Source organism: Staurois parvus, unplaced genomic scaffold (genome assembly GCF_062004578.1).
Source record: "Staurois parvus isolate SC_StPar_1 unplaced genomic scaffold, SC_StPar_1.0 ptg000005l, whole genome shotgun sequence".
Classification (NCBI taxonomy): domain Eukaryota; kingdom Metazoa; phylum Chordata; class Amphibia; order Anura; family Ranidae; genus Staurois; species Staurois parvus.
Genome location: NW_028317801.1, coordinates 7,628,856 through 7,750,751, shown reverse-complemented (window position 1 = coordinate 7,750,751; position 121,896 = coordinate 7,628,856). Strand labels below are relative to the sequence as shown.

Genomic DNA, 121,896 nt, shown 5'->3' with positions numbered 1-121,896 from the left:
TGGTCCAAGGGGTTAAAGCAGGTGGTGAGAAAGCAACACACCTGTTATGATCCGCCAGGTGGTGCCTCAGGCTGCCAACTGACAGACCTACCCAGAGCGTGGGTTCTAAGCCCAGGCTGTGCTTTCACCAGGGCCCCTGATGGTGGGGATGGACTTGTAACAGACCCGGGCCAGGTCACGACCTCCGAGCAGGCCCACCAGTGGCTGAGGAAGCCTCCGGGGACGTATGCAGGTACCGGGAGAGCCAGATGTGAAGAGGATGGTGGCCCTAGCAGGGTGGTAATGGACCGTGGTCCCATGGGGGTAAGCGGGGTACCGAATCGGCGGGCAAAGAGTAGTCAGGTCACACGCAGGATCAGCAGGGTAAGTCAGTCCGTAGAATGGTCAGATAAGCCGGGGGTCAGAATAGGAGAAGGCAGAGTAGTCAGGGCAATCCGGGTCAATCACAGGAGAAGGCAGCGTAGTCAGGGCAATCCAGGTCAAATCACAGGAGAAGGCAGCGTAGTCAGGGCAATCAGGGTCACTAGAACGGATACAGGAACTCAGGATCACAGATAGACCTTGCGGCAATCTGTGACAGTGCAGGGCATCTTTAAATAGTGCGCCCTGCACTGTCATTGGCCGGCCAGGACGCGCCCCTGGCTGTCATTGGACGCCTGAGGTACGCCCGTGGCTCCTACTGCGCATGCGCGGCGTCCTGTCAGCCGCGGCTCGCCGGGACCTAGTGCCTGTGTCCCGGCGTGATCTGACACCAGTGCGCATGCGCGGGGGGAGAAGCCGCGATCCATGACAACACCGCTGTCTGTTTAATCCCTTGTTTGCTGCACAAAGTAGCAGGTAACTTACAGAGTGGCCTCATTCATTTGAACAGGTCATGCTTGGCAAGTGCTACACCCACCAACCATGACAGGCCATAGGAGCCAGTACTACAGGGGAGACATCAACTTATGCGGCTCTTGCTCCCTAACAAAGCTCCAACTTTATAAGTAGTCCCTCTGCATTGCACTCTGTTTGATGCTCTGGGATGGCGGGTCAGCAAGCCCTGAACATGATCTATCAGTCACCTGGCCGAGATCTACTGGTAGATCACGATCTACTGGTTGCCGACCCCCCAATGTAAATTGTCTGTGCTATATAAAAAGCTGTAATAATAATATGCAGTCTCCTTTCTCTACTAAAAACATACCTTGCAACTTTTTGCTTTATGCAAAGCAGCCTTTTATCTGTGGGTTCTTTCATTGGTTTTCATTAACAGTAGTTAGAATGCCTTTATTTTATTTCCTTTGGCTAAAATAAATGATTTTAGTATTTTAGGGCGGGAATTTGGGTTTCTTTTTGTTAGAGTTTTTATTGATATTTTAAATGTTAGCAGTGGAAAAAATGCATTGAATTTGTTGGTGACATAACTCTGTTATGGTGCAGTTTAGTCCATAAAGCTACCACCCAAGCACATACCACATTCCCCACATACAGGAATAAGCCCCACATCATCATCATCATCTCTAGGAGGACTAAAGGGAGTGGCAGAAGTTCCCGTTCAGCTATGAGGGGACAAGCAGCCTGTGTCTATAGGTCAAAGTGCTGGTCATCGACATAGTGATCTTGGTGCCAGAGAGAGAAGAGGAGGAAATGTAGCAAGTCATCATGGAACAGCTTTCAGAATAGTGGAGGGGGCAGTCACTCTATTCCACCAGATGGCAAAGCTCCATTGGTGCAGATCCTTTCCTCAGAGCTCAGCTTCACTGTAAATAAATCTCACTTTAAATATACATATGGTCTGGTCCCAGTTTTCTTGTGTAGCTACGGAGATCTGGCGATCCCTGTGTGGACCCCTAACAGTACCAGGGTCCATAATATAGGGTGATCGGTGCTTCGTGACCATCAATACTGGTGCCAATAATTTGGAGAGGTGATTCACTTACCAGAAGCACATATAAAATGCGCATTATATGTAAATCCTTATGATGGAATCATCGGGATCTGGTCCGAGGCTGCGGTGTCATCGGGATCAGCAGTGGACACACAAGATGATAACTCACACTCGGGGGTCTCACTCTGCTCGCAGACTCATCAGGCAGCTCTAGGCATTAACTCCACACTCCCAAATGGCTCTACCTTATTAGGCTCGCCATGAACAAGCCAGGGGCAGAAAATGGTACTAATAGTGTATTAGGTTTTATTCAGATGTAAAATAAATCCAGAGTAAAGCAAACAACTCACATGTGGTTAAAAATGGCCTTCCTGGTGGCCATGTACAGCTAGGCGTCAATCCAGTGGGCTCCCCTTAGGGTGACCAAGAAAGATTGCAGCCATAACTGACAGAAGAATTTTCCGGTATTCAAAAAAAAGCCCACATACAACCTCAAAAGAAATACAGGCTGCTCTGGAAAAAGATGGTGTGGTTGTTTTTAAGGAGTACAATATTGTCAGGGATCTCCTCGATCCCTGCCGCGATGGTCCCGGCGCAGGCGCACTGCTCCACCTAGTACACGGGCACTAGGTCCGGGCCGGCCGCGGCGTTCGAGCTCGCGCATGCGCAGTAGAAGCCGCGGCCGCCCGCTGGGCACCAATGGCAGCGCAGGGCGGGATATTTAAAGGTCCCTGAGCTGTCATTTCGTTGCCTTCTGGTCTTACCTGCTTCCTGTGTTCCTGTACCTGTGCCTAGTAAGTTATTGACCCGGATTGCTCTTGACCTTGCTGATTTCTCCTGCCCAGACCCCTGCTTGCCTGACCTCTCTCCCTGGATGCCCCTTATTAGATCTGATCTCCTGTTGCTGACCTGGCGTGTGACCCGACGATTCTCTGCCTGCTCCCTTGTACCTTACCATCCTCTACCTTACCGACTCGGCCTGTCTGACTACGCACTTGCTCAGCCATCCATCCATCCATCCCATCGGGCTCACCCGACCTCCTCACATCTGGCTCTCCCTGGTTGGAACCCCTGGCGAACACCCCTACCACTGACAGGTGTGCTCAGTAGAGGCGACCTGGTCTCGGGGTACTACAAGTCCATCCCCACCATCAGGGGCCCTGGTGAACAAGTACCCTGGGGCTTAGACTCCGCGCTCTGGGCGCGCCTGACCAGTGGAGTGCTAGTGGTGCCGCTCGGCGGTCCCTCACAAATATGGTGATACTTGAACAAAAATTAGCTGTTTGGTCGAGTTGCCAGAAAGAAGCTTTTACTGCACCAATGCCACAAAAAAGCCCAGTTACAATATGCCTGACAACACCTTGACATGCCTAACCAGGCCTTTTTGTGTCATTGATGCAGTAAAGGCTTATTTTTGGCACCTCGACCATGCAGTTCATTTTTGTTCAAGTATCATCATATTGTGCTCCTTCAAAACAATTCTTCTGGCAGTTGTGGCTGCAATCTTTCTTGGTCTACCTGTACTTGGCTTGGTATCAAGAGATCCCCGAACTTTCCACTTCTTAATAGGTGATTTAACAGTATTGATTGGCATATTCAAGGCTTTGGACATCTTTTTATGTCCTTTCCATCATTATAAAGTTCCATTACCTTGTTACGCAGGACTTTTAACAGTTCTTTTCTGATCCTCATGGCTCAGTATCTAGCCTAGTCAGTGCTTCCACGTAAGAGCTAACAAACCCATTGGCTATTTATACCCTGACACTAATTGCAATTTAAAAAGCCACAGGTGTGGGACATTAACCTCTAATTCGCATTTTAACCCGTGTGTGTCCCCTTGTGTGTCTGTACCAAGGCCAAACATTCCAGGGAAGGGAAACTTTTGATCATGGCCATTTGGGTGATTTCTGTTATCATTATGATTTAAAATGGAGCCAAACAACTACTTGATAATAAATGGCTTCATATGATCATCATACTTCAATAAAAGATACATTTTTGGCATGATCAGTTATATTTTCAATATCAATGCCAAAATTTCACAATTTCTGCCAGAGTATGTAAACTTTTGAGCACAACTGTAAGTCTGTGATAACCTGCTGTGCAAATATAAATCTTGCAACAATCCACCATTTCATGCTGCAGGTTCTCTGCTTATATCCATCTATAATATATTGGGGGGAGGGGGTTTAAGTAATTAACGTGGAGCTCCACCCAAAAGGGGAAGTTCCGCTTTAAGTCTTTGTCCCCCGCTCCCCCTTAAGGATTGGCACCTTTGGGAGCAGGTACCCGGATTTGACAGGTACACGCTCCCACCTCCACTGCAATTGCCTAGGAAGCGGAAGTTGTCCTCCCATCCTCCCCCCCCCCCCTCCGTAGTCTTCTGGGACATGTGACAGGCCCCAGAAGACTACAGGACCATTGACAAAGCGCAGCGCTACTCGCACATGTGCAGTGAGCACCCGGATGTGAAGCCGCAAGGGTGCCCACACTGAAAATTCCGGCACCAGGGAGAGAAGATGGCCGGTGAAACCAGCGGTGGTGAGGACACTGCTGGACCGAGGAACAGGTAAGTGGCTGTATTTTAAAAGTCAGCAGCTACAGTTTTTGTAGCTGCGGCTTTTTATTTTTCAGCTGGAGCTCCACTTTAATTTTCCAGCACAAAATGCAGATGTCTATGTATGAGAGGAAGGACAGATTCGGGCTGGTTTTGAAGTAGTCTACACCCGGTGTGACCCGCACCTTGCCAAGCCTCCCCCTTCACTGATCATTTCTTGCGCTCACACACTTTTTTCCTTATTTTGTATTAATTTACTTTTTAAAGTCTTTTCCTAAAAAGGTTAGACACCGGCACATGCGCAGTGATCACTAAAGAATAGCCATGGGAACCGGGGAACACAGACACACTGTAGGCGGATTGTTTCTTCCGGGCACTGACGCATTTCCGGCGTGTCGCTGTCGGGCGGGTATTGGAAGTTTGAATTGCGGTGCGGGCGGGAAGTGAGTGCGGAGTGGATCGCTGTATAGGACGGTATGTGCTGGAGAATGAACTGTTGTTCTGGTGATATGTACAGGCGGGGAGCGCCTCGTGGCTGCAGGGTGAGCCGCTTGTGGTGTGATGGGGTGTAGTACTGCCAGCATGTCCTTCTAGTCACACTGCTACTCTGCACTGCCCGGTGTGTCTCATCAGCCAGAAGGACTGCAAGTCCCAGGGAGGCGCCACAGATTGACCTGCATCATGAACGACCATAGATGCCAACATGTGACAACTTCTAAGGACATTGCAGCTCAGCCTTTGTGTGTAGAGCCGGTCAGGACATCATTTGTAGTGTGTGTCAGGATGAAACAGAACAGTCTGAGGAGGCACAAACAAAAACCTGGCAGGGCCTCCACCTTATCTTTCCCTCAGCCTACTGAAGAAAAGCATTTCTGTTTTTGGCTGTGTTGTGAATGGAGAGTTCCCCTCACTTCCAGCCAGGTAAGGGTTGTCAGCAGGACAGGAAGTCAGAGGAAATCCACCTGACCTGCTCTTTCAAACATTCCATGAGGATTGGGTTTACTAGCATGACCTCTCACCTCCCGGACCTTCTGTGATGATGGGGGTTACTATTCTGACCTCTCACCTGAACATTCCACAAGGATGGAGGATACTAGTCTGACCTCTCATCTTCCAAACTGTCCACAAGGATGGGGGTTACTAGACTAACCTCTCTTCTGAACATTCCACAAGGATGGGGTTACTAGTCTGACCTCATCTCCTGAACATTCCACAAAGAGGGGGGATACTAGTCTGACCTCATCTCCTGAACATTCCACAAAGAGGGGGGATACTAGTCTGACCTCATCTCCTGAACATTCTGCAAAGATGGGGGATACTAGTCTGACCTCTCTTCTCCTGAACATTCCAGAAGGATGGGGGTTACTAGTCTGACCTCTTCTCCTGAACATTCCACAAAGATGGGGGTTACTAGTCTGACCTCTCTTCTGAACGTTCCACAAAGATGGGGGTTACTAGTCTGACCTCTCTTCTCCTGAACATTCCACAAGGATGGGGTTACTAGTCTGACCTCTTCTCCTGAACATTCCACAAAGATGGGGGTTACTAGTCTGACCTCTCTTCTCCTGAACATTCCACAAAGATGGGGGTTACTAGTCTGACCTCTCTTCTCCTGAACATTCCACAAAGATGGGGGTTACTAGTCTGACCTCTTCTCCTGAACATTCCACAAAGATGGGGGTTACTAGTCTGACCTCTCTTCTGAACATTCCACAAAGATGGGGGTTACTAGTCTGACCTCTCTTCTCCTGAACATTCCACAAGGATGGGGTTACTAGTCTGACCTCTCTTCTCCTGAACATTCCACAAAGATGGGGGTTACTAGTCTGACCTCTTCTCCTGAACATTCCACAAAGATGGGGGTTACTAGTCTGACCTCTCTTCTCCTGAACATTCCACAAAGATGGGGGTTACTAGTCTGACCTCTCTTCTCCTGAACATTCCACAAAGATGGGGGTTACTAGTCTGACCTCTTCTCCTGAACATTCCACAAAGATGGGGGATACTAGTCTGACCTCTCTTCTCCTGAACATTCCACAAAGATGGGGGATACTAGTCTGACCTCATCTCCTGAACATTCCACAAGGATGGGGTTACTAGTCTGACCTCTCATCTTCCAAACATTCCACAAGGATGGGGGTTACTAGTCTGACCTCTCATCTTCCAAACTGTCCACAAGGATGGGGGTTACTAGTCTGACCTCTCATCTCCTGAACATTCCACAAAGATGGGGGATACTAGTCTGACCTCTCATCTCCTGAACATTCCACAAAGATGGGGGATACTAGTCTGACCTCTCATCTCCTGAACATTCCACAAAGATGGGGGTTACTAGTCTGACCTCTTCTCCTGAACATTCCACAAAGATGGGGGTTACTAGTCTGACCTCTCTTCTCCTGAACATTCCACAAAGATGGGGGTTACTAGTCTGACCTCTCATCTGAACATTCCACAAGGATGGAGGATAGTAGTCTGACCGCTCTTCTCTTGAACATTCCACATGGATGGGGTTACTAGCCTGACCTCTCATCTCCTGCACATTCCACATGGATAGGGGTCGCTAGCCTGACCTCTCAACTCCTGGACATTCCAATAGGATGGGGGATACTATGCTGCTCAAAAAAATTAAAGGAACACTTTTTAATTGGAGTATAGCATCAAGTCAATTAAACTCCTGGGATATTGATCTGGTCAGTTACGTAGCAGAGTGGGTTGGTAATCCGTTTCAGCTGCTTTGGGGTTAATGATATTAACAGGTGCCACTAGATGGGCAACAATGAGACGACCCCCAAAACAGGAATGGGGTTACTAGCCTGACCTCTCATCTCCTGAAAATTCCACATGGATGGGGTTACTAGCCTGACCTCTCATCTCCCGAACATTCCACATAGATGGGGTTACTAGCCTGACCTCTCATCTCCTGAACATTCCACAAGGATGGGGGATACTTGTCTTGACCTTTCATCTCCTGAACATTCCACGAGAAGGAGGGATACTAGTCTAACCTCTCATCTCCTTTAATATTCCACATGGATGGGGGTTACTAGCCCGACCTCATCTGAACATTCCACATGGATGGGGTTACTAGTCTGACCTCTTATCTCCTGAACATTCCACATGGATGGAGTTACTAGCCTGACCTCTCATCTCCTGAACATTCCACATGGATGGGGTTACTAGCCTGACCTCTCATCTCCTCGTAACCCTCGACCAGAGGCGTCTGTTTTTCCGCAACACAATGCTAGCGCTCCAGTTTGAACAGCGCTATGTGCTGCAATGTGTAGAATTTTCCCAGGCGTTTGGGAAACGGTAAAAACGCTTCCCAAACGCCTGTCTGCCAATTGCTAACAAGGTTAGTGTGAACGTAGCCTTAGGTAGATCGGAGAGTGGTCAGACCACACCCTATTGACTGTCGCATTCTGGTGACCAATCCAGACAGCTGTGTTCCACCAAGAAATAGTCAATACAACTATAAGATAGGTGGACCGGAGAGAGGTGTAGTGTCGAGTTTTAGGATGCAAATCCCTCCACACGTCGACCAAACCCATGTCGTAGAACACTCGTTTTAGAGCACACAGTCTAGAATAGGAGATAAACTATCTCGATGTGGAGGAGTCTAGGCGTTGGTCTAGGAAGAGATTGAAATTCCTCCCCAAAAGAAGTTTCCCTTTCGCGAATCCAGATAGCGCCTTCAGAAAGCTGAGCATAGTAGGAACTTGATCAACATTAGGGAGATAAAAATTGGCAATCGCGTATTTAGTACCCCAAAGAAAAAATTTTATAAAAAGATGTCACCCCTGTAGGTCAGATAGCTGATCCAAGATCTTGATGGGGAGCGTTTTGTGGATTGCAATTGACACACCCTTGGCCTTTTGGCCAGGGTGAGTACTTTGGAACCATCTATTAAAGTACCTGTTGGAGCAGGAAGGGGTGGATCCATTCCAGAAATGTCTCCTGTAACAGGAGCACATGGACCCATTGTTTATGCATTCGGTATAATATTTGACCCCTTTTCCAGGCAATGCTAAGGCCATTGACATTGTAGGAGCAAAATTTCAACTTCGGTTGAGAAACCAGAGTGTGTGCCATGGCGAGGCGAGAGAAAAAACTGCTTTAAAAAAAGAAAAAAAAAAGGGACGAAATAGAGGGAGAAAACAGCAGAGGACATAAAAGGAAGAGAAGAGGGGAGAGAAAAAAAGAGGGGGGAAAAAGGGAAACAAAGGGGTTGGAGGGGGAAACAAACTACGAAAGAAGAGAGGGATGTGTGTGAAAGCAGGGGAAAAGGGCTAGAGAGAAATGGACACTTGTCAGAGATGTCACAGGGGTAACTAAAGCACCTGCAATACAGGACGCTGCGTGAAATATCACAAAGTAGGCACAACCATGCCTATCCTATGGAGGAGGAGAGATTTAAGCCTGGACAGTCTGAGATGTGTTCCCAACGCCACAAAGGGCATAAATATCGTAGATTGTATGATACCCATAGTAAGTTACATTGCCATAGAATGAGGATAGAGAACCCATGTATGGCACTAGGCGTTAAACCACAGAAGAGCAAAACATGAGCGAACATAATTAGAACAGTACAGAGAAACATAACATGATGACCAAGGAGCCCTGCAAGGGAAAAGTGGGAGACCTTCCAGCTATGAGAGATGGGGCCTCAGGGCAGGAGGGCAAAAAGAAAGGAAGAAATGGCATCTATGGATGTTCCCGGTCAGGTCCCCCCCAGCGACCTGGCGTCATCTTGTTCTTGACGGCCTGGGTTTCAGAAGGGGCTGTGCGGAGCAAATAACGCTTAATGGAGCTCTGTTGTGGCTCAATAGGATCGGCTGGGTGAGAGCTATGTGCCGACATGAGGATGACGGGTGTAGAGTCAGTGTAGGAAGCCCGTGTGGGTCGGGAGGGCACAGAGCTCAGCAGGACATGTCTTCAGCGATCCATCGTCGGCCATGCCCCCTTATTTTAACTTTTAATGGTAAATGGGACAAATAGAGAGGGTGAATCTCCTTAATGGGGTTGCAGACTGCAATAAAAACTGACGGGGGTTCTAATCTATTCTCTCTCCAAAAAAAACAACAATTTTTGGCTTTTATTTATACTTTAAAGTAGTACTAAAGGATGATCCTTTTTTTTTTGCATGGATATAATCATTTTAAATATAATGCACAATACTGGTAAACTTTTACTTTACATTTAATTGTAGTGCCCTATATTGCCTCCAGCCTATCAGCTTCCAGCTTCTCTGAGTTCAGACCTTCTCCTTCCCAGGACTACATGTCCCATGTTTATTGTTCCTCACACATTCACAAGTTTTCAGGCACCTACTGTCATGTATGAATGGTGTACTGAGCTGTATGTGTGCTGCACTGTATTTTCTGATATATAAAATAATAATGCATTATGTATGTTGGCCAACCAATCGTCTGGCTGATTAATCAATAATGAAAATAGTTGACAATTATTTTTATAATCAGTTACGTTGTTTAGTTGTTTCAGCCCTAATGTATGTGTAGATTTTTTTTTTCTTTTATTCAGACATGTATAACTGTATTGGTTATTTTGTTTTTCTTTTTATTAAGGAGTCGCAATGTCTAAACGTGAGGCATTTTTACTGGTTGTAGGCAAGGATACGTTACAAGATTTCTTACATTTCATTCAGCTTCATGTAAGTCCATTAATATTTGTATTCTCCGTGTTTGAGCTCTGCACGTATTCTTGTAGTTTTTATGCTGCAGTGTAATGCTTGATTTGCTTCATAGCCTGAAGTGAGGATTGTCCTTAAGATTCATCTGCTTCTCAGTGTCTCCTTTTTGTAACTGCTCCATTGCTTTCTGTGAAAATCTACAGAAATGTAATGTGGCTTATTACTTTGCGAGTCCCAGTGTTTGGTTTTCTATGGTACACTTCCATCTGTTTCTATCCAGATGGGTCATTTACTTCATGACAGATTAACCTATAAAGAGAACCTGTCTAGAGAGACGTATGTGGGTTGTCATTGCGAACCTTTGGAAAAATAGTTTTAAACTGGCTGTCGTTCTAAACCTCTGACTTCAGTAGGCAAGTTTTTGTCTTTGGGAGTTCTGACAGCACTGGGTTGTTCTTCTTCTTTTTTTTTTTTTTTTTTTTTATATCTGGGTAGTTGACTCAGTCTTAAAACCATTCAACCAACATGATAGCCAAGCAGCTAGAATATTCATTTCTCTCATGACGGTTTTCCTCTTATTACCTTTAACAATTATGGATCCACTGACATGATTTTCTTTTTTAGTAAGTAGGAAATTTGTGTTAGATTCAATAGTAAAATACCAAATGCAGCATACAAATTCAAGGGAGTGCCATTACAGTGAGGCTCTGTTCACACATAGGCAGTTTGAATTGTGTGCGGAATCGCTGCGATTCTGCCCGCGTTTTCAAAACGTGCTGCTAAATGTGAAATTGCTCATCAGCATGTTCAAGTGCTGTTTATTTCACCTAAAAACGGGGAACTTCTTATGGACAACACGCGTCACACGGTCATGACAAATCATGTGGCAATCGCGGCAGAATTGCCCCACGTTTTCAGGTGCCATTGAAATTAATGGCGCCTGAACACGCTAAGTGATTTCACATTTTAAAAGCACGTTTTGAAAACTCCTATGTGTGAACGGAGCTTAAGGCATAGGTGCCATCCAGGATAAACCGAGCAAAACACAATAAATCATAAGACAGTTAGGAAGAATAATTAGTATGTCAGTTTTTTTTAAACCTGTTATGCACATGGAATTAGATCCCGACAGGGTTGACAAGAATAAATCGGGCAGATATACAGTTGGGTCCATATATATTTGGACACAGGCGCCATTTTTGTACTTTTGGCTCTGTATGCCACCAGAATAAATTTAAAATGAAACAATCCAAATGAATTTGAATTGCAGACTTTCAGCTTTAATTCAAGGGGTTGAACATAAATTATCAAGTACACATTTTTGGGACCATTTTTTTTTTAACCATTTTTATACACAGTCCCTCCATTTTCAAGGGCTCAAATGTAATTGGACAAATTAATATAATCATAAATAAAATGTTCATTTTTTAAAAATTTTGTTGAGAATCCTTTACTCGTGGACATTACCAAAGATTGGGTTTCCTCCTTTCTTATGCTTTGCCAGGCTCTAACTGCAGCTGTCTTCAGTTGTTCCTTGTTTTGTGGGTCTTTCTGCCTTTAGTTTTGCCTTCAGCAAGTGAAATGCATGCTCAATTGGGTTGAGATCAGGTGAGTGACTCGGCCATTGCAGAATATTCCACTTCTTTTCCTTCAAAAGCTCCTGGGTTGCTTTTGCAATGTGTTTTGGATCATTGTCTATCTGTACTGTGAAGCGCCGTCCAATCAGCTTTTCTGAATCTGAGCTGACAGTATATCTCTAAACACTGCAAAATTCATCTGGCTGCTTCTCTCACATCATCCATAAACACCAGTGACCCAGTGCCACTGGAAGCCATGCATGCCCGTTCCATCACACTACCTCCACCATGTTTTACAGATGACTCTTTGGATCATGAGCTGTTCCAAGCCTTCTGCACACTTTTTTCTTCCCGTCATTCTGGTACAGATTAATGTTCGTTTCATCCGTCCAAAGAATGCTTTTCCAGAACTGGTCTGGCTTTTTTAGATGTTTTTTGGCAAAGTCTAATCTGGGTTTTCTATTCTTCAGGCTTATGAATGGTTTGCACCTTGTGGTAAACCCTCTGTATTTGCTCTCCTGAAGTCTTCACTTGATTGTAGACTGACAATGATACACCCACCTCCTGGAGAGTGTCCTCTACTTGGATGTTGTGAATGTGTTTTTCTTTACCATAGAGAGGATCCTGCAATCACCCACCACTGTTGTCTTCCATGGATGTCCATGCCTTTTTATGTTGTTGAGCTCACCAGTGCGTTCTTTCCTCAGAATATACCAAACTGTTGATTTGGCCACTCCTAATGTTGCTGCTATCTCTCTGATGGATTTGTTTCATTTTTGAAGCCTTACAATGGCCAGTTTCACTTGCATGGATAGCTCCTTTGAATAGATGTAGGTTCACAGCAATAGATTCCAAATGCAAATACCACACTTAGAATCAACTCCAGACGTTTTACCTGCTTAACTGATGAACAAGTAATTGAGTAGCCCACACCTGGCCATGAAACCGCTTTTGATTCAATTGTCAGTTACTTTTGGTCCCTTTAAAAAGGGGGATGGCTACTCCTTAAACCCTTCCTCCAATATGGATGTATATACCCTCAAATTAAACCTGAGAGTGTGCACTGTCAGCCCATATCCATTGTATAACTATAGCTTGAATATGTTCTGGTAAATACCTGGAAAAAAAAACTAAAATTTTGCCTGTGTCCAAATATATGGACCTTACTGTACATTGTGTTGACAGCCTCCATTATCCTAATCTAACATCACTCTCCTGTTGAACACACAGGGCTGTATTTCCCATATTGGTATATGTGGGCCATATGCTAGGGCAGCAAGGTTCCAAAACAAGTAAGTAATTTGGGAGTTGCCACCAAGAAAGGCAGCTTTTGGAGAAAGGTTATGGAGATGTTGAGGGCATTCAAAAGGCTCCTTACTGCTTTGGTAACCTGGAAAGCAAACCTCCTTGCTGCTGCCCATAGCACAATCTAAATGTAATTTTTACTTAAAGCAGTATTAAACACAAAAGCAAACGTTTATTGTATTTTAGCTTGCCAACTCTTAGATGTAATTGCTGAATTAATTTTCTTACACTTTTCTTCTATTTTCTTTTACAATGGATTTTATTAAAGAATAGACGACAGAGTAACAATCAGAAACAAGAGCACTGACCAACAACAAATAAAACTTACAAGTTTTCTGATGAATAGTACAAAAAAAATGCACAGAAGTATAGACAAAGAAATAAACTTAGTACACAAGTGCAGCATATGAAGAGATAAAATAAAGCATCACAATTTGCAAAAATGGTGGGCAATTAGAGTCTATGGAACTAGTTTACAATGATCAAAGGCAGGAAAGGTGGAACACGGAGCCTCACCGGATGCACACTGGCATTCCACATCCAGGACTCTCAAGGAAGGCCAACAGATAAATACAATATTGCTGGTGCAGTTTTTTTATATAAAAAAGAAAAGAGGTTACAATCAGCACAAATATCATGAAGACAAACAGAACAGAGAAGAAGAAGGGAAAGAAAGGAATGAAGAAAAGAGAGAGAGAGAGAGGAAAAAAAAAAAAGGGGGGGGTTCCAGGAATGCGGCAAAAAAAGTCTCATATTGACAAAAGGGTCTGATCAAATCTAGATGGTTGGGCTGTATCAAGCCTGGGATGCCAAATCTGTAGAAACTTCGGGTGAGTGTCCAACAACATGGCCGTCAGTTTCTCATTAACCATTATAAAATTCATCTGATTTTTGACTGCTTAGAAGCTGAGGAGAGGGGTCTTCCAAGCCCTCGTGATCGTTAGTTTGGTAGCCATAAATAGATGCGATGCCAGCTGCCGCTCAGGACGGAGTAGGCCCACTAATGGTTTAAATAGCAATGCTTCTTATGGGTTACGCTTACGCTTTTCTTCTATTTTAATCTGGTGATCCAGCCAGTAAATCTGTTTTTCAGAAGCTCAAGCTCTCCAGCAGAATGTATCAGTTTACGTGGATGAGGCGATCCATTTAACACTAAACGGGGTGATTAAATTTATCAGCTTTTATTAATGTAAAACCTTTATCCCAAAATGGGAAAAAAAGCTGTTGCTATACTCAGTTATAAGGTGTTAGCTGGAGTTTAGCTTTAATTTGTTGTTGTATAAATCTACTGGTACATTTCACACTCCACTTCCCCCAGACTGTCTGTTGTGTCTCCTGTGCTCATTCTGCCACAGATGTCTCACTAATACAGGAGGTGTGTTACTGGCCAGATCACCAGGTGAAAAAAGAGGGGGAAAAGTCAAAGAAAATAGAGCCTATGCAGCCACCACATCTAATTATCGGTAAGCTGCAATATAATATTTTTTGGGTTTAATATCGCTTTAAAATGGTCTCATTACACAAGGGGTGGACAGGACATTATATTTAGACAACATCCTGGGCAAAAATGTTATAGTTTTTGTTTACATATTCTAACATACCCTTTTTCCATTTATGAGCTGATTGTAACAATAAAAGTAAGACACATGTTTATTATTTTTTTTTTTTTTTTTTAGTCTTTATAGATGGTGCCTATGGAAACAAAGGGACTTGCTTAGAACTGGGGGAATTGGTGGTCTTAAAACTGTTTTTGATTTTCAAGCATGTGCTTGTTTTCTAAAGCTTGCATTAATCATGTGATGATCACGTTTACTATACCTTTTGCAGTCTTAACCCTTCCCTTTATTTGATGGTTTGAAAAGTGCCACTAATAAGTGTTTTAAAAGCGTCTGACAAACTTTAAAATCAAGAAGGAAGGTGTACAAATTTCAGAAAATCTCAGCAGAAAGGCTAGCACATAATGTGACTAACTGCTCATTTATTTTTGCCTGTAGTTCATTTTTACCAATATTATTAAAGTAGATTTTTTTGGAAGATATTTTGTGCTAAAATGGTATCTGAATAGTTAAAAAATGAAGAAAGAACACCATCAACAGCTCTGATTTTATAGGATAACTGCACATTCAGTGCAGATTCTTTAGCTGTCTGCTTGTTGCAAAAATTGCAAAGAGCTTTTAATTCCAGTAATGGCTAGGCATGTCTTCTTCAGATACAGAAAATGGTTGAAGGAATACATATTTCAACTAAGGAATAACGTCTCATTTAGTTTTTGTGAAGCCTACAGGGATAAAGACCGCTAAATGATATGCACTGTACTTGCTGTTAAAACAGTCCCAGACCCTTTCCAAAAACACAGCAGCTGAAAGAATCATAGATGTGAATGTGTCCAATAGGAAACCATGGTAAATGGACTGTAATGCATTTTTGCAAAAAGCACCAAAAATGCATAGTTCTGAATTAGGCCTAACTTTCAGTTATTTTCCTGTGGTCCCTTCTATTGCTGGAGCTGCACACTGCCCTCATCCTGAAAACTTCAACTGTTTGCAGGCTCAGAACTGCCCTGTGATTTCTCTTCTTTCATTCATACCCAGTTTGAAATTGTTTGTTGCAAGTTTGTATCTGTTCTAATTGATGCATGCATTCATGTTACACGTTGCTGTAGAAAAATGTCTGCTCCAAGGACTAACATTACAGTAAACATGAGAACTGAAAGTATGCAAAGAACTGGCATTATAACCATTAGGAACTAATCAGCTTTCACAGTTTATTTTGGGAGAAACATTAACTAAGAATTTGTTGAGTTGCTGTGGGATGGAACTGCATTTGTGTGCTTGTGAAGGAAAAGACTACCGCACGCTGGAAAGATTGCAAGTGCCCATATTTCTCATAGAAAGTGTTCACAGGTATAGCAATGGCAGTCCCCACCCTTGGACTGCCCCACTAACGCATTTCACCCAGTCAGGGCTCAATCACAATTGTGTGCTATGTTTTTTTTTCTTTTGTCTTAATAGATCACCCTATAGTTTCTTATAAGTTAGATATAAATTGTTTATAGCCCAAACCAAGTAGGGAGGGTTTAGAATGGGGGTTGGCAACAGGCTAATCACAATATACTTGTTAATAACAGCCTTGTTGAGGCATTGAAGGTTTTGGGAGATTTTACAGGACCCTGGTCTCCCTACTGGTCTAGAAAACTATCTTCAGTCCATAATGGACATAACATTGCCTCTATGGCAAAGAGATAAATAGAGGTTACCTAAAAAGGACTTGCTGATGGTGTTCCCCTCCAAGTTGATGGTTAAGGCTTGTCTCATCTGTGGCTTGCATCTTTGTAGAACTGATATATTAAGATGTCATGTGGGGACTTATTACATTGTAGAAAGATGCAACAGATCCTTTTGATCTGGAAGAGATATTGCAAGAACTGCCGAGGAAGCAAAAGGAAGAATTATGGCAGAAACTGAAGATTTTACTGATGGATACTTTGGTGGCAAATCCAGTAGAATCGTGGTACAAAATAGTTGATGACAGTGACGATGACATGGAAGTAGAAGGATCTTCTGAAGTGGTAAGTGACATTTTTTTTTATTCAAATACACAAAAGGGTTATGTATTTAAGTTTTGGGGGTTTTTCGTGTTTGATCAATAGATATAAAATACATTTTGTTGTAGTTTCACAATAAACAGCTACTATCATAATTCATATATATTTTTCTTAACACATTTGAAGTTGGAGACCTATCGTGAGTGAAATCAGTGGGCTGCTGTTTTATTGGGGGCTCCAGAAAATATGTGGGCATCCATTGGTTGCTGCATTAACCTTCTGCTGACAATTTACATTGTTAAAGTGAGTGTAGACACATTCCAAACAGCACTCTGTTCTTTTCGCTTAGAAAAACACTATGGAAGTTATACATGGCGTGACCATTGTGGCAACAGTCTCTGTGTCTGTGGTGGAAGAGGACATGGGTTATCAAGCTCTTCTGGAATGTGCTGGCCTTCTTAATGGTAAAGTACTTTATTTTACTTCAACTTTTTTTGTTGAAATAGAAAGCATTCTAAATTGATATAGCTGAGCAGGTTTTTTTTTTCTCATTAGAAGTAGTGGAAACTGCTAAATGAGCATTGCAATTGAGTTTTGCCCATGCTTTGTCCCAAAAAGATGTGACCCATTGGGCTAGGTGAACATTTAAAGCCCAAGTTTTTCTTAGAAAACTATACATCCTGTGCTCGCACTGCAGCAGTTAACGGCACGTTTTTGTCTAGAGGACAGGACTTTTACTTACCTGATCTTCCACTCCCCTACTGTGTACTTCCCTTTGGCATCCTCAACTATGGTGCAGGGCTATCAGCCCTAAATTGGGCTTAATGACATCAGAGGACCTTAATCTCAGGAGCACAGAGGGAAGAGACTACAGGATTGGGCTTGCAGTTGGCTGGAGCCTGTTGCAGCGGGGAATTTGGTAAGTAAAACATCTGTACCCGATCTACCTAGACATAAAGCAGCAGTTAAAAGATAAGTTCACCTGTTGCCCAAAAATAATAAATGCACATTTTTTTTTTGCAGGAGCCTGTAAAGCATTGCACCAGCCATCAGCAGATCGCCATGCAGGTCTCCTGCAGACCTGTCAGTATAAGTGCCATGGTAGTTCATTGAGAACTACAAGCCAACAGCTGTAAAGGCAAACTGTGAATGAATGATGCGGACGGAGGCTGCAGCAGCATTGGGAACATGTTACATGTTTCACCCTGAAAATGTCGTGGAACATGTTCCCAAAGGTGAACTTATCCTTCTTTAACCGATGTAGTACAGACTTAGCCCCACTTTAACCTCCCTGGCGGTATTCCCGAGTGTAGCTCGGGGTAAACTTTCAGTACCAAAAGCGGTAACCCTGAGCTACACTCGGGAATACCCTGCAGTGTTGCTCTGGGATCCCTCCAGCACTTACCTTGTCCTTCGCTCCCGTGATGCCCCCCCCCCGCATTGTCCCCGGCCATCTACTCCGGCCGATGCCGGCATCCGTCTTCCAGGTTCCATTCCCTGTGAGCGTCGGGACGTATGGGGGATGGAACCGGCGGGAAATTTAAAAATGTTAAAAAGTGTCATTCACTAAATACACTAAAATCACATAGTATAACATTACTGTATCAAAGCATTTCACATACATTATGTCCCTAGTGCTTTGTCCTGTGCCCTGCCTGCATTTTTACTGTTCTTTCTGCCTTGAAACTGAGAAAAGTCCATGGCGTCCAAAAAGCATCCCTTTTAGGTCAAAAGCAGTTTTAGACCAGCTAGAGAACAGAGATAGTAAATTAGAACCACTTGCAGAATTGAGTGATAATGATTTGTGGGGAAATTCGTCATCAGACACTGAAAACAATTTTGCGACTTTGCTCAGTGATGTGTGAACTATTTAAAATTTCAGTGTTTTTGGTTTGATTATATTATTGAATTAAATTTATTATTAAATTATTATTTATTAGATTATTTATGATTTCGTGTTTCAAATTTTAACATACCCGGGATGTTTACTAGACAGATTTCAGTGAGTTATTCCTAAAAATTACAGGCCTACACCAAAACGACTTTTCCATGCAAAAAAATGTACCACTTTGAGCACAGAAATATTGACATAATCAGACTGCTAGGGAGGTTAAGGGAGGACTTTTATTTTTCCCAGAGTTCAATTTTAAATGGTAAGACAAAAATAACTCAGATGTAGATTGGGTGTGACTGGGCAGTAATCAGGTTTACAATCCAACAAGGGTGCAGTTTTGGGGGTCACTGTGATCAGGCAGCTGCACAACTGCCTGGTCGATTATCAGCTTACAGCCGGCTTTTGGCGTGTGTGTAATACCCCCTGCTGCCACCGCTGTATCACATATGGCAGTATCAGTAAAATGGTTAAAATTACCCTATCAGTGGGAAAAGCAAAAATGAGGGTAGTGTTTTGATATTTGTATAGCAGGCAGTGATCCCAGTCTTTGCGTTTTTGCAGAACCACTTGCTGACTACTACAACACTACAGGACAGCGTGGTGATGTCGCAGCTATTAAATGAAACCACAGCTGAAAAGGTGCTGTTCAGCAGGCTGCTTTAAATTATATGATCTAGCACAGGTCAGGGGAAACGTAAAGGGAAAAGGAGCTGTAATTTTTAGCGACTTTTTCTTCTCTAACCTACCCCTAGTGAGATATCCTAGATTGTAAACTCCAAGGATCAGGCCCTCCTATCCCTCTTGTATTGAACTGTATTGTTGCTGTATTGTCTCCCATTATATTGTAAAGCGCTGAGCAAACTGTTGGCGCTATATAAATCCTGTATTATTATAATAATAATAATATTGCAGTCATGTTCCAGAACAGGGACATGAACCAGGCTAAGCATCATAGCCTTTGTTTTCTTCATCTTGCTCCTTTTCTTTCACCCCGTATACCCTGTGGTCCCGTGTGAATTTATTCACATTAAAGAAATGGCATTCTGTTTTTGTGTTTGGCAACTGGACTGCAGGTTGTCTGTCGTGATAGAAAAATGTGCATTGAAATGATTTGCCTTGCCTACCTGATCCTCTGGTTTCACTACTTGACAAAACAAGCATGACTGGTCAGCCACCAGATAGTAAAACCAGAAAATCATCATGACTGCTAGGCAACTAGTAGTTGTCAGTTGGCAATCTAACTTTTTCATTTTAAACTAAAGTTTAGTTCAACTGCAGGTATTCTGGAAGCTTTACCCAAGTCAGAATCCCATGTCCGTCTTGCCATCCAGCGACTGTGTGAGGCCTGGTGGGAGAAGGGCTTAGAAAAGAGAGAGGAATTTGGAAAAACGGCTTTTTCAATGCTCTTGGCAAAGTCAATTGGACCGAAACGTCTGGTATGCACAGTAAAACTTTGTCGTCTTCTACTGTTTTAGTAGTTATTTATGAGTATGCACATGCCAATAACCTGGAATTATTTTTTCTAAGCTTTGACCCCTGAAGAACAGTATGGCGTGGTGATTTGAAGGCTACCTGAGCCCTCTCTACAGTTGGATGTTCTAGTCTTTCAGAATAGATGTGGCCACAGCCAGTGACATTCCTAGAGGACACTGAAGCTGCTGACCAGCCATTGCTGTGAACTATTAAACTTTTATTATCCAAATATCAGAAGCTCACTATTGACATTTGTAATCCACATCATATTCTGTTGTGTTTTTCTTCATGTATTGTCTTCATAAATTAGTGTAACTAAAAAAAATGGAACACTTTTTTATTTAAATTCGGGTTGTACATGAACTATGGTTCTGTTATTTTTATTTTATTTGTAAATGTGGAAGCCGTTATAATATCTTAATGCTCCTCTTGTAATAGGCTGTGGACATCAATCGCTTGTGGCAATTTCATGCAGCTCTCCTCAATTTTGATTACAATTCAGAAGACAGTAATGAAGTGAGGAATTTGTTGCTCCAGTGCTCTATGTGTATTAACCACATTAAGAAAGAAGAGGTAACTTTTTTTAAAGTAATAAAGTACATTGATTAAGCATGATAGGCTAAAAATACTCCAGTCAGGAATGAAAATGAAACCTTGATGTTGATTTGACGCCTCAATTTTGTTATACAGGAAATGTATTCCTAAATAAACTACAGCAGGAATCTTAAAGTGATACTAAAGGTTCAGAATTTTAGTTTTAAAAATAACAAACATCATACTTGCCTGCTCTGTGCAATGGTTTTGCAAAGAGCAGCCTCAATCCTCCTCTTCTTGGGTCCTCGGATGGTACTCCTGGCTCCTCCTCCCCTGCTAAGTACCCACCATAGAAAACTTCTTGCTGTGGGGGCACTCGTGTACTTGCTCCTAAGCTGCCTCAGTGTGTCTATAAGAGAGAAAAATGTCACCAGCACACCAAGGAATCCTCCAAAGGGTTCAAAGCTTTATTTAGTGGTCACATAATATCAACTGCGGCAACGTTTCGGAGCCATACAGGGCCCCTTTTCAGGCAAGTGACCACAAACTACATTTTGATCTATAAGACACACAGAGCATGGCTTGGCCCTGCCCCCACTCCCCCTCATCACTGGCTGTGATTGACAGCTGCGGGAGCCAATGGTCTGAGCCAATACTCTCGTGCACATCTCCGGATTGAGATAGGTCCCAGGTAGGTAATAGGTGGGAGCTGCACATTGAAGGTTTTTTACCTTTATGCATAAAGTTTAAAAAAAACCTTCAGCCTTTACAACCACTTTAATATCTCTCACATGCAAAGGACTCGATGTTAAAAGTCAGTGCTAAAAAGCCACTCATAGCAACAATCAGACTCAAACTTGGCTTGGAAACTTGAATGTGATTGGTAAGGCTAATACGCTTCATTAGCCTAAATGGAGGACAGGTGAGACATTGGGTCTATTAGACCCCTGATGTCTCGTTAAAGAGAACCTGTCACCCCAAAAACAAAAACGTTTAGTTGGGGGGCTTAAAAAAAAAAAAAAAAAAAATCCTTTTTGTCACTCAATGCTGGAATGAGGGCAATAATCCTAGGGTCATTATTCACTCTAATCTGATGATCTTTAAGGGCTTTTAAAGCATCACCTTTTGAAAATTGTGGGATACAAAGTGTAATCGCCATTTCATGGGTGCACTTTATTTTAAAACTTTGACATGTTGGTTATCTGTTTACTTGGTGCAACCTCATTGTTCTCTATTTTACCAAACAAAATGGGTATTGTATAGTAGTTGTGTGCCCTAAAATTAACTGTAGTGTATTTTTAAATAGAAATGTTGCACCTTTACATAATGATTCGATGATAAACCATTGCAATAATATCATGTGACATAGAAAATTGGAACTTTTATTTTCTAGCTTGCCTGCTTTCAGAAAATGTATAATGTTTAAGGGGTAATTGTTAGGCCTACATTTTTTTTTTTTAAATTTTATTTTAACCTGTGAAAAACTCAAACCGGCTCTGGCAGTGAAAGGGTATATAACTTCTCTGTAGTCCACTGCTTGTCTGGAAGATATCGCAAATACTGCTCCATATTATGATAGTACTCAGGTCTGGGGATAGGCACTCAGGAACTAAGAGCTGCATTGTGGGAAGTTCACCCAGTATGACATACCAGATATTTCCCAAGCAGCAGGTGGCAGAATGGATTGGTGGGTAAGCAAGGAGAAGGTAAGTGGCTTTACCTTAGGGCAGCCATTCTCAACCAGGGTTCCATAGAACCCTGGGATTCCTCCACCGGGTGCTATGGTTTCCTTGAGCTGTAGCTGATTGACCTCCCACAGGATTGTGCCTGCATAAATTTGGGGCCAACACCACTTGGCAGAGCCAGCAGCATTACACCAATGGTCCTTTTGGGTCCTGATGGGGTGGCAGTCTGACCACCACTGTAACAAGGGCATTTTCCCCCCATTGTCCACTAATGTAAGGGGGCATTCCACCCACTGCATAGATTTTACCAGGGGTTCCCCAAAACCTGAAAATTATGTACCGTTCCTTCAGAGCATTGTGTTGTGTCCTGAGACTCCTGTGTGCATGCGCGAGAGTGACATCATTGTGGCTCAGCCAGTCAGATGGCCGGAGCTCGCGAACCAGGAAGGAAGACCCGTGAAGATGGAAGCCGTGTCAGCAGTGACAGTGCGCCGCTGGAGGACTTCGTTTTAAGGTAAGTCTTTCATAATGTGCTAGTATGTGATGCATACAAGCACATTATGCTATTACCTTGTAGGGGATTTTATTTATTTAACTGTGGTTTGCTACCGCTTTAAGGCCTTTACATTAATATGATCCTGTTACTTTGTCCAGAATGAGCAAAGTATAAGTTTACCTGAAACGATAAAGTGGGAATAAACTTTTATATAAGGTTTTAAATGTGAGAATTATAACACTTTAGCTACTGCGTGTACCACACACTTATTTCTGTGTTTTGCAAATGAGACAACGGGCTAGTCTCGTGCCACTAGACCTCATATGTAGCTGAGCATCAGCACAAACTTGCTTTTCAACTAATGAACAGTCATGATTGACTATATTCTTCTAAACTTGTTTTTAATTAACTTACTTTCCCTCTTCTGTAATTAGGGACGGCGGTTTCTGAGCTTTATCTTCAGCTGGGACATCAACTTCATTAAAATAATCCATGGAACAATTAAAAACGTGCTTCCCAATTTACCAAAGTATGTAAATTTAAAGCTATGCTGTCATTGTTATTGCTAAATATTGGTTTACATTGTCAAAATTCTGTTAAAAGTTTCTGTATGAGGATGAGCACATTTCTCATTGGCTTCTAAATTGCCATTCATTGTTCTTGGTGTTTGTTAAAGCGGAACTTGGTGAAAAATAATGTTCTTTAGCAAGATGCACTCATTCCACATTAATAATTGTGGTACCAAAATTGGTGTTTACTATAAAATGCCTCCAGTATTGCTTTTGTTTTTTTCTTTGTGGATGCTGCCATTTTACTGAAGACCAGAGCCCCTGAGCAGCAGTAAATCTTTGGCTATCAGCAGATCTGCACAGTATTGAGAAGTAGAGAACAACTGAGCATATGAACACAGTGGAGCGTTATATTACTGGCTTGTAAACATTTTAATGTTTTACATGGCTATACCTGCAAAAGGGGACAGCCTGAAGTGATCTAGCAAAAGTTCCACTTTAAATAAAGGATATAACATTGAGGATGGAGCATGCATCGAAATCCAGCAGTAGTTTCAAATCACTGGTTTGTTTTGAAAGTATTTAAATGTGCCTGTACATGCTTCAAATGCTCTGACATTTGTGAAATGTGTATTTTCGATCAAAAGAAATTTATTGGATTTGTTGCGAAAACTTTTTATTTTTGAATGATTATAATAAGGTTGTAGCATCTCTAGTATGTAAAATAATTTTAAAACATTAAAAATACATTAGCCGCTTTCCCACCACCCTATAGCAGATATACTGCTACAGGGCAGCAGGGGGGCGCAAAATCACGTGTGTATGTGTGTATGTGTGTGTATATATGTGTGTGTGTGTGTGTATATATATGTATATGTGTATATATATATATATATATATATATATATATATATATAATGTGTGTGTGTGTGTGTGTGTGTGTGTGTGTGTGGAATCTCAACATGCTGACACATTTCGAGGACTTATCCTCTTCTTCAGAGCCCACCCAGAGCTCTGAAGTGAAGTCCTCGAAACACGTCAGCCTGTTGAGATTCCATCGTTCTATTACATCTTATTATTTTGAGGATTGCTTTGTGCTGCTTTCATGAGATGAACATATACTTATATCAACTTGTGAGTATAATACTAAATCTTTGATTGCCCCACATGTTAACCCCTTCCTGCCCAGTGCCATTAGTACAGTATCAGTGTTTTGTTTTTTATTAGCACTGATCACTGTGTTTGGTGTCAATGACACCAAGTCAGTTCCCCCCAGTGTCAGAATGCCGCTATTACTAGTAGAAAAAAAAAATATCCCAGTATATATACCGCATTTGTAAATGCTATAACTTTCATGTAAACCAATTAATTTCCACATATTGTGATTTTTTTCAGCAAAGACATGCAGCAGAATACCTTTTCTCCTAAATTTATGATGAAATTAGATTTTTTAAAATATTTTTTACTGGACATGTTTGATAGCAAAAAGTAAAAAAAATTGTTTCTTTGTCTTCTCAATATTGTCGGTCCTTTTTATTTTATTTTTTTTTTTTTTTATAGTAGTGCAAAAAATAATCGCACAGGCGATCAAATACCACCAAAAAAAACTATTTGTGTGAAAAAAAGGATGTAAATTTCATTTGGGTGCAACGTTGCATGACAGCTCAATTGTCAGTTCACCATTAGCCGCCCGGCCAATGGCCGTTTGGCGGCTTCAAATGTGTCCCTGCATTCCAGGTGCACGCCATTTGGCGTGCTCCCGCACATGCGCCGTTTGCGCTAATGCAGAGCGGCGCAGCAGTGCGATCTGTCACCGGCCGTGCACCTCGGACACGGCCGATGACAGATCCGAGTACCGGCTCCCGTTGCTGGTACCATGTGACCTGCTGTGACCAATCACAGCAGGTCACATGACAGTTGTATACAATGGATGGCTTCATTCATGATGCCATCCATTGTATACTAGTGCCTAGCTGTGAATGGTCACAGCTAATCACATGCACATGTCATGTGATTAGCTGTGACCAAATCACAGCTAAGCACAAAAAAAAAAAAAAAAAAAAGCTGAATGAATCGACTTCATTCAGGTAAATGCTTGCTTATAGCAAAGTAATTCTTTGCTATAAGCAAATTGTGTGTAAAAAAAAAAAAAAAAAAAAAATACTGATCACTTCCCCAAAGTAGTACAATGTTACTATGGTAACATTGTACTACTTTGGTCATAGTAAAATATGAAAAAGAAATCTTAAAAAATGTAATAAAAAATTAAATATAATAAAAAAAATAAAAAAAATATATTTTTTTTTCATATTGTCACCAGTCAGTGTCCCTGTTCACCGCCATGCCAGTTATATAATGACGCTGTACTGCACTGGTGACAGTATGTAAAAAAAAAAATAGTGAAAATTATTTTTTTAATTTTTTCATTTTCCGAAAAATTATGACAAACTCGCCATGCCTCTTATGAAGTACGTCGGACTGTCTACTCTGCAAAAAGGGGTCATTTGGGGATATCTGTACTATTCTGACATTCTTGGACCTCAAGAAATTAGATTGGCTGTCAATACTTCAGGATTGATCAATAATCAGATCTATACCATAGTTTGTGAACTCTATAACTTTCCTACAAACTAAAAAATACATCCTAATTTGGGTTATTATTATTATTATTATTATTACTACGAGTTTATATAGCGCCAAAGGGTTTGCTCAGCGCTGTACAATAGGGGGGGACAATACATGGCACAGTACAACAAAGACAGACAGCGTACGAGGGGTAAGAGGGCCCTACTCTTACGAGCTTACAATCTAGGAGGGAGGGGGTAAAGGTACAGTAGGAAGTGGCTGGGGGGGATGAAGTGGTAGGAGGAATGAGGGAGGATGGCCGTTAGGTGAGGGTGGGGTAGGCTTCCCTGAAGAGATGGGTTTTGAGGGAGCGCCTGAATGTGAATAGAGAAGGCGACAGTCTGATGGATTGGGGCAGTGAGTTCCAGAGGATGGGGGAGGACCTGGAGAAGTCCTGCAGTCGTGCATGGGAGGAGGAGACCAGGGAGCAGGATAGAAGGAGGTCCTGTGAGGAGCGAAGGGTACGGGTAGGGTGGTACCTGGTGATCAGATTGGTGAGGTAGTCAGGGGCAGTGTTGTGAACGGCTTTGTAGGTCAGGGTAAGGAGTTTAAATTTGATGCGTTGGGCAATCGGGAGCCAGTGGAGGGAGAGGCAGAGGGGGGTGGCAGAGGTGGAGCGGGTGGTAAGGTGGATGAGTCTGGCAGCTGAGTTCAGGATGGTCTGGAGCGGGGAGAGCCTGCACTTGGGTAGGCCAGTGAGGAGGGAGTTGCAGTAGTCAAGGCGTGAGATGATGAGGGAGTGTACTAGAAGTTTAGTGGTGTCTGGGGTGAGGAAGGAGCGGATCTTGGCAATGTTGCGAAGATGGAGCCTGCATGTGTTTGTGAGTGATTTGACATGCGGTTGGAGGGAGAGGTTCGCGTCAAGAATGACGCCAAGGACTTTGGCTTGCGGGGCGGAAGTGATAGTGGAGTTGTTGGTGATGATGGATAGGATGGGGGGGGGGGTGTGGGCAGGGGGAAAGACGAGAAGCTCGGTTTTGGAGAGGTTAATCTTGAGGAAATGTAGCGACATCCAGTCTGAGATGTCATTTAGGAGGTGAGTGATGCGGGCGGAGATAGTGGGGGTGAGGTGAGGGGTGGAGAGGTAGATTTGGGTGTCGTCAGCATAGAGGTGATAGTTGAAGCCGTGAGATTGTAGGGTTTATTTTCACCAAAGACATGTAGCAGAATACATCTCGGCCTAAATTTATGAAGAATAATTATTTATTTGTAAACTTTTATAACAGAAACAAAGAAAAATGTGGGGGTTTTTTTTCAAAATTTTTAGTCTTTTTTTGTTTAGCAAAAAATAAAAACCCCAGCAGTGATTAAATACCACCAAAAGAAAAGCTCTAGTTGTGTGAAGAAAATGATAAAATTTTAGTTTGGGTACAATGTTGTATGACCGCACAATTGTCATTCAAAGTGTGAGAGCGCTGAAACCTGAAAAATGGCCTGGGCAGGAAGGTGTAAAATTGCACGGTATTGAAACGGTTAATGTAACGCACCGCTGTAACGCAAAAAATGGCCTGGTTAGGAAGGAGGGTGAATCCTCTGGAGGGCAAGTGGTTAGGAATGTATGTGTACAGTTGGGTCCATATATATTTAGACACAGGCACAATTTTTTCGTTTTTTTTTTTTCAAGTATTTTCCAAAACATATTCAAGTTCTAGTTCTATAATAGATATGGGCTGAAAGTACACACTCTCGGGTTTAATTTCAGGGTATGTACATCCATATTGGAGGAAGGGTTTAGGAATTACAGCTCTTAAGAGTAGCCAGTCCCCCTTTTCAAGGGACCATAAATAATTGAACCAAAAGCTGTTTCATGGCCAGGTGTGGGCTACTCCATTATTTCTTCATCAGTTAAGCAAGTTAGAGGTCTGGAGTTGGTTCTAAGTGTGGTATATGCATTTGAAATCTATTGCTGTGAACCTAAGTCATCAGTTAAAAGGAACTGTCCATGCAAGTGAAACAGGCCATTGTAAGGCTTCAAAAACTAAACAAATCCATCAGAGAGATAGCGGCAATATTAGGAGTGGCCAAATCAACAGTTTGGTACATTCTGAGGAAAGAAGAACGCACTGGTGAGCTCAGCAACATAAAAAGTCATGGATGTCCACGGAAGACAACAGTGGTGGGTGATTGCAGGATCCTCTCTATGGTAAAGAAAAACCCATTCACAACATCCAGACAAGTGAAGGACACTCTCCAGGAGGTGGGCGTATCATTGTCAAAGTCTACAATCAAGAGAAGACTTCATGAGAGCAAATACAGTGGGCTCACCACAAGGTGCAAACCATTCATAAACCTGAAGAATAGAAAAGCAAGATTAGTCTTTGCCAAAAAACATCTAAAAAAGTCAGACCAGTTCTGGAAAAGCATTCTTTGGATGGATTAAACTAAGATTAATCTGTACCAGAATGACGGGAAGAAAAAAGTGTGGAGAAGGCTTGGAATAGGTCATGATCCAAAGCACACAACGTCATCTGTAAAACATGGAGGCAGTGTGATGGCATGGGCATGCATGGCTTCCAGTGGCACTGGGTCATTGGTGTTTATTGATGATGTGACAGAAAACAGAAGCAGCCGGATGAATTCTACAGTTTTTAGAGAGATTCTGTCCGCCCAGATTCAGCCAAATGCAGCAAAGTTGATTGGACTGCTCTTCACAGTACAGATGGACAATGATCCAAAACACACTGCAAAAGCAACCCAGGAGCTTTTGAAGGAAAATAAGTGGAATATTCTGCAATGGCCGAGTCAATCACCTGATCTCAACCCCATTCAGCATTTCACATGCTGAAGGCAAAACTAAAGAAAGAAAGACCCACAAACAAAACAACTGAAGACAGCTGCAGTTAGTCTGGCAAAGCATCAGAAAGGAGGAAACCAATTCAGTCTTTGGTAATGTCCATAGGTTCCAGACTTCAGGCAGTCATTGCCAGGATTCTCAACAAAATATTAAAAATTAACATTTTATTTATGATTATATTCATATGTCCAATTACTTTTGATCCGTTAAAAAAAAAAAAGGGGGGGGGGTGGCTTCTCTTAAGAGCTGTAATTCCTAAACCCTTCCTCCAATTTGGATGTACATACCCTCAAATTAAACCTAAGTGTGCGCACTTTCAGCCCATATCCATTATATAACTATAGCTTGAATATGTTTTGGTAAATACCTGGAAAAAAAAACAAAATTGTGCCTGTGTCCAAATATATATGGACCTAACTGTATATGTGTGTAATTTTTAAAACGCTATATATTAAAGTGTTACTAAACCCACAACAGTAAAAATCAGTCTGTATATGCAGTAAAGCATGCTTGTTATGCTCGCTGTGGAACCGAAGGGGTTAATCCTATGCATTATGTAAAAAAAATGTTTGATCCTGTCTTCTCTGATCCTCCCCTTCTATGTTCCCCATTTCATCTCCTGATAGAACACAGCCTCGGGGACACTCTACACATGCTCAGTTTGGTGTGTATTGCTAGTGTTTTTTTTTTTTTTTTCCCTATTTCTTGGGAGGGTGCATGTGATGAGCACAGGGCTAGCCAGCACTGAACAGAGGGTCAGGGTTTATGTAATCTGGTAGGGCATTGAGAGGAGAATAAAAACTACAAGTTTTAACCAGCTGGACACTGATAGAAGTCACAAGACTGCTCTAACTGTTGATGAGAAAAGGTATTTAGCAGTTTTACTAAAATAATTGCACTTCCATGTACTGTGGGAGATACCAGATATAGTGAATGCAGGGTCCTGGGATTAGCAGCACCTTTAAAGGCTTACTTTTTTTTTTTTTTTTTAATGACAAACACATACTTACCTGTTCTCTGCAGTGGTTTTTGTAAAGACCAGTCCAGATCCTCCTCTTCTCGGGTCCCCTGCCGATGCTCCTGGCCCCTCCCTCCTGTTGGGTGCTCCTACTGCAAGCAGCTTCCTATTGGGGAGCCTGCTGCTCCGTGTGTCCATTCACACAAGGAGCTGTGGCTTGGCCCTGCCCCCTCCCTCTTCTCTTTGGCTCACTGGCTTAAATTGGCAGCAGCGGGAGCCAATGGCTCCGGCTTTTGTCTCAGTCAATGAGGAGAGGCGTCCCGGGATTGCCGAGACTTCAGTGCACATTGTTGGATCGAGAGATGGCTTAGGTGAGTATTAGGGGGGCTGGGGGAGTTGCTGTACAGAGGTTTTTTACCTTCATACATTGAATGCATGAAGGTAAAAAAAACCTTGAGCCTTTACATCCACTTTAAACTATAACTAAAGGCAACACTTTTATTTTAGTTTTGGATAGAGTGAAGAGGGATTAGAACACTTAATGTTTATTGCAGTCTGTGCCCCGTTAAGGTGATTCACCCTCTTTGTCCTGTTTACCATTTTCATTGAAAGTGAAAGTAAAAGAAAATCACAAATTTTAGGTTGTCCCCATAAAAGTGAAAGGGGAAACCTTCCAATGGAGACACTAGTTCTTGTGACCTGGAGGTCCCCAAAGAATTCACTGATTTGCAGAGATTTCCTTTCACTTCCTGTTTGGCTATGAAACAGGAAGTGAAGGGAAATCTCTTCATAAGGACTGAGATGGTGAAAAAAAAAGGTCATCGTGATCCTTGCCTTGCTGCCTAGTAAACTAGGAGGACTCTTAGAGATAACGGGAAGTGTGCAAAGGACACGATACAGCTTTGAATTTCTGGCACGATCAACAGGTGTTGTTTTTTTTTTTTTTTTCTTTGCACTGAGGCTTCATTCACACTTGTTTGACTTGTCATGCAACTTTGAACATCAGTCACATGACAAGTCGCAGCCCATTCTTTCCCACAAAATACTTGCAGTGGACCAAAAGGAGCAAACGAGAAATTTTATTTTTAGTGCATGCTGTGCATTTTTACATTTTCTTCTTTTTTTATTTTTAACCCATTATCAGATGTTATTACTACCTGCTGTTACTCAAAGTGGAACTAAACCCTCCTATTTTTTTCAGCCAAGGAAGCTGCTATGAGTTTTATATACATTGCAGATTCCTGCACAGAAAAAATCTGCACATGATACCAGTGTTGTAAACAGGGTACAAAGAGAACAGTTGTTTTCTTTGTGCCCTTGCAGAATGTAAACAAGGCCTAAGTGTATCTCTAGCCACAACTATTTTTCTTTTTTTTGTTTTCTAATTTTAAAAAGTGTTTGGAACTGTTGGGACACCTCCTCAGATTTTTGTTTGCTTTGCTTTCAAACTGGATTAATTCACCTTCCGTATATGCCATGGCAGTGAAACAGAAAATGATGGGAAGTTCACTGTTTTGCAGTTGTCACCAGAATAAGGGTGAAATCTTCCAGCAGGGATGCTAATCTGGCCTGATCAGGTCACAACATTGAAAAGATTTCCTTTTGCTTATTGTGTATCTGGAACAGGAAGCTAAAGGAAATCTTTTTAACATGTTACAGACAGCAAATAAACACCTGAAGGTTTAAAACTTTCTTTGTTAAAATGGAAAAAGAGAAAAAATAAAGGGTTGGCTATAGATATAGTTTATAATTGAGGTTTTTCTGTGTGTATTTTTTTTTTGACAGTGCTGAAATTTTTAAAATTTTTTCATTTTCTTACTAGGTCATTGATGTGCCATGTTGCAGACATTTATTTTAGAGCATGGAAAAAAGCATCTGGAGACCTTTTAACGGTATTGTCTTTTCTCCCTAATTACTTGTACTGCACTGATTTTAACCTACAAACCTCTAAGTGATTATCAATGTCAGAGCTCCTGTTTTGTAAGAACTGCAATAATGAAAGTTCACTTGTTGCATTTCAGTCGTTTTGGATGCAGAGAATTTGGTGCATTGTGCCCCCGCAATTTAAAGTGTTCACCTTTTTTATTGCACTTTTCCCCCAAAAAAAACAGTGTTTCATGATCCCAAGCACATTTATATATTTTTGTTCAGTCAGTGAAAAAGGTGCTCCTTTTCCCCTTCAATATGTGTAGTCTGTGCATGGCCTGTCAACAAAATATCCTTGACACTCGATCCCCCTTTGCCCTGCCTAAAATGGTAGGACAATCGGGATGTTGGAAATGCACCCCCATCAGCTGCTTTTGCTTGTTGCGCATGTGAACACTTCACTCTCTCACTTCCCACTGGCATGTCCAGCCCAAGCACTAAGGAGTTTTTGCTGGCTCATATAGAGGGAAGGAAACACCATTTTTGCTAGCTGAACAGTGGTATTTAATGTGCTGAGGATCCTGGAATGCATAGGGGGTTTTGTGGGAAAAGTGCAGAAAATGTGAACTAACAGTTTTTTAGGATAATTTTGATTGTATGGCATATTGGCTTGATAATACAGTTTTCAACACAATTTTTGTTCTGATAATCCTTTTGATTGTGATTTAAAGGGTTAAAGTGTATTTAAAAGGCCAGAAGTTTATTTAGCTTTGTATAAATTTGAAGATAGGGTTGGAAAATCTGTAAGTTTAGCTTGTGTGCCTCCTCTTTTGTCCTGATGACCATTTTCACTTCAAAAGTGAGGGAAAATCTTATATTTTTAGTTGTCACCTGAACAAGAATAAAAGGGAAAACCTAGGGACACTTGTTGCACTTGTGAAAACGGAGAATTACCCCTAACTTTGGAGATAGTTTACTCTTGCTTCCTATTACTTCCCACAAGTGGGGCACAGATGGCAAAAAAACCCGGCATGGGTTTAAACTATTCCCGTCCTTTAAAAAAAATAAAAATTGACTTGGGTATACTTTTTTATTATTATTATTATACTGTATTTATATAGCGCCAACACTTCGCTCAGTGCTGTACATTACAATGGGAGACAATACATGAAACAGTACAATAACAATGCAATACACGAGGGGTTCGAGGGCCCTGCTCCTTGGAGCTTGCAATCTAGGAGGGAGGGGATAGTGGTACGGGAGGAATAGCTGTGGGGGATGGAGTGGTAGGAAGAGTGGAGGAGATTGGCGGTTAGCAGAGGGCGGGGTAGGCTTCCCTGAAGAGGTGGGTTTTCAGGGTGCGCCTAAAGGAGAGGAGAGTAGGTGATAGTCTGATGGATTGGGGTAGGGAGTTCCAGAGGATGGGGAAGCCCTGGAGAAGTCCTGGAGGCGGGCATGGGAGGAGGTGACCAGGGAACTAGATGGGAGGTCTTGTGAGGAGCGGAGAGTACGTTTTGGGTGGTATTTGGATATCGGGTCAGTGATGTATTTTGGGGCAGTGTTATGGACAGCTTTTTACGTCAATGTTAGCATTTTGAATTTGATCCGTTGGGCAATTGGAAGCCAGAGGGGGGTGGCAGAAACAGAGCGGTTGGTAAGGTGGATGAGTTTGGCTGCAGTTATCAGGATCGACTGAAGCAGGGATAACCTGTGGTGAGGTAGGCCGGTGAGGAGGGAGTTGCAGTAGTCAAGTCGTGATATAAGGGAGTGAATAAGTTGCTTAGTAGTTTCTGGGGTTAGCAACGGATGTATTTTGGAGATAATGCGGACGTGGAGTCTACATGAGTTTGTCAGCAATTGGACCTGGGGCTGGAAGGACATATTGGAGTCTAAGATGACACCAAGTACTCTGGCTTGCGGGGTGGGACTGATGGTGGCATTGTTGGTCGTGATGGAAAAGTCGGGGGGGGGGGGGGGGCATGGGCTAGGGCGAGTGTCGGCAACCCGCGGCTCCAGAGCCGCATGCAGCTCTTTTTCACCTTGGCTGCGGCTCCGGAGCACACTGCCCACCAGGTGACAGGCAATAGGGCAGCAATGGGCAAACTACGGCTCGGCGGACCTTTTTAATCCGGCCCGCGGAGCTAGGCTCCCGCTAGGCTCCTCTCACAGTCCGCCCTGAAGACCGGTGTAGCATGAAAATCTGTCTCCTATGAGGATCTGTCCCCCTCGACGTATCTGCGCATGTGCCGGAGATCGCCGATCGGCTGCTAATGCCTGAAACTGGCACATGCGCAGATACGTCGAGGGGGACAGATCCTCATAGGAGACAGATTTTCATGCTACACCGGAACGGCGTGGGAACACGACGAGAGGAACGCGTGGAGCAAAGGTAAGTGAATTGACACAGGGGGGACTTAATATGGGGGATGAATTAATATGGGGAATGAATTACTATATGGGGGATGAATTACTATATGGGGGATGAATTACTATGGGGGATGAATTACTATATGGGGGATGTGTTTTCAGTTTTAAAAATGTGGTTCTCAAAATAAATTTCAGTCGTGGTTTTGGCGAGATTTGGCTTAGTTGAAAAAAAAGGTTGCCCACCACTGGGCTAAGGGGAAAGCTAGGAGCTCGGTTTTGGAAAGGTTCAGTTTGATGAAGTAGAGTGACATCCAATCCGATATGTCGTTCAGTAGGCTAGTGATTCGGGCGGAGACTGAAGGGGTGAGGCGAGGGGGTAGAGGGATAGATTTCCGTGTCGTCGGCATAGAGATGGTAGTTGATGCCGTGAGAGTGTATCAGTTGGCCAAGGGAGGAGGTGTAGATGGAGAAGAGAAGGGGCCCGAGGACAGAGCCTTGAGGGACCCCAACAGAGAGGGGGAGTGAGGGGGAGGTGGTAGCGTTATAGGTAACACCGAAGGAGCGTTGTGATAGATAGGAAGAGAGCCAGGAGAGAGTGGAGTCTCTGAGGCCAAGAGAGTGGAGTTTTTTGAGGAGGCGGGGGTGGTCGACTGTGTCGAAAGCCGCGGAGAGGTCGAGGAGTAGGAGCACTGAATAGTGGCCATTAGCTTTGGTGGTTAGCAGGTCGTTGGTGAGTTTTAGTAAGACAGTTTCGGTGGAGTGTAGGGGACGGAAGCCAGACTGTAGGGGATCGAGGAGGTTGTTGTCGTTGAGGTGGGAGCTTAGGCGATTATAGACTAAGCGCTCAAGGAATTTGGATGTAAATGGCAGCAGGGAGATGGGTCGAAGGTTGTTCAGGTTGGTGGGGTCCAGGGAGGGCTTTTTAAGTATGGGAGTGATGTGGGTGTGCTTCAGAGGGGAGGGGAATGCGCCAGTAGAGAGGGAGAGATTAAAGATGTGAGTGAGGGAGCGTAGGATGGAGGAGGAGGGAGATCGTAGGAGTTGTGAGGGGATAGGGTCTAGGGGGCAGGTGGTGAGGCGGGCTTCAGAGAAGACCTTAGTGACCTCCTCAGTGGTAGCATGGTCAAAGGAGTGGAGTGTTGAGGGGGCCTCAGTGTGAGGGATGTTAGGTGGGGCGGAGGTCTGGACAGTGGTGAGGTCAAGGGAGAGGGGTGTTGAGGGGGTTTCCGTGTGAGGGGTGATAGGTGGGGTGGAAGTCTGAGTAGCGGTGATGTCCCTACAAATTGCGTCAATCTTGTTTTTGGAGTGATTGGCAATCTCGGGGGCGGTGAGTGAGGTACTGGGTGAAGGTGGGGGTGGAGAGAGTAGAGAATTGAAAGTAGAGAAGAGCCGGTGAGGACTGGAGGAGAGGGTATTGATGAGGGTCAGAAAATAGGCTTGCTTGGCAGCGTGGAGGGAGGAAGTGTAGGTGTGAAAGGCAGAATTCTATTGGGTGAACGCTAGTTGGGATCTGGTTTTGCGCCATAGTCGCTCCAGCGCACGACTGCGTCGTTTGAGAGTGTTGGTGTGATCAGTCTGCCAGGGCTGAAGCGGTCGGGGTTTAATGCTTTGTGTGGTAAGAGGCGCTAGCGAGTCTAGAGCGGTTGACAGCGAGTTGTTATAAGCAGTAGTGGCCAGGTCAGGGCAGGACAGGGGAAGGATACTGTTGTAAAGTTGATCAGCTGCAGAGTGGAAGGGGGCAGGATTCAGGTTTGCGGAGGTTTCGGCTGGTGATAGTTTGACATTTGGAGGGGTAGGTGTTTGAGGACGAGGAGATGGAGAAGGTAATAAATTTGTGGTCAGAGAGAGGGAAGGGGATGTTAGTGAGGTTGTGGGGAGTGCAGAGATGGGAGAAGACAAGGTCCAGGATGTTCCCGTCGGAGTGGGTGGTGGATTGTATACAATGTGCGAGTGCAAAAGAAGAGGTTAAGTGGAGGAGTTGGGATGTAGCCGGGTTATTGATGTTGACAGGGATGTTGAAGTCTCCAAGGATGATGGTGGGTAGCTCGGAAGAGAGAAAGAAGGGTAGCCAGGCAGAGAAGTCATTGAGGAAGCGGGACACTGGTCCAGGAGGCCGATAGATTACAGCAATCCTCAGGGGGGTTAGAGAGAATAGTCGGATGCAGTGGGCCTCAAAGGAGGAGAAGGATAAAGAGGGGGGTGTTTGGGAGGACTTGGAAGGTGCTCAGCGGTGACAGGAGCAGACCAACCCCACCACCTTTTCAACCGCTGGGTCTGGGTGAGTGGGTCCAGATGAGACCTCCATAGGAGAGTGCCACAGGGGAGGTAGAGTTAGTGGCTTGGATCCAGGTTTCAGTGATCGCTAAGAGGTTGAGGGAGCGGGAAACAAAGAGGCCGTGGATGGCGGTGAGCTTGTTGCAAACCGATCGGGCGTTCAGGAGTACACACGAAAACGGGGGGTGGTTTTGGGGAGCAGAGGGACAGGTATTAGATTGAGGGGGTTGCGGCAGGTCGTGGAAGTGGGAGGGTGCCTTGTGGGTGAGCGAGATGGTGGAGGACCAGAGTTCAGGGAGATGTCCCCTGCGGTTAGGAGAAGAAGGGTGAGAAAGGTGGCATGGGAGCGGGATGTACAAGAGCGCGTAAATCTACCAGTGGAGGTGTTTGGGTCAGTGGGAGAGTGGAGTATCAGGAGGAGGTGGTGAGAGCCGTAGAGGGGAGAAGGAAGCAGTGAGGGCGCAATGTACAGTTGTTTGGAGGAGCAGAGGGATATAGAGAAGAGATTTTGGGAACGGAGGAGAATAGTATGAGGAGGAGGAATAAAGTAGGCATTTTAGGGAGGTAAACGGAGTGGCGGACAGGTGTGGTGGGAAGCTTGGTTGCAGATAGTCTAGCATGCAGTGGCGTATCTCGTAGCTGTGTCTTCCGGTAGCTAGAGTTCTCGTGCCTAGGATCAGGATGGGTAGAGTTCAGGTCAATAGGTTGTGGCCAAGGGTAGTCAAGCTGCAAGTTCCAGTTTGTAAAAGTCTCAGTTTGAGGGGTGAGGTTTGGTTTGAGGAGATGAAGGGTGAACGTCAGCAGTGGAGGTGTTTTCCAGGTGGTGGAGATGAGATGTAGAGAAGGTTGTGAGGGGTGGGCATCAGCTGTGGGAGATGGGCGTAGTAGGGCTGGGGGATCGCAGAATCAACAGTCGGGCCTTCTCCCGCGCTGTACTCCCGAGGGTCATCAGATGGGCTTCAGGTCCGTGCAGGGTTGCGTTGTGGTGGGCGATGGTAGGCCTCACCAGGTCGAGGTCATCCGTTGGGCTCAGCAGGTCAGAGCAGGGTTGCGTCGTGGGAGGTGATGGTGGGTCTCACCAGGCCAAGATCATCTGCTGGGCTCAGTAGTGTGGAAAACACTTGCTTCAGGTCACTCTTACGAGTGTGGGTGGGGATGTGCGGGTGGAGCTCCTTTAGGCCAGAAGCTGGCTCCCTTTGGGAGGGGTGTGTCGTGGTAGGCCGCTACAGGCCCTGCCGGGCCAGGTGCTTTGGTATTGAGGTAGGCCTAGGTGGTGCGGGTCCCTTGCTCCTTCACGGTAGGGTTGGGGGTCCGCCGGTGCCCTCTCCCTGCCCTCAAACTACCCAGGTGGTAGGGTTGTGAGGTGGGGGCTGAACGGTGCGGTTGGCCTGGTGGTTTGTGTGGCTTTGGGCTCAGCTGTGGTGGCGTGCGGCCTGGATGCAGGGCCGTAGCGGGTGGTGGGAGGCAGCAAGGTTGAGGGCTGGGGAGGCTTATGCAGTTGCCCCTGTTTTCTTGTGTCCCTGGTGGCTAGTGGTTGGTAGGTGCCCCTGTTGTCTTGTGTCCCTGGTGGCTAGTGGTTTTGTAGCAAGTGACAGCGACTGGGCCCTGCGGGATGGGCGCCACTGCAGTGGAGGCAGGGGTGGAACGGTGGGGAGGCTTGGCCAGCCGCTCCCCTTCGTGCACAACATACCTTGGGCGGTGGCGGGCCGCAGCTCGCAGTGTGTTGTCGGCTTGAGGAGGGGCGGCAGGGTGATGACGGACCAGCGCCGCGTTGCAGGACCACGTGGGGGACCAGGCAGGAGGGCGGGATCGTCTGCCGCTGCGATCGTACGCCGCCGCCGAGGAGGACAGGTCTCCCTTCCAGGTAAGGGGGTAGGGGAGATCCTTGCCGGTCGTGCTCACGGGGATGGCGGGCGGGAGCGCGGAGGCAACCGGAGCTGAGAGTTATGCTGCTGCTCCGGTTGCCATCTTGGAAGACTACACTTTATAATACATGCTAGCACATTATGACATATTTACCTTGAAGCCCTCTGGTGGCATGCTGTTGGCGCTTCCAATTTCACCTGCTCTTCCAGACCGTTTAAATAGCTGGGCCGCAATGACGTCACTCCCACACATGTGCACGGCAGTCACAGCTGCAGCACAGCACTCTGAATTGATGGCACACTCGGCAGTGCACATGTGCCAACAACGGCTGCTTCAAATATGAATATCTCCTAAACACTGCTGGTTTAGGAGACCTTTACTGTACCTAGAGGTAACCCTTTTTATAGATTTACCTGTAGTTGCAAGTTAGTGGCGTTTTACTTCTGCTTTAATTAAAATAAAAAAATAAAAGCTAATACAGCCACCACATCTAAGAATTGGTATGCATTTTTGTTCTAGGGTTTAATAATATTTTAAAGTGTTGTTAAACTCTTCAAAATGACTCGCCTAAACGTGCACCGTTTAGGAGATATTCTAGTGAGCTGCAGCGGAGATGTCGCTGGCGCATGTACTCTGGAGAGACTGCATACCTGTCACATTCCTTTAGAGTTGTGTGCCGCAGCTGAGACTCCCGCGCATGTGCTGGAATGACGTCATCACGGCTTGGCCGGGAAGGACTACCGGGTGAAGATGGAAGCCTCCTCATCAGTGACTTTGCACCGCTGGAGTGCTTTGTTTAAAGGGAAGTCTTTCGTAATGTGCTAGTATGTGATGCCTACCCTTGCAGGGGAGAGTGTGTGTGCATTAGTCGTCTTTTTCAGGATTTTGCCCTAGGGTGGCTACGCCCACTTAATGTGCCGTTTCAATGGAGGAACAGCATTGTTATTTTAGGCTGCTCTCCCTATTTCAAACTACAAATGCACCCCCTCTCCTTTTCTACATAACCTGAAGGGATGGGGGGAGGTGTAGATCAAAGAAGATAGCTAGGAAGTATGATAACGCTGAAATCTCATTTCAATACACAGGAAGGGTATTGCATTTTTGCCAATAGCAGCAGGTATTTTTCTGTACTTGCAGAAAATGTTTATAGCTTGAAAAAAAAAACCACATCGAAGAACTGGTAAGCTGCAATATATAAAAGTTTTGTTCTTGGATAATGAACAGTTTAACATAGCGTTTAATAATAAGTTTGTATTTATGCTTAAAGATGACTGAATAGCATTTTATGTAATCTCCTTTGTTTTGTACAACAGACAATTGAACACACTTGTATCCAGGACTTCATGCATCATGGAGTTCACTTGCCAAGAAAATCTCCAGTGCACACCAAAGTGAGAGAGGTGTGTAGTCAAAACCTGATAACGTTTAAAGCTACAGAATTGTTTTGACTAAGTACTGAAAGTTTGAGCTTGATGATCTTTTTTGGTCAACAATTTGAGGAAGGATTTGAAACTTTGTTTGGCTCTTACTGCTGTCTTTTTCCTCCACTGCGGACAGTTTCCTTCCCTTTCTGCTCTGTGACGTGAAAGGAAATCTCCCCAAACTAAGAGAAATTTGCACCTTTTAACCCTGTCGCTGCAGAACTACATAACTGCTTCCAGCTGGCCAGGTCAGTAGGCCATACTGACATAGCATTCCTCCATTTGTTAAAAGCTCATGATCGCTTCAGTGACCATGAACTTATAGCCAAACTGTGCAGCAGAGTCTACTGATCAAATCAATCGACAAATTTAGCTAAAATTATTATTATACAGGATTTATATAGCGCCAACAGTTTGCTCAGCGCTTTACAATATAACAGGAGAGAATACAGCAACAATACAGTTCAGTACAAGAGGGACAGGAGGGTCCTGCTCCTTGGAGCTTACAATCTAGGAGGGAGGGGCTATTGGTACAAAAGGTAGTAACTGTGGGGGATGGACTGGTTGGAAGAGTAGAAGATTCCATTATTAGCTGAGGGCAGGATAGGCTTCCCTGAAGAGAGCGGTTTTCAGAGATCGCCTAACAGTGAGCAGAGTAGGCAATAGTCTGATAAATTGGGGTAGAGAGTTCCAGAGCATGGAGGAAGCTCTGGAGAAGTTCTGGAGATGAGCACGGGAGGAGGGGACAAGGGAGCTAGAGAGTAGGAGGTCTTGCGAGGAGCGGAGAGTATGGTTTGGGTGATATTTAGAGACAAGATTGGTGATGTAATTTGGGGCTGAGTTATAAATGGCTTTATATCTTCTTGTTAATGTTTTGAATTTTATCCGTTGGGCAATGGGAAGCCAGTGGAGGGATTGGCAGAGAGGGGTGGCAGATACAGAACGGTTAGTAAGGTGGATGAGTCTGGCAGCAGCATTCATGATAGACTGAAGAGGGGATAGCCTGCGATTAGGTAGGCCAATGAGGAGGGAGTTACAATAGTCAAGGCGAGATATAACCAGGGAGTGAATAAGTTGCTTAGTAGTTTCTGAGGTTAGGAACGGGCGTATCTTGAAATGTCGCAGAGGTGAAGTCTACAAGATTTGGAGAGTGATTGGATGCCTAGTACCCTGGCATGAGGGGAGGGACTGATGATTGTGTTATTGATCTTGATGGAGAAGTCAGGGGAGGGGCATGGGCTGGAGGGAATGCTAAGAGCTCAGTTTTGGAAAGATTGAGTTTTTAGGAAGTGGAGTGACATCTATGCCGATATGTCAGTAGGTTAGTAATGCGAGAGGAGACTGGTGAGGTGAGGGGTAGAAAGATAGATGTGTGTGTCATCAGCATAGAGATGGTACCTAAAGCCATGGGAGTTTATCAAGTGACCAAGGGAAGAGGTGTAGATGGAGAAGAGAAGGGGTCCAAGGACAGAACCTTGAGGGACCCGTACAGAAAGAGGGAGTGAAGAGGAGGAGGCAGCGTTATAGGTAACGCTGAAGGAGCGGTGCGATGGGTAGGAGGAGAACCAGGAGAGATCATAGTCTCTGAGGCCAAGAGAGTGGAGTTTTTTGAGGAGGAGGGGATGGTCAACCGTATCAAAAGCCGCAGAGAGGTCAAGTAGTAAGAGTATGGAGTAGTGGCCATTGGTTTTAGCAGCTAGTAAATCATTAGTGAGTTTTAGTAGGGCAGTTTCAGTGGAGTGTAGTGAGCGAAAGCCAGACTGTAAAGGGTCAAGAAGGTTGTTGTCAGTGAGGTAGGAGCTCAGGCGATTATAAACTAAGCGTTCTAGGAGTTTAGAGTTAAATGGCAGCAGTGAGATGGGTCTTAAATTGTGGGTCTTAAATGTGACGACACCCCCCCCCCCCCTAACACTGCCACTGCTGCTCTGCCCTGTGTTTCCAATGCAGCTGCCAGCTTCTTCTCTTCCCTCACTCTAGATTTGGGTGCTGCAGGGGGTCCACAGGGGAATTTAAATCTGAGAATAGTTCTTCCCGGCTGCTTTGTCCGCCCCCCCCCCCCCCCCCCATACTGGCCCCACCCTCACAACCCTCTGGCGCCCCTGCCCTGCAGCGCTGCTGGTTGGCTTCAGCTACTGTAGGGGGGAGCTTCAGGGGACATCGAACTCTCCAAAATATATTATCCGGCCATGACTCTCCAACATGGAATGCCCCCTCACCCCACAGCAGTGCTGCTTGGCTTTACCTTCTCCCTCTTCTGCCTGCTGCAGAAGCTGCTGCTGGGTTGGGAGATCGGTATCAGGACATAGAGCCAGGGTGGTAAACATGTCATGTTTACCAACCCCTTCCTGAATGAACACAGTGAGCGATCAGTATAGATCACTCCTGTATTCATTTATCACTCTGTTTTAGTGTAAAATGATTTTAGTCTATATTTACTGAAATTAGTGATTATGATAGATATTGCTTATTTACAGTTTTGCAGAACTTCGATTTTCAGCCTTTCTCAAAAAGGCTCAATTTTAGATTTACAAGTATTTGTTATTGACTCAATACAGTTTTAAATTTAGTATGGATTAAGGCAGAATTGTGCACTTTTTGCTGTGTTTGTGTCCTCTAATAATGATTTTATTTCAAAATATTGATTTGATAAACATTTGTGCAAATATAACAGGCCTAAAAAAATCAGTAGCAATTTCTTTTTGTTCTACTGGCCCTGTGCTTTCAGAAAATGTATGATTTGGGGGGGGTACTTTAACAAATTCCTAAAGCTGTTAGAAAAAATTTTAAAAACTATGGAAAAATTGCAAAAATTGTCTAGCCACCTACATTTAAAAAGTGGAGCGCAGGGCCTGGCAGCAAAACAGTTAAAAACATGACTGAAACAGCTATCCACAAAACCTTTTCCCAATTTCATCCAGTAAGTAGAAAAAAACGTAAGGTCTGGAGTTTCACTTTATCATTTGGAAATATTGAAAAGCTATCATCCTCAGTATTGTGGCTGTTTCATTTGAAAGAAGTCAATTTCCTTACTGGCACTTGAAGTATTAAAACTTATAAACGATTGTAATTGAATTCATCACTCGGCCTTGATGTTTATAGAAAATTAACCCCTGTCTTAAGAAATATTAGAAATGGTACTTTCCATTTTTCCAGTTAATTAAATGTTTTGGATATATAAACAATCAAAAGTGACAGTGATTAGTTAAGGGAGGTCCTGTATAAAATCGGCCCTCCCCATCATATTCCTTAATGTGTGGTCCAGGCAGTCGCTGGGAGTCAGAGTTGGAATACCACTGAGAAAACTCTTCTAGCAGGAACAATGAAATACCATTGGCTAATGTATTCATTTAAAGAGGGCAGAAAGGTCATGGGATAAGCAGAGTTCTGTAGTCCAGCAGACAGGGCTGACAACAGTTTCTAGAATATCAGTGCAGCTGAGGCACTCTGTTGCCAGCTCCCAACAGCAAATTAAAAGCACACTGGATTTCTGGCTGGTTGTCCTTTTGATGTACAAAGAAATACCTGTCAAAGAGGAGTTCATATTGATGGCTATTTGGACTATGCTGCCACTTTCAGATGAATGGACAAAACAAATGGAGAGTCAGCCCTTTTAAATATGAACACTTTCTTGGACCAACCATGGATTCCTTTATCCAAAAAGTGACTGTGGGTAAAGCATGCTTTTATCCCTAATGAAGAAGGCGAAAGTGAGAACTGAGGAACCAGGTAAAGCCTTCCGATTCCAAGAAGCAACCAGCTTTGAATTCTAAGCAGAAGCCAACTTCCCTATTCCCTAACAAGAACTGGACCCCAAATCCTTTGGTTCTGGAGGCAAATCCTCCTCGCAGTGAAGGGGGAACCCTCTTGCTTGGGGATGTCACAAAGGAATCGTGAAGTCTCAAATGACTGGGTCTGCAGCATGGTAACCAGAATCTATAAGCTGAAACCAGTAGCAAGGCTCCCACTGGCTATCTAAGATAATCACACAAGCAGGTCACTCTTGATGATGCAGACTCGCCTGAGTTGCAGGGTCTAAGCACTAACCGGTGTTCACCAGAGATCCTGAGGGTGGAGGTGAGTTTTGCTGCGTGTAAGTACCAGGTTGTTGTCATCAGGATCGCACCACCAGGAGATGAGTAAGCCGGGGTCCAGAAGTAGACATAGGTTGGATCAAGCAAAAGCAAACAAACTGTAAACAAGCCAAAAGTTGGTAACAAGTGGCTTCATTTTGGATTTAAGCGGAAATGGAGTTGATGAACAATATTATAAATAAATTGGCACGCTCAGATGTCGCAACTAATGCTACCATATAAGTGATTAAATAAGTTCAAATGTGAAAATAGTCCCAGTATATTGAACCATGCAGTAGATCACCACATTTCTTCAATATGATTAGTGCTCCACCACCAGAAAATGGTAGGACTCTTATCAGAACATATGGACCCTTATACAAGAGTCACAAATGCATTAGAGAATATATCCTCTGAATCCCTCGGAATTGGAGTTAATTAGATCATGGTACTGGATGGAAATATCGCCTTCAGTTCTTCTCCATTCTTAATCTCACAATTATACCTTTCAGTATGACCATGCAGAGAAGGACAAAGGGGCAACCATCGCATAAAACTATAAAACACATTTATTGACATAAAGTATTGCGCTCACATTTAGATAAGCAGATCAGCACTGTGTACAGAGTATTCTCATATCCCGGGAACAGGTACACTTCCTGGTGTTAGAAAGCAGCATGTAGATGTCCAATGCACAAGCTCCACCCGACACGTTTCGTCACATATGATGTCCTTTGGGGCGTGGAAACTATGTACTCGTCACCTCTGCTTTTTATAGCCGTCCTGGACATGCTAGACAATGGCTCCCTGACTGCCATTGGGTATCTGAGGTTGTGGAGAACCTAAGGTGCCTGTGTCATGAAGCCCAGGTAAGGTCCCTGAGGTTGATGGAAGCTCCCTTGATTTGGGCATGCATGAAAGTGCTGGGAAGATGGTAGCCACTTTCAATGCAGTTCCTCTATGCCTAGTTGCACTACCTAGTTCTGCAGCTCAATATCCTGTTTGCATGGGACAAACATCAGGAGTCCTTGGATCTGCCAATGCATCTGACTCGGCTATGGAATGGTGAATATCCATGCAGATACTGGATGCAGGAAAATCCTTTCAGTGAAACGGAAAGTCTCAACGACTGATGCCAGCCTCTCATTTCAGGGAACATGGTTGTCAAAGGAGCATAAATTGATATTTAACATCCTGGAACTTTGAGCAAGTTTTCTGGCTCTCCTACAGTGGTCTCTCTGCCTTCAGGGCCTCCACGCCAGGGTGCAGTTAGACAATGCAACAGCTGTGGCTTGCATAAAGCACAGGCAAAAATTTGTGCTGCTCAGAAGGAAACAAACTTGACCTTGTTATGGGCAGAGCTCCGTGTTCGAATCCTCACTGTTGTGCATAGTCTTGGCTTATCCAGATTGGCCAGATTTGCTGTCACAGGGTGCTGTCTTCTGTCCATCTTCATGCTTACTGCAAAATGTTTGCAAACTCCAAGCGGGCTTTCATGTGTTTTTCACAGTAGAGAGGCTTCTGTCTGCCATAAAACACAAATCCGTGGAGGGCTGCAATGATGGTTGTCCTTTTAGAACTTCGTCCCATCACTACACGGGATCTCTGGAGTTCAGTTAGTGTGACCATCGAGTTCTTGGTCACCTCTCTTACTAAAGCCCTTCTCCCCCAAATGCTCAGTTTGGCTGGGAGACCAGCTCTTGGAAAAGTCCTGGTTGTGTTCAACATCCATTTGAGAATTATGCACGGCACCATAGAGCTTGTTTGGCATTTGCCATTGAACACCAGAATTGGCATGCCCGCCACATGTGACAGACGTGAAAGGGTCTGGAGAAGCCGTGGAGAATATTATGCTGCCTGTAACATCGTTCAGGATGACTGTTTTGTTGGTGGGGCAGTGATGGTCTGGGGAGGCATATCCATGGGGGGGACGCACAGACCTCTACAGGCTAGACAATGGCACCCTGACTGCCATAAGGTATTGGCATGAAATCCTTGGACCCAAGTCAGACCCTACACTGGTGCAGTGGATCCTGGGTTCCTGCTGGTAAACGACCATGCCCGATCTCATGTGGCGAGAGTATGCAGGTAGTTCCTGGAAGATGAAGGTATTGATACCATTGAATGGTCCCCACGCTCGCCTGACCTAAATCCAATAGAGCACCACAGGGATATCATGTTTTGGTCCATCCGACACTGCCAGGTTGCACCTCAGACTGTCCAGGAGTTCAGTGATGCCCTGGTACAGATATGGAAGGGAAATACCGCAGGACACCATCTGTTGTCTCATTAGGAGCATGCCCCGGCGTTGTCAGGCATGCATATAAGCACATGGTGGCCATACAAACTAGTACCATTTTGAGTTGCTGCAATGAAATTTCAGCAAAATGAACTAGCCTGCTGCATTATTTTTCACTTTGATTTTTGGGGTGTCCTTTGAATTCAGTCCTCTGTAGGTTGATAATTTATCATTTTTATCAAACGATGGGGCATGCTTATGTTCCTAACACATTACCCAGTTCATATCAGTATAGATATCCAGTATATTTTTCCCCATTGAGATCTGATGTTTTTTCAAAGTGTTCCTTTAATGTTTTTGAGCAGTGTACTATACTAATATTGAGGACCAGGTCTTGACATATTGTCTCCACACTGTTGAGCACCATGAAGCTGGTTTCAAGACGCATCTACTACAGGACCTGAAGGTCTTGTGTTTCCTGGTGTGAAGCCAGATAATGGCATCTTGGAGATATGATTGGGGGAATTTTGGCTTTTCTGTAAATCGGGAGTGAAAATGAAGTTAGCCTTAGGTACCATTAAGGGTCAGATGTTGTCTCTACCCATTTTTTTTCCAGACAACAATTGCTTCTTACTTTTTGGTTTGCACCTTCGTGCAGGGAGTGACTCGTACAGTCCCACCGGTCTAGCCACCCTTGTGCCCTTTATTTTTATTGATTTATTAATATTGTATTGTACTTCTCGTAGCTACTCTCGCAACACTACTTAATTTTTATTCAAACTATTGAGTATAATTTTTTTTGAGTTGCTGCAATGAAATTTCAGCAAAATGGACTAGCCTGCTGCATCATTTTTTCACTTTGATTTTCGGGGTGTCTTTGAATTCGGTCCTCTGTAGGTTGATAATTTTAATTTCCATCAGACGACGGGGCATCCTTACGCTCCTAACACATTACCCAGTCCATATCCGTATAGATATCCAGCATGATATATTTCCCCATTGAGATCTGATGTGTTTTCAAAGTGTTCCTTTTAATTTTTTTGAGCAGTGTATTTATTCACATTAAGTCATTTTTTGTGACTGTTACGTTATTTTGTGTTGTCCTAGGTACTAAGCTATTTTCACCAGCAGAAGCTGCGTCAAGGTGTGGATGAGATGCTGTACAGACTGTACCAACCTATTATTTGGCGAGGTTTGAAGGTGACAACTTTAATTCTGACCTTGTAGCATATTAATTGAATGTTTATTGTTCCCTGTGTAGTTTCTGTGAAATATTATGTTCATTCGCTTCCACATAATAGGCTCCAAATTCAGAGGTCCGATCCAATGCTGCTTTGCTGTTTATTGAAGTCTTTCCTCTCCGGAGTCCAAATATGAACCAAGCAGATGTGGACAATGAAATCCAAAAACAGTTTGAGGAACTTTTTGTAAGTTGGGAAAACATCTTTGTGTTTTGTTTTTTGTTGCTTATTTCCCACAACCGTTAATTTTCTTTTCACCAAATCATCTAGAATCTCTTGGAAGATCCTCAGCCTCTTGTTCGATCTACTGGAGTTCTTGGAGTCTGTAAGATCGCTGCTAAGTATTGGGAGATGATCCCACCAGCTATGCTGGCAGACCTTATGAAGAAGATCCTTGGTGATCTTGCTGGTGATATCAGTTCTGCTGATGTTCGCTGTTCTGTTTTTAAGGTATGGTTTATTTAGTGCTTTGGATATGTTAAAATGGACCTAGATTTAAACAGTCTTATACTTCAGGGTCAGACAGGTCCTTTTTATGAGTTTTTTATAACTTTTAATAGGTATTCTGCAAGCTGCACTTTTGCCCAAGCCTTTTCATTATACATTTTGGAACACAGAAGTATTCTGGAACCTTGAGTCATGTTTCTGCTTGCAGAAGATTGGACACTGGCAAGCCTCAGATTTTTGCTAGTGTTCACAGAAGAACCTATTTAGTCTTTCTGCTCTGAGAAAAACAAACCATTTCCTTTTTCTCATTTCCTGCTGGTAGGATTCTTCTGCAATTGCAGAGCAACTAACTCCTCAGCTTTGCCTTGGGGGACTGTACCCAAAACCTGCAAGGAAGAAGGTGTGAAGTCGGCCTGTAATGTGCCTTCTGGGCACTGGTGACACATGCTGAGTTAGCTACAGGCTGCCTTACAGGTCCAGGACCCTGATGCACCTGCCTGGTGGAACACAAAAGAAATGAACACTGGCAACAAAAAATTTCTCAGCCAGCACATGATAGCCTTGCCTTAGTTAGGATAACCTTTACGCCTTAGTTTTGCTAGTGTCCTCAGGATAGTGGGCATGTTTTTTTCATCTCTCTTGTTCGCTGATCATTTTGGAAGAAGTTTCTGGATAGTTTCTTTCAACAGCTGCTGGAAGATTCATTCCAGATGTATAAAATCCTGGACATCTCTACAGTCAGCCAACAGGGTTAGCACTTAGATGCATATCCAATATACTGAAATCCTGGATGATTTTCTCCAGCTAGCTAAAAAAAAAAAAAAAAGTGGTCTCTTCAGTCAGCCTACATACATTGTTAGATTTTTATACCCGATATATGAAGTCCAGGACTTTTCTTTCGTGCACTGAGCACAGATTTCCCAGTTTTTCCATACTGAAGATCTCTCTTCAATAGCCTGTCCTCCTAGTGATGAAAAGCACCTGTGCTCTAGCTATCACAGGACTTCACATTTAAAATCAGTCTAATATTGTCTGGGGATTCCTTGTATGCCAGGTCCAGGGCTGTGGCACATCGTGAGTATGTGTAACCCGATCTGTGTTCAGTTTCACAGGACTGTGCTAGCAACCAGGCCAGTATTCTGGAGATTCTTTAGAATATTAACTCCAGGTCAGAGCTGCAGCTTTTCTCCCATGCCTCTCCTTTCCCTGTCTTGTTAGCTTCCCTGTTCAGTGAGCTGCACTACCCCATTCCTGCTTTGTCATGAAAAGGGGGTTCGTTAGCTGGTTTTCCCAGTTTTTTCCCATACTGGTGTTCTCGTGCTGTATTTTTTATGGTGCGACACCATCTGCTTCCACATACTCAGCCTTTACATTTTAGGCCAGTCTGGTATTGCCTGGAGAACCCTATGTTGCATGTTGGGACCAGGTCTAGGACATCACCTGAGTATGTGCATTTCCTCTGGCTGTACTGGTGTTTCAAATGTACTGCAGTTGTGATATGCAGCGGAATGGAGAACATAGCATTTCTGTTTGCACTTCAAGTACTTCATGTGAACCCATCAAAGACATGCCTCTTCTACTCTCAACCAGTAGGTGGTGTTTCTTGTTGCCATTGCCTGTTCAAGGTGAGTATCTGAACTAGGGATATTATCCTGTATGGAACCCTTTCTTGTTTTTCCTATGGGCAGGTTGGTGTTGAGGCCCAGGGCTTCCAGTTTGCCTAGAATAGTTTCTGCCTTTCACCTCAATCTGGGCATTGCCCTCCCTTACCTCTGTTCAGCTGTAATTTACCCTAAGGAAATTTCCCTCTATTGTCTGGATGCGGTTCAGAATGTGAGAGTCTCAGCCACTGCTTCTTCCAAATATGGCTTCCCTTTGTATTCCAGATGGGGGACCTTGTATGGGTACCCTGGCTTTTCTATCCCCCACCTTTAGGTGACTCAGGCAGACCATCATCCAAACTTATGGTCTTACAGATCAGGTTCCTCCTTATCCACACTCTTTTAGAACTGAGTGCTTCTTGGTGGTGCTTGTTCTTCTTAAGCATCATGCAATTTTTTCTGTTTGCAGGGCTATCATCTGGTTTTCTGCTTGTTTTGCCAGGTGGATATTTAGGCTTCATCTGATGTTTGCCTCAGATTTTAGGACCATTTGGTGGCTCTTTGAGCTACAAGCAGTCCCAAGTTTTTTTTTTTTTTTTTCTTTTTTGGGCCTGATAGCTTGCTTTGTTATATTGTCCACCCCTCTGTTGAGCTGCTTTTGGACATCCCAACAATCCAGTAATACCTCAACAGATGATGAAGAAAATAGGATTTTGTCCTTGGTAGTCTATTTATGGTAAAAATAAACAAACAGCTTTGTGCTGGGTCTAATGATATGCAACTAATAATGAGAACGCAACTTAATGTTGCACTCACCAAAATGTGTGAATGAACAACATATGTAAATTATCTAAAAAATAGTGTTGTGCTTTTCCCATTTTAAATAAGTGCTCACAGAAAAAAATAAATATTGCAGTGTCTGAAATCAACTAATAACATCAAAATTTAGATGTGTGATATTGCAAAGTGCAAAAAAATCTGACACAAATTCAGCGTAAAATGTTGATTGAAAAAGTGGATATGTGACACACATAACACAACAAATCCATTATAAAGTGTACCTGAAAGACCACAAGGCTCTTACCAGAGATGTAAGACCTCATGAATGGAGGTCAAAAAGCAAGTAAAGGGGTATCCTGAGGATCCAAAAAAACAGCCACAGAAAGAAGGTAAACATTTGCACTTAGTCTGGAACACTCAAAATGCTGCCCGCTGGTGAGGTCAGCCCACCAAGCTCTGCCTTATGCATTTCATCAAGAAAGGATGTCATCAGGAGAGCTCTCCTGACCTTGTTGGTCTTCAGTGGTGCTTGCTTGCACATTCCTATATTCCTAACATATCAATGCTACCTGATCTTTGATGTGGGCACACACTGTTACCAGTTTTCTGCCCTCCTCTTTTGGCCTGTCTCCTACACCTTGGGTTTTCACCAAGGTGTTGTCCCCTGTTCTTGCTGTTTCGCTCTCAGGGCATTCCCTTCACGGGATGTTTAGACAAACTCCTGAGAAAACAATCAGCTCAGCCTTTCACCCAACGTTTGACTGAAAACATGGACCCTACAGAGATTTCAGTGGATCCTAAATCTCCAGAAATCAGCTCGGGATCCAACTCCTCGTTTGGAGTAGCAGAGAATAATAATAGTAGTTTTGGATATGGTCATGTCCAGAATCTTTCTTCCTCAGAAAAACTCAAGTCTCTTTGCACCAAAGTTCGAACCCTTTTATCTAAAGGCTACCCAACCATCTGCTTTTATATTAGGCTTTTGGTCTTCATGGTGGCCTCCCACAATGCAGTCCCATATGCCCTGTTTCACCCCAAACTGTTGCAACTAAACATTCTGGCAGCGTGTGACAAACAGACATAGTCTTTGAATCATCCCATACACCTGACCAGCAGGACAAGACTTGCTGTGACATGGTAAGTCTCCTGTCTGGTGCCGTATGCCAGGCCTTCGGTTTACACATTTGTGGACCCGCTTCGGTCAGAAGGTTCTTTTAAGTGACCCTGTAAGCTCTAAAAGCCCCTCTTTTTGCTGATTTTTGGACATCCCAAGGTTCCAGAACACTCCTCCTGTATCTTATACAATTAACAAAAATTTTTTTTTTGTCCAGCCATTCCAAAATATTCCTGGGAACAGCTCTTTCTGTTCATAGACCTTGCCACCTGATGACACTTTCATTGAATGCCAAAGAAGTAGTAGATGAGGCAAACCTGTCAAAACATTGAGATCTCCCTTAGTAGTGAGGTGATGTCCAACCAAAATGGGACCTTCTAAAAGGGGTGCTAGAACACCTTGACTGTTTAGGGAAAATTTGCTTTACAATGACCAAAATTTGTATTCAGTTTAAAACAGTCATAACTGCAATGTGAAAAAAGTAGAAGTAGAATAGTTTTTTTGTCAGTTATTTGATGTTTAATATTTTTTTAAGGGCTCATTTATATTACAATCTCTGCATTCACTGAGTGTTTTTGCATGTGCATTTACAAGCATTTTCAGCAATTGCAGTGCATTTGTTACAGTATGTGTTTTGTATTTCTACTTAATTGCTTTTACATACATTCATGCGTTTGGTGCAGAAAATGCAGCTCTATGGGTTTTCTGAAGAGAGCACAGGAAACATTTCTTCCTTCAGATTTTGTCAAATTATGTATAAAGCTGTAAGAACGCAGTTATCCAATTTGTGAAAATACAATTCCAGTTTTCGTTTTATCTGCTCCACCTTTTGCCTGGATATAAGAATACATATTCACGTGCAATATTTCGTATTTACCTGACAAAAAAAAATTACGTTGTGTTTTTTTTTTTTTTCACTCTTGATCATGTGAAAGAAATAAAATGTTATAAAAAAACACAATGTAAATACTGAAAGCATTTAATGTAAGGGAAACTGAAGAATTAAAAGGAACCTCCATTACAGGGTTCTTCAGTGGTTCTAATTTTGGAGAGCAATGTAAATGTAGGTAATTGAGTACAGGTCCACTTTAACATTTAACCTTAAAAGTTATTCTGTTGAATTCTGTTTTAGTGTCTGACAATACTTCTGGAAAACAAGTTTAGTCACCCATTGTTAGAGCAAATGCTGCCATCTTTGAAGTACAGTCTCCATGATAATTCGGAGAAGGTCAGAGTGGCTTTTGTCGATATGCTGTTGAAGATCAAGGCTGCCCGAGCTGCTAAGGTATAATACTATTGTAAAACTTAAAAACACAGACACAAAGTCATCCTATGCTTATCTAGCGTCAGAGTCTATTATAATTGAAACAGGATTCACAAATGCAAGACATAAAGGGACATTAACCCCTTCGTGCCTAAGGGTAGAACAAATCTTATCGCCTAAGCACAATTTTGCAACTTTGACATGTGTTAACTGTACATATCATCACAACTACTTTGTGCATCCAGATGGATCATACCTTGTTTTTTTTTTTATCAGGACAAATTGTGCTTTCATTTGGTGGTAAATGGTAATGGACGTCTGGTTTTTTTTTTTTTTTTTTTTGTTTTTTATTACCAAAGGAAAACAAAATAGTAAAAATAAAAAAATTTTTTAGCTGTATATTTTTAGCTGTATATTTTTTGCTGCTACCATAACCTACCACCAAAGAAAAACCCAAAATTATTTTCTCCAGCTCCTGACGGTTGCAGCGATACCACATATGTGTATGCTAGTTGTATGTACTCATAGCACAACCCAGAAACAATAGTGCGCAATTTTTTTAAATATCCTACCACTGACTGATACTAATTAAAAAAAAAAAAAAAAAAACCCTGATCAAAAAAAAAAAACAAAACTGTCCTTGACCCAAACACTAACCCCTGGAAAGACCTAGGTTAAACTTTGATCAAGCTATTTTTGTGTATTTTTTATTATTATTTTTATTTATTATACACACTTGTTTTTTTTTTTCCTCTCTGAAAGTACAGAGAGATGCAATGTATCTCTCTCCTCCATTCAGAAATAGAAAACAAGAGGGGCGGGCTTCACAGTAACTGATCACTGTGATAGCTAATCAGATGCCATCACAGCAATCGGGTGACCTGGAATTGGGAGTTCTGGGTCCCAATCGAACGGGACTCGGGTGACACACCGACCCATGTGGCACACTCCCAGCAGAAAGACAGGTGCGCAAATTAGCAGCCCCACGGAAAAAAGCCCAGTTCTGTGAGGCTGCTAATTTGTGTGCATTCGGCGTCAACCCAGTGGGTACAAATAAATTCTACCTCACTGTATCACCTTTCCCCTTCCTTACCCCCACAAAACTGGCCTCCATTGATAAAAATATTGTTAGAAGTTTTTAGCATAGAATCAATCAACAACTTTTGCTAGTCATGAGAATATTGAAATCGGGGAATGCTTTATTTCCGCCTGTGGTGAGACAGATATTACATGTATATGAATGACGTACCCTCTGTCAATTTGGGAGTCTCTGTAAAATGGTTTAGGCACAAGACCTGATATTTCTATCTATTCCCCCAGCATTTTGGAAAGCGGTACATAGATGATTCTTTTGGGGGTATTTTTGTTGAACCAGAACAAAAAGTAGATACAGTAATATGGCAGGATCGACCACGTAACTTCAAGCAGTGTTCTGCATCTCTTTTGAGAGCTTAGCTTTGTATTTAATTGCTCAGATCCAAAAGTTTTTTTATTATTTAAATATTTTTTTTTGTTCTTTTTATTTCCCAGTTCTGGAAGATTTGCCCTATGGAGAACCTGCTAGCCCAACTTGAGGTCGATTCCCGTCCTGTATGTCGGCGCATTGTCAATCTGATGTTTAACTCTTTCTTTCCTGTCAATCAGCCAGAGGAAGTCTGGTGCGAGCGGTCTGTAACGCTTATACAAATGAACCCTGGGGCAGCCCGGAGGTTTTATCAGTATACCTATGAACACACTGCTCCCACTAATATTGGTAAGTATGACGCACTGTCAAATGCAAATGTAATGTGTGTGTGGATAGATATATATAATTTTTATTTATTTTTTTTGGTCCCATGCATGCAACTGGATAGCACAAGTGCAGAACTTGTTAACAAGTTTGCAGTCCCAGCCAAATATTGGCTTACTTTTACCTCATCACTGTAAACCCTTCTTCAAGCTAGACGAACAAGTGATCCAACACATAGTAGCAAAACATTTCATTTAACTCTGTAAAAAGGAAATTACTTAAACCTAAAGGCAGCCAAAATCGCATAAATAGAAAAATTTGCACAAGAAGACATAACTTACAGCCAGTGGAATGTGTCCTTTACATTGATTTCCCTTCATCTCATAGCTGTGCTACAGTCTCTATGAATGGAACACAATCTCTGATTAGAGGAACACACCTATCATCCGCTTGTCCTCCATTTTTGGATCTTGTTCCATTTATAGAAGCTGAAAGGGTAGGCATAGTCAGATTATCTTGATGCCCACCTGTGGGTGTTAAAATGTGTCAAACATCTTAAAGATGCATGGTATATACATATCTCTATAGTATATGGTAATATTATCACTGGTGCAAATATCTCATAATTAATGCAAATCAAGCACCCTATGCTAAATAACAAACACATCAAAATCAACATTTAACCCTTTTTGATTAAAGTGGTCTAACCTCTTAAGCCAAAAATGTAATATATTGCAGCTTACCAATTGTTAGATGTGGTGCCTGCATTATGGGTATTTTTGTTTTTTCTTCTTCTATATTCCCCTTCTTGATATATTTGTCAGCTTATTTCAGGCCTAAGGTATCAAGAGCAAGGTTCCTTCTTTCCCAATCAAGACCCATTCTACCAGGAGCGCCTGTTTGTGGGCTATTCAGGATGAAGCTTCTGTTGTTTAGTGTGCAAGGTTGCACTTTCACCCCCTTTGTGCCCAGGCCAATTTTCAGCTTTCAGTGCTGTCGCACTTTGAATGACAATTGCGCGGTCATGAAACATTGTACTCATGAAATTTTTATCATTTTCTTCATACAAATAGAGCTTTCTTTTGGTGGTATTTAATCGCCACTGGGGTTTTTATTTTTTGCACTATAAACAAAAATAGAGCAAAAAATTTGAAAAAAAAATTTTTCTTTGTTTCTAATATAAAATGTTGCAAACAGGTAATTTTTCCCCTTCACTGATGTGCGTTGATGAGGCTGCATTGATAGGCAGCACTGGTGGGTGGCACTGCTGGACACTGATGGGGCTGCACTGATGATCAGGGCACTGATAATCCGTGTGGGTGTCTTCTGACATTTGCAGGTTATTGTCGTCTTTGACAGCGTGAGGAAAGTGCTGCGGATAACCGGCAACTGTATTTACTTTGTGATCTGCTGTGTCATTGGACACAGCTGATCACGTGGTAGAAGGCTGCTGTGATTGGCCTTTTACCTAGTCATGTGATTAGCTGTGTTCTTAGGACATGACTCCCTCCCAGAACTAGACAACCACGCTGTAGCCATCATTTGGGTATAGCGTGGTTCTAAAGTGGTTAATGTATACTTCATAGAGAGAAGCTTTCATCCGAGGAAATTCTCAGTGGGATAAATCCTGGCTTTTCTGCAATCAGGCCTTATCAGCATTTGAGTACCGTTTTTAGGGGGACAGATCTTGGCGCTTGTCATCTTGTTCTAGTGGCTGTTAACTTTGCACTCTGATTTAAGACTTTTGTACAGAGTTTCTCTTTCCCTGTGTGCTCTCCTGTGACTCTATGGCAGGAGTCTTGAATTAATATTTACGGAGGTCCGGTCAGCAAAATGTCCTTCCAGCAGAGGTCCGAATCTCGTTAGCGATATACTGTAACATAAGAAACAGAAAAGTGCAGCGCTAAAGTCAAAGTAAAATGCAAAGTTTCTGTCACTGATAGTGACAATAAAGTATTAAAAGTCCCAAGGATGACAAAGCCCACATGGGGATCGAATATGATCATGAAGCATAAACGTGGGGGACTTGATCCGAAGTAGTAACACAAAAGTAAATAAATGGATTGCGCACTCACCAGAGGTGCGTAAATAATACGCCTTAGAGATATGCCTGTCTCATCAGGTGTGTGTGGGGTCATCAGTAGGGTCAGGATCCTCTATGCCTACGGGTCACGTCTCAGGTATGACACTCAGGTGTATAGCACGTTGGAAGGTCTCTTAAAGGTGCAGCTTCTGCAGGTGAAGGCTCTCAGTGAAGAGAGCACAATAAGGGACACCACATAGCGTGATACCGTAGGAACAGTTTTATTCACAAATAGGTGCATACAAAATGTGTGCATAGGAAAGAAAAATCACTGACCATATAGAATTCAGGATGGCCACCAGCGGTGGTAAAACATCCAGCCACTGTAGCCTCTGACGCGTTTCGAGCAAAGCTCATCATCATAAGCCCTGCACCCTATGATGATTCTATTAACACTTCACAAAATGCCTTTTGAACCTATAATGTATATACTCTTTTCCACTCTCGCCAACAATTTTGCATTTCTTGTTGCCATTGCCTCTGCCTGGCGTGTGTCTGAGCTGGTGGTTTCCTCTTGTAAAGAACCTTTTTTGGTGTTACAGAGAAAAGGTTGTGCTGAGGCATAGAGACACATTCTTTCCTAAGGTGGTTTCTGCTGTTCATTTCAACCAGGAATTTGTTCTGTCCTCTATCCAGCTTTTGTTCAACAGAATGCTATCTCCCTTCAATGCCAGGATGTAGTTCATGTTCTGTGTGTGTCTACCTAGCAGTTACTCCTTCCATTAGAAAGACTGTCTCTGTGATCCCAGATGGTCCCTGCAAAGGGGAACCAGTTTTTCATTCTACCTTTTTTTGGTGGCTCTGTCAGAATGCTGAGCTGCAGGCAATCTTCACTTCTGTTCTTTGAGGGGCTGTTTGTGTTTTGTTGCTGTTGCCCACCTCTCGGATGGGCTACTTATGAATGTTCCAACAGTCTCTAAATTCCTACATCCCTAAATGATCAAGACACGATTTGATTTTTACACCTCTTGTAAAAAGCCAAATCTTGAATTCATGCTCTTAGTAGGAGGGCTTTTTTTTTTTTTTCCTTGCTAGTGTCCAAATCCTGCAGGAGACATTATAGCTCAACAGTCTCTAAATTACAGGAAGTACAAAAATCTCGTGTGTGTGTGTAATTTTTTTTTTTTTTTTTTTTCCATTTCCGACATTATTTGAACAACACAGACATTTGATTAGATAGGTCACATAGCTAGGTTCAGTTGACATTTATTAGAAACCATTTTTCTTAATTTGGTTAGGTTGAGACTGTGAACACAGTTTAAATATGAGCAGCACCCTTTGCAGCAGGAACCAAAGAAGCAGGGGGCTTATCTATTGTGGACGTGATAAACTCTGCCTTAACTACTTTCTAATTTCTAAAGACTGTAATGGAAATTTAAACTCCTCAAACCACGAATAACTGCCTTGTTCACTGTTCCAGCCTAACTAAATGTCAATTTTTTCATCCACCTTTCAATCAAAAGGTTTAAATTGTGGTTTTGATATAGTTTTCTGCATCAATTAGAATGATCGATTTTTTTTTTTTTTTTTTTTGTTAATTGCATGTGGATATACCACAAAAAAAAATAAAAATACTGTGTTACACCTACAGCTAAATTGATGCTCACTATACGGCGCTGTCTGAATGCCTGTCTGCGGAGAACAATTTGCGGGGAAAATGAAGATGACAATGAAAATGAGGAGAATGACAAGAATAAGAGTGTAAGTTTGATTGCTCTGAACAGAAACATCAAATACATATTTTTTTCTAAACTTTATTCCTCTTGATATTTGGCTAACTATGCATTTTTATTAACATTACAACAAAAGCAAACCATGCCTAATTGTACAAATGGCAGCCTAAACTAGATAATTTTATCACACTGTTCCAAACTTTTATCAAATATTTACCTCATTCAGAATCTTTGTAGGGCAGTTGTAAGCACAACCTGAACAGGTTAGTGTTGCTGTGCGTCCAGTATCGTCATCCTGTAAGTATACTGCCTTTTTTTCTGCCTCTTAAAAGCCATGCTGCTTTTACTAGCTGCCACTTACCTGGTTGCTGAAATTAGGATGAGCAAAGTCTCCTACAGGACAGCCATGCATTTAAATTGGGAGCTTTGCCTTGTACAGTGAGCATGTGGACCAGCTGTTTCAAAGGACTACTTTCTCAACTAAGATTGTATTTTCTTGCTGATGGCTGTATGCAGTATTTTTTTCCCCACTTACCTTTAGATTTTTCTCCACATTTAGGCCTCTTGTACACTGCATCTTGAAAAAGCTCATTACAGCAATTTTTTATTTTTATGAGGTAAAATGTAGCCTATTATTTACAACGTGCCTTTGCACACAGGCGCATAAAAAAGCGCTGCGTATTCTTCAACAAAGAAAAAAAATGGGAAAATCAGGATTTTTTGCCAGTAATTTATGCCGCGTTCGTACATTTGCTCGCAAATACGCTGGAATGCGTACAAAAATGTGCATATGAGCATAAATTTTCCCTAAGAACATATTGTGCATACAAATACGTGTGGATATGCGCAAGTCAAATGCCAGAAAGTACATCCAAAAAGAAGATGCTCAAACATCCGTACCTTGTGCAGGCCTTAAGTTATGTGTACAGTTTAATTTAATGTATGCTGTGCAGTGAAGGGAATTGGGAGAATATAGCACAACTTGTGTGCTTCCAGTAATCACCTTTTATTCTCATGGTCTAAAGGAAATCATTGATACCAGAAAAGTAATTGAGGGGGAAAAAGTCTAGCAGAGCCCTAGACCGCAGTAAAAACTCTCCATTTGTTTACCATTATCATTGAGAGTGCATGTAAAAGAAAATCCCAAATTTTGGGTTCTACCCAAAACCTAATAGAAATCTTCTATTAGGGACACTATTTCTGCTAACCTGGGGGTCCCTAAAGGATTCCTTTAATTTTCAGGGATTTCCTCCAACTTCCTGTTTTGGCTATGGGTCAAGAAGTGAAGGGAAACCTTCCCAATGGGACACAAGTGTCAAAAATATAATCTGACGTGTTATAACCCTTCTTTACTCTATCCAAAATGAAAAACGTTTTGCCTTTTAGTTCTGCTTTTTTAAACTATTATTATTCTTTAAAAGTTTGCATTAGGTTGACAGTCAATTGAGAACCATAAACAATAAGATATAATCAGTTAGACAGGAACACCTTTCTTCTGCCAGTATGGACAATGGTTAACAGTACAGATTATTTAGGCAGCAAAGAAGCAGAGTAATAAACCATCAATCTCTATTTAATTCTAGTTTAAGCCCTGGTTCACACTGGTGTGACTTGTCATACGCAAGCAGTTTTTTTTTTTTTTTTTTCTTCCCTTTTACAATTCATTTTGATAATTGTTCAAAGGTATCAACTCAAAATTTACAGGCATCTGTGACTGCTCTTGGAATAATAAGAGCTTGTACTGGTTGATTGTAGGTCCTGGAAAATGTGCTGTCCAAAGAAGATGCAACATCTATGGCAAGTTTGCTGGAGATTATAGTGATTTTGTGGCGAAGTATCAGAAAAGCTCTGGATCAAAATGTGGAGGCTAAAAACTACACGATCAGCAAATTTGCCTGTGTTCTGCCAGATTATTTCAGAGTATTTAAGGTAAGGCTAAAAAAAAACATTTAGAAGATTATTTTTGATTTGAACTGAATGAAAGCACCACACTTTCTGGTCCAGTATTACTTTCTCTTATTTTTATTGGAGTTTGGCTGGTGTCAGTGCTTGTAGCAATGTTTTCTATATATTAGTTGCTAATTGTGTACCATAGATGCATATACATTTTACACCATAAATGCTGCTTCCGCTCAAAACTGATATTTTTAGTACTGTAGCTTGCATGTTATCACACGCTGGCTTCTTTAACAATAAGGCACATTTTAAAGAGAACTGCAGGACCATAATAGGTCCAACATGTCCTGCATATAACTTGTAGTTAGCTCCAGGTATATGGTGCAGTGAAGGGGGTGGAGGAGGGGGGATCTGTACCATAATAGTTTGTAGTGCTGTAAAATGAGTGTAATTTATTACCCTACTGCAGTCATTTACACACACTAGAACATGATAGGGCACTGAAGCATTTGATGAAAGAGCAACCCAATACAGGTACAAATCACTGCTTTGGGATTGAAACGAAGTTCATTATTTGCAAGGCAGTAGTAAAAATATATGGTGTGCTGTTTGTGGGTTCGCTGATTGCTCCAAATTACTCCAGATTATAAAACCTTACTGGGTCCTGTAAACAACATTTATGCTCATGATCCAATGTTCATAGATCAGATTCCATGTTTTTTTTTGTGACTTGTTCTTAAATCATGACATTGCCTCTTGTGGATGTTTAATATACTCACTTAGCTGTATATGTAATCCCACTTGCAGGATGATCGCTGTACTGTACCATTGATTATCTTGGCTTCCTTCATGCACCCATCAGCCATCCCAACATTCAGGTAGGCTTCTTTTTTATTCTCAATCTCCATCTTACTAACCAATCCAGTGCAGTAAGTCGTGATGACAAAATCTTCTTTTTTCTATGTAGCTTTTAATAATTTTTTTGTTTTTGTCTGCAAAAGCTTTTGAAACTTCTATTTTTATTGAAAGATGTAATCAGATTTTCTTTGTCATTTTGGTTTGGCTGTGATGTTCTATACTGAATTCTCACATAGACTCAGTGGGGAAGATTTACTAAAATTGGAGCACTCAGAATCTGGTGCAGCTCTGCATGGTAGCCAATCGGCTTCTTAATTCAGCTTTTTCAGTTAAGCTTTGACAATAAAACCTGGAAGCTGATTGCTGTCTATGCAGAGCTGCACCAGATTATGTACTCTCCAGTATTAGTATATCTCCCCCAGTATGCTGGGTATGTGTATATTCTCCATGGCGATAGTAAAATTGATTACTATGATACGGTGCCTTTCTCAAACCTGTCATAAAGGAACAATGGTTTTTAAAGAGAGACCCAATATAGTCACTTTATACAAATGACAAAACATTTTTTATTGTATACTTTAAGTTTACACAAGAATAAAACTGGGAGAGCCTGGATAACAAATGGGTCCATTTAAAATACCCCCGAGAGTCCCAAGGGACAAAAAGGATCAACACAATGTGTATTACATACACCAGTATTTCGAAATTCATATAATGGTGATGAAGCAGGCTATCAGACATACAAACGTATTCCATAGAACATGTACCTTTTTGTTACATACATGCCAGATAAAGTATAAATCCCTGCCAAATGACATGTATGAATAGAGATTTGCATCTTCCTGAATATAGGGTTTAAACCAAAGACAGACTGCCAGACCAAATTCATAAAGGGGTTCAAATCAGCTTTACAGCTGAACTTTTGGTCAAGTAAGAATGCTCCCTTGCAGTGGCCCCCCCTCCCCTCCCATCCTCCAAGACTGAAATGAGCACATTGACACTTAAATATATTATTCAGAGTTTTAACCTAATAATGGGATACTCATGTTTGCAGATTTTCAAATTATGAATACCATTATCACCATTGCATTACAAACTATTTTGGTAGGTGAGCAGTTGTATTTGTTTCCCAATTGTGTACTTGTTTCACTTTATTTATGCTTTATGTCCCTTTTTTCACTCAATATCTCTTAGCTGTTCTGTATTGTCCAAGCTGAGGAATTTAAACAATGAGACTGAAGAAAAGAAATACTCTTCACTTATCGATTGCTTGTGTCGCTGGGGGCAAGTGGGCCACCTACTGGAGCTTATAACAGACTGGCTTTCTGAGGCTTTGCCAGAGGAGAAGGTAATGCTTGTGTGCTATCTGTACACGGAGCAGTAAATGATGGATCATTTCACACAATCATTCACTCAAGAAACCATTTGACAAAAGCAAGAAAGAGATTTAATTCTTATAGCTTTTCTGCAAGGGTCAATCATTCCTTATCTATGACAATATTCATTTATTGACTGCATCCCATTCAATCTATTTCTGAAAGTTACAATTATTTTATCATAATGGTTTATAATGTTGAATAATTGTGTTAAGTGTATGGTCAGCAAAAAAAAAAGAAGAGCAAGGAATGGGACACTTAAGTGACTTGGTAACCAGTTGCGGGCCGCAATGAAATGGTTCAGAATTTCAGGGTTTTTTTTTTCTTTCTATTTTGAATAGCATAATGAACATTTTCCTCCTGCATCCCAGCAGGAGGGAGAGGAGGAGAAGCTGGCTTTCAGCGGTTGCAGGGGGAAAATAGAGTTGATCAATTCCTGTATACGCCACCCCCGTGGCCTTTCCTGTCCAAGCGTAAAATAGAATGTGACCTGTAAGGCTGCACGAGCCCCTTGGAGCACAGGGCAGGGTTCCCATTGAGACCCCTGATGCTACACTAGTGGTGGTATGTGGTAAAAATATATCTCAACCCCCCCAAACTGCTAATGTAAACGAGCTCCTACTGTCTTGAGCCCCCTATAAGGCACCTGCGGTTTTCCTGGGAATTAGCTGCCCTTTGCCATAGACTTCCATTAATCTTGTGGGTGTGGTTCACTTTCAGAGAGTGCACCAAACCTCCAGGATGTAATAGAAGTGCACTTCCCTGGTTTGAGGTCAAGGGCCAGATTAAAGGGATCTGAAAGACACGTGACCCGCAGGCCACAGGTTGTGCACCCCTGCTGTACAGTCTTCATGACTTAATTACTTAGTTGCTGGCCCTCTAGATTGAACAATCTATAATCTTGTGTGGGTTTTTTTTTTTTTACACCAGACAGTGTGAAAACTGGACAAAAGGGAAAGTGTTAATAATACCAAGTAACATATGAGCTTTGAGCGTGCTACCTGTACTACAAAAACATTACATTGAGCAGTTGTGACTTTTTTCCTCCTTTCCTTTTTGTTTTATTTGTCCTATAGGTTACTCCTCCTTTGTCCTGATTTTTTTTTTCTTTTATACCTGTGTCTGGTGATTGAAGTAATAATGCACTGTGCATTTTTTTTTCTTCTAGAAAAAGAAAGAGACTGCACGTAAAGTGCGCATCCAGGATACAATGGAGTGCAAACCAGACTTGGCTCTTAAATATATTGAATATCTTATGACCCAAAACATGAACCGAGATTATCTTCTGTCTGCACAACCAAACAAATTAAATAACCTTTTTAAACAGCTGGGGCTTGTTAAAGTAAGCACTACGTTTATTCATTGTTGGTTTCTCTCAAGTGTATGCGTTTGGAAAGTTTGGCTCCTTTACATGCGCTAGGCCTTGCATAGCTATAGCTAAGATTTCTGTGCATTACAGGACCAAGACAACATAATTCCTATTGCTGACTTTTCTGGTTATCCAACATCATAGTGGTAAATATACACCACATGGTTGTGGCACAGTATTGTAAAACGTAAATCATTGCTTTTGTCCAAAATGAGGAGACTCTTAAAGAGTTTTTCTGCTGTATCACTGGACAGTGTGTCCAGAAATACAGTAGGAAACTTTAAATTGAGATCACATGTAAATTTGATTTCAATTCAGAATTGATTTTCCAGTATATTCAAGCATGATAATGAACATTTCTTGAAATTATTGCTCCAGTGTTAGTCCCTGCAAAGAAAGAAATAATGTCGGACTGCGCTACAGGTTAAAAAAAACGAATTAAAGTTTTAAAAAAGTTTATTAAAGTTAAAAAGGTTCTAATATTAAAGGGAAACAAGATAAAATTCTAGTGCAAAAAAGAGGCAGAGGACATGAGTACACAAGCAATGATATAAATTAAATGAGATTAAAACACTGCCAAATGGAGTCCATATATATATGTGTATATATTATGTTCTTAATATACTTGGGGATTTCAGAGTGAGCCAGCTCTGTACAATGGAGAGAGGGAAGGAGGTGCCACTAAGTGCAGTATGGTTAAAAAACTTTGACAAACAGTAGAAATGCACTCACAGGAGTAAATAAAGGTAAAGCATATCTGCATATCCAGAAGGGGTGGGGTCTTTTCTCCATCCCGTAAGGAACTGCCAGTGGAGAAAGGTCAGATGGTAGTGCTGGAAGTGAAGTCCAGGGAGGCAATCTGAAGTGGAGCAAGAAGCCGCCCTGCTGACCAGCATGGAACTCACTGGCGGATGTGACGTCACTGACGGGACACAGGACCAGAAGGAGAGAGTAATCACAGGCTATGTGCTCAGAGCCTCTAGCTCCTTCTACAGGCCTATCAGAGCATTCCTGGAGCTGTTATTTATATAGAGGGCAGTGAAAAAGAGGCCGCGGCTGTGGGACAAGGTCTTGGTCTAACTTTAAATTTTTACAATTTAAAAACATTTTTTTTTTTTAATCACATTGGGGACAAAAGGTTCCTAAGCCTCATTTCTCCCTGAGGTGATTTCCACCTTAAGTACAGCGTTCTATCACCCCAAAGAGATCTCTACTTTTTTTTTTATGTAGTATAAGTACCAGTTTATCTGTCTGCAGTTTTGTCAATCCAAACCTTGTATTTTCTGTTTGTTCTGTTTGCGGGCTCTTCCAAGGGCTATCCTGCATCTTGTTCAACCATCTCTAAGTGGAGAAGGCAAGTTAAGGCTTATGCCTTGCAGGAATTGGAATCATTTTCCTGTTAAGGCTCACTTGACTCGTTCCATCGGTACCTCTTGGGCAATTCAGCACTGGGAGTCTGTCAGATTTACAAGACCTCCACCTGCTCTGTTCTCGCTTTTTTGCAAATTTTACCATGTGGATGTACAGGCCTCTATGGATTCTAGATTCAGCCATACGGTGTTCTAGCTTTGACTGACTGTGCCTTTTGCAGACACTTCCCTCAACTGGGTGACTACTCCCTTGTAGGCTATAAAATGCCTACGAAGTCTCAGCAAGCCATGGCCTTGCAAAGGTAGAGAAGTAGGAGGAAGAATGATGGGATGGGTTCCCAAATCCTTTATCAGATAGGACCCCCCTACAAAGTTCTTTCTTCAATGGCTTCCCAAAGGGCCAGATTAATCTGCCATGCCGATGCCCAACGTGAAAATCGGCAGGTGGACTTTTTTCAACTGTCAGCAGCCTAACCTGGAAGACTGGTCCTGTGATGATGTCTGGGCATCCCCAAACTGGAGTTATAAACACCAGGATACCCTTACTAAGGTGAAATTCACAAAGTTGCAACACAGGTTACATTCATATTTGAATTTGGTGCATTAAGGCAGCATGAAATTAATTCCATACTTCACCCATGGAAAGTACACCAGGACTGCATCTAAAAGCCTTTTTACCTCATTCCAAGCTTTCATTATCAGTACACTGACAGAGCACACCAAAACCTCTTAACTAAGATCAAGACAGAGGCTGGCTAATAGCATCAGTCTGGCTTTATTACCTGGAAAGTAGTTTAGCTTGTAGAAAACCGAATACACATTCCTGGCTGACTATTTCAAGAGTAAAAATGTTTGCTAAAATACCTGTGGCAGTGTGACCAATTAACTGACTAAAAAATACTAGTGTCCATCAATTTGTTTGCTGGTCCTTAGATTGTGGTCCCACAAACTGGAAAATATTTGTTCTAGACGAAGCTGAAAGTGTCATTGTCACATGTTTGTGACCGCACAGTGTAGGTTTGACTAGCCATTTGTCACATGTTGGTAAAGGTGGCTGGGGCCTGACTGCATTCATCGCAGGTCCCTTCAGCCAGTGGTGTTCGCAGAAAGTTGTCTGGTGGGAGATGCCAGAGCTGAGGTGTTTACAAAGTACAGTTATCTTTTTAAAAGAGAGTATCCAGCTTGAATGTTTTGTGGTTGATGCATTGTCCTATCATCTGTAACCCCTCATGTATCAGTCATACAAAGTTAAAAAATACATTGGCAGTAACATAATGCTATATAAAAAATAATACAACAAACAATTATATGTCATTTGTCAAATCAACATGTCCACTTCAATTTCAGGTTTAATATAGAAAACCCTGTTCCAATTTTTTTTTAAATGTATTCATAGGTCTAGTCCCATACCCCCATCTTTTTGGCTCTCAAACTTGAGGGGTAAGGATACCTTCATTAAAGAATCCCCGCGTTAGATGATCCATAGTGCCCTGTGAATAAGGTGTCAGAGGCGCACACTGATTAAATGTTTATTTGTAAAGCATACGTTTAAAAATGGTAGAAAGATACAAAATATAAACAAAAACATAAAAAAATTCTAATTTTAGCTTCAGTTGTATGTCGTGTTTACTCTGGTAAAAATTGTTTTGCATTTTTAGAAGGTTCTGTGTTCCTTTGTGAAGCCGTCTGAAGAAGTAACCTCTGTTCTTAGCCAAGAAACTTCCCTGAATGCCTTTAGTCTTTACTGCAGGCTCAGTATCCACCTCCATTACAAGGTAATGTTCCTGAGAAATCCTATTTCGTTTGTGTGTAAGGAATGTGCAGATTCTTTTGCTCTCTGTTAAAGAAAAAAAAAAAAAAAGGAATTCATTTTATTAGTAATCGAACTGTAAATTGAGCATTATGATTTTAAAGTATGGAGAAGTATTAGCGTAGCTAGGCTTATAAATTGCACATGTGTATTTTTATTTCTGGTTGTGTAGTTCCGTTCGGAAGGAAGAATATACTTGTCAGTGCTGGAGGATACTGGTGGTTGGGTTGAAAGTCAGGTTCTTGGAATCCTTGGAAGCAGTGACTCCTTCACGGAGCAGCAGATTACAATGGCTCAACAGATCCTTCAGGTGAGATCTGCTTGTGTTTTCTAATGTTTCCTGTATGTATCATTTCAGGCAAAATGTGTCTGCTTTGGTGTGGTAGCAATACTAGTTTTGTTTCTAAGCGGTCCCTCCGTTAAATGTTTCTATTTTCATCATTGAAACTAGGAAGTTTAAATACAAATAGTGCCGAATAGGATGCTTCTGTAACAATTTTTTTTCTTGCTGGGTAGGGGGCAAAGAATTTTTTTTTTTTTTTTTTTTTTTCTTTAATGTATTGATCATTGGTCCACTTGACTGTTAGAGCTCAATTGAGGCTAAACATTTTACTTGAAGCGAAAATAAATAATTAATACTTTAATAGTATAACTAGTCCAAATTCCCCAGCAGCCCAATTAAGATAAAGACTGCTGTGCTCTGTTTAAGAGCAGCATTCTATCTTTAGTGATTTCACATACCTGAACTGTCATAATTACTGTTCTCCAAATGGGAATGTCCATACTCCCATCTGAATGACTAGAGCAGCCTTTCTCAACCTTTGCAACACAGGGGAACCCATAAAAATAACTTTCTGGTCTCAGGGAACCCCTGCTAAAAAATATATCTACAACTCCTGATACATTAATGTGATAGTCATTAGAAAGAATGCTGCTTATACTTGTGGTCATTAGGAAGAATTATCCTCTTACAGATGGAAAGCAAGATCATTGTTGTCAGTGGGAACTTATCGAAGAGGCAGAAATTGCTTACTACCCTGACTTTGAGCAATGTGCCTCCACTGGAGGGGTGAAAGTGCTGGTGACAGCTGTTGTGAACACCGGCATGGGAAAAGAAGTTTTTCTTCTGTTCCTTTTTAATACTGATATTTTTGAAGGGGAGTTGCATCTCTGTATACAGCCTAGACCACTCCAAAACATTGTCTATTATCTCATTGCATAAATACACGCATTACATCTGGTTTGGAAGCAAGACTAAACCTGGCACATAAAGGTGGGTACTTCTTAAAGATGACTACAAGATTTTATCACTTTTGCAACAGTCACAGCTTGCATAATCAAGAGTCACATCATGTTTCTTCACCAAGGGAAGACAGGATCTTCCAACTGGTAACAAGTTTTCAAATACAAAACTGCTAGATCGCTCTCTCTGTATATCACATTGTACACCACAGACCAACTTTTTGTTGTAACCAGCAGCTTTTTTACTCTTGCACAGCAATACTGATTGATTTTTTTATTTTTTTTTGTTTCTGTTGTCTGAGAGGAGCACCTTGATCGTTGGGTATTTCAAGTATTTAGTCCTGGTTTTACAATAGGGGAGTGATACTCTCCTTGTCCAGGCCTCTCTACAACATAAATAGAAAATTCAAATGTAGGGAGGGAGGCTTGCTTACAGTGTGTGATATCATAAAATCTGTATAATGCAGGTATCTGTTAAATATACTATATAAGTATATATTAACCATATGGCGTCCGTCCCGGATTGCGCATGCCCGCAGGGCTGCTCTGTGGCGAGATCTGTCACCGGCTGTGTACCTCGGACACGGCCGATGACAGATCTGTGTACCGTTGCCAGTACCATGTGATCTTCTGTGACCAATCACAGCAGGTCACATGACAGTTGTATACAATAGTTGGTTTCCTTTCATGCCATCCATTGTATACAAGTGTGTCTAGCTGTGAATGGTCACAGCGATCACATGCACAGGCTGGGCCAATCACAGCCCATCTGTGTCATGTGATTAGCCATGGCCAATCACAGCTAATCACTACAAAAAAACTGAATGAATTGATTTCATTCAGTTAAATGCTTGCTTACAGCAAATAAATTCTTTGCTATAATCAAATTGTGTAAAAAAAAAAAAAAAAATATTGATCACTTCCCCAAAATATTACAATGTTGCTATGGTAACATTATACTACTTTGGTCATAGTGCAGTATGAAAAAATGTAATAAAAAAAATTTAATTTATATGATGATGCTGTACTGCACTGGTTACAGTATGTAATAAAAAAAATTGTGAACCCTTTTTTTTTTTTTTTTTTTTAATTTCATTTTCCAAAAAATTATGACAAACAAATTACAACTTCAAAAAGCTCGCCATGCCTCTTATGAAATACGTCGGACTGTTCTGACATTTTTGAACCTCAAGAAATTAGATTGGCTGTCAGTACTTCAGGACTGGTCAATTTTCAGATATATCCCATAGTTTGTGAACTCTATAACTTTCCTACAGAATAAATAAATACTGATTTGAGTTATTTTCACCAAAGAAATGCAGCAGGATACATCTTGGCCTAAATTCATGAAGAACAATTATTTATTTTATAACAGAAACAAAGAAAAATTTTCGGTCTTTTTTTGTTAATTTTACAAAAAATAAAAACCCCAGCGGTGATTAAATCCCACCAAAAGAAAACTCTAGTTGTGTGAACAAAATTATAAAATTTTAGTTTGGGTACAGTGTTGCATGACCGCGCAATTGTCATTCAAAGTGTCAGAGCGCTGAAAGCTGAAAATTGGCGTGGGCAGGAAGGGGGTAAAAGTGCCCGGTATTGAAGTGGTTAATATGCTATAGGTATATACTAAGATCAAAATTTTTAGGTAAAGTAGAACGCTTCTTTATTCAACACACAGTGGTCAAATACCATTCATTCATCAAAGTGATTTGTCTCTTTATCATACATACAAGTACTATTTTCATTTTGAATTGCTGGGATTTTATTGCTACGTAGTGATTCATCTCTCTAAAGCACAATGAGCTCTATTGTGTTTGAAATTGCGCCTCAATATTCTAGAATGCGGAAATTACATTTTGTGTTATTCTTTTCTTGTCACTAAATAGACATATCTGACAGTATGTAAAGATGTGGTAATGGTTGGCCTTGGTGACTCAGATTTTCAAGCACAGCTTCTTCAAATTCTAATTTCCGTAATACAGATTGGTAAGTTTTGTACTGTTCAGTTTATGTGCACCTGGATAGAACAGGACCCCAGGCCTTGCTTTGAATCTGAGGGTCCTAGAGCAGGGGAGTAGTTACCCTAGGTTCTGACCTTTAAGGACTGCTGATCTGTCACAACTTGGAGGATTTTTCACAAGAATTTTAAAACAATATTTAAATATTGTTTTTGTTTTTTTTTTTGTTTTTTTTAAATTGTCGGTATTTTATTGTTTATAGCACCAAAAATAAAAACCGCACAAGTGATCGATTACCGCCAAAAGAAAGCTCTATTATTTGGAAATAAAGGACATAAATTTCATTTATGTACTGCGTTGCATGACCACGCAATTGTCCGTTAATGTAACGCAGCACTGTATTGCAAAAATGGCCTAGTCAGGAAATCCTCTAGAGGGCAAGTGGTTAAAGAGTAGCTCCACTTTTGTTGAGGAAAAAGCACATTCCCCTCTGGGTTATCTATGGTACACTGCAAGGATTTTAACAAATTTTGTTGCAGTTTCCCAGCTTTTTTGTTCTGAAGAAATAGCGGTTTGTCTGTGTACATGTGCAAAATGAATGGAAGAGATTTATAATGATCAATCAGCTGCTGCACTTTCAGAGTTCTAATGAGGAAAGTGGCAGGGTCTGCATCCTTTTTAGATGTGATTTCCTTTTGGGAGTATCTTGCATGTTTTTTTGCAAGGGATGATCAAAATCTGATATGTATTTTAGTGCAGACGTCTGGGAAACCGCTAATCACACAAGCAGGAAATTACATTTCTGACAGGCGTCCTATACAATCTGTATACAGAACATCTCCAGGTTGCAATTTTGCATTGCATTTTAGAGAAAGTTACAGCGCTACACATTGAAAAGGAAAGGTCATTTTGAATAAAGTGCAATTACAATATGACTTGTATAGCAATTGTATATGCTATATTTTTTTAATTGCGATTTTTCCCACAAAAGGGGAGTTACCCTTTAAAGCTCTGTATAGAGGTATGTGTGCCTGGGAGAGGGCAGGTTGTAACTGATCACCCCTTAGTCCTCTTCCACCTGTTTCTTTCTATTCCCTATTGGTTTGGTATATTGTGCTGCTATTTTTACTGTGGAATGCATTTCCTAAGTATTCCTGTGGAACATCAGATAAAGAGGGAAAGCAAAACGTTCAGTTCCCAGTAATGCCCTGTTTGTGTCACTGGGACAGAAAGGGTAAAACGTCCTCAACCGGGATGCAGACAGCAATAACACTGATAGAATGTTTAATATTATCCGACTTTATACTTTTGCTTGCAGTTGGTGTTTTTAGGTGATGCCAACTTCATGAGCAGGTAGCAACTGTGAACTATATTCTGCTTGTACCTTTCAGAAAAGTGCTGTGATTTGCTGCCAACATTTCTTTCTGTACTGAAGGAGATAACAGAAGTTTGTTTACTTAGTAAGATGAATGATGACAGAGCCGACTTGGATAAACACCTTGATGCTATACAGACATGCTTCCATAAAGCTATAGAGATTTCAGCTCGCAGACTGAGGAAACAGCAAAATGAAGCTCTCCAGGTATCAATAATACAAGAACGACGTTGCCAAAAATGATGTAAAACTTTCTAGTACAACCTATAAAAGACTTATTTTCACAAATAGTGATTAAAGGTTCTACATCTGCTAGTGGGTATCACTTCTGTTTGTAAACTAGTCTTTCCACTGGGGAACATTCCCCCTAGTGAAAAAAAAAACCTTCTCTTGTAGATCTCTTTCATGGAACATTTCCTACGAGGTTTAGTTTTATCTCTTGTCTGTCTTTAATGTACAAAGTTCTCCATCTGATCATGTTGTGTTTGCTCCTTGATCTGTAGCTGCTGCACTCCATTCAGCTGCCTATTGCACAGTTTGTGACCACAGTTCAGTGCTGGAAGATGGCATCTTCAGAAGTCCACCGTGGGACGCTCTCCACAATCATCGCAGCTGTGGTAGTGGAAATCAGCCATGTGTTGCGTAAAGTAGGTATAGATGGTCTTTAGTCATTCAAAGGGCTGTTCTCCATTTGGAAACATTTGTGTTCCATTTTTAATCTATCTCTCTTCTTTCTTGCCTTTCTTCAGTTATCTTTAAAGTGTTACTAAAGTCTAGCTTATTTTTATTAAAAAAAACAAAAAAAACACATGCTCTGCTCGCCTACAGTGGTATTGCACAGAGCAGCTCAGATCCTCCTTTTCTTGGGTCCCCTCCAGCGATTCTTGGCTCCTCCTCTTTGCGTGTTCCCATGGCAAACAGCTGCTATAGAAGCACATAGTGTCTGCTCACTCCCAAGCTGTGTGTCTATGGAGCCGCACTCGAGTCCCTGTGTGAAGGGGAAGAAGGGATGCTGCCGTGCACAGCTTTAGATCTGTTCTCACCGTTCCTCCCTTTCACAAAGGGAAGGGGGAGGACAGAGAAACTGAAAACATTTTTTACTTTTTCGAAAGAAATGCATTAAGGTAAATAAAAAAAAAAAAAAAAGGTTTTTAGGTTTAGTTTCCCTTTTAAGCAGATGGTTTTTCTGACACTCAGTAATGTAAAGGTGTGGTCATACCTTTTTTGAAAATATAAATCTCAAGTGTTAATTTTAAGCATTGATTCACATGTTAGCATTTTCTTGCAGCGTGCTAACTCACATTCATTAATGTGGGTTTTCATTAATGGCAGCCCATTCATTATGTATGGGCTGGTGATGTATTAAAAAACACGTAACCCTTTTCTTTCTTGGCCATCAAGGGACACAGGAACTTTTTTTTTTTAATCTTTACCTACATGGAAACTGGACATTGGCAAACAAAAAAAAAACTGCAGGCCAGCCCAGAGTAACCACTTTCATACCCAGCATTGCTCATAATTTTTTTTTTCTTTTTTTGGGGTGGACATATTTTCTTCAGTTTTGCTGTGCAAATGCTCTTTCCCATCATAAATTGTCAAGGAAGCATCTTCCTCATGCTATCCCTGCATGCATAGAACCATGGGAAACATGGATCTTCTATTTGATCCTGCTGCCTGCCTAGCATAGCATGGTCACCTGCGGCCAGCTGCACACAGACTGGGAGAGGAGGTCCGTACTAAGAACCAAACGGCCTCTAAAACAGAAGGATACTTTTATCGGTATCCCCTAGCTGTGGGATCCCTCAGTAATGCTCCTTATATTTAGTAGTTGGAGGAAGAGGCTGTATCACTTGGTGGACTCCCCTCTGTGGCCAAGTTTAGATTTAACTAGCATTTAACTCTTGCAGTGCAGGGACCCCCACTTCAAGAGTTTTTTTTTTTAATCCCAGACCACAGTTCAGCTTGGAGTGCAGGTTTAAGGGATTAAATGATTATTGTTGATTATGTATTGTATTTTGTTTATTGATTCGCAAAGCATAATGGCAATCATGCGTATTACGGATTGCTTTATTACCAAATAACTGTAAAAATCTAAAAAGTAAATCTGTTGTATGGTTAGATTTCAGATCCAGATGAGATTGTCATTCCAGCATCTGTATTGGAGTTGCCACCATTGTCTAGGTGCCTTATATCTGTTGTTATAAAGACGCCCAGTGTGTTGAAGTAAGTTGTATTGCATATTTATAGTGCAGATACTTTGTATTATATTCCATTAAAGTTCATTGTGGTGTTGGGGTTTAATAAATGGATTAGAACAGAAACTGCACAACACAGACCACTGGAAAAAAAAAAAAAGTCACATGGATTTTAAACTTATGTATGTAGGACTGATCAATTTCAAACACTTTTCTCAGAGAAAGATGCAGTTTTTCCAGCGTTTTTTTTTTTTTAATTAATCGTATTCTTTTTACAGTTCATTTTTAGGTGAACTTGCTACATGTGTTTCAGTGGAAGAAATTGAGGGGATAGTGAGCTTGACTGCATCCCTACATATCCTTATGGTCAGCAGTAAAGGTATATGAGGCACTTTCTCCTTGGTTTGTCAGCCTAAAGAACACATCTACATTGTGTATACTGTATAATTGTTTTAGTAGAACAATTCAAACTTGGATTTCTTGTTTGAATGGAAACTCCTTCTGACTTACTCTGATACTTTCTTGTGGCCATATTAACGGAAAACCCACCAAACGGTTATTGGGATATCAAGTCTCTTGTTTAAAACATCTTTACTACAAACCTCTAAAGTTCAGTCCATATTTGTCGTGGCGGTATTAGGGAAGAGGGTAGGTAGCAGTGTGAAATTTTTGCAGTCCTAAATCATGTGACTGAAACCTGGAATGTGCGTTTTTTTTTTTTTCTTCTTTTTTTTTTTTTTTTTCAATTTATGAATCTGCAGCAGCTATTAACCACTTGCCCTCCTGATGATTTACCCCCCTTAATGACCAGACCTCTTTTTGCTACTCGGCTCTGCACTAATTCAACTGATAATTGCGCGGTCATGCAATGCTGCTTCCAAACGAAATTTACGTCCTTTTTTATAAACACAAATAGCTTTCTTTCGGTGGTATTTGATCACCTGTGCGCTTTTTATTTTTCACGCTATAAACAAAAAAATTTTGAAGAAAAACAATATTTTTTACTTTCAGCTATAAAAAATATATAGTAAACTCAAAGTTAGTTATAAATTTAGGCCAAAATGTGTTCTGCTACATGTTTTTGGTAAAAAAAAATCCCAATAAGTGTATATTGATTGCTTTGTGAGTAAGTTATAGAGTCTACAAACTATGGTATAGGTACTGCAATTTACGCCATTTGTTTGCTATACAGCGCTGCGCTAGTTTAACGGACAATTGCGCGGTCATGCAATACGGTACATACATTTACATCCTTTTTTTCCCCACAAATTTCTTTCGGTGGTATTTGATTGCCTGTGCGGTTTTTATTTTTTGCGCTATAAAAAAAAGGCTGACAATTTTGAGGAAAAAAAACAATATTTTGGACTTTTTGCTATAAAACATGTCCAGTAAAAAAAAAAATTTAAAAATCAAATTTAGCCATAAATTTCTGCCAAAATGCATTCTGCAACATGTCTGCTACAAAAAACCCAATATGTGTAAATTAATTGGTTTACGTGAATGTTATAGCGTTTACAAATGGTGGGAAAGATACTGGGATTTAAAATTTTTTTTTATGCTAATAATGGCGGCGATCAGCAACTTATGGCGGGACTGCAACGGATATTCTGACACTGGGGGGGAACTGACTTGGGGTCGCTGACATCCCCAGTGACACCAATACAGTGATCAGTGCAAAAAAATAACACTGACACTGTACTAATGGCACTGGGGAGGAAGGGGTTAACTTTATTATTCAGTGAAAGGGTTAACTGTGTGAGGGGAGTGTTTTACTAGGGGGCGGGGGTGTGTACTGCAGGGAACACCACTGATCTGGACAGATAAACTCTTCAACGTGTCAGGAGCTGTCAGGGAACTGACAGAAAGCACAGCTACTGCAGCTGTGCCCTCTGTCACTGATTGCCGCTAATCGCCGGGACATAGCCGGTAACGACCGGCTGTGACCCGGCGACTGACATCCGCGGCCGTGATTGGCGGGACAGGTAGGGCGGCGGTGCGCCTTGTGCGCGCCCCCTACCTGTTTTAAAAACACACGTTTTAAAATGTGGTTTTGCCCAGCCATGCCGCCGTATTTCTACAGTGGCTGGGCGGCATGTGCTTAAAGGTGATTGCTAATATATAAATAATAGTAAATAGGCATGAAGTAAATCGCTTCACAGTGATGGTTTACTAGATTTTCTGGGGTTTATGATCATGTTGCAGAGTTCACAGCTTGGTTTCCCTTTTATCCCCTCTCCCCTCCCTAAGACATTTCACTTTAATAGATTTTTTTTTTTTCTTTTAATTAAGGAAAACGTTTGTCTGCTGCAGCTAAAGACATTGCTTCAATAATACATAGGAAGCTGAAAAATCACAGAGAAGTCACAATGGAAGATGACGAAAACATAGAAAGGTAAAAAAAAACAAACAGTATTTGGTGCATGCAGCAAGTATATTGTCCTCATGTCTGCGTCCCACTTGAAGGTGTGCAACACCACTGAAGTTTTACAACTTTTTTCCGAAGATGATATATTTCATGTTGCAGTAAGAATGTCTTGTACTACCTGAATCAGAAATGCAATTAGTAGTGAAAGCCAGTAAGTTGTAAGGGTTTTTTTCCCCATTTATAGAACATTTGGCAGTTGCTCAACTTCTCTGACTGGTGCCTATGCTAAGTGAGTGACCTCTTGTGTTTTACTAAGCAGGGTAGGGACCCAGAAGCTAGCAGCACTTGCTGTAGTAGCAGTGCCTACATGCAAACTTATTTTGGTCCAAGCTGGACTAGCATAACTATGCAAAAGAGTCCACACTTCAACTACCTTGTCATTGGACTTGTGACATCCCCAAAAATGCAGTGTTAGCAGGATCAGCCCCGAGGACGCAAAGTACTACCACTGCACTACTTTTTGGTGATCTGGCAAACACCAGCAATGTAGTACATCCTGGCCTTTTAGACACCAACACTAATGTTTTTCATGGTGAAGTGGCGAGCACTAGCAGTGCAGTATATGCTGGTGAGGTGGCTAGCAAGTGTAATGCAACTGCAGCCACCAAGTATTCAAGCGCAGGCCCATGGAGCCGATAGTAGCCTTCCAGAGGTGCTTGCAAATTGTAATTGGCTGCCTCTATTTTCAGCAGCACTTGTTATCCTTCCATTCATATCTCAGCCTGGGGTTCAGGTGGAAAAAGCCAACATAACCATGCCCCTTGACCTTTTTGTGTTGTTTTTCACTGAATACCTCTATAATTTGATTGTGGACTAAAGTAATGTTTATGCCTTATAGTACATTTCCGCCAACCCAAATTCATACCTTGCCAGGACATTTATGTGGAAACCTCTCATCGTTTCCGAATTTGCTTTATTTCTTTTAATTTTTTTTTTTTTTTGTGCCTAACCCTTAACCTGGGCATTGCAAAAAATAATGAACTGAGGTCATATTGGTCCGCAGACCCGATTCATCATATGTTCTCAGCTGCCATGGCCAGGAAAATATATGAGACAACGTGTTTTATGCATTTCAGTGACCATAAGCTCTGTCGTCCCTGGGGTGACCCGGACTATGATTGGCTCCACAAAATTGGGCCTCTTAAATTACTTGTTTCAGAAATTTGCAGATGTGTATACACCGCAACAAAACATCTGCATAAACTAGTCCCTTGTACATTTTTACTGGCAGGCTTGCAATTAAGCAATTTCTCCCCAGCAAGCCTGCCAGATATGGGGTCAAAATGCATAAGCTCTGTGAGAATGCCACAGGTTATACATACCGCTTTAGAATTTATGAGGGAATAGACAATCAAGTTGAGCTCCCAGGATGCCCAGACTACATGGGGAGCAGTGTTAAGATAGTATGAGACTTGTTGCAACCCTTGTCCCATATGCGGTACAATTTTTACATGGACAACAGGCCCAAATCCAGATGCAGTTAGCAGAACTGCATGAGAGGTATTTTTCAGATGTTCTCCAACCTACCCCAATAGAAAAATCGCCCCAAAAAAGATGTAGTGTCTGTGGTAAATAGGAATAAGGCGTGACTTTTTATTTCTGTTTTTTTTGTCCCTCATGTCCTGCCCTCTGCCTCAAGGACTGCTTCCATCGCTACTACACCATAGTGGATAATACACGATCTAGCATGACACAGTATAGGGGTCCACACCATTCTCCACAAGAAGGGTCTCTAAAGTTGTTCGGGTAGTCAGAAAACTGTCTATCACATTTTAAGAGATCCTAAATTCAAAGTCTGGAAAGGTTATTGTTCTGAAAAGTTAAGTTACAAAAGTTAATATTATTTTATACTGTGTATTTTTGTTAACTGTTTGCTTTACAAGAATGCCAATCAGCTGCAGCACTGATCTGTGTATTTTGATAGCAGCAGGTTGCTACTGCTAGGAGAGATTTCGCCATCCGCAGTTTAAAAAAAAAAAAATGTATATCCCGCAGTAGGAGCATGGGGTGGTAGCTCCTATGTTCTGCATCTACTTTTTTTTTTTTGATTTCTTCACCCACATCATTTTTATGTGGATGGAGAAATCTGGTGGTTGTGTTTTCATTCAGCCTGTAAGCTAAACAGAAAAAAAAAAATTACATGTATGCCCAATATTAGAGTGGATGGCTGTGTGGTGGAACCCTTTAATGTTGGGCATACACGTTTGCTGGCAGAGGTTTCTTCATCCACATTGATTGATGTGAATGGAGAAATCTGTTAAGTTTTTTTTCTTTTTTCTCTCAGCCTAGAGAACATTATGTATGCCAAACATTAAGTATGCCAAACATTAAGAGTGTGGCAGAAACACCTAATTCTGGCCATACATGTTAATGTTTTTAGAGGTCCTAAAATGCCAGGACAGTTCAAACACCCCCAAAATGACCCCTTTTTTGGAAAGTAGACACCCCAAGGTATTTGCTCAGAGGCATGTTCTTTGGAAGACCTTTTTTTTTTTTGTCATGTTATTGGAAAATGGAGAGAAAACGAAAATGTATTTTGTAGTTTATTTTTTTATTTTTCAAAGCCTTGTGAGAAAAAATGAGATCTGCCAAATACGCATCATGCCTCCTATGAATTACCTTGAAGTGCCTACTTTCCAGGAAGGAGTCATTTTGGGGGTTTTTGTACTATCATGGCATTTTAGTGCTTCGGAAATTGTGATATGTAGTCAGAAATGCAAATGCGCAAGTTAGCCTGAAGGTGCTTGTTGGAATTTGGGCTTCCATCTGATGCTTGGCTCCCAAAAGGCTCACACATGGTATTCCCAAACTCTGGAGAAATAGAATGTGTTTTGGGGTGTAATGCCACGTATACCCATGACGTGTCCAGAATACATTTTGGCCTAAACTTATGAAGAAATGTGATTTTATTGGGTGTGCTTTATAACCTAAAGTAGAATTTTATTTAATTTTTTTTTTCTCCAAAAGATTCGGTATTTTTTTTGTTTATATAATAATCCCAGTGGTGACCAAATACCACCAAAAGAAGCTTCTACTTGTGTGAAAAATTATGTAAATTTTATTTGGGTACAGTGTTACATGTACATGTTGTTGGCCAATTAAAGTAGCACAGTGCTGAGTAGTTAAACAATGCCCTGGTCAAGAAGTGGGTAAAACCTTCCAGAGGTCTAGTGGTTAATGTATGTGTTTGCTGTATGTTGTAGAGTTTGGCATTATAGCACTATTCTCTGGTGCTAAATGTCCCTTCTCCTTCACAGCATTGTGTTTACTTGCTTTTAAAAGTGCCATTCATGTTTTTTACCCATTCTTTCCGTATAAATGTTGTATAAATGCATCACTTTGCTTTATTCTGTCAGTGTTGTGCATTACAGTAACCTACCTTGAACCTCATTGATGAACACACTATGTTAACGTAAGCATCTTTTTATCTTTCCAGAGCTATATATGAATCATCTATGAGAACCTTAGATCTACTTTTGCAGTCATAAATAAGCACTGAATTGTTTTTTTTTTTTTCTTTTAAACAAGAAAAATGTACCAAGATTTGAATATCGCTAACTAGCATTTTTGTATATTTAATAACAAAGAAGACAAACTCTCTAGAGTGTACTAAAATGTAATGTACAATGAAATAACTGTTTGGTAAGCATCTCTGTAAATATAAAAATATTTAAATGAATTGTGTTGCTGTGTCTGGCTCAGTTTGTAATTGGTAATAATTTTTTCTTTGAGTCATTTTAAATGTACATTCTTCATGACCTGGAGTGTTTTTTAAATTCTGGTAGGGTCTCAGTGGAATTACTTTTAGTGTGGGTCTTGCTGTGTTTTTTTTTCCTTCTTTTGAAATTTTAACATAAATAAAGAATAGTCTAGTCCACCTATGTCTTGGTAAATATAGATTGTACAAACACCTAATTTTTGCTTTTATTTTGGCTTTGTGTGATCCCCTGTATGTACAGCTGGTCCCATTTTCCAGTCAGCAGGCTGTGGACAGATTCCTGAACAAAAAGTACAATCTAGTCCACATATATTTTAGTAATATATAGGTTAAAGAATAAGTACATTTAAAAATTGAATAATAAATGTACTTTTCTTTTGCAGGTAAAAAAAAACAATTTTTTTTCCCCTTAGGAGCCTGCTGAGCTTTGCACCCGTGATAAGCAGATCATCAGGCTCCTGCAGGTTGTCAGTGCAGCTGTTTGTACTTCCCATACAGGCAGGCAGTTATTGAAGTCCAGAAATATCAATGAACTACGATAGCGGTTACCAGCACCCTCACAGTTCGATAATTGCAAGCCGTTTGCTGTTGTAGCAGATGATACTTGTAGCTTGTTCAGTCACAGAACTTTGGGTAAATGATGCGACTGTATGGACAGAGACCCGCACAGCTGTACTTTTGTTTTGGAACTGTGGCAGCCAGTGCGGGAAAGGATCCCCTGCCCGCTGTCACAATGGGCAATCTGGTCGGGGTGCGGATAGATGCTTTAGTAGCATGCTACACCCTGATTATAGGTGTAAACTGTTTACTGAAGGTGAACTTTTAATATAGATTATATAAGTACCTAATTTTTTTTTTTATTAGCTTTTGTTTTCTGTGTATGTGCAGCTGTTCCATCATGTCTGGAGGCAGGTTCCTAAACAACCTATATAAGTATGCATATTAACAAAGTCAGAGAAGAGTCATACGTCCTTGATGCATAGATCTGGGTTAGTGACTCAGCACTGAAGCCAGACACTCAGCATGACACTGCAAACAATAAGGCAAAAATAGCAGGTTCCATGTTTTTTTTTTTTTTTTTTTTTTTTTTTTTTTAGGTAAGGTTTCCTTCAAAACTAGAGAGTAAAATTATGCTAATGCATTGTCCGTAACGCTTAGATATGGGGGGAGGGGTGTTATAGGGAGGAATTGTATATTAACTAAAAAAAAGACAAATAAAAATACCAGGAAGGGATGAAAAGGGTGCTGCTCCCCAATATTAGGTCCTGAGTTACCTTTTAGCAAAAATAAAAAGTAGAAGGGGATGCACCCATCTAAGTGTAAAAACTGTAAATAGTGCAAGATGGAATAGAAGAGTTGAGCATACACTGTTCTAGTAGGAATAAGTAGTCAAGTCTCTGTATGAATAGGTCCCGGTGAGTTGGCTCCTACTGTAGAGCTTGGCAAGCAGGGACTATCAGGTAGACGACTCTATCTGTGGGTCCGGGGTTAGCTGATGAACTGACCAGGAGAGCTCTCAAACTGTCAGAATTGTGTTCCCAATGAGCTGGCTCCTCTAACAAAAGTCAGCAGGTGATACGGCTGGTCTGTGTGGGAGGGACCAGGCATGCCCCTGTGTATATGGAGTGGGGCCAGGATGTAAATGAAAATGGACCAAGCGCGGGAACTGTCAAGCTGTTACTCTGTAGAGCGCAAACTGCATCTCATGGTCTCGGGGATTTCCAATAATGTCAGCACTTTGGGGCAATAAACTGCCCCTTTGGTTTGACAAAGGGGCGGAGTTGTTTGCCACACAGACCAGCCACTCACCTGCTTACTTTTCTTAGCGGAGGCAGAACTTCTTAAAGGGCAGGGAGGCTGGAAGGGGTTAAGGTCCATAAAATGTTTTCTTTCCACCTTTTGAGCAAAGGAAATTTGAATGTGAAAGTACACAACCATTGTAGTTTTCCTTTTACATGACTGATGCATCTTTGTAGGGTTATGTTTGACATAATTAAATGGGCTGCCAATTTTAAAACACAGGTTTTTCCTAATTATTCTGTTTTGTGTTTGCAAGTCCAAGCTCAAACGAGCTTTTCATAACTATAATCTTGTCAGATGAGAGGATCTTGGCTTCAGGAAAATGCATAAATGAAAGTAAAATGTAACGATCATCATTTTCATGAGCAGTTTAGACTACGACTTTAGACCTCAATAAAAAAAGATGACATTAACAGCTTTCGTATTACCTTACTCTCATCATACATATTTAGTCTACCTGGTTTAATTAAAGTATAGTTGGTATGAGAGAGATTTGGAGCCCATTGCTAGGATTCTTGTAAAAATGCCAGTTGACAGGCATTTTGTTTATGATGTGGCCGCTAATATTACTGTGTGACCCTAAAATATAATAGTTCTGCTTGAGTCATTGATATTCAGTGGTTAGACTACAGTCCAAGTCAGCATTGCCACCTTTGGCAGCCCACCATGTTCTTACAGAGATGACATATAAGGTTGGTAGACACGTCTTTTAGTAGTTTATACCTGGCTGCATACTGAAATGGAAATATAGTAAGGTAAACACAGTTTCCTTTCCTACCAAACATGGCGATATTACCCTGTTTGTTTCCAGAACTTCCCAATATGGCTTACTACTTTTTTCTCCCATTCATTGAAGGATACAATGTTATTACACCACCTGCAGGAGTAGGATTCTTGGTACAGTGTAAAAGAGCACAACCTAGGGGTGGCTCCTGCTGGTGCCCAAACCCCCATCTGCAACACACAGCCCAGTTTTTTGCCCTAGTGCTTAGGAGTTATGATGATTCTTCTTTCCTTTTTACCAGGTTTTTTTGTTCCCGTTGATGGAATTTTGTCTTCAATTGCAGTGCTGGGTGACAAGCTGGATATATACTATAGCTGCTGGAAATCTTCCCAGTCCTTCCCCCAAGCACATGCAGTTCCTTGCCTTGGCTGGATTGGCTGTGATGACTGCTTTGTCGTGGAGTTGCCTTGGAGGGGTTTGATCCCTTGGTGGACATATACTTCATCCTCAGTTCTCTTCCTTGCTAAAGGCCTTGTTGGTGTTTCACTTCAATTTAGGAAATTTTCTTGCCTTCTATGCATCCGAGTCCCTTTCATACCAAGGTAGTGACATTTCATTATTTGGATGTTTTTTGGGCCATTACAGTTTATATTTTGCCGCCTCTGTTCGGAAGACTAATTTCCCTGTTCTTAGTCACAGTTGCTCCTAGAAAGGGCAAGTGGCCTTGTTGCAGGGCTGCAACTAACGATTATTTTCATAATTGACTAGTTGCCCAATTTTTGTTTTGAATAATCCTTTAAAAACATTACAAAAGTGTAGTGTATGATTTAGTTAACCGTTTTAAGTCCGCCCTATAGCATTAATACTGCTACAGGGTGGACTCTCAGTGCAAAATCACACACATACACGTGTGTGTGTGTGTGTGTATACAGTGTGTGTGATATATATATATAATATAATATATTTGTATATTTTGAACTGGTGGTGCCGTGATTCGGTGCCCAAGAGGTCAATCAACAGATTCAGGCCAGTGATGTTCGGCCTGGATCTGCTGATTGATCCCTGCCCTATCAGATATCTTCCTGTACCTGTGTTTACATTTACTCAGGTACAGGAAATTATGCAATCTTCTCTTCTCCCTGGGCACTTTCTGTCCCAGAGAGACAAGAAAGCAGATCCACGTGCATAAAAACACTACACTTTCACAGTAAAGTCACAGCTAGGTCACATTTACCCCCCCCCTCCCCCCAGTAAACCCCTTCACTGCCCTGTCGCCAGTGACAGTGCAGTGCACAGATTTATTTTTTCTACTGATCACTGTATTAGTGTCACCAGCGACTTCACATTGCGTTAATGTCAGATTACCCACCACTACATCCGTCATCACATTCAACCCCTTGATTGTCAGGAACATGCTCACAGAATAAACCTCCATTGCTAATAGTGTCTGAACGGATCAATAGCTGATCAGATCAGCACTATACCAGCTTTCACAATAGTATAGTGTCTCCAAAAATGCAGCATTAGCTTGATCAACCTGGCAGCACCTGCATTTAGCCCCTACGCTTAACCCCCTCCCCCCTTCTTCCCCAGCAAGTGTAGTGTCAGTAGATCACTGTCACTTGATACATTGCAAACAAAACCACAGTGTTTGCGGAATCAGGCCTGATCTCTGCTAGCACTTGCAGTTACATTTTTTTTTGTAGCAGTTTAACCAGTCCCTGACAGCCAAGTGCTCTTTTTCCCTTGAGTCGCACTAGGTACCTATAAATTCAGTGGCCAAAATGTCCAGTGAAAGGTACTCTAGTGAAGAGGCCTACCGGATTCTGAGCATGTCACGTGAGAGCGAAGGGGAAGCCTCACTGACAGAATCTGTCTCAAAATACGAACCTGTAGACATCAGCGGCACCCTGATATGGCTCAGATGATGTAGTAGAGGTCCCTGCTAAGGTCAGGTGTACCTGACCTTGTTCCCAGGTTGCTGAGGTGGTACAATTGCATGATGATTCTCATGTAGCAGACTGCCAGTACTGGTGGCGCTCTACCTTTTGGTGAACTGGTGAGCACCAGCGGCCTAGTACATCCTGGTCTTTTACATACCAGCACTGCAGTATCACTTGGTGACGTGGCGAGTCCCATAAGTGCAGGAAAAAGCTGGTGTGGTGGCTAGCACAAGTAATGTCCTGCAGCCACCAAGAGCCCATAGTGTCCTTCCGGATGTGCTTGCAAATCCTGATTGGCAGCCCACATATTCTGCAGCACCCATACTTCACCCATTCACCGCCCAACCTGGAATTCAGGTGGAAACCGCAAATTTAAATACTCCCTATGATTTTTTGGAGCGGTTTTTCATGGAAGATCTGTATGCATTTATTGTGGATCAAAGCAATTTATATGCATAAAAGTTTCACTACCAACCCAACTTCAAACCTTGCCAGACCATTTGCATGGAAACTTATGGTTTCCGAATTTAAGTGTTTTTTTGGGCCTAACCCTCAACCTGGGCATTACTAAAAAAAATTAATTGCGGTTGTATTGATCCACAGACCCGATTCATCATATGCCCGTGTTCTCTGCTGCCATGGTCAGGCATATATATAAGAATACAATGTGATTTATGCATTTTAATGACAATATACTCTGTCGTCCTCGGGGTGAGCTTGGATTTGACCGGCTCCACAAAATTCGGCCCCTCACCTTAATCAAAAAATTTGCAGATGTCTATACTCTCCAGCAAAACATCTGTGTTAATGAGTCCTTCAGTTTTTCTGGCCGCCTTGCATTCAAACAATTTTTCTCCCCAGCAAGCGTGCCAAGATGTAGAAGGCGGTCAAGATGTATAAGACCTGTGAGAGGGCAACAGGCTATACATGCAAGTTTCGGATTTATGAGGGAAAAGTCATGTGGAGCCCCCCGGATGCCCTGACTACATGTGGAGCAGCAGCAAGATAGTTTGGGACTTGGTGTCATTCTTTTTCCATATGGGATACCACTTATATGTGGACAATTTGTATTCAAGTGTGTCACTATTTAGACATTTGTACAATCTTGGAATTGGTGCATGTGACCTAATCGCCGGGGCTTCCCCCAACGGCTTGTAAATACCCTTCTTAGAAAAGGGGAAAGCCTGCTTGAGAAATGAGGAATTGCTTGCAGTGAAGTGGAAGGACAAACGGAATGTTTTTGTCCTGTCTTCCATTCATGCAGACACGACCATCCAAATTTCCACGGTGGCTGGTGTTGTTGAGAAGCCCCTCTGTGTCCACGACTATAACCTTAACATGGGAGGTTAAAGGTTTGGTGATGAGTTTTCCTGTTTCTTTGGGGCCCCCTCCAGTACCACAGGTCACACCTGGCAATAGCTACGAGCTCGGGTAATGATCGCACTCACACCTCAGTACGTTTCAAACACTTCAACTTTATTGCGGAAACATCAGCGTGTGTATATATAAATCTGTAATCTCTGGGCAGATTTTTAATGACCAACTTTAATAACAACCAATCAAATACATGCATTGTATCTTTAGCCTTGCACCTTAGTTGTCACCAAACTTTGCAGAACTATCGTCTAGCCATATGGTTGTGGTCAGACTTACTTAATGTTTTGGCCCAACGTCCGGACTACGGTTACTGTCTTACCAAAAGTTACTTCCTCAAAAAACTTGCAAACCGTTATTTTTCTGTAAAACATACATACACACTTTTCTCTTCAAGTGTACAAAAGTCATATATTTTTTAAGCAAACATCTTGTATCACAAAATGGAGTTGATTATGTTAACATATTATACTTTCATGAGGGGTGGACTTCAATGACCAGATGATGAAGCCGTACTTAGTTTCCCGAGAAGCCAGACACTGGTACAAAAAAGTGTCTATGTATTTCAATTGGCTCTATATAACGCTTTTGTGCTTTACAAAGCAACTGGACGTAGTGGATCCTTCCTAAAATTACAGGAAGAGATCATCACAGCGTTTTTGTATCCAGAAGGTGCTATGACCCAAACCCCCAACCCAGATGCAGTTAGCTGGCTGCATGAGAGGCATTTTCCCAATGCCATTCCTGGTACCCCAACTCAAAGGACACCCCCCAAAAAAGAGGTTGTGCCTGTAGCTGTCGCATTTTGAGAGACCCTGCCATCGGGTTAAAAGTTAAAAAAAAATAAAATAAAAATAGTTTCATTGTTGTCGAGTTAATGTTACTGTTTTATTGTTAACCATTGCTGTTTACTTTGCAGGAATGCCATTCAGCTGCAGCACCGATTTGATAGAGATAGATAGATAGATAGATAGATATATATATATATAGATATATATATATATATATATATATATATATATAGATATATATAGATATATATAGATATATATAGATATTTATTTATTTATTTATTTATTTTTTTTCATATTCTGAGAGCAAGACCCTGTTGCTGTCAGAATAAACAGAAGTAAGTGTGTGCAGCACTGTTGGATGAGATTTATCATCCTCTGTTAAAAAAAAGAGTATATATGCCCAAGCATGGGGTCCTGGGGTGGCCAGTGGGCTGATTTGCCCCTATGCTTCGGCATATATTTTTAAAAAAAAAAATTGTCAGATTTCTTCATTCACATCAAATGGTGTGCCCGCCATTAGAAATGGAGGGATGCAGGGCAGTATATTCTAATGGGAATACCACACACCTTTTCTGGCAGAAATTTTCTTTCTGATGTACTGGTACATCACTGGACTTTGGGTGGCTATACCACAATGATGCCGGCGATTGGCTTTCATGTAAAAGCAATCTTAGTGGCTAATTAGCTGCAGGATTGTTTTTACAAGCAGCAGGAGAATATGCACCCCCAATTCCCAATCTCGGGCAGTCCCGTGCCATCATGGGAACTTGAGCATGTAGCCGGTGTTTCTGCCAGCAGACCATAGAGCTGATTGGATACCGAAATGGCACCAATCATCTCTATAGTCTAAGAAATCGGAAGCTACGAGCATTTCATCACTTCAGTTTCACAAGATATAAAACCGCCATTTTTAAATTGGGAAAGCATCTCATTACACCGATCTTGGTGAGATCAGATGATGTAAGGGCAGAGAAGATATCTAGAGTCTAATAGACCCCAGATTTCTCAAAAAAGAATACCTGTCAATGCCTATTGCAATAATGGGATATTTACATTCCCTGTGAATAGCAATAAAAGTGATCGCCTATGGATATTAAAAATGTATGCAGTTTGTCACCATTGCATGGGATGTGTGCAGTTTTAAAGCATTAAAAGTAAAAAAAGTTTTTTTTTTTTTTTTTTTAAATTTGCGTTTGAAAAATCGCTGCGCGAGTACTATGTGACATAAAAAAATTACAGCACCCACCATTTTCACTAGGGTGTTCGCTTTAAAAAATATATATATATACAATGGGGGTTCAAAGTAATTTCCTAGCAAAGAATACTGATTTTTTTTTTTTTTCCCATGTGAATAAAAAGTGTCAGAAAAGGCTTGGTCTTCAGGTGGTTAGAAAAGTGAGTGATTTGTGGTATAAACTTATAATGCTGGGCATAAAATGCCCCCACCCCCCAAATGACCCCTTTTGGGAAAGTAGACACCCCAAATTATTTGCTATTTGAGAGGTATGTTGAGTCATACGTTTTTGGAAAATGACAAAAAATTTAAGTCGTCACTTAAATTATATGTTGCTCACACATGCCATGGATATATGTGGAATTACTCCCAAAAATACATTGTGCTACATTTCCCGAGTATAGGGGTAGCACATGTGAGAGACTTTTTGGCAGTCTAGCCACCTATGGGACCCCAAAATACAATGAGCATCATCAGGCTTTTAAAGGGATTTATTTCCTCATTACACTTCCTGACTACCTATCACAGTTTTTGGAATTTAATGAGCATGATTGAGTATTTTGCAGATCTCATTTGTTGCCACAAGTTTTTTTGAAAATGAAGAAAAAACAAAATACATTTTTTTTTTTTTTTTAAAACCTTGTGAGAAAAAAAGATCTGCAACATACTTACCATGCCTCTTTTTAAATTCCTTGGGGTGTCTACGTCATGTGAGGGGGTTTGGTGCTATCCTGGCATTTCAGGGCCTCCGAAACTGTGAATAGGTAGTGAGGAAGTGAAATAAGGAAGTTACGCACCTTTAGGTTTTCAAAGTGGTCATTGGATTTCAGGCTCCTGTATGTGGCTAGGCTCCCAAAAAGTCTCACACATGTGGTATACCCATACTCTGTAGAATTAGCAGAATGTGTTTTGGGGAGTAATTCCACATATACCCATGGCTTGTGTGAGCAATATATCATTTAAGTGACAACTTTGTGCTAAAAAAAAAAAAAGTTTTGTTATTTTCCAAAAACTTGTGGAGAAGAACAATAAATCTTCACATGTATCTCAGCAGATAGCTTAGGGTGTCTTCTTTCCAAAAATGGGTTATTTGGGGGTGTTTATCACATTTCTTGAAGTGTTAAAATACCAGGGAAGTACAGAAAGTGAAAGCTGTGTAAATATCTATACCATAGTTTGTAGATGCTATAACTTGCACACAAATTAATATGCAGTTATTGGGATTTTTTTTTATTACCAAAGACCTTTAACAAAATACTTTTTGGCCTAAATTTCTGCCGAAATATGAGTTTTTTGGGATATTTTTTAATGAGAAATGAGAGATATGTGGGGAAAAAAAAGGACATAAATTTCATTGATGTGCAGTATTGCATCACCGTGCAATTGTCAGTTAAACTAGTGCAGCGCTGTATAGCAAAAAAGGGCGTAAATTGCAGTATCTATACCATAGTTTGTAGATGCTATAAATTTCACACAAAGCAATCAATATACACTTATTGGGGATTTTTTTTTTTTTTATCAAAGATGTGGCAGAATACATTTTGGCCTACATTTATGAACAACTTTGAGTTTACTATATATTTTTTACAACCAAAAAAAAAAGACCAAAAATTTTGAAAAAAAAGCAATATTTTTTTTACTTATAGTGCAAAAAATAAAAACCCAGAGGTGATCAAATACCAGTAAAAGAAAGCTTGTGTGAAAAAAGGACATACATTTAATTTGGGTACAGTGTTGCATGACTGTGCAATTACCACTTGAAATAGCGCAGCGCTGTAACGCAAAAAATAGCCTGGTCAGGAAGGGGGGTGTAAATCATATATAATATAATATATATATATATATATATATATAACCAGCTATATGGTTAAGGAACAAAATCTCTAATCCACTCTGGGAATAACACAGAAGAGATGTACAGTATGTAGTATTAGTGGTTGAATTTGGTACATATCATCAGAGTCAGTTTAAAATGTTTACTTAAAGACCTAAAACACGGTTTTGCAGATTTTCAGACAGGTCTGTAATATAATATGCATGACAGACTCCCCTGCTATAGGCTGGTAGCTTGATACAAGTTACCTGCACCTGCTGTCACTTATGCTGCCATACACTAACAAATTATTTGTTCAAAAATGGCCATTTTAAGAACTTTCGTTCGATATTCTAATCATTAGTGGAGTCAAATAGATGTTTGAATTTTCCCATCACTTTGGTCAAAAACAAAGGAGCAGAATAGAAACCTTTTCTCCATCCAATGAACTTTCGGGCGGTGTACTTTGTTTTGTACAGAAATTACGTTCTCCATCCCATCTGCCAGAGCTTGAGCTAATTTGCAAAGCAGAACGGGCACAAATGTCACTCTCCTAGATGTGCAAAGCTTCAAGATCTGCAAAGAGACATCCCCAAAAAGACTTGTAGCTGTAAATTCAGCAAAAGGTGGTTCTACAAAGTGTTGACTCAGGGAGGCTGAATACAAATGCATGCCACACTTTTGAGATATTTATTTGTAAAAAATGTTGAAAATCATTTTCCTTCCATTTCACAATTATGTGCTGCTTTGTGTTGGTCTATCGCATAAAATACCAATACAATACTTTTATGTTTTTGGTTGTAACATGACAAAATGTAGACAATTTCAAGGGGTATGAATACTTTTTCAAGGCACTTCATTTGAAAATTAAAAGCAAGGGACATTTTCAAATGACATTTGTTCAATCATAGCATGTACAAAGAATTTTCATACAAATATTATTGTCTGAAAAGCAATATGTGTGCAGCCAACATGCATTTAGTAGCAGCAGCAGCAGCAGCAGCAGCAGCAGCATGCATTTTGTATCACCTGTCATGATGGGGTTAAAAATAACAGAATTAGCCCTTTATAGTACAAAACAGCAGATATTCACTACTATAAGGGGTTCATTTATACTATATATGATAATATACCCACAGGTAGGATATACAGGGTATTTTAACTTGGAGTCAGACATTAAGCCGGGTGGCGGGGGAATATAAATATTTTATATTAACGTAGTACTAAAGGCTGAACCTTTTTTTGCATGGATATAATCATATTTAAATATAATGTGCAATACTGGTAAACTTTTTCTTTAATTTTAATGCCTTATATTAACTCCAGTCTATCAGCCTCCAGCTGGGTTCACATGTTGATCTTCACAAAAAATGGCAACCATCCCAACCTATACCCAGCCTTAGCAGTAAGGTGCACATTACAAACAGGATTTTCCAGTAACACTTACCAGCCAGCCTGTGAAACAACCAATTTGGTCCTGTCTAACAGTTTGTGTTAAAAACAGAGGGTTTTGTTTGCACACATTTGCAAATACATGTGTAAGCCACAGTCTCACATCAAGGGTCCTCTGTATACTGTGGACCTAACTAAAATTTGCAAAGCCTCCATAGTAGGAACACATGTATAAATGGATAGGTTGAGGGCAGATGTGCCTGGAGGAGCCCATCCCTCCTTACAGGTACAGGGATGCATGTGACGTCCAGCTATACAAAATGATAGCAAAGGCATCCAGTGTGTCCCTGCATCAAGATTAGACAACTTTTTTGTAGTTGACTAATTTGGATGCAGGGACACACTGGATGCCTTTGCTGTCATTTTGGTATAGCTGGGTATCACGTGTGTTCCTGTACCTTTTGGGGGATTGGCTCCTAGATCTAAAGTGTTTATCAATGCCCAGAAGAGAAAATTAGATTTTTTTTTTTTTCTTGCCATAAAATCCTTTCTGCATTCATTGAGGAACACGGCATGCTCCCTTTGAGTATTTTTTTTCTCTCTTGTTCCTAGTCACTGCAGACTAATAACTGAGCTGTGTGTTGCAGATGGGAGGGGAGGGGGTGTTTTTGTACCTAATATTCTACTCCTGCAGGTGCCATGGTGACTAATTCTAAAGATCTGGCTGTGTTCTTCGCTAAACACAATGATTTTTTTTAGTGAGTTCAGAAATCAGAGCCCTTCACAGTGTTTAAGATCAATTTTTAAATGTCTCCTCCAATAGTAGATTAATCTTAAAGGATAAGTTCACCTTTGGGCACAAATATCATGTTCCAAATCCTGCAGCTGCCCCCCCCCCCCTGACAAAAGTACAGGGAGTAGTTCACTGTACTAGCTGTCAGATTTAAAAACGTGGCCTTGCAGGGCTCCGCCCACATTGCCACATCATTCATTCATTCATTCATAGTGTTCTGTGAATGAATGGACTAAAAGTACCAACAGCCTTAGCAGCTGTCAGCCTGTAGTCCTCCATGAAGTACCTTGGCGCTGTGGAATGCTGTCATAGTTCATCGATTCTTCCTGTCAGCTTGCCCGTATGGGATGTATGAGTAAGCAAATGACATTGACAGTGTGCAGAGACCTGCATGGCATCAGAGATCTGCTGATTGCTGGTGCAAAGCTTTACAGGCTCTCAACACAAAAAAATAATAAATGCACATTTTTTTTTTTACCTGCAAAAAAAGTGCATTTATTATTTTTTGTGGGATGGTGAACTTATCCTACTCCAGTCAATGTGAAAATGAATATAGCGTGACCTACATTGGTGTGTCCAGAATCGAAGCAGGTAGATATCGGAATCCAGTTTGCTGTTACAGGTTTAGGTGGGCTCAGACATTGTCACTTCACTGCTGATCTGGTGAAGGTGTTTGTCACTTCGGAAGGATACTGGGTGGAAGTGTTTGATATTTGAAATGTAGCACACATCAGAGATCCATATGGCATGCTGACAAAATGCAAAACAGACAAGAGTAATTATCAGCAATCACAGCTAGAACTGAAAAAATAGAGCGTATGAAGGAACTCACATACTGATCAAGTGTTTCTGCTTCCCCCTAAACACATGTTCATCTGGAGACACAAGTATAGGATGGGAAGGCTTCATTAACTTTATTCAGATCTAGCTTCAGAAACTGTTCTGGTAGATAGCGGGGAACAGATGAAACCTATAAATATGTTGGCATGTTTGAAATAAAATAATATAGCCGCCTGGAAAATCATTTGACATCTCTTCTCTGCACAAGAAATACTCTCCCGATGAGCATACAGCACCAAGTCTGTCTATTTTAGCAGCGCCCAGGCTGCTGCATTATTCTGCCTAGAAGTATGAACTGCAGAATATGCTGTAAATGCTGGTCCTTTTTTTTTTCTTTCCTTTCCTGAATGTGAAATGTAAACATTTGGGAAATACCCCCGTACATGTGCCCTTAAACACATACCAGTGTACACCTGTGAATGTATTTCCTAAATAATTCCTATGGTCATGATTACATAGCCACTGAGGCTCCGGGGTACCATAAATACAGACATGCTGTACACTCTTATGCCTCCAGATACACCAGTGCACATCATGAATTCTACATTGTGTACGCAGACTCCTAGTTCAGCATTTCAGGTCAGGGTTTTATCCTGTTCACAACTGAATGATGTGCGATTCAGAAGCATTCCCATAGAAGTCAATCCGCCTGAATTCACACCTGAGTCAGACAGCCCTGCTCAGAAAACTTTTTTTTTTTTTCTTTTTCAGGTAGTCCAACTCCTCCAGGATGGCACATCAATATGTGCCATTGCCAGAAGGTTTGCTGTGTCTCTCAGCACAGTCTCAAGAGCATGGAGGAGATTCCAGGAGACAGGCAGTTACTCTAAGAGAGCTGGACAGGGCCGTAAAATGTCCTTAACCTTTCAGCAGGACCAGTATCTGCTCCTTTGTGCAAGGAGGAACAGGATGAGCACTGCCAGAGCCCTACAAAATGACCTCCAGCAGGCCTCCGGTGTGAATGTCTCTGACCAAACAATCTGAAAGACTGAGGGTGGCCTGAGGACCCGACATCCTCTAGTGGGCCCTTTGCTCACTGCCCGGCACCATAGAGCTCGATTGGCATTTGCCATTGAACACCAGAATTGGCAGGTCCACCACTGGTGCCCTGTGCTTTTCACAAATGAGAGCAGGTTCACCCTGAGCACGTGACAGACGTGAAAGGGTCTGGAGAAGCCATGGAGAGCATTATGCTGCCTGTAACATTGTTCAGCATGCCCGTTTTAGTGGTGGGTCAGTGATGGTCTGGGAAGGCATATCCATGTGTCAGGGATCGCGGCGTCTCGGCGATGCGCAGAGTGCCGACTCGTCCTAGCCGGTGAGCACTGAGTCCTAGGTGATCGCAGCGGCGGCCGTGCATGCGCACTAGCGATCGCGGCCGCACCAATGAGAGCACAGGGTGCCCTATTTAAACCAGCCCTGTGCATCTCCAAATCGCCTTATGGTCTTGTCCCTGTTCCTGTGTCCTGATACCTTGTTGCTGACCCAGCCTGTTCCTGATACTGCTGTCTTCTGCTCTGACCCCTGGCTAGTCCTGACTATTTTCTGCCTGATCCTGATTGCCTGACCTCCTGTTACTGAACCCGGCTTGTGACCTGTTATTCTTCTGCCTGCCGCTCTGTACTGTCTGCTCCGCTGTTACCAACCCGGCCTGTCTGACCATGCATACCTCTTCACATCTGGCTCTCACCTGCTCCACGCCATTGGCTTCCGCCTCTACCACAGCTGGTGTTTCTTGGGGGTCGTGACTTGGTCTCAGGTTGCTTCAAGTCCATCCCCACCATCAGGGTGAACCAGCAGACTGAGGCTTAGACTCTGCACCCTGAGGGACTCCGGCCAGTGGGTTGCTAGAGGCTACCGCCAGTCGGCTGCTGACACCATGGAGGGACACACAGACCTCTTCAGGCTAGACAAGGGCACCCTGACTGCCATTAGGTATCGGGATGAAATCCTTGGACCCATTGTCAGACCCTACAGCAGCAGTGGGTCTTAGGTTCCTCCTGGTGTACAACCATGCCTGGCCTCATGTGGCGAGAGTATGCAGGCAGTTCCTGAAGGATGAAGGAATTAATACCATTGAATGTCCCCCAAGCTCGCCTTACCTAAATCCAATAGAACACCTCTGGGATATCATGTTTCGATCCGTCTGACGCCACCAGGCTGCACCTCAGACTGTCCAGGAGCTCAGTAATGCCCTGGTCCAGATCTGGGAGGAAATACCCCAGGACACCATCTGACGTCTCATTATGAGCATGCCCCCACGTTGTCAGGCATGCATATACTGTAAGCATGTGGGGGCCATACAAACTACTGAGTACCACTTTGAGTTGCTGCAATGAACTTTCAGCAAAATGGACTAGCCTGCTGCATTATTTTTCACTTTGATTTGCGAGGTGTCTTTGAATTCAGTCCTCTGTAGGTTGATCATTTTCATTTCCATCAAACGATGGGGCATCCTTACGTTCCTAACATTACCCAGTCCATATCAGTATAGATATCCAGCGTGATATTTTTCCCCATTGAGATCTGATGTGTTTTCAAAGTGTTCCTTTAATTTTTTTGAGCAGTTTAATACAGAAAAGATATTCCCAAACACCCCCTTTGCAGGATCCTTGTTTCTCACATACAGAAAAGCTGATATAGTAAGCAGTTTCTTACAGCCGACAACTACATTGGTCATACGCAGGGAGAGAGGCAGGTCGATGGCTCGTGCCTCACTTGGCACCCTTTTAACTATTGTGAGGTTATCTGAATTCTGGCTGCAGTGGGTTCAAATAAAGTAATTGAGTAGATGGACTGACTTACATATACACAGTAAAGTTCCAAGCGTCAGGTTATACACAGAGATGAAACAAATGCTCCTACATAAGTTGTACCTGTTCTTCTAAAGCCGTATTTTCCCTACATCCATTCAACATGCAGAATTTACAGAGGATCTCTCAGCTGTAAAATGCGGGGGGGGGGGGTGCTCTGAGAGCTGATTGAAAGGAAGGAACACACCCCCTTCACACAGGCACAGGGCTGAGACTGTTCATCTGCTGGCGGTCCTTCCCTGTCACCATTTTTCTCTTGTTGTCAGGAAAACTCGACAGAAGTGACTCATGCTTATAGCAGAGGAATGAGGCAGAAGACAGAAATGACACTTAGTGCTCTGGATAGAAACAAACACACACCATAGAAGGATAGGCATTGTTCATATTTCATGTCTTAGGTTTACAACCACTTTAAATTATTGTAAAAATGTTTTTGCTACTGCACACTTATTAAGACTGTTCCCCAAGGCTGAAGCAGGTTTGCTTATATGACAAATACAGCTGCTTTTAAACAAACAATGAAAATTGCATTTGTAAATGAAACAAGTGCAATGCTTTAGGCTTGTGACACACAGGCGTCCCTTGTTTACCTGTGCCTTGTAGGACATTCGCTGCAGCCAAATTGATCAACCCTTTGTGTGCCTGCTTACCCTGCCACCTGATCAAATTCCATTTCTGCCACCATCTTGCTGAGGACCCTTGTTGCATCTACAAACTTTATAAAAGCATTTCCCCACCTTACCTTGTTTGTTACATCCCTTAGTGCTAAATCTGTGCCAGACATATGTTCTGACATGGTTGTCTCACTTGCTATGACATTTTGTTGAAAAAAAAAAAAGAAAGCCCTCTGTGTAATGAACGTGTGTTCCATGGCTTTTTTTTAAGCATGTAGATCTATTTTGTTTTTCATTGTCATAATATAGAATTTAACATAATAATATGTATATAATATTATCAACTTGTGTCCGCACAACACTGATTGGTACAGTGCTGGTTACATGGCCAAAAAAATCATAATATTGACTGAAATTACAGAATGAATAGAAAAAGTATGTTGTGCATGGTCATACACATATACATATGTAATCCAAACTTCAAAACTTTATTATTCTTTCTCAATAACATGCGATGAGCGGAGTTACTCGTCTGCAAATCGCTTTCACTTCACACAGCATCTGCAGAGCAGCTATGGATAGAAGAGATTAAATGTTATACAGTTAGAGAACTATACTGAAAATTTTTTTTGTACCTTATTAGTAATTTAAACTTTTTCTTTTTCATTAATCAAAGCAATGTGTACTTTTTTTTTTAATTGCAACCAAATTAAATTTGTGTTGAAGATGTTTTCTTAATTAAAAACAGTGTAATTATGTTTTAATTAAAGATCATTTATAATGATAAATATATATTAAAAATGTCTAAATTTACATACAATTTTTTACATTAAAAATAATTATATATGTGCTTGTCCTAAGGAAGATTTACCCCCTTATTAACCAGGCCATTTTTTGCTCTTTGGCACTGCGCTTTTTCAACTGGTAATTGCACGGTCATGCAGCACTGTACTCAAACAAAATGTATGTCCTTTTTTTCACACAAATAGAGTTTTCTTTTGGTGGTATTTGATCACCACTGGGCTTTTTATTTTTTACGATATAAACAAAAAAAGACCAAAAATTTTTTAAAACTATTTTCTACTTTCGGTTATAAAAAATATCCAGTAAACTCAAAGTTAGTCATAAATGTCAGCCAAAAACAAACAAAACAAAACCCAATACATGTATATTAATTGGTTTGTGTGAAAGTTATGGTGCCTACAAACTATGGTAAATATGGGAATTTACGCAACTTTTACTTTCTAACTGCCTATCAACAAAAAAAAAACAAAATTACCCCTTTTCTGAAAGTATATACTCCAAGAAATTGGCTGAGAGGTATGTTGAGTCCATGGAAGATTTTATTTTTTGCCACAAATTTTTGGAAAATGACAAAAAAAAATTTTTTTTACACAGTTGTTACTTAAATTATATATTGCTCATGCATGCCATGGGTATATGTGGAATAACACCTCAAAACACATTCTTCAACTTCTCCCAAGTATAGGGATACCACATGCAAGAGAGGTTATATTTCCTCATGTCACTTCCTCACTACCTATCGCAGTTTCAGAGGCCCTAAAATGCCAGTGCAGATATAATTTATGTCCCAGGGTTTTTAAAAAGAAAAAATAAATTTTCGCTTTCTTTCTTCATTTTCCAAAAACTGGTGGCAGCAAATGAAACCTGCAAAATACCATGCCCCTTAGCAAATACCTTGGAGTGTCTACTTTCCAAACAGGAGTTTGGATCAGATTGATTCATAACAGCTTTGTTGTCATTGTGGTAATGTGATCGCATAACGATCACATGACCACCGGGTCCCATTCATCGGGATCTTCATTTTGCTGTGTCCAGTGGACACAGCAGAATTGGGGGGGAGAGTTGCGCGCCCACTTGGGCACGCAGTCCAGGGGGGTGTTGTTACAACACCAGTGACGTACGGGTACATAAATATACACGTCTCAAAAAAATTAAAGGAGCACTTTAAAAGATAGAATAAAATATTTACAAAAATATGCCACTATACACAAATATTTTTAAAAGTTTAAAAAAAAATATTTTTAGCTTTATAAAGGAAATTTATTATTTTTACATTTTAAAGTGATTTTAAAGGATACATTTTTACTAAAAAAAAATAACAAACGTTATACTCACCTGCTCTGTGCAGTGATTTTGCACAGAGCAGCCCTGATCCTCCTATTCTCAGGTCCCCACACCGAGTGCCCCCATAGTAAGCCGTTTGCTACTGGGGCACTCGTGCATGCTCACTCCCAAGCCTGCGTGTCCACTGCCACACACAACAGGACTCAGCCCCATCCTCCACTCCCTCCTCACTGGCTGTGATTAACAGCAGATGAGCCAGTGGCTTCTGTCTCTGAGCCAATGAGGAGGAAGACAGTCGACAGAGCCTCTGATCTTATGCACAGCACTGAATCTAGATTGGACTCAGGTAATTTTTTAGCGGGGTGCGGGAGGGGAGCTGCATACTGAAGGCTTTGCTCTGTCCATGTAACAGCGGAATGAGAGCGGGATGACACAGGATGTAAACTGGCCACGCTAGCATGGATCAGTTTACTCTGAGGAAGAGGAGTACAGGTAGGATCAACCATGTATTAAAAGCTCAACAGCAGGAGAAAATAAAATATCAACAACACAGCAGATTTTAATACATTAAAGTTTTTTTGGTTTACACCTAAAAATACACATTTTGTTTTTTCTCATTTAGCCCACAAGCTGAATAATAAAAAATTCATTGATTTCTCTCTCCCCCTCTAAAGAGCATGAATGGAAGAATTTCTGCTACTGGCTATTGTATTCAGAGACCAAAGCACCTGCAGCTGCCTGCATACGAAACAATAACTGCATCTCATAGGGACAGCAGTAAACTTCTGTTATACTGATGTAACTGCTGTAAACTAATCTTACATGCAGCCTGTTCATTCTTAGTTTCTCATTTATGCACAACAATAGAATGTATTATATGATAAAAAATATTGTATGGTAAATGCTCCGGCCTGCTGGTAGTAAACTAAAACTCCATGTGAAATGAAATAAAATGCAAGTATTCTTAGATTGTAACCTCCAAGGAGTAGGGCCCTCCTAACTCTCTTGTATTGAGCTGTATTGTTGCTGTATTGTCTTCCTTTATATTGTAAAGCTCTGAGCAAACTGTTGGCGCTATATAAATCCTGTAGAATAATAATAATAATCAATTTGCCACAATAAAGTGTTTATTAGGGATAAACACTGTTAGTGGTGTATTTTTTAATCTCCGTTTATGAGAATTATGCAGTGCACATGTAACACATTAAAAAAAAAAAGTTTTAATTTCCATTTGGAGACAAAGTTCCACATCATAAATTACGATTTAAGTATTTTTTGCAGATTGTAGTCTCTGAAAATCTAACATTAAAAATAAATGGAACAGCAGAGATTATTAAGTCTCTTATGTTGCCTGTTTATGATGCTGCTAAAAATACAGCAGTGAAGTATTATTGCATGCCTTTCTAAATGCTGAAAACTGTTTAATGTGGTTTCAAAAGCAGGACCAATAATAATTATTCACTGCTGAGGATAAAGATTTCATACAGACAAATTATCAGAGATATTTCATTACAGTCCATTGTAATGAACGTTATCATGTGTAGAATACTAATAAGGCTCTGCTAGAGCACCTGCCACGTTTCCTCCAAGAGCTGGATACACGTTTATGGCTCATGGATACACGACGCACATCATACATTTGCTGATGCCAGGGTATATTTATTTTTTTACAGGACATAGCCAAAGTTAATGTCACATTCATACAAAGCCAGGTGTATGTATGCTCCTCAATATTTAAGGGAATCTATCCCAACAATACTTACCTGTTAGAGAATTTTTTTATTCCAGCCACATACTAACTGTGGAACACCTGTTTTGTACATTGCAATGAATTTAACAAACTTGCCAAATCTTACTTGCTTATGTTCTGTAGATTCTGTGACAGGTCTCTCCACTAACCTCTTCAAACTCACAGGTCAGTTGGAAGGTTTCCCTGGTATAATAATTTGATCTGTCCCAGTGTTGTAATAGGAGAAACATTGCATCCCCAGCATCCATATAGATGTATAGGGCCCCTATCACACAGTGCGGAGCCCCCAGATCAGGAGGAGATCTGTGAGCTTGCCTCATCAGGAGGAAGGGGTCTTTCCCCTTTGGGAAGGGACCACAATACACACCTTAGTTCAGTTTTGGTACACTTTGGTGTTTTGTTTTTGCCCCCCCCCCCGCTCTGCGGGCTTGAAAATTCCTTGTAATCATCTGTAGCCAGAATCCAGAGTGTGTCTCACATGGTGACTGAGAACATACCGTTTTCCTGTACCTGTATCCCCACCTTTTAAACATCAGGTCAAAATCTTTTGATATCTGTAGAAATCTAGTACTGATTCTTTTACATCAGACTTTCTGCCAGTCAGGCAGCTAGGATCCTGCAGTGGGTGTGTTTGTGAATTCCCCCGTCTCACAAGTAGGGGTTCTCAAATCACCAGATATTGTACATGACAAAAAGAAGTGGGGTTGAGTGGAGTTCTGTATAATAGACTAAAGCACAGGGCAAATAAACTATGCTCCCAGTAGGCACCTAAAGCTGGCCATAAAGACCTCACCCAGCAGCTAATTGAACACAAATTTAGCAACAGTCCCGTTTGAGAGGAGTCAATCATTAGATCAACTCCTCTTAAATGGGAATGGCCACAGATGAATTGAAATTTGGTCAGTCTCTCTTGAGCCAACTGAATTTCGATTCATCTATGACCAGCTTATAGGCCTTTAGCTACAGTCAGGTCCATAAATATTGGGACATGGACACAATTCTAACATTTTTGGCTCTATACACCACCACAATGGATTTGAAATGAAACAAACAAGATGTGCTTTAACTGCAGACTGTCATCTTTAATTTGAGGGTATTTACATCCAAATCAGGTGAACGGTGTAGGAATGACAACAGTTTGCATATGTGCCTCCCACTTGTTAAGGGACCAAAAGTAATGGGACAATTGGCTTCTCAGCTGTTCCATGGCCAGGTGTGTGTTATTCCCTCATTATCCCAATTACAATGAGCAGATAAAAGATCCAGAGTTCATTTCAAGTGTGCTATTTGCATTTGGAATCTGTTGCTGTCAACTCTCAAGATGAGATCCAAAGAGCTGTCACTATCAGTGAAGCCATCATTAGGCTGAAAAAACAAAACAAACCCATCAGAGAGATAGCAAAAACATTAGGCGGGGCCAAAACAACTGTTTGGAACATTCTTAAAAAGAAGGAACGCACCGGTGAGCTCAGCAACACCAAAAGACCCGGAAGACCACGGAAAACAACTGTGGTGGATGACCGAAGAATTCTTTCCCTGGTGAAGAAAACACCCTTCACAACAGTTGGCCAGATCAAGAACACTCTCCAGGAGGTAGGTGTATGTGTGTCAAAGTCACCAATCAAGAGAAGACTTCACCAGAGTGAATACAGAGGGTTCACCACAAGATGGAAACCATTGGTGAGCCTCAAAAACAGGAAGGCCAGATTAGAGTTTGCCAAACGACATGTAAAAAAGCCTTCACAGTTCTGGAACAACATCCTATGGACAGAGGAGACCGAGATCAACTTGTACCAGAGTGATGGGAAGAGAAGAGTATGGAGAAGGAAAGGAACTGCTCATGATCCTAAGCATACCACCTCATCAGTGAAGCATGGTGGTGGTAGTGTCATGGCGTGGGCATGTATGGCTGCCAATGGAACTGGTTCTCTTGTATTTATTGATGATGTGACTGCTGACAAAAGCAGCAGGATGAATTCTGAAGTGTTTCGGGCAATATTATCTGCTCATATTCAGCCAAATGCTTCACAACTCATTGGACGCTTCACAGTGCAGATGGACAATGACCCAAAGCAGACTGCAAAAGCAACCAAAGAAGTGGAATGTTCTGCAATGGCCAAGTTCATCACCTGACCTGAATCCGATTGAGCATGCATTTCACTTGCTGAAGACAAAACTGAAGGGAAAATGCCCCAAGAACAAGCAGGAACTGAAGACAGTTGCAGTAGAGGCCTGGCAGAGCATCACCGGGGATGAAACCCAGCGTCTGGTGATGTCTATGCGTTCCAGACTTCAGGCTGTAATTGACGGCAAAGGATTTGCAACCAAGTATTAAAAAGTGAAAGTTTGATTTATGATTATTATTCTGTCCCATTACTTTTGGTCCCTTAACAAGTGGGAGGCACATATGCAAACTGTTGTAATTCCTACACCGTTCACCTGATTTGGATGTAAATACCCTCAAATTAAAGCTGACAGTCTGCAGTTAGAGCACATCTTGTTCGTCTCATTTCAAATCCATTGTGGTGGTGTATGGAGCCAAAAATGTTAGAATTGTGTCCATGTCCCAATATTTATGGACCTGGCTGTACGTTCAGATATGCATCTAAAATATAACAATTTAGACCAACACCACAATCACTCTAGATGTCAAGTCTGATTAGTGTACTGAGTTGGCCAGCACGATACACACATAGAGGGGGTCTCAGACTGCTGCATGGCAGACTATATTGTATGACATTGCTGCTATTTTATTACTTTTATTGTTCTGCTTGTAGGTGGAAAGCCGCCCAAATAACATGGCCAGGGGGTGCACCACTGTGAACGTAAACCTAATGCTATACCAGACACTGAACAACATAGAATCAGCAAAATTAGATCAAACCTTTAAACATGAAACACTTTCAATAAATGTGGAAAAGTTACTCCCTTAAGAGGTCAAACCTTTTTTTCTGTACTAAAAACCCAGGTGTGTCTAAAACATTACTGTCCTTGTTACAGGTAATTGTACTCCTTTTCACTGCAATCTGTAGTAGATAGAACACATCTAATGATAGTATTTGTGATATCTTGTGGCTGAATACAAAATAGTCCCAGTAGATGAAGCAGCCAGTTGATGCTTCAGAATTTGCATGACGACAGATGTCATTACTTGACAGAGTGCCCAGAAGAGTCAGGAGAGGATAGGAGGCAGCAGATGAGCAGATGATGACAGTCCTGTGAGAGCACATCTGTTGGAAATGCCTCACTGAGTGTACACACAAACCTGATGTCACCAATGTCCTTTCAGGTAGATTAGATGGTCTTTACTGTTTGTGATGTTTTCTTTTCCAGTAGCTCACTTCTGCATTAGCTGATGTTCTGTCCATTATCATTTAGAGTCTGCCAATGTAAATGTACTGAAAATTTGCAACATTCTGAAAAATTTCTTCACACCCCTCTCCACTAAATTACATCATTTAATTTCACGTTTGATCTAGGTCATTGGTTCTCAACCTTGTTGAGACCAGGGTTCCATTAATTGTGGGGGGTTGGTCTCTGGAGGTCCTGGGGGTCTCTCTACAAGGCTTGAGGTTTTTCTGGGGCACTGGGGCAATGTAGGAAACTGGAGGGGTGGCTGGAGGCTCTGCAACAGGTTAGGGGACACTAAAAGGGACTGTGTGAGGTTAGGGGGGGGGGGACTGTCGGAACTAAGGGCTCTTAGGGGGCCTGGAGGCCTTATGAGAAGTTGAGAAGCATTGTGAGGTCACTATGAGAGGTGGGTGGTACTGTGGGTGTTTGAAGGCAATGTGGGAGATTAGAGGATCTGCAACTAGCTTGAGGTTGCAGCCCCGTGGCTGAGAAGCACTGACCTACCTAGTGGCCTTGGCGGTTTCTAGAATAGAATATTAGATCTATTTTGTAAGTAATGCGAGGTCTGACTAACTGGATTAAGGTCATAAGTAATAATTGGATGCACAGGCACAAGATGCTAAAACATGTTTTTCCATTAGATAACATAAACACATATACTTGGTTCATTTAAGCTTGCCTGTTTGTTGCGTGAAAGGAGAGCATGGCCAAAGGTTTGTGGATACCTGACCACCACACCTTTATGAGTTTGTTGAACAACCATGGACAATAATGTGGAGGTGCCCTCTTTGCAGCTATAATACTGGGAAGAATTTCCACAAGGATTTGAAGTGTGTCTGTGCATTGAATAAATTTCTGCCCTTTCAGCAAAAAGAGCATTCATGGGGTCAACTATTGTTGTTAGATGGGAAGACCTAGCTCACAAGCCAAGTTCCCATTCATCCCAAAGGTGTTCAGTAAAGTTGAGGTCAGAGCTCTGTGCAGGCCACTTGAGTTCCTTCACTGCAAATGTTTCAAACCTGGGCCTGACTTTTTGCACCTTAACTCAATCATTCTGAAGGAGTGTCCACATACTTTTAGCCATAAAGGGGATGATTTGCTAAAACTGAAGAGTGCAAAATGTGGTGCAGCTGTGCATGGTAGCCGATAAGTTTCTAACTTCAGCTTGTTCGGTTAAGCTTTGACAAAAAAAAACCCATGGAAGCTGACTGGTTTCTATGCAGAGCTGCACCAGATTTTGCACTCTCCAGTGTTAGTAAATCAACCCCATAGTGTCCCTCGGTACTATTTATCTTGAGCTGAAGACAATAGTGACCAAAGATTAATTTTTTTGATTCATGGGGACTATTCACCCAATTTCCAGAACCAGGAAAATCTTTGCAAGATCAGACAACAATCATTTACAATCTACTGCCAACATTATATTGATATCACAACTCAAAAGGTCATCTAGTGTGACAATGCATAAGGTGAGTGTAGAATTAGATGTGTTGTCATTTCCATGCCTTCAGGCTTCGTTATGCAGCTCCTGGTATAAGAAATAGTGGGAAAGAAAGAAAAAGGCAAACAACTTATGAGGATGTCTTTATATCTAGCTTATACAACAAGCAGTCAGAAAATGTATATTATATAGGGTGCTCTTGTTGGAGCCCAACCTCTGTAGCTGTAGGATAAAGGTGCCAGATGGATATCAGGGATGGATGGTAGCAGTAACACTGAGGCAGCTCTTCTTAGAGTGGAAACAAGGCTCTAATGCAGTAACAAGAAAAAGAGAGGAAGGCGCCTCTAAGTGCAGTATTGACAATTTATTTAGTAAACAATGGATAAATTGCACTTACAAGATAAATAGTTAAAAAGACTCATCGTGTGGTAATTAGATCCAGGTGGGACATCCAGCCGTCCAGCAGCAAACTCTGTCTATAAGATCAGGAAGTAGAGTCCAGGATGTGCCTGTGCATCAAAATGAAGCTAGGAGAGCAGAGTTGGATGTAGGAGGTGAAGGGGATGGTAATGCATTTTGGAGCATGCTCAATGGGCTCCTTCTTCAGACTAAATAAATAGTCAATACTGCACTTTGAGGCGCCTTCCTCTCTTTTTCTTATACAACAGGCAAGCCTACCCTGTTCTCTACTTCCCACCTGTCCACTTACAATTAATACATCCGCAGAGAGGACAGGCACAGAGGTTGGCCAAAGGTGAGTTCACACACTAGATGTACCACCTTCCAGTCTTCCTTTTATTCATATCTTACTTTAGACAAAGGCAACTAGTTACTGTATATCTGGCACCTCGTATACAAAAAGCATCTGTGACCCAAAATAACCAGCTTCAAATCTGATTGGCTAATAGGGGTAGTGTGGACAGTTTCCTTATAGATCTTTTTGCTATTAATCCATTCTTGCCATTTATTTTATCTTTAGTCTCCAATAAAGTTGGTAAATCTGATTGAATTTTGATCAGTGTGTGGGTTTCCCTGCTCAACAGAAATCAGTTGTTTAATCTTCTATTGAAGGGACATGTTGGAAAAATTCCCATCAATCAGTGACTGCAGCCATCAATAATGTATTCTGACAATGTTCCAATGTGGTGGATGCCTTCATCTATCTTGTTTGCTGGATGCAGAAATGTATATTTTTTTTTGTTTGACTGAAGAGATAGAACCTCTGTCAACTTTTTATTGTCTGTATAAAGATTTCCCTTCACTTCATGTTCCAGTGACACCAGGACAAGAAATAAAAGGGTTCAGTTGTTGTCAGGTAAAAATAGAGAGTAATAAAAATCCAATCAAGGTTCTGACATTTTTTGACTCTACTAAATAAATGTGCATTTGTTGCTGTCTCGGTCACCTTCGGAGAGGTATGTCATCACTTTCTGATCCTGTCACTGGGGCAGGAAGTGAAGGTTAATCTCCTAAATGGGGATGCAGACAGTATTAAAACCCCACAGAGGTTCTAAGTTCTAACTATCCTATTCAAAAGTAAATCGTTTTGGGTGGAGTTGGTCTTTCAATAAAATTCTGAAAACATCATCAGTGTGTTTGTGTTGGCAGCTCTTTTATCTTCAGCAAAAAGAAGAACCACTGTTAAGGTAATGGGCATCTAAGTATTCTCTTGTAAATGGGGGTCGAGTTCTTCAGGCAGGCTTTGCCAATCAGGCTTTCAAGAGTCCCCATGTAGTGACCCTTTGGCAGAAATCAGGAACACATGCTAACTTCTGCCCATTGACTCCTGTGTGTTTGGCCTTTACATTGTGCCGCTAGCTCAGAATCATGCAGAAAGCTAACTGATCCAACTACCACAAAGCATTTCTGTATACACAAATCAAAGCCTATTGTAAAATACTTTGGACAACTTCCATTTTCAAACGAAGGAAAACTTCAAATAGAAATTGACCTTTCTGCCCCCAACACATAGAAAGGATATGTGCTGGGCTTGTATTTTTGCAGGCAATCAAATTCTACAGAGAAAAATGAAAGGAAACAGGTAATTATGGAGAACTAAAAGTTTTGTTTGAAAAGCATTCATTGCTAGTTCAGAAAATAGGTCAGCAGCCAGGATGCAGCACATGATCAAATTGTGACAGCAGAGGCTTTCATCATTTTATTTGATGGGAATCATTGCTAAGCCAGCAAATGTATCCCAGACAGGTGTCATTAAATGGTCAGTCCACCCAAAGATGGTACATATAGCTCTGAGTATTAGCTGAAAGACAGAATCACTCTGTTACATTATATAAAGTATCAGTTATATCGGTGTTATTTTTATTATTATTATTAATATCCCGGCTCCACCCACCTGCACCACTCATTATGAAGACGTTTGTCTTTACTTTGGCAAATGCAGTTAGGGGTCGTTCACATAGGTGACCAACCTTGGTTGACAGGTGGCTTGGAGGAGATGTGTTGCCTCCACATCGCCTGTTTTAACATAAAAAAAAGCCTGCATCACCACACAGCAACCGCATGCATTACATATGCTTCCGGGGTGGCTGCGGAGCCGCTCTAATTTCTTGCATGGGTCACATTTGGCCAAATATGACAAAGGGTATAACTTTTTTTTTAAACAGACTGAGGACAATATAACTTTTATTGTAACATCTGTACAACCCTGAGTGGCTACATGTTCTCTTTTAGGTGGGTGGTCAGAAGGTAGTAAAAGCATGGCTCAACTGCCTGTTTTTACTGCCTCCCAGCTGCCCATGTGAAGGAGGCCTAAAAGGAGTCGAACATCATTGCTATAGGAGGAAACCAGAAGAATCTAACTTAGGTGGACCATTTATGGCAACTTTGCCACTGGAATGGCAGGAGATTAATGTAGCCAGTCAATGATTCCATTTGCTACATATCATTAAAGTGGATTTCCAGGCACTATGAAAATGAAACCTCATTCCTTTCTCTCCCTCTTTAGAGAACGTCCCAGACTGTTTTTTCTTTTACCTTGTCCCTGTAAAGAGAAAAAGCTTTTATTACTCCTTGTGGCATCATCACTTGGCTTGTAAAATTCTTGCAGGGTAGCTTTGACAGGTAAGTTCCTTATAATTTAACCATACCGCCAGAACTACATTTTACCAGAGCCCTCTACTCACTCACACATACACACTCAGACACACACACTCAGACACACACTCTCAGACACACTCACACATACACACTCAGAAACACACACACTCAGGCACACACACTCAGACACACACACTCACACACACTCACACACACTCAGACACACACACTCAGACATACACATACACACTCACACATACACACTCAGACACACACACTCAGACACACACACTCACACACACTCACACACATACACACTCAGACATACACACTCAGACATACACACTCAGGCACACACACATACACACTCAGACACACACACAGACACACACATACACACTCAGACACACACACACACACACAGACACTCAGACACACACACTCAGACACACACACACACACACACACACACTCAGACACACACACACATACACACACACACATACACACTCAGATACACACTCAGACACACACTCAGACACATACACACTCAGACACACACACACATACTCAGACACACACACTCACACAGACACACACACTCACTCACGCATGCACACTCAGGCACACACAGTCACACACTCAGACACAGACACATACAGACACACACACTCAGACACAAACATACACACTCAGACACATACACACTCACACATACACACTCACACACACTCACACATACACACACACTCAGACACGCACACACTCAGACACATACACTCAGACACACACACACACACACACACACACACACACACAAACACACTCAGACACACACACACACACACACACACACACACACTCAGAGACACACACACACACAGACAAACACACTCAGACACACACACACACACTCAGACACACACACACACACACACACACACACACTCAGAGACACACACACACATTGTATGGATAGGATCTTAGTGGTGAAGGGAGTAACATTTTTTTGCTAGGAAATAAAACAGTATATATGCACATGTAGTGGGTCAAAGGGGTGAGGGATAGGTGGAGTTCTGTAGTCCAACAGTTTTGTTATTTGATTTCAGCAGATAGGCTGTATTGTCAGCCCCACATATTTTGCCTAGTCATAAACACTAAGGTAAACTGTAGCCAAGCAGTAGACATTCAAATATTTACATATTCCTAATAGGCAGCAAATAAGCCTTTAAAATTGATTCTTGATTGATCTTTACAGCACGCTTTGTTGCCATTCTCTCTCTCCCCTCTTCCTGTGTATGGGCACCTTTTCTGTGTTTCCATTGGAGCAGCCTTTTTCAACTTTTTTTTTAAAGGTGGAAACACCAGTTTAAAATAATTCTACTTATGGTTTGCTGTACATTAGTGTGATAACTGAATTGTAGATTATTTTAAAACTAAGAATAAAGAATGTGGCATACCAAGCATATTTGACACCCACCTGGTCTGTACAACAACAGTGATAGAAATATTCTTGAAATTAAAAGAATAACAGAAAAGAAATGCAAACAGTAAAAATAATGGTGTTCCCTGACATTAGTGGCCAGTAGTGTAGGAGTATCCCCTTGCATTGGTGGTCAGAGTAGGTAGGAAATCAATTTGCCATCACTCACTGCTCAAGGAACCCCTAGCAACCTCAGAAGGGCTCAAGTTGAGAAATGCCACAATAGAGATGAAAAAACTGGCAGGATGCCAACTCACTCCTGGTTGGTGGGGGGTAGGTTAGCAATGGAGAGAAAGTAAAAAAAAAAACAAAAAAAGCTTCAGATGCACACCTTGAAGTTGAATTACTGTACAATATCTGCAACTACATGTTTTAATGTTTATTTAGTGCTTGTTAAAGGCTTTATAATCCTTCCTTCCTGTCTTTTGTGTTTTTTACCTGCATAAGACGTGCATTGATCTTGTAGTTTCATGATGTCATTTGTTGACCTGTAGACAGAGCCTATAGTCGAGTAAATCTTCACATTCCTTTGTCAGCAGTTTGTGTTCAAACATGAGGCATTTGACATGGCACTACACAGGTTAATGCATGTCTGTAGTGTGAGAACTGGCCCTTCCTATGTAGAAACTACATATCCCACAATCCCTGGGTCTCTCAGCTGCTCTGCAGGTAAAAGCAGCATTGTAATTAGATCTGAAACAGACACAAGCAGACAGATCAATGGAGGGAAGAGATGTGTTTCAAACGTTAGCACTCCCACATTTGTGATAAAATACAGAGGAAATGGCGATACATGGATTGAATGCTGTGTGAAGTTGCCAGTTCTTTTAGCCAATGGAGTCAAACTAGGTGAATGAATAAATGTACATAAAGGAATCAATTGGTCATGACACTGCAAACTGCAGCCACAACATATGAGCCCATTATTACAAAGTAAGGCATACAAACGACACAAGGAATATAACTACACTGATACCTAGTTAAAAGAACAAAAACATTTTAAAATGTACAATGCTTAGCCACCTACCTTAAAGCGGAGCTTCGCTCTCTCAATCAACATGGACTATTTTGAATCCTTATGCTGCTAACAATAGTAAATAGATAGGAAAGTATATCATATTTACTTGTTTTAAACTTTTTTTTTTAACATTTCTTCAGTTACTTCCTGGTTTCCTATCTAGGCCAGTGTTTCTCAACCTTTTTTTAGTCAAGGCACTCTTTAAAATTTTGGATATTCCCGAGGCACCCTTTAAAATTTTGTACAGTCTTGAGGCTCCCCATACTAAAATGTGAAAAACTATTCTAATAGTTTTATATAATGCAGCAACATCCACATATGTAGAACACCCAACACTAGAGGTGATTTATTCTTCCAAAGAAAATACACTTTTGCACACTGGTAGTGAGTAGTATTCCAGCGTTTCTCTTCTCCCTCAGTTTTTCTCCATCACTGAGCTAATGTGATCCCAGCACTGATGAGGAGGGGCAGGGGAGGATCAAACTAGGATGCTGTGCAGGCAACCAACATCCTTCTTATCAACTGATGATGTCATTGGTTGTCAGGACGCTGGTGGCTGGAAGGTCGTAATGGTGCACAATGTAAACCTGTGGCTTTGTGTAACTAAAAGGCAGGCTTGTTCTACCCGCTGGCTTGTATACAAGTTTTGGACAATTTGTAGACATTTTACCAAGGCACCCCTGAGGAAACTTCCAGGCACCCCAGGGTGCCTGGGCACCCTGGTTGAGAAAGGCTGATCTAGGCAAATTATACCATACATCCCATGAGTCTTCAGGACGGGAGGGAGGGTTTTCAGCTCAGCTAATGCCTGAACTAAGGGCAGATGGATTCCAGAAAGTAACTGCTATATGAATCATCTGCCATTACTCAAGATGGCCACTGGCAGGGAGTGTTTTTCAAAATGATTTCTCAGCAAAATAAAGCATGGAGACATGGATGGAGGGACGAGTTTGCTTTGAATATTAACAATGAATTACATAGCATTTTTGGTTTGTAGTGCTCAGATGCATTGCAGGTCAACTTTAAGTGATGTATCAGTCTTAACTATACTAAACTTACACTTTTAAGGGAATTATTTTTGAGTAGTTCAGCATTCTATATCAGTACAGATAAGTATTTTTAATCAGTATTTTATATGTTGTTGCTGGGGTGGCAAAACATCTAGGGTTGCACAGTCTTCTACAGATGTGTGTGAGTAATACACATTTATAGTTGGTTTTCTACTTACAAATGGCTCATCTGCTGACCTGGGAAATTTAACGGCTAGTAAACCATAATGAAGAAATCATTTTGAGAACAAAGGATAATTGGCGAATTTACAACATGGAAATACTCAAGCTAAAAAAAATATGATGAATCCGCAACTGTCCTGATTTTATCCGCACTGTCAGCAAACCAAGTTGCAAATAGGTACCTATAAAATAACATGTTTTTTTTTAATGGCACATTCAACACCCAGATGCTTTGCTGTATCACATGCAACTCAACACAGTTTGTGTAATGTGGCGCACTGCATTACCACAACCCATTCATTTTAAGCAGACCCCCTCTTTTGTTTTACCGCAGTGCATCATATTGATCAATGTATGTTGTGGTGCACTTTTGCATATGTTTTGTATATGCTTAACATATATAACAAGTAATGTGGATCAAAATGCTAGTAAAGGAGGAAAGTTCTCAAGACTGATCCTCAGCATGAAGTGGAACTTTTTTTATTGCCCGGGTAATTGTTATTGGGTGTTGTAATTTTGTTTAGTAACATCAATAAAGTTGCATCAAAAGTTTGTTTTTATTTCCCTGAATTGATTAAGTAAATCTTTTAAAGTGCTTTGAGCTTCCCTTCCACATAACCTTTTTATTTCCCCAAAACATTTCCTGCTGCCTCCGATCTCTTGGTCACCTTTTACATTGGTAAGGCCAGTTTATCAAACTTTTCATTGATTCAGTTTTGGTGGTTCAATAGTTTTTCTCCTCATTGCTAAATTTTTGGCATAGAAGAAGAGGAGACCCAACAAGATTTTAGAAGTGTTATTTATTTCCAGGTCCTTTATTTGAACAAGCAAGCATAACGTGGAATTGTTAGGTAATTATATTGCAATGCCAGACCAAAATGATTTTACTGTGGAAAAGCCCCAGGCCATATATAAAGTTCCTTCATGCATTATGACATTTATGGCATTCTGTATTGTCTTTCCACATAATTTTAACCACTTCCCGTCCGGCCACTATATATAAACAGCCGGACAGTGGCAGTGCAGGGACGGGTTGCCATTTATAAATGGCGCCCAACATTTTGGACTGTGCGCGCTCCCTGGGAGCATGCGGCACCATGATAGCTGTATAGGACCTCTGTGTGAGGTCCCGATCATGTGATCACTGATTGGCCAATCAGTGATCACATGAATAGGTGTAAGCAAGATGTCACTTCTGACATCATTGCTCACTACGTGTGAAATCTGTGAATGATCACAGAGATCACATGGTATAAGACTATTCACAACAGTGTTGTACCATGTGACAAGCTGTGACCAATCACAGCTCACACAGTATTTCTCAATGGCTGCAAGAATGCAGCCAGAGAGAAGGAGAAATTATTGCTTTTACAGTCTTTATGGGTGTAAAAGCAATCAGTGTAAAGAAAAAAAAAATCTTAATCACCCCACACAAGTAGTACTGCTAGGGTGACAGTACGTAAAAAACCCATAAATAATATAAAAAAAAAAAATGTTTTTGAAAAATTAGAATTTTTGGTTTTTCTTACTAAAAAGATAACTGAATAAATTTTGGCCAAGATTTATAAAGAAAGATTGTTTATTTGCAAAATTTTATAAGAAAAACACTTTTTTTCAAAATTTTGGGATATTTTCATTTATATAGCAAAAAAAAAATAAAAATACCAGTGGTGAACAAATACCACCAAAATAAAGTTTTATCTGTCTAAAAAAAAAGCTAAAAAATTCATATGGGTACAGTGTTGCATGACTGCGCAATTGTCATTCAAAGTGTGATAGCGCTGAAAGCTGAAAATTGGCCTGGACAGGAAGGGGGTAAAAGTGTCCGGACTTGAAGTGGTTAAACATTAAAAGGCAGAATAATTAAAGTTGCAAAGCTTGTGAGCAGGTGTTTCCTTCGGAATGTTTGTGTTGGTTAATTTCTGTACTTTCGGGGTTTAATGTATTTGTTGCTGTGTATGTTGCAATGCTAAGTTAATGCTGCCCAGCAGAAGTGGTGCTGTTTGATGGGTAAGAGTTAACTCTTCTGGTCAGGTTTTCCCAGGATTTTCTGAAGAGTACCACTGCTGGACAAAACATATAAAAAAGGGAACTGAATCTAGGTCAGGACTTCTTTGGGAATTAAACTTCTAAGATGTAAACTGTCAGTTTACCACCCCTTGTGGTAGCCGATCTGGGTTCCAAGGGGTATAGACCTATAAGAATTTATGCCAAGTATGAATTTATTGACAATGAATGACTCGTGCCTTGCAAAGGACTTTTAATGGACTTTACTGCCAAAATACTGAAATCCTGTTAGCCAAAAAAAGTATGTTTTTCATATGGGGCACTGCAAGAGAGGCACTTGGAGAATTTGTCAGGAATGTGTATTGGAAATGTCTTGCAGAACTGATTCTGTGTTACTTCCAACTAAGTTAGTAAAAGAACTTTGTTCAGTTCAACTGCCTGGTCTGAATTTATTAAAGGGGTGCATGCATGGTGTATTAAAGAAGAGGGCTTATTAAAGGGGACGAGAGAAGCTAGAGAAGATGCAGTACAGAGATCTAGGAAGCAGAGAAGCTGTCCTAAGGAGGATATAGTGCCATTGCTAATGACTATCGTACTTGTGTCTTGTGCTTAAGCAGCCAACCATCCAGGAAGCAGGTGACATGGCATGGGAGATGGAGACTCTGCTAGAGAAAGGAGTGTGGTGCTTGGCTACTTTAGCGGTGACTGGTTCCACACATACTGGGACCTTTTTCGCATCATGGAGTATCTAGGGACCTAGCCTGAGGGTCGCAAGAGATGTAGTGAGGCTTCAGGAGAAGAACAAACCTGGGATTATGGAGTAGTGTGCTTACTGTATCCAACAGTAACATACAGATCATACTCACTGGGAGTGAGGTGAGGGGCTGTTGGGTTGGTGGAGACCAATACAAGCTCAGAAATGCTGCACACCTGCAGAAAGGTGAAGTCTAAGGCCAGCCATAGATGGTTCAAATCTTGGCCGGTTTAACAGGAATCGGCCAACATTCAAACTGTGTTAGCAGGCTAAATGTATCAGGTTGACTGATCGATCAACTTGGGTACAACCAGCCTGCCGGATTCACTTGCGGTTATTGCTAATGACTGCCCCTGCTAGGAGAAGACACTTGCTCAGCAGGAGGTATTCCCCTGTCAGCTTTGTCTGTGTTGATGGGGGAGTCATGTGAATTTCTTTCCTGCAACCTGTGGTTGCAGGAAAGTAATTGGCACTGTCTATGGCCTGCCTACCAGAAGTGTGTCCATAGTGCATATGTGTCAACAGTGTAGAAGTTTGGTCACGGATTACAAAGAGCCAACATGTGTGCTCTCGGAGTCATGTTTTTAATTTAAAGTGCTGACTTAACACTGATTTCATATGAATGCAGCCTCTGCCTGCCTCTGGGAGGACTAGCGAGCGCTCGCTCTGGGATCCCTGCTACTCTGGTGCTAGGCCCCGCCCACAAGCTCTAGAAGATTATCTCTGGGGACATATAAGATGTATAAGAGGACTTTTATTTTCTGAGATATTCGTAGAGAAACACTCCCAGTTTAAAGGGTATTTCTATGTTTTCAGCGAGATTGGGATAATACCTACTTTAAATATGTTACATTTCACCATTTGCATAGCAAAAATTGCAGCTTACTTTTTTTTTTCAGCCTTGGGGACCAGTTTGCCCTAGTGCCAAAAGGAGGAGCATTGTAAAATATCGTATTGACTCGATATTTTATTAACTTGTATTGATGAGAAATGTTCAGATAGAAAGTCCTTCCACTTCTTGTAAAAACTCAAAAAGATGATTTAATAATAACGTTGCATAAAATTAGAAATAAAATATTGGCATACAGAATGTTTAAATAATGTCCAAAAAATATAGTCAAGTTCTTGATAATAAGATTGTATATATGTATATGTGTGTATGTGTGTGTGTGTCTCTCAAGGCTTCAAGCAATGTGTGCCTAAAAAGTCTTTGTTCAGCTGTTAAAAGAGCAATCCAGCCCCCACCAACCTAAAAGTGGGTTGGTATACTCTTGTAGTCCCACTAAGATAATTGACACCAACAGGAGGTATTAAAACAAAACCTCCAATGTACTTCTCTCAAAGTCTGAGTGTAACTTTATCTCTTACATAGATGGGGGAGAATGGGGGAAGGTATAGCTAATTGCTCTCATATGTGGCTTGAATGTAAAGGAAAAACCCAAGATATATGTTCACAGACTATGAAGTCTAATTACTCACTTTTCCCAATCTAGAACAAATATAAATATAATAACTCAATTATTCTATTAAGATCCAACTCATTCATACTTATGTTAGTACTGTTAATAAGAAGATATTAGATATTGGGTTAAGGAAAGCTTCTAACATTTCCCTCTCAAAATGATCGATTTTATCGAATCTTAATCATTTTCCTTATCTTAATCCATTTATACACATTCTCGTCACTTTCGTATCCATTCATGCGTTTTTGGATCTTAAGATAATTGATCTGAACATATCTTTAATTTGATTCTATAATGGGAAAACAAATTCTTTGATAAACCTTTTGTTATGTATCACATAAAAATATTTTTACCCTTATTATTTTCCTTTCACCAAATAATTCATCCCCTTAATAAATGTATAACTGTAACATTATAGTACAATACTTTAAAGTATGTCACTTAAAAAAAAATAGATGTTTCATATTTTCCCTCCAAAATGTGTGTAGCACACAATTCTATAATCCATGCATTTTTCCAAAATACCTTATTAACATTTAAACATAACATATGTTCTCTAACTTCAATCTATACATGTATATCAAATTATGTTTTTTTTTTAAAACATACATATAACAATGTAAAGTTTGCCTAAGTTTTTCTATATGTACCTTAGAAAAACTTATCTCTAGCTTAATTAACAACAGATGTTCTGACTCATTAGCGTGACTCTGTTGTAACAAAAGTTTAACCTCTTCACTTCTGAAAGTACATAGTGTGTGATTGCAAATGTTCATGTGAAAACTGATCTCATCTTGATATGGTAAACATATTATGTCAAAATAAAATGTACACACAAAAAAAAAACAATATATCTGATGAATGAATTATTTCATCAGTAGTCAAAAGTCAATTGTTTTATAAGTTCTTCCTCTATGAGATGCCTTGAGATGTCTTGTCTTCTTCTAGCGCTCTGTAAAGTTAAAATAACTTTATTGAACATAAAAAGAACAACAAAAACAATGATGAATGAAATTCTTGTTGCAAAGCTTCTTCCAGAATAAATTTCCTTCTTGGAAAATGTATTATCATCTGAAAGGTTTAGAAATATTTGAATTTTCTTCCTTTAACAGTTACTCTTAGGTCATTTCCTGTAACAGAAATGCAGTATCATTATTTTGGCATTGATAATTTTACATGGATTAATCCTCTTACATTTAATCCTCACATCTGTTAATATTACATATCACAATCACAAACATTTCTAGTCATGACATGGAAGACATATTTTCATTATAACATTTCTTATTGACTTGTAGTGTTCTATATTAGAATGCGGGCACTTCCGCCTAACAATACTAGGGTCGCTGATTCAAATCCCAACCATGGCATCACCTGCCTGGAGTTTGTATGTTCTCCCTGTGCTTGTGTGGGTTTCCTCCGGGTACTCCGGTTTCCTTCCACACTCCAAAGTCATGTTGGTAGGAGAATTGGCTCCTATCTAAATTGGCCCTAGTATGTGTATGTATGACTGTGAGTTAAGGACCTTAGATTGTACACCTCTTGAGGGTTAGGGACTGATGTGAATGTACTATATATGTAAAAAGCACTACATAAATTCACAACGCTATATAAGTACCTGAAATAAACAAAAATAAATATAACAGGACGCTACATCTCCATTATTGGTCATGATTCAAAACCTTGGTTTCAAAACCAAAGAAAGGTTTTGTATCACCCCAGAGATGACAAAGGATCATGCCTTTGATCTTATCTCTATAAAATTGGAAAAATGCGTAACTGTTTTCTGTGTTGGCTCACTTCTTGTAGTGTAAGACTGATCTGCAGTAATACATACTGGTTTCAAACTTTTCTCAGTTCCTATGTTGAAAACATGAGGTACAAACTTCTCACTTACAGCTGTACAAACATGTGTTGGTATGTTTTCCTGAAAAGGTCTTTTTGTTACATCTATCTGAATGTGTTTGGATGACAGTGTTTTGTACCATATAGGATAATTTTCACGATACTTTTCTGTTGAACCATCTTCCCCTAGGAGTTTCAGTGAGGAATCAGGTGTCTGTAATATGATCTTACTGAATCTCACAATGTTTTCAGTTACCTTGACTGCAAAGAAAACACTTAACATTTTTTTCATATGTGCATCAAAGTTTTTCTCCATATTTGTCAAAGTTCTTGAGAAGAAACCTATTATTTTCTGATTACCTTCTTTTAATTGTGACAAAGTTGCTGAGATTGCATTATTGGAAACATTGGTTTCTAAAACAAAAGGAATTTTACTACAAAACTCAACAGTATTTAATGTAGTAGCATTCTGCAAATCCCATTTCAATAGTTCAAAAGCTTCTTTCTCAGTTTGATCCCATTGTTCCAATACACCATCTTTTTGTCTCAAACGATCAAATAATGATCTAGACTTCTCTGCAAAATTGGGTATAAAATCTTTACAATGATTTACTTCACTCAAAAACTGATGCAAAGCCTTGCGATTTGTTGGAATTGGATAAGCAGAAATAATGCTAACTTTTTCTTGCAACAACTGTCTCTGTCCATGACTAATTTGCATATAAAGGAATTCCACCTGTCTTTTCATCAACTGAACTTTCTCTGTATTCAATTTCAATCCTGCTGTTTGTAACAACGTAAATATTTCAGACAAAAGAGTGATATGTTCAGTTATATTTTGTGTAGACAAGAGAAGCTTGTCTACATGCTGGACAATACATTCTGGCCTAGAGAATTTAGATAATATTTTCCCCAAATACTCATGAACAATGCCATCACTTAAATCTAAGCCTGGGGCTAATCTTGTGAATGTATAAGTTTCTTTGTTGAAGCTAAAAGCAAGTTTATATTGACAACTCTTAGCTAAGGGTACTGACAAATGGCTATTGGCAATTTCAAGTACAGTGAATATTTTGGCCTTGGCATCCAGATGTGACATTATGTTACAATCAGGAACAATAGATTTGTTATTTGTGATGCATTTGTTCAATGTCCTGAAATCAACTGATAAAGAATATGAATTATCAGCTTTGATAGGCCAAATACAATTATTCACCACTGATTGTACTTTCTTTAAAATTCCTTGCTGTAAAAACTCATCTATAATGGAAGAAATTGGATTAATTGATTCTAATGGCAATTTGTATTGAGGTTGAGGCTTAGGGTCTCTACCTTCAATGTCAACTTCAAAATTTGTAAACAAACCTACATCATTTTTGCTTTGACTCCAAAGATCTGTATGTGATGTAACCAATTGTTCCAATTCAAGATTGCATGTATGTGGCCATTTATGATCTGAAGACATGTCAGCAGTTGCTGTACAAATACTTCCAACATTACAGTACATGGAAGAATCAATTAATGTTGATTTGGGCCTTCCACTTTCATCCAATAAATGTGGAGCAACATATTCCAACGGTAAAGAAGAAGAATCTCGATTTGATCCTGATTTAAATTTCGGCAATGGCAATAAACCATTCCTGTTAATGACAACAGCACTGTTTACCATATTGTTTAAGCTGTTGTTGACTCTCAGTGAACTGATCTTTTTAACTTCTGAGGCATAAGGCAACTCAGACAGACTATTGTTGGAACATGGAGGAGCAGATTGTTCAGAAATTATATTTTCATCTTCTAATTCCAAAGCTTTTCTTTGTAAATCTAATTTATAATGAATACAATCTCTTTTCAAATGACCAAATCGTTTACAATAGAAACAAATAGTATTTCCTGTCTGCTCTGAAACTCTCATCCTGCCTGTGACGTATTCATCATCATAACTGGGTGTGGCTAAGCACATGGTCTCTCTCTGTTCTCCATTTTGAACAATTAAACTTTCCTTCTTCTGATTGTTTAATTTAAGTTGTCTCCTAACTGTATCAATAACTTTGGCTGCTTGATCTAAATCATTTTTTCCAGTAGCAATAATAAAAGATGCTGAATCAAGATACTTGAATTTTTTAACAAAAGCATTTACCATAGAAGGAGTCTCATTGTCTAAATTAAATATCATTTTGTATACTTTAGAAAATCTATTTTTAAATTCAAAAGGATCATCATTAATCGTAGCTCTTAAGGAGTCTAAGATTTCCAAAGAAGGAATTTCCTGTCCAGTAGTAAATTTCAATAATTGACGTAGTCGGTCTGATGCATTGCTATGCATTTCCTCATCATCCTCAATATATGGCGTTTTGATTAATCTACATGCCATAACACTGGGGAGCCATAAACAGAATAGAAAATTTCTTTGCTCCTGATTTAAACAAAAATTATTACAAAAATTTTCATAAACCTCCATGTTATAGAAAGCATCGGCGTCCATATCATAGGCTGGCATATCCTTCAAAATTTTCATGAGCTGATCAAGGATGTTAAGATTAAGTTTTGCAGCTTTATCCCTTAATTTTCTCTTACACATTTCTTCCTGATTGGTAGGATCTCCTTCTATAGACTGGATCTCTGGTACAAAAGATTTTTGTTTCTCTTCCTTAGTATTCACACAAATTCTTTTTACATCATTCTGCAGGTCAGATAACTGAATGTCTTTTGTTTGAATTACACTTTGCAGATCATCAATTTGCTCAATCAAAGTCTGGCAATTAGCACATACACTGCTCTGATCTTGCTGCATTACACAAACAGCAGTCTTAGGAACATCAAAAATCATGGCGTTAAAAACATTAACTAACTTCATTACATTTCTAACTTGTTTGCTCAGTTTCTTAAAGGAAAACTTAGATTTTTCTATCTTACTATTAGCCTGTAAGCACTCATTATACATGTACCGCCAAAGTTCATTATCTTTAACAAATGTAGACAGATTCTTGAATTCTAACTTACTCTCTCTAGATAATTCATCAATAAAATCCATTACTTACCGATTAAGAAGGTCTTTCTTTACATAACGCGTCTTTTCTCTCTTGGCGGGAAATGACATCACCAAGGAACAGCGTTTCTTGCAATTGCGCAAAATTCTCACCAATTCTGCTTTTAGGTTCTCGATTATGCCGACGATTCATCTGTTGCAGACTTTACTTCTCCTGAAAGCTTGATTTCATATTTCGCTGAGTTTGCAAACCTCGTCCCTCTCAGCAAGGTGAAAGAGAAAAAAGTCAAAAATAAGCGATCGGCGGAAATGAATCGAACTGGAGGCTCGCCACTGTAAAATACCGTATTGACTCGATATTTTATTAACTTGTATTGATGAGAAATGTTCAGATAGAAAGTCCTTCCACTTCTTGTAAAAACTCAAAAAGATGAATTATAAATAACGTTGCATAAAATTAGAAATAAAATATTGGCATACAGAATGTTTAAATAATGTCCAAAAAATATAGTTAAGTTCTTGATAATAAGATTGTATATATGTATATGTGTGTATGTGTGTGTGTGTCTCTCAAGGCTTCAAGCAATGTGTGCCTAAAAAGTCTTTGTTCAGCTGTTAAAAGAGCAATCCAGCCCCCACCAACCTAAAAGTGGGTTGGTATACTCTTGTAGTCCCACTAAGATAATTGACACCAACAGGAGGTATTAAAACAAAACCTCCAATGTACTTCTCTCAAAGTCTGAGTGTAACTTTATCTCTTACATAGATGGGGGAGAATGGGGGAAGGTATAGCTAATTGCTCTCATATGTGGCTTGAATGTAAAGGAAAAACCCAAGATATATGTTCACAGACTATGAAGTCTAATTACTCACTTTTCCCAATCTAGAACAAATATAAATATAATAACTCAATTATTCTATTAAGATCCAACTCATTCATACTTATGTTAGTACTGTTAATAAGAAGATATTAGATATTGGGTTAAGGAAAGCTTCTAACATTTCCCTCTCAAAATGATCGATTTTATCGAATCTTAATCATTTTCCTTATCTTAATCCATTTATACACATTCTCGTCACTTTCGTATCCATTCATGCGTTTTTGGATCTTAAGATAATTGATCTGAACATATCTTTAATTTGATTCTATAATGGGAAAACAAATTCTTTGATAAACCTTTTGTTATGTATCACATAAAAATATTTTTACCCTTATTATTTTCCTTTCACCAAATAATTCATCCCCTTAATAAATGTATAACTGTAACATTATAGTACAATACTTTAAAGTATGTCACTTAAAAAAAAATAGATGTTTCATATTTTCCCTCCAAAATGTGTGTAGCACACAATTCTATAATCCATGCATTTTTCCAAAATACCTTATTAACATTTAAACATAACATATGTTCTCTAACTTCAATCTATACATGTATATCAAATGATGTTTTTTTTTTAAAACATACATATAACAATGTAAAGTTTGCCTAAGTTTTTCTATATGTACCTTAGAAAAACTTATCTCTAGCTTAATTAACAACAGATGTTCTGACTCATTAGCGTGACTCTGTTGTAACAAAAGTTTAACCTCTTCACTTCTGAAAGTACATAGTTTGTGATTGCAAATGTTCATGTGAAAACTGATCTCATCTTGATATGGTAAACATATTATGTCAAAATAAAATGTACACACAAAAAAAAAACAATATATCTGATGAATGAATTATTTCATCAGTAGTCAAAAGTCAATTGTTTTATAAGTTCTTCCTCTATGAGATGCCTTGAGATGTCTTGTCTTCTTCTAGCGCTCTGTAAAGTTAAAATAACTTTATTGAACATAAAAAGAACAACAAAAACAATGATGAATGAAATTCTTGTTGCAAAGCTTCTTCCAGAATAAATTTCCTTCTTGGAAAATGTATTATCATCTGAAAGGTTTAGAAATATTTGAATTTTCTTCCTTTAACAGTTACTCTTAGGTCATTTCCTGTAACAGAAATGCAGTATCATTATTTTGGCATTGATAATTTTACATGGATTAATCCTCTTACATTTAATCCTCACATCTGTTAATATTACATATCACAATCACAAACATTTCTAGTCATGACATGGAAGACATATTTTCATTATAACATTTCTTATTGACTTGTAGTGTTCTATATTAGAATGCGGGCACTTCCGCCTAACAA

The 121,896-nt window shown here is 40.9% G+C and overlaps 1 protein-coding gene across 1 annotated transcript; it reads left to right on the top strand.

Annotated features, from left to right (window-relative positions):
- Positions 1–4,822: 4,822 nt before the first annotated feature.
- Positions 4,823–79,056, top strand: NCAPG2 (non-SMC condensin II complex subunit G2). Its single transcript, XM_089694159.1, has 28 exons — positions 4,823–4,901; positions 10,010–10,095; positions 16,336–16,524; positions 16,850–16,964; positions 19,673–19,830; positions 20,306–20,440; positions 23,017–23,111; positions 31,291–31,360; positions 39,155–39,241; positions 46,679–46,771; positions 46,873–46,998; positions 47,083–47,262; positions 51,887–52,039; positions 53,549–53,771; positions 57,422–57,531; positions 59,259–59,432; positions 60,207–60,277; positions 61,452–61,605; positions 62,802–62,975; positions 66,031–66,147; positions 66,355–66,492; positions 69,311–69,410; positions 70,774–70,964; positions 71,261–71,404; positions 72,877–72,980; positions 73,231–73,331; positions 75,242–75,344; positions 78,814–79,056. Exons 2-28 carry the CDS (start codon positions 10,018–10,020, stop codon positions 78,863–78,865), a joined length of 3,435 nt encoding a protein of 1,144 aa, XP_089550285.1. The 5' UTR covers positions 4,823–4,901; positions 10,010–10,017; the 3' UTR covers positions 78,866–79,056.
- The last annotated feature ends 42,840 nt before the right edge of the window (positions 79,057–121,896 follow it).

Excerpts from the sequence above, each read along its gene's own strand:
- NCAPG2 (XM_089694159.1), top strand. The coding sequence starts at position 10,018 with ATGTCTAAACGTGAGGCATTTTTACTGGTTGTAGGCAAGGATACGTTA. Across the intron at positions 20,441-23,016 it reads ACCACATTAAGAAAGAAGAG|GGACGGCGGTTTCTGAGCTT; the intron begins GTAACTTTTTTT and ends TTCTGTAATTAG. Across the intron at positions 66,493-69,310 it reads TGGCTCAACAGATCCTTCAG|ACATATCTGACAGTATGTAA; the intron begins GTGAGATCTGCT and ends GTCACTAAATAG.